Source organism: Crinia signifera, chromosome 3 (assembly GCF_055691185.1).
Source record: "Crinia signifera chromosome 3, ASM5569118v1, whole genome shotgun sequence".
NCBI lineage: Eukaryota > Metazoa > Chordata > Amphibia > Anura > Myobatrachidae > Crinia > Crinia signifera.
The window spans coordinates 185,642,780-185,772,687 of NC_139219.1; the positions used below are offsets into that span (position 1 = coordinate 185,642,780).

At 45.6% G+C, this 129,908-nt stretch overlaps 1 protein-coding gene across 3 annotated transcripts; it reads left to right on the top strand.

Moving 5' to 3' along the window:
- The first annotated feature begins 4,535 nt into the window (after positions 1-4,535).
- Positions 4,536-105,229, top strand: NT5E (5'-nucleotidase ecto). Of its 3 annotated transcripts, none has more exons than XM_083177071.1 (10): positions 4,536-4,646; positions 68,238-68,460; positions 73,235-73,423; positions 77,521-77,718; positions 88,063-88,217; positions 90,081-90,189; positions 96,311-96,460; positions 99,738-99,938; positions 101,870-103,950; positions 105,170-105,229. In XM_083177071.1, the coding sequence occupies exons 1-9, from the start codon at positions 4,638-4,640 to the stop codon at positions 102,052-102,054; spliced, it is 1,419 nt and encodes a 472-aa protein (XP_083033197.1). In that variant the 5' UTR covers positions 4,536-4,637; the 3' UTR covers positions 102,055-103,950; positions 105,170-105,229. The 3 variants fall into 3 exon arrangements, with proteins under 3 accessions (XP_083033197.1, XP_083033196.1, XP_083033195.1); XM_083177069.1 differs by lacking the exon at positions 4,536-4,646 and adding an exon at positions 27,792-28,224; XM_083177070.1 differs by lacking the exons at positions 4,536-4,646; positions 88,063-88,217; positions 90,081-90,189 and adding an exon at positions 27,788-28,224.
- Positions 105,230-129,908: the final 24,679 nt, after the last annotated feature.

A 129,908-nucleotide genomic window follows, 5' to 3' on the forward strand; every position in this document is an offset into this window, starting at 1 on the left:
AAATCTGCTGTAATTATTCCACCATTTTGTGCATGGAACTAAGGGGTTGATTCAGCCCAGTATTTACTCTGCATAGAAACAAAATAACACCAAAATCTAATGGTGTGTACACACGGTGAGATTCCCTTGCTATTCGATTTAAGATTTGAGTGCTATACAATCTTTGCTATCTCTGTACTATTTGCATACGATTCATGCAATCTACATTAGATTTGCACTATATAGTCATTGTTTCCCTGTCTATCATCTGGGTTTCGATTTGTGCTGTCACGGGAGCGCACATCGGGATCGCAAGGTAAAAAAACCTGTGCAATCTGCATACGATCTGCATGCGATTTTGACTATATAGTCAAAATCTCATGCTGATTGTACCCGTGTGTACACAGCATCACTCTCTCTGCACGTTACATCAACCCCACCTGCAGTGCATATTTATGCACCGTTTCCTCTAAAGTTTACAGGGGAAAAGGGGTATATGTGGCACCTCCATGCCGGGCACCAGGACTTTTTTTATGTCGACCATTTGACCCTGTCGACCTTTTGACTGTCGACCTATAGTTGTCGACCTTATGTCTGTAGACCTAGACATTGTAGATCTAAAATACCATAATCGTTAGGGACTCCTGTCTTCTAGTCCTAGTAGCAGACACCTGCTTTTTCATCCCAGTGGAAATTCCGGCCTTGCCATCCCAGTGGGGGACTAGATCTTAGCATCACAGAGACAGACTCCAGCCTTGATGTCCTGGTGAGGGACTCCAGCCTTACTGGTACAGTGGGGACTCTGGCCTTGCCATCTTAGTAGAGGACCAGATACTTGCATCAGAGGCGCAATCATAACATGTGCCAACGACACCACTGTCATTGGCCTCATCAAAAGCAAGGACAAGTCGGAATACAGATGGGAAGTGAACCGGCTGGCCCTGTGGCACAGCTGCAAGAAACTAGAGCTCAATACACTCCAAACTCTTGAGAGAAGAAGTCAGCTGGTATAACCATTGTCAACTGTTTGGTGTCACAATGGTATTCTTTCAAGTTCCTGGGGACCATAATTACCTGGGACCTTAAATGGAGGCTCAACACCAATGCCATTGTCGGGCAGGCACAGCAGAGGTTGTTCTTTTTAAGGCAACTTAAGAAGTTTAACATTCCACAGCAACTACACTTCTACTCCGCGATTGTTGAGTCTGTAGTGTGCTCCTCAGTGGTGTGACTAGGGAGGGTGCAGGGGATTCAACTGCTATGGGGCCTGTGCTCTTGGGGGGGCCCCTGCCAGTGGCAATGTTCACCAATCAGGAACCCGGTTCCTGATGATCCTGCCTCCTTTCTTTGCTCACCTATCTGATGCTGCCGGGGATAGACGTCACTATGTAACACCCACCTTGGTAAGTATTACACGGCCTTGCATATAACCTGCGGTGAGTATGCTGACAATGGACAGGACTAAGTTTCCACAACAACTCACAATACAATTCAATTCTATGTATATTGCTCACAGACATATTACGCTATTTCCAGGTAGGATTTTATTTAACTGGAATACTTTGATAAAGCTTCTATTTGCTGTAAATAACAAGATTAATTGCATGCATGTAACAGAGTAAATGAATTCATATAATAATTTGATAAGCTTAACGCACTAAACAATAAAGTTCAGAGACAATTGCATTGAACATATTTGTACAATTGGGGCCCCATAAGTATAATAATACAGTTCAGCTGAGCTCGTTGGTGCTAATATTCTATTTGGACTTCTTATTCCAGTTACTGCATCTATGATACATAGGGCGGTATTCAATGTGAATACCGGCGACGTGCAGCGAATCCTGTTTAGGATTCGCTGCACATTCGCCACTGGTCGCCGCGTTCCGGAGCCTTGCGGCTCCGGTATTCAACGAGTCAGGGGCTCGCTGCCCCTGACCGGCGAATATGAGCTCCTGCGGCGAACGCCGCAGGGAGCCTGAGGACGGTGGCAGGCAGGGAGATGGAAGTCTCCCTGCCTGCCCCAGAACGTTTGTGGGTGGGAGATGGGCTCCCCGGGTGCCAGGCAGCACAGGCTGCCCCCCGGGGGTTCCAGCAGGGGACCGGGTATATTCACTACACCCGATCATGAATATGTAATGATCGGGTGAAGTGAATATATGAATATCTAATGAGCGGCTCGGCTCCGGCCCCCTGCTGGCTGGTCTGTGTAAAAAAAAAATATATATATATTTTTTTAAATTAAATATATATTCATGTGCTTACAGCACATGAATAAAAATAGCATGCCCCTCCTCAGAATAAAATTCCAGATTTTTTGACACCAATTGTAAAAAACAAAACACTTTATTTTAAAAGTTCACCTTCCACTTCACCATAAAAAGATAGCGATTGCTACTCGGTGAATCATGGCGAAAAAAACCTTGAAATGTATTCGCCATCTGGTCATTGAATAGGGTGATTCACCTTTTAGTCAGAAATTCGCCTTACAGCACAAAATCGCCATAAAAACCTGGCGAATCAGCCTCATTGAATACCGCCCATAGTATTTTACAAGGATGGGAAACTGCGAATCAGAGTAGACAGTAATGTGGCTACTCCTGAATAATAGTAGTTGCACGTCACTCCTGTAGTTGCAATGAGTTTTTTGTAGCTCTTCTGCTGACTAACGACAGGATTTCCTCTCTACAATATAGTCCCTGCTGTTTAGTCACTATAATCCCCTGGTATGCTCAGAGTAGACTGTGTTCTATGCAGTCCCGGCTTTATCTAGGCGATGCGGCTACAAGCTATGTGTCGGCTGCTGGCTGTCTCTTAGCCTCACAGACTGTATTATAGGGATGCTGGTAAGGTGGAATTAATAGAACTGGTCACTGATATGTGACTATAATGCTGTCCCTGTGAGCGGAGAATAGTCTATACTTGCCAAATGATGTGATCTCACTGCTGAGGACACTTTATAGGTGTGACTTGTGATGCGTGTGTGTGGAGTAGAGTGACCAACCGTCCCGGTTTGGCCGGGACTGTCCTGATTTAGACCTCCTAAATCCTGCTTTCCGGCCAAACCCATCCCGGGACGCAGAAAGTCCCGTTTTAACTAAATTGTTGGTGTTGCCTGGTGATGTGCCGGGCAGCTCACTGCTCTATCCGGCCGCACAGCATTAGACTTGGAGTGTGGGAGGGGAAGCTGTTACTCGGTGTGCGTCACCGCCTCCCCATCATTGGTTAGTTCAGCCGCCGCATGACCGCGTCCCCTCCCACTCTCCCAGTAATGCTGTGCAGCCAGCCAGGGGCGGTTGCGGTCAGGCAGCATTACTGTGAGCGCGGCGCCGGCGCTGCGTTAATGACCTGCTGCTGCCTGTGCTGGTGAGTCCCTCGCTTGACTGAAGGAGAAAGGTAAAGGCGGTGCTGGAGGCTGGAACCTGTGAGTCGACTCTGCGACTCTCTGAGACGGTCGTCAGTCTGCTCTGCGTCTGCGACGGTGTGCTGCTGAGTGTGATATGCGGCCGGGTAAGTTACTCTGTGAGGGGGAGGGGGAGGGAGGGGGGGGTGTCGAGCCCGCGACTCCCTGTCCCGGGTTGGCCCTATGGAAAGTTGGTCACCCTAGTGTAGAGGTACAGGCAGAGCCGAATTTCCCATTAGGCACGCGAGGCACCGGCCTAGGGGCGGCACATGTTTGGGGGCGGCACTTGGATGCCTGTGATAGTACTGTCAGCCCAAAATGTACCAATAACTGCAAAATATCCACTGTACTGTACTATATTCCATCTTAAATAGAGTGTAAATGGATAGGACATGCAGATACTGCCCCTATAATCTGTCCTACTTAGTAAACATTATTGTTGTGCCTAGGGGTGCCCTCATCCCTAAATCCGCCCCTGGGTACAGGATTACTGACTTGATAATATGCACTGACGTTAGGCTTGGAAGCTGGAAGCTGAGTACTGAATATATGCCTGCTCTGTCTCCAACAGCTGCACTCCTGACAGTCTCCTCCCTTCCTCCATCTTAGTTCTCAGGGGTTGTCCATACACCACTCTGTCAAAAGCTCACCTAGGCTGTGTCTCCAGCTCCTGTTACTTGCTCTTGTCACTGGTAACAATTGACTCACTCTAGTGCCACCTCTGTATGCGTATAACTAGCAGCGGTGTGCCCTGAGGGGGCGCCAGGCCTGCGCAGCTCCCTGCTTCAAAACTACTCCCCTCAGGCGACTCCTGTAACTGCCCTAACTGTTCACCTCAGCTGTTTCTAGCAGCTTCTGTCATGTGACCTGCTGCTGTCTCACAGCAGCCTATATCAGCTACTGTATATATACATCAAATTCAACAAACATCCCTGCAAACTCTGGTGGGGTGCCACAACTATCTAGCTAGTGACCAGCCCTGTTGCAAAAATCGCAATCCCTGTGCTGCTGCTGCTGCTGTTACTGTTTGGGAGACTGAGCTGCATACAAAGACCATCTTCGGGAGACGGGCTGCCGCTGCTGCATCTCAGAGGAACAGTCAGAGAGGAGCCCATCTCCTGGAGATGGTGTTTTGCACACAGCTCAGTCTCACACATAGTGACAGCATTAATGGCCAGCAGTACAACATGAGAGGAGCAGTTGCAGACCCGGCACTGATGAAGAGACCCGGCACTGACGAGGAGGCCCTCCTCATATGCTAGAGGTACTGTACATAATTATATCTTCCCTGCTCTCTGTCTCCTTCCCTCCCTCCCCAGACCCCTTCTCCCTCCTCCCTCCACCTCCTCTCTTTTCTCCACCACCCTGTCTTTATGGTGCCCTTGAGACCTGTTGCACCATAGGCAGGTGCCTAGGATCCCTTGTGGAAAATCCACTTCTGGCATCAAGACCTAATCCTTACCTGTTCAGTGTCACATTATTTCTGAAAATCATTTATAAATGTTACTAAGCATTGTATGAAGGGTTACTCCTGCCACCTGTATGTTTACTGACAATTGATTTAATGAACATGAATCACCTCTGTAGCAGATAAGCTCTTAGGGCGGGATGTATTAATATACATCGCCGGCCTTCGTCTGACAGCCGCCGCGATGCTACTAGCATCGGGTTGCGGTGACGGAGACCCCCGTGATACCTGTGATGTGGTCTGCGGGGGTCTCCGTCACATCCCGGGGGCTGGCAGTGTCCCCCTGCGTCTCCTCCCTGCAGCCGGATGTCCTCCCGGCTGTGACACCTGCTGGGGGAGGAGGAGATCATGAGGACGGGAGGGGGGAGGGGGGGCGCGCGGACGTCGGGCGGTGATAGAAGCCCATAGGCTTTTATAGGGTATCACCACCCTCTGGGTGGCGATACCCTGCCAGACAATAACGGGGACGGACGGGTAATGGTAAATAGGAAAATGCAGTAAAACCCCCGTTTTACCACATTTTCCCTTTAGTACATCCCGCCCTTAGCATGAGATTTTTACCATCAACCAGTTTTATTTTTATTTTTATGTCTATTTTCTTTATTTTATTGTTACTGGAGAAAAGGGATTAAATAATCACATTAACAGTTGCTATATAATGAATTCACTCCCTTGGGGTTTTTTTTTTTACGTTGTGTAATTATTACACCATTAGGACAACGACAAAAAAGCTACAGTATTTATAAAAAAAAGAAATAAAAGAAAAAACGGTACTGCCAAGGGCATGACACAGACCAGATCATATTCCCATTAACAATCTGTGGATTGTTAAATATTGCTGTACATCATTGTTCCTTATAATTTCTGGTAGAACTTGTGCAATGTTGTGTGGAATAGATTAAGGGGGTTATTCTAGTTGATTCACAAGGCTGCAAATTTGCAGCCTTGCTAGTCCATCACACCCCGCCCAGCGAATGGCTGGCTGCGAATGGATGTTTAACATTAACATCCATTCGCAGGCTGTGTGGGAACATTTATTTATTTATTTTATTTATTAACAGTTTCTTATATAGCACACACATATTCCGCAGCGCTTTGCAGAGCATAGTAATGAGCAAAAACACATACCGAATTACATCACAACACAGTTTAGGACAAGTACATGGTTAATACGGATAGTTGCATCAGGGGACAGGACACTGAAGCAATCATCAGGGTGGCAGAGGTTTATATAGTCTCAGAAAGGCACATGAGGAGAGAGGGCCCTGCTCGTGAGAGCTTACATTCTAAAGGGGAGGGTTAGACAGACAGGGGTGACACAGAAGGGGTAAAAGTGGGCATAAACTGAAGGTTAGGATGAGAGATGCAGGAGGGTGGGAAGAGGTCAGCTTAGTCCTTGATATTTTAAGTCTAAAAAACAGACAGTGTTCATACAAGCATCCACATAATTCGATCTGGCTGCCCCCCACACCTGCGTCATTGGGACATTTGCATGAGAATGCCCAGTGTTTGTCGTGCTCGCACGCACCCTGCGCCTGCACATGCACAGAAATGCGTCTGAAGGGGCCAATGCGAAGGGGCCAATGTGAACGGATCAGAATAAGTAACCTGTAGTAATAGACCTGTTATTGAAGCTACAGGTGCTTCTACCAAATATACAATATCAAAGCATTAACGTTTTTTCTTTCTTTGGAATGCCAAATGGAATAAATTAAAATAGGAAAAAAGGTGATACACACCTTTGATAACCACAGCAAGTGATTTCTGTAGTTGTTTTAAAAAATAGCTACTTGTTTAGTTTCACGGCGCCCGATATATCGGATGCGATCCGATGCGATTTTTTACCTGTTCATAATCCACTACGCATGGAGTTGATTTTATATAGTGTGGCGAAAAAAGTAATCAGTGTCCCCTCGTGGGGCTCGCTACGCTCGACACGCTTCGGGCTCGCTGCGCTCGCCACACTATATAAAATCAACTCCATGCGTAGTGGATAGTTGGGTTATGAACAGGTAAAAAATCGCATCGGATCGCATCCAATATATTGGCCGATATATCAGATGCCATCCGATTTTTTGAATTGGTATTTAACATTTTTATACTTTTTATTAACGGTATAACTGTGGTCACAGTGACTAAGGGGTCTATGTACCAAAGGCCGCCATCCACTAGAGCATGCGATACCCACCAACTCAACGATCCCGGGGGGCTGGATGGCATACAATATATTGTATGCAGTCCTGTTGTATACGATGTATCATATGCGATCTCAGCAAGGACTACAGACTGTGACAAATATTCATGGCAGCCTGTCCCACCTGCTATGGCACATGGGGTTGCGCCTTGCCTCGCAATTTTTGGGACTTTCAGGGTTTCCCTATATTGGCAGTCTCTGAACATTTCAAGTTATTTATGGCCAATGTAATAGTTAATGTTGACAAAAAGAAGTGAATCCTGTCCATAACCACATTATTATTATTTATTATTATTATCAGTTTCTTATATAGCGCATACATATTACGCAGCGCTTTACAGAGAGTATTTGAACATTCACATCAGTCCCTGCCCCAGTGGAGCTCACAATCTATATTCCCTACGAAATGTACATGCACACACAGACATTCTAGGGTTAATTTTTGTTGGAAGCCAATTAACCTATCTGTATCTGTTCTAACCTATCCTAACCACATAACTGACCCTAAAATTTGAGCTCATACCGTGTGGCGTAATATGAATTTTATGTGTGGCCCACAAATAATTACTGGAATTGTTAAGTGCCCCCCGGCCAAAATAATTGCCCATCCCTGCTTTACAGTGATATATGACATTGTACTGTATATGATGTTGATTTATTTGGTTCCATCTGATTAGGAAACCATCTGATTACGATCGGGCAGTGAAATCGGGCCAAATCGCATGTCCAGACACCCGGTCCGACCCGATGCGCGGTCCCGTGAGCATCGGATCGGAGTCGGGAGGTCGGACCGGCTGCACATAAGATTTGCTAAATCTTAAGTGCAGCCGGGCAGGGGACGCCGGAGCAGGGCGCTGTGCTCCGTGAAGGTGGAGGGAGCAGGGAGGCTGGAACACTGCAGGGCGGATGGCGGGGGGGCGCTGCTAGTAGGGCAGTGGCAGCGGACGCTGCGGGGGACAGTAACAGAGGCAGCAGTCACGGAAAGCAGGGCATGGGGAGCCGGGAGCTGTCAGTGCTGGAAAAAAAAGCCCATACAATGAATGAGCAGCCTGCGATTGGCTGAGCGCTCTCTTAGCCAGTCAGAAATTGGCTGAGAGAGCGCTCAGCCAATCACAGGCTGCCCAATCATTGTATGGGCTTTTTTTCTCAGCACTGACAACTCCCGCCTCCCCCTGCCCGGATATCCATCACTGTCACTGTCCCCCGCAGCGTCCCCTGCACGCTGCCTCTGCCCTTCTAGCAGCGCACCCCACCAGCAGCCCAGCAGTGTCCCCTCAGCTCAACATTTTAAATAGGATTTTCTCCCGCCGCTCGCCGCTACACCGGACCCTGCAGCGAGCGGGAAAATAGAAAAAATCCTATGTGACGAAACATGTTGGGTTTTATGAATAAAGGACCACTTGTCTAACGAGGAGTCATCTTCTTAATCGACAAGTGGACGGAAGAACTGTGTGTGGTTTTTTAAAATAACTGATAAATGCATCAGTGGAATGGACTAAGGGCCTCATTCAGATAACATAGGTACTGCGTGCATTCGCACGCAGTAACGATGTTGCGCGTCTGCGCATGTGCAGGCGTATGTAGCGTGCACCCACGGCGACCTTTCGGTTCGCCGGGTGCACGCACCCATGGCGGTGTGGGGGGGTGGAGATGGGTGGGGGGCGCCGGGCTGCCCCATTACCATATGGGAACGCCCAGCATTCTATGGGCGTTCCCATGAGAACGCTGGGCGTTCTCATGGTAATGAGGCAGTGACGCAGGTGTGGGGGGCGGGTAGCCATGCCAGCGTGCACGCAAATGTAAGTAACTGAAAAGTCACTTATATATGCGTGCACGCTAAACATCATTCGATGGTCGGTGACCCGAGCCATGCGAATGGATGTTTATGCAAAACATCCATTCGCAGCTGTTCGGGCAAAGCGGCACTTTGAGGGGGCGGCGGGGGGGGGGGGGTGTGGCGGTCTTTCCTATTTCCTGTTGTTTCGCTTGCTCCTGCGAAGCATGCACATCATTATCCACTGACTTGATTTCTGCTGGACAGTAACATTTTGAGGCATTGAAGTAATTAACCGGAAAATTAGAGAGGTAAATAGAGTACAGGTTGAATAAGTGTGTGGCATGTTTTTCTACACAATAAAACTGTCTAAGGACAGTTGCACAAAAACAACTGACTTGTGTGATCTCTAATGCCGTGTTCTCACAGCGAGTGAGAAAGACACGGCTTTTACCCGGAGGAAGAAGTTATACCCGGGAATTTGCCTTTAAACATGGGTTTTTCGGCAGCGTGAATGGGTCAACCCGTGTCTGCATACCCGGATCTCAGACACGGGTAAAAAGAAGGGTTTTATCCGTGTATGAGATCCGGATATGCGACCCGTTCACACTGCCAAAAATCCTCTGTTAAAAGGCAAATTCCCGGGTCCACATGCTAGACGGGGGAATTTGGCTGCAGTGAGAACGGGGTATAAGCTGTTGCAAACTGCTCCACCCCTAACAGGCCTAATACCCATATACATAGGCGAATCTAGAATTATGGTAATGGGTGGTCCCAGATCTAGACATAATAGTAGGGGGACCTTTGCGCGGCGTAGCCGCACAGCACACATGATGCCACTTACACATGATGCTGCACAAAGTAATGCCCCTTACACATTAAGCCACACATTATGCATAATGCCCCCACATACCGCCGCTTGTAGCGTCCCTTAAGCAATGCCCCCAAAAGTGCCACTTACTGTAAATTTTTATATGAGCCTTCGCTGCTGCTGCAGGGAGAGATGGAGAGCGGTGCAGCTGCTTCTATGGGGAGAGGAGCAGAGCGCAGAGCAGAGCACGCTCCCACTCCCCTCCTGGTGTCCCCTCTAGCCGAGTGGACATTTGAAATATTGTGCGCGCTGTTGTTGTGCGTGACGTCGGGTGAGCATGCCGGGCGCCGGCACCACATGATTAAAGGAGGGGGGCGGGCTGAGGTGAAAGCGGGGAGAAGAATTGGAGCGGAAGCTGCAGGGGTGACAGTCATTGACAGCTGGGCAGAGAGCAGGAGACTCCCCGGCTGTATTCAGAACACTGCAGGTCACGGCTGTTTGATATAATACCACTTTCACAACAGAGAATGCAGATAGTTAACCGGGAATATGGTCCCAGGATCATGCAGGGACATTCCCAGGCTGACCCCTTATACACCAGCCTAGTCCCTGCATTTTCTGGTGTGAGGGGGAGAGACAACCACTCCCCTCTCCCAACCCCCCTTTAACAAACCAGCTATATCTTTGGAACCAACTGACCCATTTACATGAGACCAGTATCATATTGAAGAAACTGGGCTGTTTAGTTCCAGAGAAATCTGCCCTCAAAGAACATAAACAGTCATGAAATGACATTTAAGAAAAAAAAATAAAAAATGGTTTAACCTCAATATCCCTGGAACCAATTAACCCATATGCAGTAGCGCACGCAGGGGGGGTTTCTGAGTACCCAGAAACCCCCCAGGAATCTCTCCCCAGTCAGATATTTCAGTTTCTGTCTGACTTACAGTTTTTCTGAGGGTACAAAGGCTAGCCTTCGCTTGCTGCCTTCAGGTGGACGGGTCGCGCATGCGGACTGCATACTGTGCCCATGCGCAATTGTTCGATTATCGCTCGGGCTGCAAACTCACAGGCCGGGCATGCAGGGCTAAATCAGCACCACTGTTTCACAAGGTGGTGACTGTTTTCGTCTGGAAAACAGGGCTTTTTTTGAGTAAAAACACACAGGTGTCAGTGAAGTCCTGTGTTTTCAGGAGAAAATTTTTTTTGTGTGTGTGTGTGGGGGGGCCTGTTTAAATTGAATAGCTGGAAAAAAACTAAACGGCAAAACATCAGGTAAATATGATGAATTTTAGACCATAATTAAATATCGGCCATGCTATCAGTTGAGGCAGGGGTTCCCAATCTTTTTCGATTCATGGCACCCTAGAGTATCAGAATTTTTCCACGGCACCCCTAGGCCCAGAAAAATATATTTTAAATGAAGTAGATTGTGTTTATATGTGCTTCTTAGGTTCTGTTATGTGGTAAAATCTATGTACAATCAGAAGCGAATCCTGCCCTTTATGATTGGCAGGCACCAGCACTGGTTTTGTCCATGAATAATTGATCACAAATAATTTTTATTGGTCCTGGACCACCAACCCGTGGCACCCCTGCAAGTGTCCTGAGGCACCCCAGGGAGCCACGGCACACAGTTTGGGAACCACTGAGTTGAGGGATAATTTTTTTGGGGGGCAAAGTCTGATTATATACTGTACATTTAGCTATATACTCCATTTTAACGGGCAATAAATATTTACTAGTATTCTGGAATGCATAAAATAATCTACCTATTAGACAGTAAATCCCCAAATTAAAGCAGGGTGTTCCTTACTGTACAGTATGTTCAGTGCACAAATATCCAAGCAGTGTGTAGTTAGATCATGGATTGTGTTAATATCATGGTTGTGTGAATACCAGGAAGTACAGTATATTTACTAAAGTGAGGGTTTATAGAAGTAGAAATACTGCCCAAAGCAAACAAGTAATATTTGTATTCAGTCAGTATGCAGCTGCAGAAACCATGTCAGACGATGATTTCAAATTGGAATAGTGATAGGCTGTATAAATAGACATCAAGTATATAGGTCTTGTCTGAAGAATAAGGGGGAAATTTACCAAAATGGATTCGTAAAAAATAGGTGTATTCGTAGGCAGAAATACACCTATTTTTTACACATTTGTATTTTCGGGATTTACAATCCCGAAAATACAACAATTCCTATTCCTAAAGATGGGACATTCGTATTTGTATTTACAAATACGAATGTCTACACCATCGATAGGATACGACAGGAATCACCATTCAAAAGAATGTTGATGTTGATGTACTAAGCAGCCGTATTGATAATACGGCTGCTAATTAGTGTAAAACAGGCACGCAAATACGACAGGAAAATACACCTTGCTTTCCCTGTCGTATTTGCTTTAAGCCTGCACGGATCAGTCAGATCCATGCAGGCTTCAGTGTAAAAAAATAGAAAAAATAAATAAATTTTAAAAGAAAACAGCGTGGGGTCCCCCCACAGCTGTAACCAGCACCAGGCTGAAAGAGCCGGGGCCAGTAATTAAAGATCAGGGAACCCGACAAATAGGGGTTCCCCGATTTTTAACAACCAGCCCCAGGCTCCAGGTCCGGGGCTGGTTTTCAAAATATGGGGGACAAAATGACTAGGGGTCCCCCGTATTTTAAGAACCAGCCCCAGGCCAAACCAGCCAGCAGGGTAATGCCACAGCCGGGGGGAGACTTTTTATACAAGTCCCCCCCGCCCAAAGCATTAACCCCCTGACCTGTCAGTGTTGCCAGGGGCCCTGGGGGAGTGGGGACCCCCCCAATGAAGGGGTCCCCCCCCCTCCAGGACTTACCTGACCAGGCTGAAGCCTGGTGCTGTCCCCGGTGACCCTGTGCGGTGGCCACCGGGCTGATCTTGGTGTAAAAAAAAATAATAAACTATTGTTTAATACTGGTGAACTATGAGTCCCAGCAAGCCTCCCCCGCAAGCTGGGACTTGGGGAACCACAAGTCCCAGCATGCGGGGCATTAAAGGGCCCGCTGGCACTTGTAGTTCCACAGTAAAAGAAATAGTTAAATAAACACACTGACACCCATTTAAAATAAAACTTTAATACATACAAAGCCCATACATACTGATACTTACCTATCTTGAGCCCGTTGGTAGGTCCCTGGGTCCAGTCCAGGGGCTTGGTTCCGGGGCTGAAGAGTCCGGGTTCCTGGATCCGAAGAAATCCATGGGGGACCTGTGGAGGGAAATCCTACTCACCCAGGTCCTCTGGAGAACATCCCAACATCTACTCCATCTCCAAAAATCGCAAAAAAAAAACCGACCCCTATTAAATTTCGCCCTTAGAGTCACTTCACAATTCCAAAACATAGAATTTTTAGTTCCTAAAAAAGGCGGGGCTCCTAGCCGCTCTGCCGCAATTGTACTTTTACCCCGTGGAGTAGTTAAATCTAAGTAACTGAGACCTTTAAGACCGAAGTATATTACCTAAACTGAGCCATCTAAGGCAAACATGGTGGTTAAGCAAGCAACAAATACAAGTGCAACAAATTTGAATACAACCTGCATAGGCCACAATGAGTTGGTGAGTCCCGATAGGTGGGGATGTGGCCGAGCTGGTAGTACTTGAAAGGGCAAGAAATAGGGGGGGTGGGGGGTGGTAAGGTGGTCCTCTGGAGGAGATCCTTTCATGTAGAAAACCCAGAGGATTGGGTAGTCACATATGTCTTCCTCTAAGTCGCGGTTAGGTTCACAAAATTCCATCAGGGAAGGAAGAGCTCCATGTCAGATGGAGCCGTCGGTGAAGTACAGGAGAAGAGGGGGGGGGCTTGGAAGGGGGGCCAATCCAAGGGGCAAGGTTTAATATTCGAGGTTTGTCTTCGCATTCGATTCCGCTTCTTCTTTGGAACGCTCTTGCAAGTATGCTTCGGCGTCTGCAGCGGTGTTGACGTCAGTGAATGATGAGCCGTCAAATATGCGCAGGTGCACGGGATATAACAAAGCAATTTTTTCCCCTCTTTGGCAAGTCTTGAGCAGACAGGGGTGAACAGCTTCCTCATTCTGGTGAGCTCAGGGGAGTAGTCTTGGAAAATCAAGATCTTTGTACCTTCCCACATGATGTCTCTCTTGCGTCTAGACGCTGCCCAGATTGTTTCCTTATGCACATAGTTCAAGAATCGGCAAAGCACAGCCCTAGGCCTGGATGTAGCAGTATCCCGCAGTTGGCCTGTTCTGTGTGCCTATTCGATAACCATGTCACTGCACGCCTCTTGGACGCCAATGAGTTCAGGCAGGTTCTGCTTTAAAAAATGGTATAATACTTGGTTTTTCATGGTTTCAGGCAGACCTATAATTCTTAAATTATTCCGACGGGATCTGTTTTCCAGATCGTCGAGTTTAGCCCAAACTTGTGTGTCAGATTTCTGGAGCCGCACGGTGAGATCTTGCATATCAGAGATGGCTTTAAAGTTTTCTCCTGCAGTGTGTTCCACTGCTTGGAGTCTTTTGGAGAGCTGTTTACATTGGCTTTTGATGTCTGCTACTGCCTGCTGTAAGGCTGCTGCGTTAGCTGCTGCCTGTTCCTGTAGGAGAGGCTGTACAGTCTCCTTTACTGACTGGACAATGTCCATATATGTGAGCTGGGAGCCGAGTGCCGACAGAGGCTGCAGCAAGGACTGGGTCTGGGGGGGTAAGTAGTGTCAGTACCTGGGGAAGGGTGATGGTGTTGTGTACTGCATCTGGGAGAGGCGCGGCCACCATCTTGCTTGGCGCCGCCCGGTCCCCTTCTGCTTTCAGCTTGGTGTGTTTCCCCGTCATTTTCCCGGACAGGAATCTGTCCATACGGGTCCCCGCGGGTTCACTGCAGGTGGCGGGTGGTCGGGCAGGTCTCAGGATAAGTCGCAAGGACTTTTGCAATGTTAATTGCAGGGACGGCACCGGAGCTGCAAGGGGAGCCACCTTACATCAGCCGCGCCGGAACCGGAAGTCTCGTTTGAGTCATTTTTTAAACCCAGTCTGTAACTTGACAGTTAGGAGCAGCTTGGCCGGTGATAAAGTACCAGCCACTTTATCACTTAAACAGGCTTAATAAATCTGTCCCTCAATATTATTTATCATGAATACAGATCTTTTGTCCCATACAATATTGTTTGGGAGACTGAGCAGATTTGAGTTGTCTTTCAGATATGACGGTAGGCCAATAACATATTGATGTAAATGAGTATACAAAGCAATACTGGACAGTCCATTCTCTTGTTCATTTAAACATATAGATGATGGGGGAAATTTACTAAAGGAAATTTGTAAAAAAAATAGGTGTATTTGTATCCAGAAATACTTATTTCAATATGACTACGAATTTCCGTATATTTGGGATAGTAAATGTCAAAAATAAGTGTATTTCTGGATACAAATACACCTATTTTTTTTTTACAAATTTCCTTTAGTAAATTTCCCCCGATATGTCTGTAATGAAATAGCTACATTTGATACTGCTACAGTCTAAACATAGCAAGAAACAGGCAAGATTGCTGGGTATTAATCTAATGTAGATATTATCATGCGGATTGCTCAGACATTTGTATTTATTAATAAGAACATGTCTTTATAAGAGGATTTGTGATTGTATTAAGAATCTTTCCTTATAAACACTGGGTAATTATCCTGCTCCCCCCCCCCCCCACACCTTCACCATACACATTTGAAGATGATCTAATGGCCCCTGCTTCGTTGCTGTGTAATGTTCTAATCAAATAAATGTTATGGAGGTTATTCAGACCTGATCGCTTCTCTGCTAATTTGCAGAGCCCTGCTATCAGATAGCCGCCGCCCTGCCACAGTGAAATCCTGCCATGTGGAAGGCTGTGAAAATATTTCAGATCAGTGAATAGCTGCAAATCCAGTGGCATAACTATAGTGCCGCAGACCCCGCGGCGGCTTGGAGAAGCTAGTGCCAGCGGGGTCTGTGGCAGGCGCACAGTCACCAAGTTAAGTCCCCCCACTGTGGTAGCAGTCACAGCCGCCGGCGTTGCCATGCCATGCTGGGCTGCGGCGGCTGAGCCTGACAGTTAAGCTGCAGCCTGCGCAGGGATTTGCTGATGCGCAGGCTGCAGAACGAGACAGGGTTACAACACGGCTGTGGCTTCTAAAGCTGAGGAGAATGTGTGTTCGGGATGAGTGGGGGGGGGGCGCACCAGTTGCCTGCGGTGTCTGAGCAGGCTCGCCGACCACATAATTTGCTCCTCCTGCCCCCGCGCTGGAAGAACACCAAAGGAGCTGCCAGAAGATTGCTAAAGCAGCTGTGCTGCATGCATCCAGGGATGGATACAGGGGGCACTTTCACACCTCACTTTCACCCGCACTACCGGCCCGTGGGACCCCAGGCAGCAGCTAGAACCTGCACTATTGGGAGCCAGTACCCCAGGGAGCCACATCCTGAACTGCCGGCAGCCGGGCCCCTGTGTAGCAGCCACATCCCGCACCGTTGGCACCAGTGCCAGATTAAGGTCTAAATGGTCCTGGAGCTGAAAATTCTCAAGGGCCTATTATGCTCAAGTGGTTGTGGCCAGAACCTAATAATGTGGGGGGCGTGATCAGTGTTCTGGTTGGGTGGTCTGCTCATGAGTGTGGCTCGATTTGTGTAAATACTTTTAACTGATTATATATATATATATATATTCCATACATGTGGATCACTCTCTCCTCCAAATGGTACCACAGCTGCCAGGGTGCCAGCTCAGGTGTCCCAGATAAATCCAGTAAACCAATATAGTGTACAAAAATCCAAGAGGACACTCACCGGACTTTTAGTTTCGGATATTGAATCCTTTTTTTTTATTCCATTTTTATCATAGATACCTTAAAGTGCAATGTGCATGACTGGAATGCCGCCTCACCCTGCATGCACTTTAGGAGGAGATAGTGGGGGCCTTGAGGAAGGTCCAGTGGAGGACCGAAACGTTGGCCCGTGGCCCACTGTCATGCACATTGCACTTTAAGGTATCTATGATAAAAATGGAATAAAAAAAAGGATTCAATATCCGAAACTAAAAGTCCGGTGAGTGTCCTCTTGGATTTTTCTACACTATATATATATATATATATATATATATATATATATATATATATATATATATATATATATTTATATTTATATTTATATACACACAGTATATATTGCCCGGGTGCCCTCCAAAGGTACACCCTCAGGACGTCGATGTTCTAAGATACTTGCAGGGTGAGGCGACATTCCAGTCATAAAAAAATTCTGAAAACCAAAACTTGGTAGACAACATTTAAGCACCTTTTATGTTGTCCCCTTATTTTACCACACGATATACCCCTTATACAAATCATGCAACACAATAGTAACCCCCTTATACTGTACTTGCCTCTTACACATTATGCCACATATAAGGAGCCAAAATTCACACTATGACACAAGGATTGAGTCAAAATTCACGTTATACCACACAGATTAAGGCACAATTCACATTTTGACACATGAATTGAGCCAAAATACACACTATACCAAACAGATTGAGCCAAAATTCAGAATATGCTTCACAAACAGGGACATTGCATGCCAAAGACGCTCATTAAAAATTTTACACCATAATACCCATAAGATGTTAAGCCACACACCGTAATGTCCAATATGTATTATGCCAAACACCATAACCTATTAAAAATATGCTACATAAGTTCTGCGTACCTACATGCTCATTGCTAGGGGTTCCATGCTCATTGCCAGGGGTTCCATGCTCATTGCCATGGGGAAATACATGCTCGCGGTAACTGGGGACAGCCGCCGCCGGGCAGAAGTGACAGCCATTGACAGCCGGGCAGAGAGCAGGGGGCTCAGTATCTCTGCAGGTCCCGGCTATTTGAAATAATACCCCTTTCACACCAAAAAAATGCAAAGACTTACCGGGAATATGGTCCCAGGATCATGCAGGAACATTCCCAGGTGGCTCCTTTTACACCAGCGTAGTCCCTGCATTTTCTGGTGTGAAGGGAGAGAAAAACCCCAACCCCCACCCTTTAACCGGCTATATCGTTTAACCGGATATATCGTCGGAACCAAATTACCCATTTACATGAAACCAGTATCATATTGAAGAACTTTTAAGTGGGCTTCGAATGATTTTGAAACTGAGCCATTTGGTCCCAGAGAAATCTGCCCTCAAAGAACATGAACAGCCATGAAATTACATTTCAGAAATAAAAAAATTGTTTTACCCGCAGTATCTCTGGAACCAATGAACTGATATGGACCAGCCTGGTATCAGATTGAAGGCCCAGCTTGAGAACAACCTCGAGCTTCTGTGAGGGGGGGGGGCTGGCAGCTGTCAGAACTGGGTGGGGGTCAGAATTAGCGGGTCCCATGTTATCCTATGGGGAAAACATTCCAAGTTTGCCCGGCGGTATCTCCGGTTCCCGTGGGGCTAGCGACACTGCGATGGGCTCGTTGGAAAGCCCTGGTCCGCCTATTTGGCGAGTGGGCCTGGAGCTAAAGCTCCATCAGGCCCATTGTTAATCCGGCCCTGGCTGCCACCCGCATTGTGGCAGCGGGAACATCGTGTTATGCCAGCACCCTCTGCCTACACTGCCAGCAGCAGCCACATCATGCACCCCTGATACCCTAACCCACAGCACTGGGATCTGGGCTGGAAATTTTGATGGCATTTTTTTATGATATATATGTATTTTATATTTGAATATTATACATAAACATAAAATTGCAGGATTCTTTCATTGGAATTTAGGTGCGTTGTAACTGCAGGTCATGTAACTTTTATTTGTTATATATATATATATATATATATATATATATATACTAGGTGATTCATCGCGCCCTACGGGCGCTCTTCACACCGGCGTAAGGGGCTACGCCCCTTAATTTGTGAACATTTGTATTGTGAGAAATATGGTTAGAATTGTATGAAAGATGCCCTGTATTGCAGCTTCTGGCAGTGGGTGAGGGTCCAGCGTGGCAGCACAGGAGTACCGGACGGTGGCCCTGAGTCAGTGTCTCCTCCTACTGGGTGGGAGTTAGGGTGCATGAGAGCAGGAGGCTGGGATATGAGGCATGATAGGGGTATGTGGGCAACACAGCGTCAGCGATTACCCAGTGGTGGAAGTTACGGTTCAGGAGAGCAGGAAGCTGGGTAGTGATAGGGGTGTGTGGGCATACGGGGGACTAAAGAGGGTGGTGGACACTGTGCAGCTTCTGCCAGTGGGTGAGGGTCCAGCGTGGCAGCACAGAAATACAGGAGTCAGTGTCTCCTCCGACTGGGTGGGAGTTAGGGTGCATGAGAGCAGGAGGCTGGGCGGTAAAGCATGATAGGGGAATGTGGGCAACACAGGGTGAGCGGGTCTCCACTGGCGGAAGTTACGGGGCAGGAGAACAGGAGGCAGGGCAGTGTCCTCCCACATTGATGGCAAAAGTTTTCAACATCGGCCATAAACCATCGATTATTTGAAAATCATTGATGGTCGATGGGCATCCCTAGAACTGGAGGAGGGTGGGGGACAGTATGCAGCTCCCGGCAGTGGGTGAGCGTCTCCTCCCACTGGGAGGGAGTGAGCGTGCATGAGAGCAGGAGGCTGTATAATAGTGGTATGTGGGCAAGACATTGATAAAAGTTGTGGCGCTGGTGCAGAGGGCAGTGGGGAAACCTGCAGTGCGGCAGCCAGGGCCGGATTTCCCACCTAGGGGCGGTACCTGCTTGTGGTGGTACAGGATCCCCCATTGTCACGGGGGTACGTGAAATGCGGGAGCGGGGGCCGCGGTGGTCCGCTGGGGGGTGGAATTGCCGGAAGGGGGTCTGCAAATTGCGGGAGGGGGGGTGGTGTGTGGGGATCCGCGGTTAGCGGGAGGGGGCGGGGGTCCGCAAATCGTGGGCGGGGGCGGGCTTGAATCGTGGGAAGGGGGGTCCGCAAATTGCGGGAGGGGGGTTGTCGGGGTTAGTGAATTGCGGGAGGGGGGGTTGCGGAGGTCCGTGAATTGCGGGAGGGGCGCGTGGGGTGCCGTGAGTCAAGAGGGGGTGGTGCGGGGGTCCGTGAATCACGGGAGGGGTCATGAATCGCAGGAGGCGGGGGTCGTGGGGGGGGCTGCGAATCGCAGGAGGGGGGGTGTGGGGGGTTGCCGTGAATTGCATGAGGGGGGCGTGAATCAAGGGAGGGTGGGCGCAGGGGGGTGGTGCGGGGGTCCGTGAATCGCGGGAGGGGGCATGAATCGCGGGAGGGGGGGTCGTGGGGGCTTCCGAATCGCAGGAAGGGGGGTATGGGGGGTGCCGTGAATTGCGTGAGGGGGGCATGAATCGCGGGAGGGTGGGTCCCCGAATGTGTGAATTAGGGGGCGGTCGCAAATCGCGAGAAGTGCCGAGGGGGCCCGCAAATCGCGGGAGGGGGGCGCTACGGGGGGTTCCGTGAATCGCGGGAGGGGGCGGCGCGAATTGCGGGAGGGGGGGTCGCAAATCACAGTAGGGGGGGTGCCGTGAATCGCGGGAGGGGGGGTCGCGGGGGGCCCTTTTAATGCTGGGAGGGGGGGGTCGTAGGGGTCCCGCGAATCGCGGGAGGGAAGGATGCAGGGGTCCTGCGAATCGCGGGAGGGGGCTCGCGGGAGGGAGGGGTCGCTGGGGTCCCGCGATTTGCGGGAGGGTCGCGGGGGTCCCGCGTTTCGATGGAGGGGGTGGTCGCGGAGGTCCAGCAAATCGCGGGAGGGGGTGGTCGGGTCTGGGACGGATATTAGACAGCACTTACATCGACAGCCATTACATCGACACCATTAGTTCGACAGCTCAATAGGTCGACATGGTTTTAGGTCGACATACCATTAGGTCGACATGTCATTATGTCATCAGCTCATTAGGTCGACAGCTCATTAGGTCGACATGTTTTTAGGTCGACACTGCCATTAGGTCGACAGAGTCTATGTCGACAGTCAAAAGGTCGACATGGGTTTTTTCACTGTTTTTTGGCCGAAATGTCGACACAGTCGACATGGACACAGTTTGAAGTGTACCGCAGCCGCTCGCTATGCTTCAGGCACGGTGCCTCGCTGCGCTCGGCACACTATTTTATTCTCCCACCACACCCTAGTGGATAGTAGGGCATGAAATACCGCCTGTCGGCACATGTCGGCTCAATAAACAGTGAAAAAACCCATGTCGACCTTTTGACTGTCGACATAGACACTGTCGACCTAATGGCAGTGTCGACCTAAAAACATGTCGACCTAATGAGCTGTCGACCTAATGAGCTGTCGACATAATGACATGTCGACCTAATGGTATGTCGACCTAAAACCATGTCGACCTATTGAGGTGTCGAACTAATGGTGTCGATGTAATGGCTGTCGATGTAAGTGCTGTCTAACAATAGTCCGGATACCGGGGTGGTCGCGGGGGTCCCGCGAATCGCGGGAGGGGGGTCACGGGGGTCCCGCGAATCGCGGGAGGGGGGGTTCGCGGGGGTCCCGCGAATCACGGGAGGGGGGGTCGCGGGGGTCCCGCGACTTGCGGGAGGTGGGGTCGCGGGGGTCCAGCAAATCGCGGGAGGGGGTGGTCGGGTCTGGGACGGATATTAGACAGCACTTACATCGACAGCCATTACATCGACACCATTAGTTCGACAGCTCAATAGGTCGACATGGTTTTAGGTCGACATACCATTAGGTCGACATGTCATTATGTCATCAGCTCATTAGGTCGACAGCTCATTAGGTCGACAGCTCATTAGGTCGACATGTTTTTAGGTCGACACTGCCATTAGGTCGACAGAGTCTATGTCGACAGTCAAAAGGTCGACATGGGTTTTTTCACTGTTTTTTGGCCGAAATGTCGACACAGTCGACATGGACACAGTTTGAAGTGTACCGCAGCCGCTCGCTATGCTTCAGGCACGGTGCCTCGCTGCGCTCGGCACACTATTTTATTCTCCCACCACACCCTAGTGGATAGTAGGGCATGAAATACCGCCTGTCGGCACATGTCGGCTCAATAAACAGTGAAAAAACCCATGTCGACCTTTTGACTGTCGACATAGACACTGTCGACCTAATGGCAGTGTCGACCTAAAAACATGTCGACCTAATGAGCTGTCGACCTAATGAGCTGTCGACCTAATGAGCTGTCGACATAATGACATGTCGACCTAATGGTATGTCGACCTAAAACCATGTCGACCTATTGAGGTGTCGAACTAATGGTGTCGATGTAATGGCTGTCGATGTAAGTGCTGTCTAACAATAGTCCGGATACCGGGGTGGTCGCGGGGGTCCCGCGAATCGCGGGAGGGGGGTCACGGGGGTCCCGCGAATCTCGGGAGGGGGGGTTCGCGGGGGTCCCGCGAATCATGGGAGGGGGGGTCGCGGGGGTCCCGCGACTTGCGGGAGGGTGGAAAGCGGGGGTCCCGCGAATCGCGGGAGTGCGGGGTCCCGCGAATGGCGGGAGGGGGGGTCACGGGGGTTCCGCAAATCGCGGGAGGGGGGGTCGCGGGGGTCCCGTGAATCGCGGGAGGGGGGGTCGCGGGGGTCCCGCGAATCGCGGGAGGGGGGTCGCGGGGGTCCCGCGATTCTCGGGGGTGGGGGGGTCGCGGGGGTCCCGCGATTCGCGGGAGGGGGGGTCACGGGGGGGTCCCGCAAATCGCGGGAGGGGGGGGGTCGCGGGGGGTCCCGCGAATCGCGGGAGGGGGGTCGCGGGGGTCCTGGCAGAGGGTAGGGATGTGCAGGAGTAATGGTGGATGGTGGCTGTGGAGTAATGGTGGATGGTGGGCGTGTACTGTAGCCCTGGCTGGGCGGGGGGAGGTGATGTGAAGGGGGTGGAACGTCAGACACATGAAAGTGAAACTGTCCTACACAGGAACGTTCTCCACAGGGGTTGAGTGACAGATCTGGCTAAATATATGAGATATATATATATACACACACACACACACACACACACACACACACACACACACACACACACACACACATATATATTAGATATATTTGTCTTACAAAAAATATAGGGGGTGCCACAAACATTTTTGGCAGCGGGAGCAAAATTTATAGTTCTGCCACTGTGTAAATCAAATGATTGGTGGCGGAACGCGTCTTCCGACTTTTTCATCACCCCACTATCCACGTCAGTGTGGAGTTGATTTTATATAGCGTGGCGAGCGTAGCAAGCCCCGCGGATTACTTTACATGTATTCCGCGTCCGCTCGCCATGCTTTGGGTTCGGTGGCTCGCTTCGCTGCGTTCCGCCACCACTCGCCACGCTTCGGGTTGGCGTGGATAGTGGGGGGCGGGGGGTTGCGTTAAACCTATTTTTGGGGACATACAATCGTATGATTGTATACCTAATGTCATGGCAACACACACCCTATAAAAGGACATGCGATCGCATGCGATTTTGCGGAAGATGCGATGGCACGGGGCTGAGAGAGCAGTGAATAAATTACATAGGGAAATCTCATCGCGCATGGCCCTAAAATGGCCCATGCGATGCAATGCGATTTCACTACACAGAATAGCCCACTAAGCAAATTGCTTAGTGGGCACCGTGCTAGGAAACAAGTACCGTCTGCGCTTTAACTGACACTCTCAAAAAATGTCTGGTTACTACCCCAAATGCCAGACTCCTGTCAATCAACCTGCGAATGGCTTGCAATTAGAAAAGACACTGGATTTTTTGCCGAATAGCCTCACAAATGGCTCTACAAAGCTACAATCCATACGCACGCGGTCGATCGATAATCAGCTGGCCAGCGAATTTGCAGCCCAGCAAACCCCTACATTGATGTACTGTGTGCAGTAGAAATCAAATGAATCTGTGTTAGACACCATTGATTGTGTGGATTCTGCAGAAGTGTTATCAGACAGGAGATACACCCATATCCTGTATTACCTTAAGTGACACCGAGCACACGTCTTCCGTAAAGTTAATTTACAACACAGGGAAGGTCTCCTATTGGAGCTACAGCTACTGTTCCTGCATGTGTATTTTGTTACATGCCGTGATATGCGAGTATAAAAATGTATAATTGATGGGTCTATAACCCCATCAGTAATAGCTATTAATAAGTGATGCAGTTTAGAAATAAAATTTAAAAATTGATTTCCAAAAATGTGAAGACTATGGAACAATACATGCATTATATCTGATTGAACATACATGTCAAATAAAAATTTAAAAAATGCCATACATTCTAGGCTTTTCAGTGTAAAGTTTTAGCTGATTCCATATTCTGAGGATTTAGGAGACTGCAGTCCCCCACACGCCATCATATTCCACATGCACATGCTGTACAAAACACCCCCCACGTCATTATTATCATTTTATTTATAAGGAGCCTCAAGTGTTTCACAGCGCCATACAAAGGTACAGTACAGAGAGACAAAACTTAACAGAACAGTAAATGAATAACAAAATAGAGTATAGGCAATTCAATACACATTACAGCTTAAATGTAAGTAGTAAGGACATGATCAATGTGCTACTAGGGACTGGTGGCCAATGATGGAGATGAGTATGGATGAAGATGGTCGCTCATACCCTCCAACTGTACCGATTTTGTGGGTACAGTACCGTTTTTTAACAGTCTGTACCGGCAAAAAAACAAAGTGTACCGATTTCCAGCGATCCATGCCCCGGCAGGTATTGTTCCCAGTGGTGCAGCGCATACGTCGAGCTGACGTCAGGCGGCTCCAGCACATCAGTAATTTCTGTCCGCCATGCCACCCCGCGGGGCACTGTGGGAAATGGAGTCATGGTCACTGATGTCACTAAGCAAGCAGCTGTGCTTGAGTGACTGACGGGACTACATCTCCCAGGCACCAATGCAGTCACACTATTAGGCCGTGAGAGAGGTCCTTCCTGTGTCTGTGGGGAGTGGGTAGACGCTGCTGCTCCTTGTGCTGGCGCTGCGGCTCCATACATCAGCCCCCACTTTATCTGCAGCTGGCGGGACGCAGCAAGAGGGGAGCACGGATCAGCGGCACACAGTGAGTGGGTATATATATATATATTACCACAATAGTGTTAGGCGCCCTATAATAATTTGTACGATTATTTCTGTCTTTCCTTATTTGCACAATTTTTCAAAAGAACCATACATATATTTTTACATAAAATATTATTTATTAAAACATCAATTTTTTTAAAATAGGCAGGTTCTTCTTGTCATAGAAGTACAATCTTTGGTTTTTACAGACGAAATCAGAAACCCAAAGCGTTTCGTCTTTTAACAAGACTTCATCAGGGGTAAAGACATTTTTACAGTAATCTTTGTTAAGATCATAAATTTATATACTGGCTAGACGGAAAAGAAAACAACACCAGTTTGATAGACCAAAAATATTTTATTAAAGGAACTGAATTTATCCATAAACGATTCACTCTAAAACTCAGGAATACTAAGAAGGTCCTCATACAGTAGCTACCATCCTTTCTTAACAAAGATTACTGTAAAAATGTCTTTACCCCTGATGAAGTCTTGTTAAAAGACAAAACGCGTTGGGTTTCTGATTTCGTCTGTAAAAACCAAAGATTGTACTTCTATGACAAGAAGAACCTGCCTATTTTTTAAAAATTGTTGTTTTAATAAATAATATTTTATGTAAAAATATATGTATGGTTCGTTTGAAAAATCGTGCAAATAAGGAAAGACAGAAATAATCGTACAAATTATTATAGGGCGCCTAACACTATTGTGGTAGTATTGGGTTGAGGAAGCTCCACTAGTAGGGAGCTAAGTGTTATTGGCGACCATCTATTGATAGCGCAATTCCAGGAATTTTGTGTTGTTTATATATATATATATATGCGCTACGTGTTGATTGGCTACGTATATACTTAAAAAATGCCCAGTACACATTCGGAAAGAGAGTGGCCACGCCCACTTTACCATTAGCCACGCCCCTTTCTGGATGTGTACCGAATTCTGCCCTTCAGATGTTGGAGGGTATGGTCACTGAGTATTTGAGTATGGGAGAGCTTTGAGCGAAATGTGAAGAGAAGAGGGCCCTGACAACAAGAGGGAAGAGGGCTCTGCTCTGAGTAGCTGCACTCAGACCTTCACAATACCCCTCAGACCACATACATGCAGATTTAGGGGTCAGGCCGTTGCTAGACGCAACATTCCCCCCCCCCCCCATTAGGTGTGTAGCTTACTCCAGTACACTGCCACACACAGCACCGCATCACTGTGCCGTCAGCATATGCATATATAAATACTAACATAGATCACTATACACTAACATGCCGTAGATGACTTCCCCAGGCAAGGGGGGCAGATGGGCTCTTAAATCTCCTACCTGAGAATGGCAGGGTGGCAGAGTAGTCCCTTCTTCCAGGTGACCCGCATCATCCTCGCCACAGCTATGGACTTGCCTGACCTCCTTCCTGTGAAGCGCAAATACTGGAAGTGCGCGGGGAGAGTTTTAGCAGCACCATCTCTGGGTGCAGACTCAGCACGCAAAGAGCAGCTCCCTGGATGTGCTTTTAAAAATCATAGCATTTCTTATTGCAGAAGATATTACAATGCTCTAGTCTGAATCCCAATAATCAATACATATGCCCCTGAATCAGGTCTTCGCTATAGAGTAGTGCTTCCCAACCTCGGTCCTCAAGTACCCCCAAAAGTTCAAGTTTTCAAGGTCTCCCGGTAGGTGCACAGGTGCACTCATTATTCACTGACACATTTTAAAGATCCATAGATGAGCTAATTATTTCACTTGCAATTCTGTGTGGAGACCTGGAAAAAGTGAACTGTTTTGAGGACTGAGGTCGGAACCACTACTGTAGAGCATGCACAGTATGAATCTACAAAAAAATCCTCTTTGGGCACTTTTAAAACTGACTTGTGCTCATCTCCAATCGAACCTGGAGTCAAATTGGGAGCTATATATACATTGGCAGACACTCAGTTTAGTGATATCACTCTGCTATGGAGGAAAGTGAGGGCTTGCCAGGTGTCCATCTATGCCATACGTGGGCTACTTATAAAGCAATGACATGTTTATTGTTGTAATAGTAGGCCCGAAAGGAAAAGCTTCCAAAGTGAGTCTGCTGCCTTCTGAGTTTGTGTATGTGTGAAAAAGAGATGTAGTTTCACACTCTGCCAGCAGATGGCAGTGTTTCTGAGACTCACAGACATATATATATATATATATATATATATATATATATATATATATATAGATAGATAGAGAAGACAGGAGAGGGGGGGGGTACTTCCTCATCTTTGCAGCTACAGCTTAGTCAGTTATATTAGTCGCTTTCAGAATAGCATCATCGTCCCCTCACTCGCCACGTTTCGTACTCGGTGTCTTGACAAAATTTTACTAAAGGTAATAGATGGTGGCGTGGGCCCAGGGTGGTGCGGGTTACACTATGTAAGTTCCATAGCGTAACCTGTGGCCGCAAAGATGAGGAAGTACGGAGAGGGGTTGGCAATCATTTACCACTTACCCTATTAGGGATGGCAACCATTTGTGTAGTAGGTCCACATACACACATTATTTTCATCAGGCAGTATGAAAATACCTAACTTGTATTGAAACGTTGCAAAATAAAAGCGTTTTTTATCGCAAGAAGACGTGTGGAGTGCCGTGCTTATATGGTTGCTATTTATCTTACTGCACGGGCACCCCGGTAATCACTTATTTAAGTGAAAGTGCTGGACACTGCCTACCTGACCCTCTCCATGCGGAAGAAAATGCTCTGCTCCTGGACTTCCCTGGTAATGTATGATTGCTGGCACCTGTGGTGAAACACCTTTACCTAGCTCCCCACAGATGATGGCAATCATACATTACCAGGGAAGTCCAGGAACAGAGCATTTTCTCCCGCATGGAGAGGGTCAGGTAGGCAAGTATGAGATAGATATATCTGTGCAAAGTACATAGATAACTATCTGCACCCAACATGCACAGATCTAACACACGGAAAATACTGCAGACCGCACAGATCAGTACATGTGCGTATTGTAGTCTATATGAGGCGAGAAAACGTTTCCGAGAGTTGACCAGAGGCTGAGCACAAGACCCCACTTCATCCTGTTTGTGCAGACTGCACTGTCATGTGGCATACAGCGCGGTCTGTACAAGCGATATAAATGTCACCTCCGAGTAACCTGTATTATGTAGCAAATATATACTAGTTGCAGGACACCTCCCAGATCCTCCTCTGTTGCCAATCCCTCCTGCTTTGGGTAAGAGCGAGGAGGAATGGATAAGGAGTCTCCAGACACACACACAGCTTCTAGTTATGCAGCAGCTCCATCAGCTTGCGCCGGTAGTTGCGCTTCTCTGCGCCGAGCTGTGCGCAATATGCGCCTCCTTCCAGATCACCGTCCTGCACACGAATGATGTCCATGCCCGCGTAGAGCAAACCAACAAGGACTCCGGCAAGTGTGGCAATCCTCAGGACTGCTATGGAGGAGTATCGCGGAGACTCACCAAAATCAAGGAGATCCGTGCCAGCCATAGCAATGTGCTGTTACTGGACGGGGGAGACCAGTTCCAGGGAACTATGTGGTTCAATTACTTCAAAGGAGAAGAGGCGGCGTTCTTCATGAACTGGTTACATTACGATGCGATGGTGAGTGGCCGCCTAATTACTGCTCCTTATGCACTATATGGCGAAAGAGTTCCAGAATTCCGACACTCATCATAACTAATCCTCCTTATGCGGTAGCCAGCAGTCTGTGCTTATGAAGCCTCTGCAGCAAAGTGTTAGCATGATGGCATACAGGTATGCGGGCTCTGGTTATGGCACCTTGCAGGAGCTCAGCTGTGAGTGTGTAGCCAAAGCTCTGTTGCATGCACAAACTTCTTCACCAACTTAATATATGCACATCTAATACCTCCCAAGTGCCCTCCCTTTTCATTATTGTGCACATACTGGTTTCATTAGATGGTGCTTATAGATTCACTGCATCTCTTTACCTATTCCTATCATCTTATGCAGGAAATTGCACATTCATCTGCAATAACATAGCAATTAGCATTGCACACCGCAGTTCCAATTGTTAGCAAATCCCTTCTGAGTTTTCCCCTGTAGTAGTGTTATCCCAGATGGCATACACCGCTTGATGATTATAGAGGAATTTTCACAGGACCTGGATCTTAGGATCTCTCCTTGCAGCCTCTATCCAGCTCTAGAACTGACATTGTGCATATGCTCTGTGTCCGGTCCATACACATTGGACGACTATGCCCAGCGTGTATGGACAGCGATGATGGCGTTCATCGCTGCAGGGAAAGCCGTTCAGTGCATACCTCCCAACATGACCCATGCCAGGAGGGACAGATTGCTCTGTTTCTGGACTTCCCTTGTAATGTATGATTGTCATCACCTGTTTCAAACAGGATGATTTGTAAGAAAGGTGCTTCAACACAGGTGATGGCAATTATAAATGAAGGGAGAAGTGCAGAAAATGAAGCATTGTGTCCCTCCTGGAGAGGGTTATGTTGGGAGGTATGACACTGAGCGGCTTTCCCCCTGCCCGGCACCCACGGAGTGGGGGAGGATGGCGTTGCATAGCTGAGCACTATGCAAAGCCGTCCTGAAAGCCATTCATCTGCTGGTATAACCAGAAAATGAACGGCATTCCCAGCGATGTTGTGGGAGCGTGCAGCAGAGCTCATCGCCGGGGCTTACACACTGGGCGGCTTTGAGCTGAAAGCCGCTCAAACATGCTGTTTTGAGTGACTTTCAGCTCAAAGTTGCCCAGTGTGTATGGGCCTCTACTAGAAGCAGCCATTTGAAAATGTGAAAGTGGCCCATTTATCCTAGACTGCATACTGTATTTAATGTGAACTGGGTGCGATATTAACATAGGATTGTGCAGCCTCTGAAGGAGACCTCTGCAAGGGACAATAAGGCAAGTGTCTCAGGAGAGGGTGATGCCGGCTAGCTACCGCGGTACCGACTAGGTGGAGGGGGGGCTGGCAGTGCAGTGTATGGGGAGGGTGCTGACTATGGGGGAGGGGGGCTGGCAGTGAAATGTGGTGCTGACTAAGGGAGGGCTGGCATGCTGTGCAATGCAGTGCTGACTATGGAGGGCAATACTAGGGCATTTTGTGAGAGACACTACTGGTGGCATTTTGTGAGAGGCACTGCTGGGGGCATCAAATGCATAAGCAGGAGTATTGGGGGCCTTATAGTGCAATGGGCATCATGGTGTGAGGCATAATTTGCAATGGGCGTTACGGTGTGTGGCATAATGTGCAATGGGCATCACAGTGTGTGGCATAATGTGCAATGGGCATCACATTGTGTATCATAATGTGCAATAGGCATCACAGTGTGTGGCATAATGGGCATCACGGTGTGTGGTATAATGTGCAATGGGCATCACGGTGTGTGGCATAATGTACAATGGGCATCACGGTGTGTGGCATATTGTGCAAAGGGCATCATGGTGTAATGGGCCTTCATGTTTATATGTCACTGTGCGGCCTTTAGACAGCCAACTTAAGCGTGGAAGGACAACAACCATTCCTGCAGTAACCAATGTCTGGGTTGCAAAAGTGAGGTGTCAGGTATTTTTTTTTCCTGCTAGATCACACTCTTATAATTAGACCACGCCCCTTTTTGGTAGCGCGCACAATTTCTTAAATACCAAATTGTGTATGGGGGGGGGGGGGGGGGGGCTGCATTCTTATTCTGTTCCCACTGAGACCCTAATTGTTTAGAAATAGCCCTGGTGTAGACTATATATTGGGGGCAGGGTTTATGTGTAAGGCCTCCGTTACTGCACCGCGATGCTAGCCGCATATGTTGGTACATATGTGCTAGCATCATGGGGAGGGGGCGTGGCAAGGGGCAGCATATATGTTAATACATCCCACCCCTGGTCTGAGTGCTGCACATGTGCAGTCCCACTGACCGCACATGTACAGTGGCCATTTTCACGGACAATTCCAGGCAGAGCGTCTGCCCATAGGCAATAATGGGTTATTGACTTCTTCAGGTTGTGGTGGCTGTGTTGGTCAATATCTGGAATGTTTGGCATTACTGATATTGATACATCTTGCAGCATTCACATTCCCCAAATAAATCTATGCAGGCAGGTATGTTGGTATATTATTTAACAATCGGTTATTATGTTTCCGTAGTTATACAGTGAATAATACATTGGAGGAAATTTACTAAGCTGGGGGAATATGGCCCATTTGCGGTACGAATGGATATGACTGGGATGGGCAGTATTCTGGGGAAAATATGAATCGTGAATAGGGCAAATTTACCAAGCTACTGTATTCTTCTGATTGGCGTAGATCAGTGGTTTCCAAACTTTTTTGAATCACGGCACCCTAGAGCATCAAAATATTTTCAAGGCACCCCTAGGCCAAATGGGATCCCCCTGTATTTCTATAACCAGCATCAGGCTCATGGGCCGATCCTGGTTCACAAAAGACGGGGGGAAAAATGACTAGGGGTCCCTCATATTTCGTAAATCAGCACCGGGCCCAAACAGCCTAATGCCAATGCCGGGGTAAAACGTTTTATACAAGCTCCCCTTGGCCAACGCATTGGGTCTGTACCCGGTGCCCCTGGGCAGTGGGCATCTGGTTTATTACCATAAAGTGAAAATAATAAAATGAATAACTATTGGGTAAAGTTGTGGAACTACAAGTCCCAGCAAGGCTTCCCCACATGCAGGGACTTAGTGAACCACAAGTCCCAGTATGCGGGGCTTTAACCCCTTCAGTGGCAATCCTGAGCATTTTCCGGGCTGTGCCTCAGTGTCCAGTCTGGCAAGCCCGGAAAATTCTAGGGATTGCCACTGCCGGTAGCGCTGCTGAGTTCAATCACTGAACCTCAGGCAGCTTTGGCGCTGCCCAGCCCCCTCCCTCTGCCGGGCCTCCTCCTCTGTCCTCCTCCCCCCTCCCCTCCGGGTTTTTTGAAATCCCTGGTGCCGGCTTAGGACAAGCCGGCTGCCGGGGACATGTGTGCACATGTGTGCCGGGGACCTGTGTGCAGGTCCGGGCAGCCGCTGATTGACAGGGAGGCAGTGGTGTTTTTTTTTTTTTTTAAGGATCGCTCCCCATAAAAAAACTCACGCAGTGGGGAGCGCTCCCCAAAAAAAACAGCGACCATCAGGGACTGCACACGGGAGCGCGCACCTGACAATTTATCACCGACAGCACAAACAAATCACTGCCAATATGGTCGCTCAGCGACCATATTGCCAGCGATATATGCTGAAATCGCCCCCATGTATACACAGTTTATTACACACTACATTCATCCATCCATACCTACCTAGAGTCCATCGTAGGCCAGTCCTCTTCTCCAGTAGATATCCATTAGGGTACCTGTGAAAGGAAATTATACTCACCATGTCATCCAGCAGCACTCACATCCTCTTTGTTCCAAAGTAGGCAATCCACAGCTGTAAAAATAAAATGCTGTTCCGTCACCGATACAAACGGAGGAGATTCAAGTGTGTTTACACTTGCGGCCCCTCCCCTGACTGAGGGATTTCTCGGTGACAACATACACCGGTTCTGCCCCCGGCAAATCAGGAGCGGGCTAATTTAGCCCTTAAAATTTTGCATGATCAGAAGAGTGGAGATGCTCAAACTTTAAGATGTTTAAATGTGTCTACCATGCTATATTGAGTCCCAGCCTGGCTGAGGCAGAGTACACATGTGCAGCGGTCTGTAGTGCATGCACGGTGGTCAGTAGCCCTACAGCGTTAGGCTGCTGGCATCACAGCATATGACACCACAGAGGAGGACCAGTAAGCCATTTTTAAAAAACTGTTAGTACCACATTGATACAGAATTAAATATGACAGCAGTTCTCAAACTGTGGGTCCTGTCCTAAAGTGGGTCCCAACCTTCTTTCCATGTTGCTGACCATTAGGCTGATGACTTTTCCAATCTCAGGGATTCAGGGCGGGATGTATTAAAATACATAGCCGACCACCCGCCGCAATGCCAGCGCATATGTACTAACATATGCGGCTGGCATCGCGGTGCGGTAACGATGATCCCCCGCGATACCTGTACTGTATTGTGCGGGGTCTCCATCTCCTCCCTACCGCCTCCTGCTGCTTCCACACCGGGGACAGCTAAGCAGGCTGTCCCCGGCACCTCCTCCTCCCCCCCTGCAGCTGGAAGGACGTCCGGCTGCGTTGCTAGGGGGAGGAAGGGCTTACCTTCCGGGGTCCAGGAGGACCTGCAAGAAGGTAAGCCCAAGGGAGGGGGAGGGGGGGGGGCGGGTTGGTGGCGGAGGTGTCGGGCTGCGAAAAGAAGCCCATAGGATTCTAGAGGGTATTGCCACCCTACAATGCGGTATCGTGCCGGCGGCTTTTCATACGTAGGAAAATGCGGTAAAACGGGTGTTTTACCGCATTTTCCCCTTAGTACATCCCGCCCTCAATGAGTCTGAAAACATCTGTTGAATTGTCTGTTATTTTAGACTCCTCCCATCACTCTGTGCCTCCACAATGCTGCCATGTATGCGCTGTCTGCTGACTACACATGTGATGTGATGACCTTCTGCAGTCACTTGCTGGGATTTTTTTGTCTGAATAGTTTCAGGACCCCTGAAATATACTGATGACATACAGTATCATAATGTATATTTTTCTTTTATTACAGATGTACTAAGCTTGAACAGTGATAAAATGGAGAGTGATAAACAGCCAATCAACTCCTAACTGTCACGTTAGGAGCCGACTGGGGTTTATCACTCTCCATTTTATCACTTTTCAAGGTTTATATTGCCCTGAATGTGAACTAAAAAATGCAAACATGCGAAGAGCATGCAAATTCCTAACAGATTGGGGGCCAGATGCACTAAGCTTCAAAAGTGATAAAATGGAGTGATCGACAACCAACCAATCAGCTCCTGCCTGACATTTTTCAAACAGTCTGTGACATGGCAGGTAGGAGCTGATTGGCTGGCTGTTTGTCACTCTCCATGTTATCACTTATGAGGCTCAGAGCATCTGGCCCTGGTCCTTTGTTAGAAAATTAACTCAATCTCAATTGACCTTGGTACTGTGAGACAGCATTGCTAACAATTGTGCTATCCTGCTCCCTATTATGCTTGTAAACAGATTACCTCATTAAAGCATAGATATACACAAATCTACTATACTCATTTAGTTAATGCATTTATGATATTAGATATCAAAAAGGGACTTTCTGTTTGCAATCCACAGAGAAACTTACATACCAAAGTTCACTTCTTGATTGTTCAGGGAAATTGTACTATTGACTTTTACTACAATTGACTTTATAATGGCATGTATACTGTAGATAAATATTTTGCTTATTATGCCCCTCTCTGTTATGCAACCTGTTATAAAGGGGCATACACACAGAGCAATTTTTTGCTATTTTATAAGCAATCTGACTAGATTGCTTAGAAAGTTAGCACAGATCTCTCAGTGTGTATGCCCCGAGAGATTAAATATCTCTTGCTAACTAAGTCAGTGCATGCAGTCAATCTAGTTAAATTGCTTAACAAGTGACTCTGTGTGTACAGCATGAGAGATACTGATCGCAATCTCTCATTCTGAACCACTACCCGGCCTTTTTTTGCTTAAGCAAAATCGCTTAGCACAAATCTCTGCATGTGTGTGCTCCCCATGGGAGATCTGGACACAGGGAAATCGCCTAACTTAAATAGCTTAGCAAAATTGCTTCTTACACATTTCTACATGTGTATGCCCCTTTACTGCTGTTTCTTACACATGAATACTGATGTTATAAATAGAAATAAAAAAATTTCAGCAAAATAAAGCTAATTAATATTATATGTATTTCTAGAAAATGTAAAAAAAAAAAGTGGTTTCTTATTGGACACAGTGGGGTAAATGTAAATGGATGCGAGAAGCCGGAGGTGCAGGAGTTTTCCGCTTTAAAAATACATCCACATTCATAACAATCGTTTACAAAACCGGCAGTGTGTATATGGGAGTATGCCAGCACCAATGCCACAGACTATTTAGAAGTGTGCTAGGGCATGTGACATGTGAGAGGAAGGGGAAAGCAAAGGAAGAAGTGTCCCACAACAAGCACAATTTAAAACCAGGGACTGATCACAGGTGGCAACAGAAATGCTATTAATCTGGCAAAATATGCAGTGCAACCCTGGCGAAAAACACAACAAACTTACACAATATAGGTTCTGTAAATAATTTTCACTGTCAAGCTTAACCACTGATGCCGACCGGACTCCTGGGAATTAGAACGGGGAATTCACGCTCCTTCTGCCATACCTGATGGTCCTTTGAGAAGTCCTGTTTGCCCTTGTATGGGCTATATGTGATTTTATCTACATCCTTTGTGAGTTTTACCAATAAATTGTATGTCAACTTTTTTATACAATGTTGCACTAGATTCTGTTTGTTTTAAAGTCCTTTCAGGGTTCTTCTGAAACTGGCTTTGATTACAAAAAAGACCCTTATTACATGCTATCAAAAATACAGCTCCATGTGAGTGTAACTTAATACCAATAAATTGGTTTTTGTGAATGGCAATATTTGCACTATGGTCTGTTCTCTGTTCCCAAGTTTCTAGGGCGACTTGACAGTGAAAATTATTTACAGAACCTATATTGTGTAAGTTTGTTGTGTTTTTCGCCAGGGTTGCACAATTCTACTATTTTGCTATCTCTATTCCACGAATCCATCTGGTGAGGGTTAAATTTTGTGTCAACCTAGGCTGAAATCACTGGTGCGCCTGAGACATACAAACCCCTTTGTTTTGAAAATATGCAGTGCCCAGGAATCCAGGCCCAGCAGTCTCTCTTCCTGATGTCGGGCCTGAGCATATGGCATAATGTTTAGAAATAGGCTAAGGTGGTTATCCAAATAGCTGTGGTAACCCCAGAGCATCCTATTGTCGTCCCGTCCCCCCCCCCCCAAAAATAAACAAACAAACAAACAAAACAATGGCTGACGCCAGCTATGTGGGATTTTGTTTCACCTCACCAGGCAAAAGTGCCGCCTTGTGTGTGTTTGCAAGAGAATGGCATTTTTCAGGTGACCTAACAGGATTGCCCAGAAAAAAATATCCTGAGACTGGTTATTCTGGTTGATTCGCAAGGCTGCGAGTCCCCTAGACGCCGCCCGCCGAATTTCGGTCTACCCACCCCCCTCGCACGCCACGTTTGTATGACTGGCTGCAAATGGATGTTTAACCTAAACACCCATTTGCAGGCTATGTGGCAACACATTCATTTGCAGGCTATGTGGAACAGAACAGTCTGTTCGCCATGGCCGTACTCACCCTGCATATGCACATTTGCAGAAATGCGCATGTACATACGCCTAACATTGGTCCCACGTGCGAACAGATCTTTATGACCCCCACTATGTAGTAATGCAGATAGATAAATTTGAGTAGATCACATTTGCCATCAAACATATAGCTGGCCATACATCTGCAATCCATCATTTGAAGATTTTGCAATTTCTTTTATGATTGCACAATATCCCAATTTACAATATGCGTCTATACACTACAGTGATTTTTCAGACTTTTTTTTTTTTTTCACATCAGTTCTTTAAATCTGAAAATTCCCATACACCAAGCTTCAGTTATTGTCAGCATTGGAAGAATTGCATGAATGTCAAAACAGGCGCCCAAAAGACTGATCGCCACCATACATGAGCAACCGCAACTCCCAATCTATTGCAGATTGTCTAACATGTTGACACAATTAACAATTGCTGAAAGCCACACATCAGCAATAGTTTAAGGCAGTCATCACAAAATTGTCAAATTGCCTCAATCCATTGCTGGTGGATTTAGGGAGCTTTAAGGAGATGTGATTTGATTGCTATAAAACTTCCCAACAGAGATGTGGGAAAAAAGGAAGTGGAGGGGGGCACAAAGGAATTAGCTGTTTAACTAATGCTGGCTGCTGCAAAAACAAGGTTTAGTCAAACCTGGAATATACAAAAAGGAAAAAGATATGAATGCAGCGTCTGGAAATTCAATAAAAAATGACTATGTACCAATTGGATTGACATTACATATATTTTAGGTCATAAAAATAATAATACATTTAATAGTCCAATTGTTCAAAGGTTAAATTCAACAGATAAAAAAGCAATTGCACATACTAATAAACACTGATCAGTAAAAATATGTGGATGCAGCACTAGTACCACTGTCCGTTCCTATGGGGACCTGAAATAATTAGGGCTGGCACAGGGTAGCATATAATTACCATCTGCCTTCTTGGATATGGCGCTCAGAGTGTCCTGCAGACCGTATAGGTTGGATTTCCTCCTTAAGAGGTGGAGAGAGTCTTTAAGCAAGGAGTCCCTTTTGTAATCCGAGTGGCAATAAGGCGTGGAGATGAACCGCTAATTGCTGACCTGAGTAGGTAAAGTCCAAGTATTCAGTCCATCCAGGTTGGTTCGGGCAGTGTATCCAAAGTGGAGATTGGTGCTGCAACTTGTAGTTCCACCAACGCGTTTTGCTATAAGATAGCTTTTTCAAAGCTCATAAATACAGGGTCTGCACATGCGCGGTACCTATATTGGTTCTGTATTATACAGGCGCTGGGACCGTGATTTCCCTTCTATGGGCTCTTGCCGAAGCAGGCCATAGAAGCTGCCCGCATGTGCAGTACCAAGGTCAGTACTGCGCATGCACCAGTCCCCGCGACTGTCATAGTGCAGGCGGCGGGAACGCGAACGCTGCATCAGGGAACAGGAGGAGCTCCGGTGTGGGGGGGGGGGGTGGGGTTTGTTGGCATTGCGGCCAGTGGCTGCCCCCCTCCTACCATAAGGTATGAGCCGCCACTGGTTCTGATACTCGGTTGTGAAATGTTTCTTTATATATGCTGTACTGTGCTGCAGACTCTGGCACAGCCCAACCACATGTGGCTTTCGTTTTCTGCTTCTACAAAAACAATCCTTTCATAGAAACTAAAATTGCATTTGTATTTTATGATGTTGGCTCTGATGTGACCTACAAATTTGCCATATAAAGTGTAATGACATATGGAGAGATTTCAGTATATCCTTTGATCTTTCCTACATACCTAGGGCGAGAAGTATTATTGTGGCACATTACTTGCCACTAAATTTATTACCGCTTTTTTATACCCTAATTTACTTATTTATTAACTGTTTCTTATTTAGCGCAGAAATTTATGTTGCACTTTACAATTGGAAACAACAGTGATAAAGCAAAACAGGTAGCGTGTGGACAACTACTTTGCTTCCGCACATCTCAGCTGTAATGTGTTATGGAATTGTGCTGCTAATAGTTACCTGTGCTCTGCTGTAGGGGCCCATTTACCATAAACATTTCCGGCTAATGCTGCTAATATTAAGTACTTCCTGAATGCATCTAGGAGGGACTGTAGCAGGAATCTCTGATACCTGCTGCCAGGGCCGCCGCTAGTAATATTGGGGCCCGGGACTGACCGGGAGCGCAGCATCTTCTCCCTCCCGGCGTCGGGACTCTGACAGAGCACTTACTGCACAGTGCAGCCTGCAGAGCGCCGAGCCCCTCTGTATCCTAGGCTCGGCGCTCTGCAGGCTGCACTGTGTATTGTGCGTGCCTGGCGCTGGGTGACATTTTGTGCGGGAAGGGTGCTGTGCCACTGTGGGCAGCTGCCCGGGCCCCTCCAGAGGCCGGGGCCCAGGACAGCTGTGCCCCTGGCACCCCCTGTCGGCGGCCCAGCCAGCTGCAATCCCTCCTGTGCCGCCCGCAGCCGCATAGATGGGGATGCGAAGCTGCCCGATGTACCAATATTGGGCAGCATCACATCAGATACCGCCATTCTGAGATGGCAGCAGCCCATTGTAGCCTGTGGACTATTTCTGTCAGGTCAGAGTGGATCAGCCGGTGGTCAGCACTGACCGCGCATATGCAGACCTTGGGGGTAGAGTAGGTCCCGCCTAGATCGCATTGTATATGCGATCCTATGGTAAATTAATCCCTCAGTTTTTCAGTTACTGTTATGTTTAGTTCTCTGTATACAGTATGGATATGATGTTCCATATGTATGGTGATAAGAACCACTTGTGGCACCTTATCAAAATGAATAATAAGTCATAGAGGTTGGAAGGCACTGCATGCAAATTTACAATCCATAGGGAAATAGGCATTGATACACAAGAATTGGTGTTAATTATTGAGTAATTGCAAAGGTTCTTGGTGGGCTGTATGATACAGTCACCCAGCAATGTTGGCTTGGAGTCAGGAGAATGGGAAAGTGAAGAGAGAACAAAACTGTGAGGGCATATGTGAAGTGTATAGTGGTGATGTAAGATTATGCTTGGCTGAAGAGATGAGTTTTTAGGGGATGCTCCTAGAAGATTAAAACCCCATGCCTAATATAATTTTGACCCCCCTTGTAAAGGAGGCTCCCTAAAATAGTTGCAACTCCCTGTCTCCTTGAAGACCTAGCCATTTTAAGGGGGGATAGAGGTTTTTTTTGTCCCTCCTGGAATGAGCCATGTTGGGAGGTATGCACAATCTAATATACAGCCCCCTTGCCCCGGGCCCCACCAAGCCTTAATCGAGCCCTGCCTGAAGTCAAGCAGTCTTCCTTATTGCACCATACCCACATTATGCAGCTGTTATATGTTTTGAGAAAAAATAAATTGGAAATGCATAAATTCAAATGGAATCCTCTGGTATTTCCCTGTATTGGTGTTAACGCACAATAGTGCAGATGTATTAAGTGATAAAGTGGAATGTGATAATGCCCCAGCCAATTAGCTGTGTTTGAAAAATTACATCTGCCCCAATGATCCCTATGGCTACATGCATTTTAAATAATTTTTTTTTTTGGGCCACTTATACGGAACCGTTACAAAACACAATACATGAATAGGCCCTGAGATGTACCAGTGTCTTTTCTTCAACTAGCACAGTAGATCTTACTAAAGCTCCGTACACATGGAGCAATATGATCACTGAGCAATATTGGCTTAATATTGCTCAGCAATATAGTGTCCGTTGTATTGTTTTCATCAGCAACCAGAGATGCTCTTGTGACCAGTGACCACTCCAGGGCTGGTCGTGGGAGCGCGCTCCCGGGGACCCGTACACACAGGGAAATGGTCGCTCAGCGACCATATACCTGGCGATTATGGTTTAAATCTGCTTAACTGCTGTGGGGCTCGTCTACATTTAGATATATCATTTTATGGCACGCCTCTCACATGTAGCAGTATTCACACTTCTTGGTGTCACCTTCACAATCTCCTTGACATGCTACAGCATGGGTCTTCAAACTGTGGCCCTCCAGATGTTGTGAAACTACAAATCCCAGCATGCCTTGCCACCGTTTTAACACTCACTTGTAGCAAAACTGTGGCAAGGCATGCTGGGATTTGTAGTTTCACAACATCTGGAGGGCCACAGTTTGAAGACCCATGTCCCAGAACCATGTCCACAAGTATGATTCTGTCTGTCTGGTGGGTTTGCTGGGTACTCAGAACCCCCTAAGCACCACTGAAAGGATACCCTTCTACTGTGCTGACATGCCATAGTGTGTGCATTATTAAAGTGCCAGGGACTTTCCCTATTCTTTTGCCAGTGCCTCAACCCCCCCCCCTCCCCTCAACGATAGTAAGACTGCTCCACCGCCACACCACCATGACCTTCACCCCGAGGTCTTGCAGGTCGAACAGGGGGAGTTAGAAGCTTTGTTCAAAAGGGTCAGACTTAGGAAGGCTGCGGGTCCTGATGGAGTGTCAACGCAGCTTGCACCCATCTTCACTGTGATATTGATATTTAACACTTCACTGGAAACGAGTAGGGTCCCCGCCTGCTACAAACACTCAGTTATTATTCCGGTTCCCAAGAAGTAGGCTGTGAAGGATCTAAATGACTACAGGCCAGTCACACTAACATCAGTGATCATGAAGGCATTCGAAAGACTGGTACTGAACCATCTGAGCGAACTGACCAACACCCATCTCGACCCCCTGCAGTTCGCCTACCGAGCAAACAGAAGCATTGGGGATGCAGTTAACCTAGGGCTGCATTATATACTGGAACACCTGGATCATCCAGGCACCTACACGAGGGTCCTATTCATCGACTTCAGCTTGGCATTTAACACAATTGCCCCTGCTATCCTACAGCCCAAACTTGTCTCCCTAGGAGTTCCAGAATCTACCTGCTCCTGGATTGTGGACTTCCTGACAGCACGGAAACAGGTGGTGAAAGCCGGAGCCTACACATCCGCCTTACATACGATCAGCACTGCTGCTCCCCAGGGATGTGTCCTTTCCCCTGCTCTTCTCCCTCTACACTAACGACTGCACCTCGAGTGACCAGTCAGTAAAAATCATAAAATTTGCTGATAACACCATCATCATCGGCCTAATGAAGGAGGCAGATGAGTCTGCATACCAACGGGAAGTGGACATGCTTTCACAGTGGTGCAGCAGAAACAACCTGGACCTAAACCCCATTAAAACAGTTGAGATGGTATGAGACTTCAGGAGAAAACCAAATGTCAAGGTCCCACTAGTCATTTCCAACAGAGTGGTGTCATGGGTAGAGACCTTCAAATTCCTTGGGACGAAAATCTCTCACAACCTCAGATGGGAGGCCAACATAACCTCCATTGTCAAAAAGGCCCAACAGCGGCTGTTCTTCCTGAGGCAACTGAAAAAAATTAAACATTCCGCAGGAGCTGCTGCTCTTTTACACTGCTATCGTGGAGTCCGTTCTATGCTCCTCTATTACAATCTGGTATGGAGGGGCCAATGAATCTGACAAACGAAGCCTGCAAAGAGTGGTGAGGACAGCAGAGAAGATTATTGAGATTGACCTCCCTCTGTAAGGGAACAATACTTAAGCATGGTCAAGAAGCGCGCTGGGAAGATCATTGCGGAAAAACTCCACCCTGGCCATAACTTGTTTGATATTCTCCCATCAGGTAAACGCTTCAGGTCCATCCCTGCCAAGTCGTCAAGAACCTCAAAAAGCTTCTTCCCGATAGCTATTCAGATATTGAACAATGCACTCTAAGATACTGCTAATCTAAACACCTAACTGCTCTGCCTAACCTTGTAAATTATAACCTGTGAATTGTCATTTGTATGCTCAACTGATGCAATGTACCGGTATGTATGTCCTGTCATCCCTCTTGTACCATGCTTGAAGCTGCACTGTATCCACAAAAAATTCCTAGTATACGAGAGTATACATGGCCAATAAAGTGATTCTGATTTTGTTTACATGTTACTTTGCTCAGTAGTAATTTTGGTACTTGTGTATTATCACGGCGCCCACGATATTAAGCCGTAGGACTTATAATCGCATCGCATGCCATACACCCGATGCACAGCGATGCGATTTTAAATTGTGTAAGCCCCCTATACGATTTGTAATTGTATAAGCACCCCAATGGGGGCTTACAATGTTAAATGCACCCCCACGCCACCCCCACTATGAACGCCAACCCAAAGCGTGGCGAGCTCAGCGGTACGCGTCCTCCGACCTTTTCATACCCCACTATCCACTTCGGCTTGGAGTTGATTTTATATAGTGTGGCGAGCCACAGAGCCCGGAGCGTGGCGAGGGGACGCGTATTACTATACATGTATTCCGCGTCCCCTCGCTCGCCACGCTTCGGGCTCAGTGGCTCGCTGCGCTCGCCACACTATATAATATCAACTCCACGCCGACGTGGTTAGTGGGGTATGAAAAGGTCGGAGGATGCGTAACGCCGCCCCTCACGGGCTCGCTGCGCTCGCCTTGCTTCGGGTTGGCGTTGATAGTGGGGGTGACGTTGGGGGTGCTTTTAACATAGTAAGCACCCATGACATTTAATTATCTTATAGGGGGCACTTTTATCATTTTAAAAACCCATTAGGGTGTTATACAATTTTAGATCACATACCATTGTACAGTATATGCGATACAATGCCATACAATGCGATGGTATACAATTTAAAATTGTATAACATCGCCTGCCATCGCGCAACATCGCATCGCATACCATCGTATGCCTTATGGTCTGCGATGCGATGGGCGCCGTGCTAGTACACAAGTACCGTAATTTCTTATCTGTGTACTTGGCCTACCTTGCATTAAAAACATTGTGTTGAGCTAGAGAATTCGAAGTTAGAGATGTTGTTTTGTAGGTCAAGGTGCAAGGTAGTGATTATTCATTATTTTAATATGTGCGGCCACCATGTGCTCTTTTTGTGTGGCAGAACTTTGTACATTGTGCTGTAAAATTAACCGTTTGTGTTTAGCTTGCAGAAAATTGATTTGGAACAAAGGCTAAATTACTACTTTCATAGAGGTTTTATGAGAGGAGAGGGCCCACATGCATTTTCTGTTTGTGCCCTTTCCCCTTTGGGGACTCTTAACTCTGGCAGTCTACCACGCATGTGCATATTTCAGGGAAGATTGCACTATTCCTGAGGCCGCAGAAAGGAATATTTTTGAGCAGAGGGTGAGTGGTGGGCGTGCATTCCAAAAAGGGTGTAGCCTCCCTGCAAGGGACATAGACTTGCAGGAAAAGACTACCACATTGGGTTCCAATGTGTGCTATATGTAAAGCACTGTGTACCACTTGTGGCGCCTTCTAAATAAAATATAATATTCTGTTGACATCATTTTATGTCGCACACGCAATAATGCCCCTTCAAATTATGCCCCACAGTAAGGCATCTATATACTCGAGTATCAGCCAACTTTTTCAGCACATTTTTTTTTTTATGCTGAAAAAGCCCTCGTCGGCTTATACTGGAGTCAGCGGAAATTAAACGTCATCTTGGCTGGTCCCGCTGACCTGCCTGTTCATGCTGCAGTGCGCTGACCAGCCGGAGATCTTGCCGGAAGTGAAGCACCATCTTGGCTGGTCCCGCTGACCTGCCTGTTGGTACTGCAGTGCCCCAAGCCGCGGGAGATTGTGCTGTCTGGTCCCGCTGCCCAGTCTCATTATGGTGTATAAGGTTAGGATTGGTAACATCTGGTCACTTTTAAAGCCAAATTCTACCAATAAAACCTTTGCTACCTACTTTCCGTGGAAACTAGTTATATGCATGCTACATCATTATCAGTATGACAAGCTCTAGTATCATGTTAATTAAAATGCTGCATGGTGCATAACCAGATTTTCTATGGGGAACAAGTTTACAAGTTCTTGACATCGAAGCATTGCTAATCCCCTTTCAGCTTCAGGAGGATTCTCCCCCAGATGCTGCAGTGCAGTCAACACCGCAAATACTGCTCGCCATAACGGCCACCCTATTTCCCACCCTAGGCTTATACTCGAGTCAATACGTTTTCCCAGTTTTTGTGGTGAAATTTAGTGCCTCGGCTTATATTCGGGTCGGCTATTACTTGAGTATATACAGTACTTTTAAATTACCTGCTTGTTGCCAGGGGTTTTATGCAAAAGATGCAGCTTTCTGCTTCTTCTCCCAGTGGCGCCAGCATTCCATTACACTAGTTACATAGTATTTAAGGTTGAATAAAGACTTGCGTCCATCCAGTTCAACCTTGGTATATTAGCTTCATCCCTTGTTATACATAGTGTATACTGATATACTTAAGGACATATTGTGATTATTGCTTGTACACCTGTATGTTTTTAACCAATAGATGATTGTCCAACCTTATTTTAAAAGTATTTATTGTGTCTGCCAACACCACTTCTCCAGGAAGAAAGTTCCATAGTTTGGCTGCCCTTACTGTAAAAAAATGTTTTCTTCTAGGGAACAAAATATTTTTTCCTCTAATCTAAAATCATGTCCTTGAGTCCTTCCTTACAGTAAAGAGGGCGTCTGACAGTTCCTTATATTGGCCCCTGATATATTTGTACATGTTAAGCATGTCCCCCCCTTAAATGTCTCTTTTGTAGTGTAAACAATCCTAAATGGTTCAATCTGTCTTTATAGCTTAAATTCTCACTTCCCTTTATTAGCTTTGTTGCTCTTCTTTGGACTATTTACAGTTCTATGATGACCTTTTTATAGTGTGGGGCCCAGAATTGTACTCCATATTCTAGATGTGGTCTACCCAATGCTCTGTACAGTGGCATAATTACATTTAAGTTCCTAGTCTCCATGCCCCTTTTCATGCATGTTCGTATCCTGTTTGCCTTATTTATTGCTATATGACATTGAGCACTACACCCCAGTTTATCTATTTGGACTCCTACAGGTCCTTTTCAAGATCTAAATTACCCAGTGCCTCCCAGCTTAGGTTATAGCTAGCACATTGGTTATGTTTGTTTCCCAAGATGCATAACCTCGCACTTATCCACATTGAACTTCAGAGGCTTAACAATACATTTTCATGTTCCTTCCATGGCATTTTAGTGGCACTTACAGATGGAGCTGGCCTCTTTCTTGCAGGGGCTGGCGATCGCCAACCCCCTCCAACGGCCGGCTCTCACCAGGGACGCGCGTGCACAAGACATTTGCGCGCGCCCTGTGCCCCTCGAAGCCCTGCCATCCCCCTATCCCTGCCCGTCTCCCTGAAGTGGAGACGGGCAGGGACCTGCAGCGGTGCCGTCTGGATACTGGGACGCGCGTGCGTGTGAGACGCACGCGCGTCCCAGTCAGATGAAGCGCCTCTGCGCCGGCGATTGCAAGCATGCTGGCAATCCCTGCCAAGAACCAGGGGCGCTCCATCTGCATGTACATAATGCACCCACTAGTGCCACTTATGCACATAATGCCACCAGTGGAAGTTACTGTCCTTGGGTGGGCTGCCCTCCTCTAAAAATGCCTCACAGGTCACTACTGCCATTTCAACTGATGTGGAGAGCGCGTCACACACTTCAACCTTGTTTCAAGTACGGCGTCAGTTCATCAGCCATTGGAGCTCACAGCCTGGCAGCCATTAACATGTGGCTACCGATACACAAGTTCTGATTGGCTGACCGCAAATATGCCGACACTGTAGAGAAGTGACCCAAAGCTACCACTGGGGCAATGGGGTCAGTAGCTGCACCACTGCTTGCATCATTCCAAACAATAGAAAGTGAGCCAGAATTTGTGCGACTTCCCCAATGCACTGAAGCTTTGGCCTCATGAATGCTATTTTGTTGAACTATATGAGGCTGGTAATGTAACTGAATCTTGCCACTTTAAAGCTAGGTACACATCAGACAATATGGTTGAATCGTGTGCATGCACATTCGCACGCACCCATTCGAACGGCAAGTGCATGCACTATGCAAAGCTATGCCCATAAGACATGCGAACGCGAGTTTTTGCAACGGTACCCAAATGGGAGTGGCCTCAAATGACCCGCACACTTGGGTGTGCGTATGCACATTGGCGTGTCCGCAAGCTCAGCCGTTAATATAAAAATGAATAAAAGGTGAATCGTTTTAGAACATAATGTCCATGACACACAATCATAAAATGTTATCACAGGGAAAATAGATGTTAAATTTGGCTTTGAGCTGTTTTGGAAACAGAATAAGTAATGGAGCTGTGTATATTACCCTCCCATATGTACCTGGTAGTTTTTTATCCAGGATCCGTGACGATGATGTCCTATGTTGTCCTATATTTGCAAGGACTCAAGATTCCCAGTGAGACTGTCCTCTTGGATTGCTGGAGTGTAATTAGGGATCAAGCAATATCCCAAAAATAATTTGTATATCCAGGTGAACGCGTTTCCCCCGGAATCAAAACCTCCGGCTTCATCAGGAGCGAATGTGATGAAGCCGGAGGTTTTGATTCAGGGGAAACACGTTGAGCACCTGTAAAACTGCTGTCGACATCCCTCCATCCATTTAAAGTGACGTGTCCACCGTACCACAGACGACCCTCGAATTCACCTGGATATACAAATTATTTTTGGGATATTGCTTGATCCCTAATTACACTCCAGCAATCCAAGAGGACAGTCTCACTGGGAATCTTGATTCCTTGTAAATATAGGACAACATAGGACATCATCGTCACGGATCCTGGATCCTCTCTGGGTGAATTCATTTGCAATTCTAACAATATGCACACAGCCAACCCATTCTCCAATCGCTACTTAATTACATGATTAGTCTCATAAAATGCTGTTCATTGGAACTCATTTACTTATTTAGTGGGCAATTATAATTCTCAACAAAGTTTTAGTACATGGCTGATGTGTTTTACATGTATTAATTCCAAAACTCAAATTAGATATGTGTCCTACAGATGTTGTAGATATGGATGTTAAAATAAAAAAAACCATAAGTGCGTGTTTTTTCATAAATGTAAAAATATATTTTTATGATTGTAATCTATACTGGCATGGTTATAGTGCAATAGTGGGTACTTGTTTCCTAGCACGGCGCCCATCGCATGGCATTGCATACCGTTTTTAGTGCTGTGCTATGCGATCTCCATGTTAAATGCACAGGAGTGCTTGAGCCCTGCGAGGGGACACAGAATACATGTAAAGTAATCAGTGTCCCCTCGCGGGGCTTGCTGCGCTCGCCATGCTTCGGGTTCGTATTACGCGTCCCCATGCGCATGCCGCAATATTGCGGGCGATGCGATGTCGTACGATGGAATCGTGGGCGCCATGCTAGGAAACAAGTACCCAATAGTGTGCTCACTGTGTGCCTGCATTGAGTACATTTGGTTACTTAATTGGTTAATAAGAGAAACCTGTATGGTGCATGGGTGAGTATTGTATGCAGGTGCATGTATTTTAGCTATTGTGCGTGCTGATTGGTCTTGCAAATGCTGGTCCACTAAGCTCTTACCCTGCAAGGCTTGAGTCACGTTTTCTTGCGAATGATTTAGAGGTTGTGCACTGCAAGTGTTCGCACAGTGCTTCGAATCCACTACCCAGCACTTGTGGGCAACACCCTTGTATACGCCCCAGTTTCTGCCCACTTTCAAGGCTGCACCCACAGAAACACCCACATCACTACTACATTGGTAAGGCTCATTCGCAAGCGTATTTCAGTTCGCAAGGGTGCAAGCATGTACGGGAGATCAAACCTGCACATGCGCACTGAGGATGATACGCATACATACTGAGCTAAAAAAAAATGCACTGCTTGTGAATTCACATGCGAGCAAATCAACCAGAATAACCTCCAATGGCTCTTATTCTGGTTCACTCACAAAGGAAAATTACTTCTAAAATGGACAAAACCATGTGCACTGCAGGTGGGGAAGATGTAATTGTGCAGAGAGAATTAGATTTGGGTGAGTTATTTTGTTTCTGCAGGAAAAATACTAACTGTTTTATTTTTACATTGCACTATAGATCTCACTTTGGGTGGGATGCTGTAAAATCCGCGCCCCCTGTCCGCCGCTCTTGCGTTAAGAGCTGTCCTTTGCGATCTTGCCGGCGATGTGCTGCGGCTCCCGCCGCCTCTCTCCATTACCCGGGGCTGCTGCATGTGTGTGTGTGTGTGTGTGTGTGTGTGTGTGTGTGTGCGTGTGCGCGTGTGGGCTCTCCTCCTCCTCCCTGCACCCGGAAGAGGATACAGTGCAGGGAGGAGGAGGTCACAGGTCCAGACAGCGCTGTGCTGCCTGGACAAAGGTGAGGGGGGGTGACGGCGCAAGGCGGCGGGGGTCCGTTCGGGGCGGCGTGGGTGCGTTAAGAAGCCCATAGGCTTCTATGAGGTATCATATATTTATGTTGCATATATTTATGTTCAGTTCTATAAATGTATCAGCTTACAGCAGCATCTTTGTCTTGTTATAGCGCTGCATGAGGAACCAAACTGCTACTTATATCTAAAAGTATATTATCAAAAGTACCTGCTATTTAAACAGACATAGTATTGTATACACTTAATGCTTAGTTCTGTGAGTGCATCAGTCCACAACAGCAGTTCTTGTATTCAAATCGTCACAGTGCTGTATGCACTTAATTAGGAACCACACTGCTGATATCATTATTAATACCTAAAAGTGGATTTACACATGGCTATACTGTAATATACTTGCCTAAACTGCTTACCCATTTCTTTCCCATTGGATCTGCCGTACTGATCGCTTACCATCCACAAAACGGCCCACTTGGGGTCCAGTGTCGTGAGTGTATTAGCCCACAGTGGCATTATTTGAATACCTGCTATTTAAATTGCCATAGTTTTGTATACATTTAATACCCAGCTCCGTGAATGTATTAGCTCACAGCAGCATTAAGTCGATGCTTGTCATTCAAACCGTCTCAGTGTTGTCGATCAATGATTACGCTAAAGATCTGAACTCAAAAATTGTTAAATATTATGTAAAATCAGTGTCTGTCTTTCACCACCCTTCTACTGCTCCTTGCACGATACCACCAGCAGCGTACAGTGGGATCCCTAGGGTCAGATTTAATAGGATGAGATATTCAGAAAGTGAGAGATTTGGTAAGAAATCTCCAGTTTTTTTAAAGCAGCAATCATTTACTCTGCCAAACCAGTTTGATTTTGCAGTGTAAATGATTGCCGCTTTAAAAAAACTGGAGATTTCTCACCAAATCTCTGATTTTTTGAATCTCTCATCCTATTAAATCTCACCCATTGTGTCTACTGCTTCTGCAACAGGAGAAGATCTAGGCAATCCTGTCATTTCCAACCAGTGTGCAGACTATACTTTTTTCTACACCTCACCACCCGGGTAGTATCGCTCAACCTCTGTTCACTACAGTTATCTCTGTACACAGAGGACAGCAGCATACACCAGGGATAGAGTGAGGGAGTACTCTTTACTTACTGCCTTTATCTACTCAGGGTTCTCTCATTTCCAGGGGACCCGAGACCCGACTCTGCACTGTCTATTAGATAACAGAGCCGGGCAGGTTACCCCTGGAAACAGCAGAAACCGTCTCACCTATACTCTGATACCTGTGACGCTCTCGGGGTCCGCTCAACTGTGCATTCACTGACACTTGTCACATGCACAGGCAGCAGCCACTCCCTTAGCAACCAAAAAACTCGGGTTTTTTTACAATCTTTCCTATTCTACTACCTACTGATACTTTGGTGAAATTCATTAGTCAATTACTGTTCTTTACAGGGAGCATCATTGTATAACTTTATTTAATATTTACTCTCATACCGAGAATATATATGGATAGTGGAGGCGTTCTCTTGTCTGACAGGATCACTTAGTAGTATATTATATACCGTTACTTGAATTTAGAGGCACTTTCCTCTCGCAATCCACAGACATAGAGAAAATATAAAAATCTATTATATTTCACTACTTTCTCTTATATACACATTGTTATAAGTGTTATTTGTTTGTCTTCGTCTTTCTGTCCTTGTCTGACCCAATTATAGGGTCATGTTTTAACCAATAAAATTTAGTCTTAACAGTTACTATTTCTTAGAAGGCTGTGCCCCACCCGGGAGACTTCTTAGATATCCTCTCTTGGATATCTCACTCTTTTGTCGATTCTATGAGGTATCGCCAGGCGATACCCCCCGCAGCCAGCAGCAGCAAGCTACGCTACCACAGAGGAGAGCCAGAGGAACTTTGAACTAGAACAGCAACAACAAGCAGCTATTAGGTGAGTTATTGGGATCCCCCCCTCCCCCGCCGGAGCCCGCCCGTGTACCCTGGCTGCCCCATCCCCCACCGGCCAGTCAGCCTCAATCCACTGCCCCCCCCGGTGTGCTGGACACCAGGACAGTCACACAGGTGTCGAGACACAATCTGTGACAAGTGCTCGCACCCGCCTCCCCCCCTTCCCCCTTGAGCGCAGTAAGCTGCGGGTGATCCCCCCCCCTGTCGGAGCGGGTAAGCAAATGGGTGAGGAGGGGGGGGGGTGAGCTGGGGGTCACTGACAGGGCTGGCACCGGCCCTGCCAGAAATAATTTTATTATGCTGAAACTGAGACTGGAACTTTGGGGCAGATGTATTAAGCCTTAACAAGAGATAAATTCAAGGTGTGATAAGGAGAGATAAACTTCCAGCCAATCAGCTCCTTACTGACTTTTTTCAAACACAGCCTGTAACATGGCAGTAAGGAGCTGATTGGCTGGACGCTTATCTCTCTTTATCACCCTTGCAGTTATCTCTTGCTAAGGCTTAATACATCTGCCCCTTTGTATCTGTCCTCTGTCTCAAGCAATTTAACTTAAAATAGGATTTTGGGTACCTACCGGTAAATCCTTTTCTCGTAGTCCATATGGGATACTGGGTTCACTACTATGGGGATTGAGACCTCCGCAGGAGAGACAGGCACATAAAAGAACTTTCAGTGTGGGTGCACTGGCTCCTCCCCTCAATCTCCCTCCACTAGTCAGTTAATGAAAAAACTGTGCCGAAGAGCATGTGAGGAGTATGTGATAATTTACTGTGGTGAGATTCATCCAGCACACCCAAACGAACAAAACATATATAAGGTGAATCCTAACATCTGCAGAGGACACCTTTACTAGAAAAAGTATATCTGTGTATATATATAGACATATAGATAACCGTCCTATAGACAACAAGGCAACAAGCCTTAACGTAATAAGAAGTAGAATCCTTACAGCAGAATAGCCGCACTGAGGCGGGCTCCCGGTATCCCATATGGACTACGAGAAAAGGATTTACCGGTAGGTACCCAAAATCCTATTTTCTCTACCGTCCAATGGGATACTGGGTTCACTACTATGGGGAGGTCCCAAAGCTACCAGAACGGGTGGGAACGTGCGGAGTCTGCTGTAGAACCGCATTCCCAAACTGGGAATCCTCCCTGGCCAGGGTGTCAAATTTGTAAAACTTTACAAAAGTGTGTTGACCTGACCAAGTAGCGGCCCTACAAAGTTGCATGGCCGACACCCCTCGAGCAGCCGCCCAAGAAGTACCTACAGATCTGGTTGAATGAGCCTTTACTGAAAAAGGAAGGGATAAACCAGCTGTTGCATAGGCCTGTTGGATAGTACACCGTATCCATCTGGCTATGGTCCGCGTTGAAGCAGGTGACCCCTTCTTCTGCGCATCATAAAGCACAAAGAGGCTGTCCGTCTTTCGGATCCTAGCTGTGCGCTTGACATACCCTTTTAGGGTGAGGACCACATCCAAGGAATCAGGTATATCCGGATGTGCCGCGCTTGAAGGAACCACAATAGGTTGGTTTAGGTGGAACCCTGACACCACCTTTGGAAGAAAATGTGGTCTAGTCCTGAGCTCAGCCCTATCGTCGTGGAACACTAGGTAAGGACTACTACATGACAAGGCCCCAAGCTCGGACACCCTCCTGGCCGAAGCCAGGGCCAGCAGTACAACCGTCTTCCAAGTGAGGTGTCGCAACTCAGACCCCTCTAGTGGAACAAACCGAGCAGATCGTAGAAAAGTAAGAACCACCTCCAAATCACACGGTGCAGTGGGTGGCACAAAGGAGGGCTGAATCCTCAGGACCCCTTGTAGGAAGGTTTGTACTTCTGGCAAGGCCGCAATCTTTTTTTGGAAAAACACCGACAACGCAGAGATCTGGACCTTTAAGGATACCAATTGGAGTCCCTTCTCCAACCCAGCCTGAAGGAACCGCAGCAGGCTGTTTAGTCGAAAAATAGCCGGAGGTAAGGCATTTCTTTCGCACCAGGCAATATATCTACGCCATATAACATGATAATGAGAAGCCGTCACCTGCTTCCTGGCCCTTATCATGGTAGTGACGACAGAGGGATGTAGACCCTTGTGGACTAAGATCTGCCGCTCAACCTCCAGGCCGTTAAACGTAGCCGCTGTAAGTCCTGAAAGAAGCACGGGCCCTGGAGGAGCAGGTCTTTTCTTAGGGGCAGACGCCATGGGTCTTCCACTAGCATGGCCTGAATGTCCCCGTACCAGGACCTTCTTGGCCAATCTGGTGCCACCAGTATGGCTTCCGTCTCCTGATGCCGAAGACGCTTTAGCACCCGTGCCAACAATGGGAGCGGTGGGAACAGGTACACTAATTGGAAATCCCAGGTCCACGTGAGAGCGTCCACTGCTATCGCCCCTGGGTCTCTGGTCAGTGCACAATACCTCTCTACCTTGTGGTTCAATCGTGAAGCCATTAGGTCGATCTGAGGGAGACCCCACAGATCCACTATGGTGTTGAACACTTGAGGGTGAAGACCCCACTCTCCCGGGTGAAGGTCGTGACGACTCAGGAAGTCCGCCTCCCAGTTGTCGACTCTCGGGATGAAGATTGCTGACAGGGCCTGGACATTCTGTTCTGCCCAAGAGAGTATCTTTGTCGCTTCCCTCATGCAAGGCATGCTTTTCGTACCACCCTGTCGATTTATGTAAGCCACAGTGGTGGCATTGTCCGACTGGACCTGGACCGCCTTGCCCTGTAACAATGGAGCTGCCTGTAACAGGGCATAGTAGACCGCCCTCAACTCCAGGTTGTTGATATGTAGGCCTGACTCCAGTGGGGACCACCGACCTTGGAGGTGGACTCCCTGTGTCACAGCCCCCCAGCCCCTCAGGCTGGCGTCTGTGGTTACCAGAATCCAGTCTTGGATCTGGAACCGTCGGCCTGCCAACAGATTGGATGAATCTAGCCACCACTGTAGCGAGGTCCTGGTTCTTGTTGCAAGGCCAATCCTTCTGCGCATGTGCAGGGGGGAGCCGGACCATTTTGTCAGAATATGCAGCTGCAGGACTCTGGAATGGAAACGCCAAATTGTATTGCTTCGAATGAAGCCACCATCTTGCCTAGGAGTCTGAGGCAAAGATGGATCTGTACCAAAGGAGTCAGTAGGACCTCTCTCACAAGCTGTTGTATCGCACTGACCTTTTCCATCGGCAGGAAAACTCTTTGTTCCGACGTGTCCAGGATCATGCCCAGGAATAACATCCTTTGGGACGGAACCAGCGATGATTTGGACATTTTCAGAATCCATTCGTGGTCTCTTAGAATCTGCATGGTCAGATTGAGAGCACTTCTCAAGGCTTCTGCCAACCCTGCCTTTATTAGCAGATCGTCCAAGTAGGGTGTGACATTTACCCTTTGAAGCCTGAGGAGTGACATCATTTCCGCCATTACCTTTGTGAAAACCCGCGGGGCTGTTGACAGCCCGAAGGGTAAGGCCCGGAATTGGTAATGGTCGTTTCCTAAGGCAAATCTGAGGTAGATTTGGTGCGGGGGCTAAATTGGGATGTGTAAATAGGCGTCCTTTACGTCTATTGAGGCCAAGAACTCCCCACTTTCTAGACTGGCAATGACCAACCGCAAGGACTCCATCCTGAACTTGAACACCCGCAGGAAGGGGTTCAGCGACTTTAGGTTCAGGATGGGCCTTGCTGAGCCGTCTGGCTTCGGTACCAGGAATAGGTTGGAATAATATCCCTGGCCCTGCTCCGTGCTTGGAACTGGCACAATTACCTGTGTCTGAAGGAGCCTGTGAATGGCCCCCTGAAGGAGAACCTGATCCTCCTGGGATGCTGGAAGGGCCGACTTGAAATATCTTTTGGGAGGGGGTTTGTCGAATTCCAGCCTGTAGCCTAGAGAAATAAGACTCCTGGCCCAGGAATCCAGGCCGGAGGCGTCCCACACATGGCTGAAGTGCAACAATCTCGCTCCCACCTCGAGAGATTCTCGTGGCGGGAGAACCCTGTCATGCTGCAGGTTTAGAGGTAGCCGTGGCATTGGTACGTTCTTGTGTACCTGAGGTGTTTGGTTTCCTAAACTTTCCTCTCGTGCCTCTGTTCGCCTTGGGGCGAAACCTGTTCCCACGAAAGGACTGCTGGGAATTACCTGTGAAGGTGCGCTTTGTTACTGTGGGTGCTGATGGAAGGAAGGTGGATTTTCCTGCCGTGGCCTTGGAAATCCAGCCGTCTAGTTCACTTTCAAAGAGCCATTCGCCTGTAAAGGGAATACCCTCCACGCTCTTTTTAGAGTCCACATCCGCAGTCCACTGACGTAGCCACAAGGCCCGTCTGGCTGACACCGCCATGGCCGAATTGCGCGCGTTTATTGCGCCCAATTCCTTTTGCGCCTCACACAGGATCCTTGCGGTGTCCTGAATGTGACGCAGACTGTCGCCAATCTGGGCCACAGTCATGTCATCTAACAACCCCTCCTGAATCTGGGTTGACCAGGTATGAATGGCCTTAGCCATCCAACAGCTGGCTAGAACAGGGCGTTGAGAGGCCCCACTAGCCGTGTACATAGACTTGAGGGTAGCTTCAAGCCTTCTGTCCGCCCCGTCCTTAAGGGTGGATACACCCGGGACTGGCAGCAACACCTTCTTTGAAAGGCGGGAGACGGATGAGTCCACTACCGGTGGCTCCTCCCACTTTTTCCTGCCCAAAGGTTCAAAAGGATAAGCATTTGTAAACCTCTTGGACAGAGTGAACCTTTTATCAGGGTTCTGCCATGCTGCCCTGAAAACTGTTTCTAATTCTGCCTGCTCAGGGAAGTACACTGGCTTTTTCCTCTGAGTCATGAAGAAAGGTTCCCCTTCTGTGGATGCCTCCACCGGGAGATCTAAAACGTTCCTAATGGCCCTGATTAGTGGTTCAGGACCATGTACTGCTAACTCAGGGACTGGTTCCTGCTGAACCTGCTCCTCTCCTTCCTCCAATATGTCCTCATCGTCATCATCTGAGTCAGGGGCCATTACAGCAGCCGGCCTCTTCTGGGGCTGTGCGGGAGGAGGAGGAATGTTAAGGGTATGAAGAATATCAACTCTGGCAGATAACATGGACAATTCCCTCTGAACCCTCTGCGTTTGCTGAGTGTTAGTGGAAAGCTGTGAAGCTACAGAATCCAACAATGTCTTTATGTTTGAGGCCCAAGCAGGCTCCTGCTCGTCCGCCTGAGATGTCCCCGCAAGCTGTGGGGGCACCCCACTGATCTGGGTGTCAGCACCACTGGGCTGTGGTGACATACAAGCCTCACAAGTAACTTGGGACTGTGACTTGGGTACAAACTTGTGCTACACACCATGCAAGTAAACTTTTTTACCATGATGAGACACAGCAATACAACTCACCCCCACACAGCCACTCACGCGCACACACCACGCCACTGGTATGGTTAAACAGACTATGTGACTCTGTAGTATGTGTGCCTGTAACTAATCAGTGGGGATAAACAGAGCAATTGGGGAACCAAGTGCACCCTTAACCTGAACTCACAGATCAGGGTGAGCTGGTAACGCTATACACAGTGATTTGAACAGCACAGTGTCTATAAACAAGCCAGATAGTGCTGCAGCGCTAAATCGCTAATTAACTTGCTGTCTCTGCCGTGCTGCAAGGACCCGGATCCACCACGCCAGTGAGGAGCCCTTCTGTAATGGAGTCTTGCAGCGTGAAGAAGCAGGAAGTTACAGCGCGCGCCCAGCAGAGCCTGGTCCCGCTCTGAGCGAAGCCCCGTCCCCTTGTACATGGAGCTGGCGCTTCATCTATTTTATACTGGCACATAATGGCGGTTTGTTGAAACAACCTAAGGAGTGTCCCTGGTGGTCCAGCGGCAGCACCCCTGTGCCAGTGTCACTTGATGTGGGGTTCACGCAGTCCCTGCTTGAGAGCCGCCATTACTGCCCGTCATCATGCCGCACAACAAACGGCTGCAGAGTCCCCTTGTGGGACCCCCAGCCTGTACTCACCACTGTAGTCTTCTGACCTGTCAGGGGTGTGCGGCGGCTGGGGGGCTTGCTCGCCACAGCGCAATGCTGTGCGGTGACAAGCCCCACACAGGACCGAAATGTCCTGCAGCAGGGTCAGCTCTGCACCTGAAGAGGCCGGGGACTGACCCTTCCCCTGACACACACGAAGCAGGACAGCTGTGTAGTCACCACAGCGCCCCAAAATAATAAACTAAAATAAAAAAGTCGAAAAACTCTGGAGCATCCAGAAGCACTGCCTCTCCCTGAGGCACATTTTTCAAAACTGACTAGTGGAGGGAGATTGAGGGGAGGAGCCAGTGCACCCACACTGAAAGTTCTTTTATGTGCCTGTCTCTCCTGCGGAGGTCTCAATCCCCATAGTAGTGAACCCAGTATCCCATTGGACGGTAGAGAAATAAAGTAGTCTAACTCAGAGTACTCCTTTTAGCATACGGAAACCAGGTTAAGAGCAAATTTCATACAATTACATGGGGAAAACAATTTATTTTGTCTGGTACTTGTGTAGTTTCACTGCGCCACTTACGTAGTCAGCGTAGTGTTCCTGTCAGCATCAGCGCCGTGTTCCCGCAGCCAGCGTAATCAGCTTGTGTCTGCGACTGTGTACGTTAGCGCCTAACCAGAACTTACGCAGTTAGCGTAGTCAGTCAGCGTTACGCAGTTAGCGTCAGTCAGGGCTTGTTACATTGTGTGGTAACAATTGCCCATTTTAACCTGCCTGACATGACAGGTGTGAATGTGTCCCTGAAACACCCCCACTATCCACGTCAGTGCAAACCGTGGCGAGCACACGCGGTACGCATTCTCCCGACCTATCCACGTTGGCGTGGAGTTGATGTTAAGTGTGGCGAGCGCAGCGTAAAATGAGCCCCGCGAGGTGACGTGGATTACTTGACGTGTATTTTGCGTCCCCTTGTCCGGCTCGCCGCGCTTCGGGTTCATTTGCAGCGTCCCCTCACGGGGCTCGCTACGCTCGCCATGCTTCAGGCTTGGTGGCTCACTGCACAAGCCACACCTTATAAAATCAACTCCACGCCGACGTAGATAGTGGGGGCATGAACAAGTAGGGAGAATGCGTACTGTGTCTGCTCGCCACACTTTGGGCTGATGTAGATAGTGGGGGTTTCAAATGGAGGCATTTGCCAGTATATAACATGGAGCACTGGCAAATGCATCCTTTATTGTGCATGGGATGCACTTGCACCCCCCCCCCTTTGTGCACTAGACACACACGCTACCAAACCCCTAACCCCGTCCAGAGTTGCCGTACCCTGCCGCACGAATTACTGAGATGCACTTGCGTATGAGACGCTCATGCGTCTCAGGCAAATGGAGCGCCTCTCTGCCGGCGCCCGCATGGTCACCTCTCCGCCAGCGCAGGGGATCTGGCGGTTACCAGCGCTGTGTGAGAGGTGCTCACTAGGCTTGCCAGGGATGCCGGGGACAGAGCTGCAGCTTGCGGCAACAGTACGGTGACTACGCTACCTGATGGGGACACTACGCTGACTACGCAGGGCTGCCATTGCCCTATGCTGACAACGTAGCTTGGCGCCATTATGTGGGGTGGCGGATGTTAGAACATCTTGCCCTGTGAGAGCCTATAACCCCTTCAATGTTTCCCTCTGTGAGGGAGTTACCATAAACAATGAATTATTACAATTTCAAAAATATTTATCGATAAATACAATGAAGATTAAATGAATACACATTAAAGTCAGTTATAGGGTAGTAAGTAATTACCCTTTTATGAATCATCAACTCTCTGGGGTGTCACCCAATGTCCTCAAGGGCTTCCCTTGAACTCCCAGACAAAGAATATAATGCGTACAGTGGGCCCTATTCAGACCTGATTGCTGACAGCGGCTGATTATCGATACACTGCCCATGCGCATGGGCCACAGTGAATGTGTGTGACACCTGCTAGCAAAGAAATCCTACTACAGATGGAGCCGGCACCTGCCAGATCGTCTCCTCTGGCGAACGCGCCGGCGATAGGGACTGGGACGCGCGTGCCTCTCACGGTGGCTGGGCAGCGGCTCCCTGCCCGTCTCTGTTTCAGGGAGTCGGGTAGGGTTTGGGGGGGGGAATGTCAGGGCGGCGTGGTGGACCAGCGGCGGGGGAGGAGGCGGGAATCCGGGGCAAGCTACGTTGCCATGGGGCGTGCAAACTTCTTGTGCACGCGCGGCCCTTGCGAGACCCGGCCTCTAGCGGGGGCTCGCGATACTTTGCCAGACGCTGCAAAGACTAGGCCGGCTCCATCTGTACTTTTTACCTTCGCTAGCCGTTTGCAAGGTGATTGACAGGAAGCCAGCATCTTGGGGTGGTAACCGTCCGTATAATGGGAGTACCAAGAAACACGCAGGCGTGCCAGAAGGAATACTAGGAGTGCTTAGAATAATGTCATTGTGCTCAAGTGTTTAAGAGGAGGGTGTGTGACATCCGCTCCAGGCTGGATATGCCTGTATTCATTGCAGCTGCCAAGTAAGTCTCTGGCTACTCCTACCTTTTGATGACTGGTGCCCAGTGGAAAAATCAGTGGGGAGGGTCTAACAAATGGTTTTGGACATTCTCAAACATCAAGCACATTACTTCGCAAGGGGGGATTTCACTATAGCAGGGCAGCATCTACCTGATTGCTGGCCTCTGCTACTTCACTCAGCAGTAATCAGGTCTGAATCAGGCCCCATGTGTATAACAGGTGTGGGTTGTAAATGATAACACTTTTTTATTATATGAGCACTAAAGCAAATGCTGTTTACATGCAATAATAATACAATTAAATGTCTGGTGGCAAATTTTAATGTCTGTTGATCAATGTGATCCAGGAACTAGGGAAACTAAATATTAATCTTGTGATGTAGCTCAGCAAGTGATAAAGTACCTGTTATATTGGTTTGTGTGGTGAAAAGGGCCTACATACTGTTTTTTTTCAGATTGAGGCAGGGAGGATGGTGCCAAGTGAGCAGCAGCAGCTCACTTTAGCTGTTCGTCGTTCTCCCGCCCACTGCCCTCCTACCGGGTCCCACCTGACCCGCCGCCAGGCCGGGTGAGAGCAGCTCACCCAGCGCTATCCCACTTCCCGCCGCTGACCTGGTCCATTATTATAATGACAAACCACTTGTGTTTCTTGAAATTGTTATTTTGCATATAGAACAAATAGTAGCTGTACAGAAATTGTACAGTCTTAAATAAAAATTTAAATCTTATTTTCAATTTAATTTGTCATTTAGTGCACTTTTGTATGTTTTAATAAGTTTACTCTATTAATATAATAAGCAGTAAAACATGCAAAAAAATGGTTTTATACTAAATACTCTTTTTCTTTTTTTTTCTTGACATTTTTATTAAATGTTGCTTTCTTTTCCAGCCATGCCTCGGAGATAACGTGGTACCAACCAGTCAGTTCCTGTCATTTTTGAAACCCAGGGGTAGGATGCACAAACATCTGCTGCCCCACATCGTCGTCAGTCGCTGGCATTCTTATTTGTTGGCTGTATTACAGATTTATTGGGAACAAATGAATGCATTTGTACCCATTCGATCTTACAAAATTGACCACCTCAGTACATAGACCCGTGGTGTTTGTTACATGAGTAGAGCCTACTCTAGCATCTGTACTAACAAGTAACTTTATGTAGTTATTGGGAAGACCGACAGTTGCATCTCCTATAATGGACTGCAATGTAGAAGTGAGATTTTACATTTCTGTAAATTCTGTGATTTTCTTCCTATTGATGGAGAATTCTAAGTGACTAACATGTGACAGACAGTCGGCCTGATTCAGACCTGATATTGCTGCTAATCTGCGGTGACCAGCGATCATGTAAATGCCGCCCTGCTAAATCCCACCTTATGAATGAATGTGCTTGCTGTGCGAACAGACGTGTACGGCTGCAAATCTATTTGCAGCCGTGAGAATATGGCCAAAACTATTTGTAATCAGCTCACCATGGGTTGGCTTCCCCACTGGTCGCCACCGATCGTAGGCTCTAGTAGTAGCCAGGGACTTACTCGGAGGCTGCGTTGAAATCAGCCTTGCAAACTGATAGTAAAGAAAAAAAAAGTAGCAGGATTTAATCACCGGATGGCGTTGCACACACGCATTGTGGCCGCAAGTTCAGTCTATCGATAATTGTCCACTGTGCGAATTTGCACAGCAGCGATCAGGTCTGAATCAGGCCATATAATTGGTTGAATGCCATTTACTGACACAGGCTAAAAAATGTTTGTGTGTGAACAATGTGCTTTATTTTGTAGATGTGATGGCATAACCAGGGTTGTACACAGAGCTTTCATTGGCAAACCACTTTTTAAAATGTCATATTTTTTTGTTTGTCCACTGGGTGCTGGGGACCGCACAGGACCATGCATCGCATCAGACCAGCTGTCATTCATCTGCAATTTGGGCTCTTTTCTTGCGATTGATTGCCTGCTAAAGCTAATGCCTGCTGCTTTTGCCTTTTTTACTCTTTCAGAGTTTATGAGCCGTTTATATTAGTCGATTATATCATTTATGTGCATTGTTGCATTGGCATCTATGTAAGGTGTGTTTTGTTCACATCTGCTGCAGTATTTACTGTTTGCTCATTTGGTATTATTCATCTCTTTAATTAAATGCTTAATCCATCTGTGTTGCATTTGTGCTAGTGAGCTGCTATATCAGTTCACATAAGTTTTGTGGTCACGTTTATATCTCTTAGACACCTAGAGCAGGGTAGCTATATTTGGTGTCTATCCAGGTCTCAGTAACTGCTGTTATCTACCCTCTGCAGAATTGCTATTCTGTATGTAACCTGTATGGTTATTACTGACTTTCTTGCTAGCTAGTCAGCCCATTAGATTGGCTCTAAAGGTTCATGTGAAATAGTACAGGAGTTCCCTGACATCAGGAGTGAACTGACACATGAATCAGGTCTCCCTATTCATCACCCATTCCCGCCATCCATGAATCAAAGCCCCGTGCTGTTTCTGACTTACCACAATTACTGGCACTCGGACGCTGACATGGTCACAACATTTGTTGTAATATTCTTATTTGCCTGAGCCAATTCAGCAACCTGCTCCTCATTATCTACAAAAGGAGAGAAAGTTTTAAGGAAAGGAGATAGCTGTTCGGAGGCAATACATACTTATGACTGGCGGTCAGGATGCTAGTGGTCAATATACCGACACTGGCATCTGGTATACACACCCTGCTCCTGCCCTCTCCCTCCCCGCAGCCTGGCCCTTACCCTCCCTGCTAGTGCCTAGCACTAACCCCTGCACCCAGCCAGCTAATCTTAACATTCCTGCCTCGCTGTCTGTCCCTAACCCCCTTAAACGCAGCCTAACCATAACCTTCCCCTCCCTGCAGGTTAATCCTACATACTCCCCCACAAGTGCCAAAACCTAAACCTCCCCTTGTCTGACCTTTTGCATACTTGCCGATCAGGATACCACCTGTTGAAGTCTCGGCGCTTGTCTTCTGATGGCAGTGGCATTTCCTGTGATGGTATACTGACTATGTAAACAAGACATTTTTTCCCCCAGCTCACTGAATAGTTTTAGCAACCAATCTTGAACACTACATGATAATAGAATTCAGAGATATTGGTTACATATACCTGCGCAGGTGTATGATATGCCCCCAAGCCGCGTCAAGGCTTCTCTGTATATTGGGGGTCCCTAGCGCTATATCTAGGTGCAGGGTGTGGCACCCCAAAAACTATCATAAGCTAGAAAGTCCAGTGCGGCACGCCAGTGAGATACTATAGTGTTAATAATTAGTGATAGGAAGCCGAAGCTATATATAAAGAGAGAGATGATTGATGAGTATTAACCCCTCCCTTGCATGCACCTGAGTGCTATTACTGAACTATTTGAGCATCTACCTCTATCCAATGGTATACTGACTGTCAGAATCCTGACCACTGGGATGCTTACTGCATCTTGTCTGGAGTGTGGGTGCCCATATTTGCAAAGAAAAAAAGGATATTGTAGAAATAAAAATAAAAGACCTTGTCACAGATTGAACAAAAAAACCCTTGATTGATCTGTGGGCCAAACAAAATATGGGGGATGGGGCTTTGTGAGTGTCGGGGCGGAGCTATGCTCAGTGTCCCGGCACCTTGGGGGAAAAGGAAAAATGAAACTATTCGTTTAAGCTTGACATCGATGGCAAAACTATTTGACATCGGCCATAAACCATCAATGATTTCTAATCATCGATTGTCAATGGCCATCCCTACTCTGTCCCCATCTCCTTCTCTATCTGGTATAATGGGGGCTCTGCCTGGCGTAACTGTGTAATCGGGACTCTCTCTGGTGTTATGTGTTTGATGGGGGCTCTGCCTGGCGTAACGTGTACACTAATTGTATAATCATGCTAGACAAGCCCAGTAATCAGGTTTACACATGCCCCATCAGCAGTGCACACCCTATTGAAATGTGCCGCCCATGCCATGATGGCTTCCTGTACTTGCACTGAGCTGCAGTGCCTGGCACGGCAGCTGGTCACAGAACAGCAGCCTGCAAGTGTAAGTGATGGCAGCTATTAGGGTGATAATAGGATTAGCATTTTCTACCTTGACCGTTAAAGCAAGAACCTTGGCTCTAATGCATTACAGTATTTATTTTTAACACCAACATTCTGTGCCCACAAAGTCAAGTCACTGCTTTTTTTGTTTGTGGCGTGCCATAGCTATTTCAAATATATCAAAACATCTAGCTATGGCACTGCCAGGAGCACCCTATCACCGGCCCCTTACAAAAGAAAATGCTGTAAATGAGCAAATATACAAAATGCTTAGGAGTGTACATCCTGTCACCTAAACACATTGAAAAATCATTCAAACAAGGAGAAAAGTCCCCCGGCCCCCCACCGCCACCTTCCTAAGCTGCAAACATCACATTTGTCATCTCTAAACTCCTACATGAAGCCGATTTTAAAACTGGTGCATTTTTACAAAATTGGTCCGTTACTTTTAAAACAACATTTGCGCCGTGCTGCGTCTTCATGAATGAGCCTTAAGGGTAAAATGACTAAACAATGGCTTATCACAGCCACCGATCATTGGCAGCTTTGACCGAGGTTTTAAAAGGACAGTAGGAATTAATGCTAAACCAGATTTGTTTAGTTTTAATTCCCATTGCCATTTTAAAATCATCTGTCAAAGCTGACAAACATCGCACTAGAAACAAAACATTTATGGGTTCTCCTGTGAAGGGAAATCTTCAGGACTGATGGATATTGGAGACAAGAGGGTAGTGTTTGAATACGCTGAGCAGATGTTTCTACCACCTGCATTATAACCAAGGAATTCCAGCGAAGCAGGGGATTGTTCTTCCACAAACTGTGTTGAAGAAAAAATATATTCATAATTTTTTTTTTTTAAAGAGGATATTAAACAAGCTCTAAAGTGGACAGATAACACAGTATAGGGCCCCTAAACAATCTGTATTACTTAGAAATGAATTCGCTGGAAAAACCCAGTTGTCCTGTAACCCGCTGTTATGCTGCATTGTCTCCGTTCCTATACTAAAGGACATCTTTGATGAGCCCGGGATGTGGTCATTACAATGAAAAGGTCAACAGTTAGTAGGTCGACCACTTTTGGTCTACACATGGAAAAGGTCAACATGAGTTTTTCTAATTTTTCCCCCTAAAAGGTGGTTTTTCATACTCTATTATAATGTTACTCTATATCCATTTGGATAGTAGAGTGTCAAGCAAGCGAGTCATACACAGGGGATGCGGAACTCTGTATACTGTGTCCATGTCGATGTATGTTATCGGCAGAGCTGCACTTTGCGATCCCCGTGGCTGCCTGGACTTCCAGGTCTATGACCTGGGAGTCCATCTGTGCATGCATAAAGATGCTGGCGCCTGTGAGGCATGCTGGGAGGGATCTGCGTTGGATACCTTACACAGAAGCGCTGTGGAGAACAGCCCGCTGGGAGGGGCTTTACTACATTTATTAATGTGGTAAAAAAATATATATATAGTTTTTTTCGGTACTCTTTACCTAGAAGGGCGCCCACGATTTTGATCTTGGGCATCGCAAGGTAAAAAATCGCGTCGGTCGCATCGCATGCGACCAAAAAATCGCATGCGATGCAATCGATGCGATTACTGCAATTTCCCATAGGGAACAATGTTAAATGTCCCAATTGACCCGATTTTCCATAGGGAACAATGTTAAATGGCCCACAGAGGCCAAATAGGCACCCTGAAGTGTGAAATGGCCCCCCCCAATTGTTAACGCCACCCCACGATCAACCTGAAGCGTGGCGAGCGCGGCGGTACGCGTCCTACGACCTTTTCATACCCCCACTATCCACGTTGGCGTGGAGTTGAGAATAGAAAGTGTGGCGAGCGCAGCGAGCCACCGAGCCCGAAGTGTGGCGAGCGGACGCGGACACCTGTGAAGCCCGCGAGGGGACGCGGATACCTGTGAAGGTATCCGCGTCCCCTCGCGGGGCTTGCTGCGCTCGCCACACTTTCTATTCTCAACTCCACGCCGACGTGGATAGTGGGGGTATGAAAAGGTCGTAGGATGCGTACAGCCTCCCCTCGCGGGCTCGCTGCGCTCGCCACGCTTCGGGTTGACGTTGATCGTGGGGTGGCGTTAACAATTTTGGGGGCCATTTCACACTTCATGGTGCCTATTTGGCCTCTGTGGGCCATTTAACATTGTTCCCTATGGGAAATCGCGGTATTCGCGTCGGTCGCATCGCATGCGATTTTTTTTTTGGTCGCATGCGATGCGACCGACGCGATTTACATTTTAACATGTGTTTCTATGTAAAATCGCGGGCATCGCATCGGTCGCATCGCATGCTATTATAATGGCATGCGATGTACATGCGATGCCCGCGTTGGGCGCCCTTCTAGGTAAAGAGTACCTTTTTTTCTTTAGTACTTCCCGCCTAAAGGTGGTGTTCAGTCAATTAATTGACCCATCATACTGAATGTGTGGTTAAGAAAGCAGTTAATCTAAACAATATAAAAACAAACAAACCAGTTTCTCCAGCGCACTACAATAAAAGACAATAGTATATTTGTGAACATATGCTAAGCCACCAGCCATGCCAAGACACCTTCACTCTGTTGGTACTACACTACATGATTGCATATGACTTGGGGTGATATATTTTTGTATATTTAATTAGCCTACTCACCTGGAGGCACTTCAACGTGATGTGATGTGATGCACCATAACATTCAGCATAACCTCCAACTACTGGTCCCATCCATGCCTCTCAGAACATTGAAGTGGTAGTTGCTCAAATCCATTTATTAGTTCACCACAGGTGCATGTAAAGGAGGGGCTAATGTAGCGAAGATAAAAAAAACAAGCAAATGCCCCAAACATACTGGAATGGACTGTCATAGCTTAATTTAAATTGAAAAAAACATTGATATTCACAATGTCCGTGGTAGCATTAGCCTGCTGCGATTACAGTTAGGGCTCAAATAAGCTTACACACTATGGGCGGGATAAAAAGAAAGGTTGTGGAGCGCTTGGAGGTGGTTATAGGTGGGTTGAAATTATGAATTATAATATAAAAATAACTAAAAGGTCAATAGGGTATCACAATTCATGTACATTTATTAAGACACTAAAAAGTTGAATAAGTGAAATGATACACTTAATCACATATATTTAAAACAACACAGAAATAAGTAATAATGATAAAAGAAATAGGACTGAGCCATATACTTATAGTGTTCTCCCTTTTGCCCAGTAGCTGGATCGATCTGTCCTCCTTAATGTTGGAAGTTAGTAGTATGGGTGTCCATAAACCATGCTGGGATAATTGTAGCCACTTTGTTTTAGGAATTGCTGTCTCTGTAGATGGAACAACAGGTATCCATAGGCTGGTGGTGAATTTTCCCAATATTGAGATGGTGGTGGTGTCCCCGAGAGTTCTTTCTTCCAGTATCAAGATCAGATAAATTCATAAATAGGAGGTTGGTACCAGGCAATTGGTGGTATAGGGAGTGTCCCGCAATATGGCTCTAAGTCCAAGATATTGATAGGTATCCTGACGCATTTCGTTACCTACACTGAGGGTGGCGATACCCTGCCATGCGGAAACGGGGCAGACGGGTAATGGTACATAGGAAAATGCGGTAAAACCCCCGTTTTACCGCATTTTCCCTTTAGTACATCCCGCCCTATGTCATAGCTCTCCACTTCATGTGCATGTCGATATTCTGAATGCTGAGAATCAAAATGTAATTTTTATCTATATTAGTGTGGTTATACTTGACTTCTCCCTTGGAATGTCTAGAGACTTATATGAGAGCAGAGATCCTTGAGCATTCTGCCCACTGCGTAGTTGAATGGTCAGAATGGAAGTAGGATTCTCAGCAAGTGCATAATCATGGCCTCACGCTCTCTGTAATGGCATCGGGGCCCATTTATCACATAATATTTTCGAGGTTAGCCACAAATATTAAGTATCACCTGAATGTAAGACTGAGGGATTGCAGCAGATATCTGAGATCTTGCTGCAGTCCCTCAGTCTTACATTCAGGTGATACTTAATATTTGTGGCTAACCTCGAAAACCTAACCTTTCGGTCCCGCTGCCACCCGCATCCTCAATAGCTTTCTATGGGGGTGCGATGCTGCCCCAATTTATTAACATGAAGCAGCATTGGGTTCTGTGGCTACTGCCATTCTGAGATGTAGGTAGTTCATTGTAGTCTATTTGATACAGACTGCACTGCTGGTGGGGTGGTGCGGTCTGCGGACTGCTGGGGTGCTGTGCACACTTTGGAAGAGTGTATATACAAGTATGGACAATGTAGAGCAGGGGTTAAAGTGGGGAGTAACTGAGTGCAACTGAGTTCCATCACCTGTAATGGTAGGTGGAAGTAGTATCACCTCCACCATGGTCCTATACAATAATTTAAGGCATGGAGCTGCTGGTGGGACATGGGCAGTGAGCTGTTGGAGTCAGCTATTTATAAAGGGGACTACTGTGGGCTTTAGGCGTATAATGGGCACTACTACTGGGGTTTTATATATAGGAGGCACTACTATTGTGCATATTTTGTGTATAAGGCGCATTATTGTGGTCATTCTGTGTATAAGCAGCACTGCTGTGGGCATTTATGTGTAAGGGGCATTACTTTTGTGGACATTTTGTGTAAGGTTTACCACTGCTGTCGGCATTATGTATATAATAAGCGTACCATTATGTATATAATAAGCGGCATTATGTATATAAGTAGCGTTCCACTACTTTGGAAATTGTGGATAAGGGCCACAGTTATGTGGAAATTGTGGATAAGGGCCACAGTTATGTGGAATAACATGAATAAGGGGCACTACTGAGTTTTGTAACTTGAATACAGGGTAGTACTGAATGATGTAACATGAGTAAGGGGCACTACTGTGTAGGGCACTAGTGTGTGTTATAATATGAATCAGGGGCACTACTTTTGGTGTCATGTAAATAAGATTGTGCCTCTGTGTGGCAAAATCGGGAATTGGGGGGGGGGGAGATAGTTGGCAGGGGAAATGAGTCACACCTCTCCTAATGCAGAGTAGAACACATTTCATTTGCATCTACACTTATGAGGATTTACTAGTCTGTAATGTGACATTCAGATGAAGAGAAAGCTCAGTATGTTGATGGAACTGCAAGGTACAATATACACTTCCAAATGTTTCTTGCAACTTTAGTAGGCTGTTATAATTCCAAATGAATGACCAATATTCAGCCTAAAGAACCCATAAGAGGCAGGAGACACTGCGCGAGTTGTGTAAACTTTGTATATAGACTAGTATAAACTTTTTTTGTGCATGGTTCAGGAGCGCTTGCATCTAATACAGGCCATTCATCTCAGCAGCAATTCCCAGCTCTACCAATCAGCGGACTCCGATGATCAGCGATTTGTTAGCGGATTGGCATATTCCTACATGTTGACAATCCCTAACATTCTTTTCTGGATCAGTATCATCAAACAGAGAATTTTGCAGATGACCCAACCCAGACAATACTGCAAGACAAGACTGTGAATCTCATTTGTATGGGCCCCTTAAGACTGTATTAGGCCATTAAGTCTTGGTTTCTTGTGTATGTTTTTTTTTCTGTAATATAAGCAAATCTCTCTTTTAATGATGATCTTATGTATTTTAGGCACTGGGAAATCATGAATTTGACAATGGAGTTTCTGGACTTATAAGCCCATTCCTCATGAATGTAAAATTTCCTATTCTAAGTGCAAACATTAAACCAGATCAACATATTGCCTCTAATATTTCTGGCTATTTTCAACCGTATAAAATCTTGAATGTTAATGGTGAACAGATTGCGGTAGTTGGATACACCTCTAAAGAGACACCAGTATTATCTGATTCAGGTAAAAAAACGTTGTGCTGAATATTTATTGTACACTTTTGGACTCCTGTATTGCTAGATGTATATGACCAGTAAGTGGTCATATACATCTAGCAATACAGGAGTGGGGGGGATTAGTGGTAAGACGGGCTCCCCGTTCTCAGATGTGTGCTTCCCCAGCCATTGACCACACTCCATGTCACTGATTTAGGGGGAGATTCTCTAAGAATCTCCGCCCCCCTTCGCCTCTCTTCGCATTTATAATTATCGCATATGTTCTAACATATGCGATAATTATAGCAAAAGACAGCTCTTGCGTTAAGAGCTGTCCTTTGCGGTGAGAGTTGCCGGGTCCCAGCAGGTCCCGACGGCTCCCCCTTCCCTCACACACCCGGCGCTGCTGCTGCGCCGGGCTCCCCTCCTCCCTGCACCCAGAAGAGGATCAGTGCAGGGAGGAGGTCACAGGTCCGGGCAACACAGCTCTGTGCTGCCCGGACACAGGTGAGGGGGCGATGCGGGGCGGCGGTGGGATGCGGTAGAAGCCCATTGGCTTCTATGGGGCATCGCCAGATTTTTCTTTTTTTTTGCTTTAACCCGGCGGGGGATGCTCACAGCATCCCAAAATGCGGTAAAAACCCCGATAACGGGGTTTTTACCGCATTTTTAGCTTAGAGAATCTCCCCCATAATGTGTTGCAGGAGTATGAGGTCAGGTGCAGAGACACCCTAGCACTACAGTAGCTAGCCTCTGCTGATTGGATGTTTGCTGAGTTGTCTCCTCAGGCTCAGCTAATTGTACATTGCTGTTGATACTGTGTTATCTGAAGTCACTGTTAAGATACAGCGGTTACATATGCCAGTATTGCATGCGTTGTGAGATGTGTCTGACAGAATAATTCATGGAACAGCTTTTCACGTGTGCTCTTTTCTTGATGGCGTTTAGCAGGAAATGGGGTGTAAATGCATCAACTTCTACAGGAGACGGTTTGAGATAAATTTACTAAGATGGGAATTCTATTGCAGATGGGATATTTCCCATAGCAACCAATCAGATTGTATCTATTGTCTTCTAGATGGTGCTAAATAAATAAGAAGTAGAATCCAATTGGTTGCTATAGGGAAAATCACATCTTCAATAGAACTCCCATTATAGTAAATGTAACCCCTTGTTTCTGTTTATATGAATATGCAAAATCTGATTATGTGATTAAGGGAAAGGTATACTGTATCAAACCTTCTAAAGCAGGGGTGGGCAATTATTTCAGCTGGGGGGGCACTTAATACTTCCAGTAAATATTCGAGGGCCGCACTCCGGAAAAGGGGGTGCTGCCACTCAAGTAGGGGTGTGACCATTTAAAAGTGATCAAAGTAAGTGATCAAAGGGCCAGATGCACGAAGCTTCAAACGTGATGGAGAGTGATAACTAACCAGCCAATCCGATGCTGCCTGACATATTTTTTTAAAACACAGCCTGTGACATGGCAGGTAGGAGCTGATTGGCTGGCTGTTAACCACTCTCCATTTTTAAGCTTAGTGCATCTGGCCCAAAGGGTGATGGGGGGAAAGAAAGGGGGTGAGTGTTTTATGGACAAATTGGGAGAGAGAGAATGAGAGAGAGAAGAGCAAGAGAAAGGGAGGGGGCGAGTAGGAGTGAGTGAGTGTCAGCGAGAGACGGGGGGGGGGGGGTCTTGTGGTGAGACAGGGCTAAAGATAGAGGGAGTCAGGGAGAGAGAGACTGTCAGAGCGGGTGTCAGGGGAGAAAGGGCTAGAGAGAGAGGATGTCGGGGGGAGGGGGGAAGACAGAACGCATGTAGACACTCTCTCCTGTCATCAGTCTAACGTCACACAGGTAATCCCGGCCAGGCGCCCCCCTGATGCGAATTCCGTATCCTCAGCGGTGGTGCATGCTGTAGCGCAATGACTATCAGCTCAGCCAGCCGGACCGCTTGTCATTGTGCACTGGTGTGGAGAAGCAGGTCAGACAGAATTGGTTCACGGGCCACTTCCAGCCCGTGGGCTGAATGTTGCCCGACCCTATTCTAAAGAGCATATCGGTTGTCTATAGCAACAAATCAACTTATATTATACCTAGCATTTATACAGTATATCTGATGAATGCTAGCTAGCAGTGGATTTCTATGGCAACTACTCCACTCCTGTATAAGGTTTGATATATATCCCACTCAATATAATAATGCTGATATTTGAAATAAGATAAATACATAAAACTATGCCAACAAACATATATTCCCTCATATCATAGTATTTCCCAGTTCGACCCTTCCTATTCTCGGTCTACATCCCTCTCAAAGATCTTGCCCAAAGTAATGTTAACATTTCACTGTTGAAAATAGGTAAGAGGCCACTCCTGTGTGATTAATAAGGGGACTTGCGTGGAAATTACAACTTGAATCTAGTGTTCAAAAATGGGAAAAAAAAGGAAAAGATTGAGCAGCGCTGGGCTTCACTGAAAGAATCACTAATAACCAAATGAATTAAACAATTTAATGTATACACAAATGTCAAACATATTAAAAAATAAAATAAAAATATACATGAATATTAAAATTGATGATAAAACTGGTCAATGTTGCAACAAATCAATCCTGCATGTTTGTGTGGGGAAGGAGAATTACTCCACTATGGATCTGGTCTCTAATGAGGCCTTTGGGATCTCCAATCTCTATTGGTGTAATTGGGCCATCTTTAGAAGTTAGGTTTAAAAATGGAAATACTGTAGTTCCGGAATATTACCCAGCTTGGGATGTTGGTTGCCCTGATCTGGCCAATGTACAGTCCGTTTTAAGTGATCCACAATGGGAGAATGGCACTTCACTTGCAAAGGTGGAGACGGCAGGGTCCTGTGCTGTCTTTTGGAGTGCTGGTCCGGAACAGATGGTGAAAGGATGCCTCAACGCATTTCGGTGTCCAGATGGCACCTTCCTCAGGAGAAGTGTGTGTCTTTGGGTCCCACTGGACCAGATTTTATACCTTGTTTAATTGGCTGGGTGGTTCCAGGTAAGCAGGAAGTGACCTCATATGATATCAAATCTTTAATTAACATAAAAATAAACTTTAATAGTAAATAAATTAAATATAAAGTCACATAGGAGGGAATCCCATTTATATATTCCTAATATGTAATATACATATGATAGCACAGTAAAAACATTGAAACTTGTGGGTCATGTGACTATATTGTGGTCACATGATCCGGAAGTTCATTGGGCAGAGAGTTCACAAGCAATCTATTATAGCGAGGAGGCTGGCGCCAATCACACAAAGAAATCTGGCTTTCAGATATGATTTAAATGACTCTGCAATAGTTTATTAGACATATAAAGCTCTATTGCGCTAGTGGTCGGAAGTGCGTCATCTGCTCTTCCGTGATTGGCATTTTGTGCTATCTGGATGGTGGGCGTGTGTTGGAATAGCGCTGTCCCCTGTGTGAATGGCTTCGGCGACATGCATAGTCACCGAGCCGTTTGCAGGGAGACGGCGGCAGAGTCGGTGTCACCCATGGGAACGCCCATGAAACACATGTGTTCCCATGGGCGACACCAACTTTGAAAAATGCTGGGCTTTCCCTTATCAATGCGGGTGGGACGAAGTGTGCTAGGGCGGACAGCTGATGTCATGAAGTCAACCACCGACACTGTCTTCTTCCCGGAGGCTGCAAATAAGTCAGTCTCCACTGACTTTTATTTGCGAAGGCAGGAGAAATCATTAGATGGTCGGGGACCATATGCGGCGGCAGGGCAGGCTCTCTGGCACTCGGTAAGCTGCGATCCTTGCAATTTACCTAGTCAACCAGAATCAGCCCTATAATTTTATAAGAATGCAGTTGATAAATGTTACTTCAATGGTTATCTGTTGCCACGGGCTCACTTCCCCACCATTGTCTCTGCATCATACATCTCCCGTGTGTTCTGTACACGCCCTTATTCAGATCTGTGCGGTACGGCCCGCGTGCGGCCGTACCGCCGATGTTTTCGCTCTGCACATGCGCAGAGGTCACTCTGCGCATGTGCAGGGGAAATCGCCGCACAAAAATTTTTTACGCCGCAAAGGGGGCGTATAGGGGCGTGAGGGGCTTAATAGCCTCATTTACCTATGAATACGCCCAGCGTTTCATGGGCGTTCCCATGCAAACGCGGGGCGTATGCATGGTAATGAGGCTATGACGCCAGTGATGGGGGCGGAAAGCTGACATCGCCGGATGTCAGCTCTCAGCCCCCATACAAGCTTTCACACGGACGATTGTCCGTGTGGTCTAAGCTTGCGGGAGCTGCTGGAGCGTGCGGCCCTGCCTTCGATGGTCGCCGACCATCGAATGCAGGGGGCAGCTCCCACCATGGTGGAGGCGTACGCCCCACCATTTTCATGCAGATCGCCAGCCGTCCGCGTACGGACGGCCGTGGCGATCCGTATTGTAGGCGGGGATTGGTTTGTGCGGCCGGAGCAACGTATGCGGCTCCGGCCGCACAGACCAGAATAAGGGCCTAACTGAGGCTGTGCATGCCAGCTTCTCTAAGGCCCCCATACACTATACTATTTGGGCCAACCAGCGATTGGATCCACTATTTCAGGCATTCCATGATAGTTCATAAATTATGGTGGGAACAGGCTCATAAGAAACTATTCCACATATTTGAAACTAGTTTTCAGTCATTGGTGGTTGAATAGGGTAGAACAAGTCCTCCATTGATTGTCATTACTTATTTGTAGCTACTGTACATTTATTGGCTTTAGTTGAATTTATTTAATTTCTTGATTTCATCACTTTTTTTTTTCCAGGGCCAAATTTAAGATTTGAAGACGAGATCTCTGTTTTGCAAGATGAAGTTTCAAAAGTGCTAACACTTGGTGTAAACAAAGTGATTGCACTGGGACACTCAGGCTTTGAAACCGATAAACTGATTGCGCAGAAAGTGAGAGGAGTGGATGTAGTGGTGGGGGGACATACAAATACATTCCTTTACACAGGTCAGTTCTGTCAGCTAGCAACCTGCTTCTTATTTCTTACACTTGCTGCACTATAATGTCATGAATATTTGGTAGAGTTAACACCATTCAAACTATGTAAAATGTTTGCTATTTAAGGTAATCTGGAATAGGGAGCCTTGGGGGCGGGGGCTGACTGGTGGCAAAATGATCACATAGAACCGCCTTAAAATATGTCTGTGAATCAGAAGCTGGGAACCCTGGGTCCGATGTATCTCTTGCAGATAGCACAGCCAGGTGCATGTGCAAATACGAACGATGGTGGTTGCGGCTACCAGGTAAAATCAGTTGGAGGCACGGGTTGCTGCTTGCACTTGTACAAATAATTGAATCTACTAGCATTAAGGAGTACACAGATTTTGACAGCTGCCCACTCCTATAGCCACTGTGCATGCAACTCAGAATCAACCCCGGTATGCATAGCAAATGTTTATTAAGAGACCTTAATGGATGAGGATTCCTACAGTATATAACTTACTTGTTTTATGTTAAGAAAGAGAAACAAGAGAGCATAACACCCTGCAAAAGCTCAGTTCACTTCCCGAAGCATAAATCTTCCCTCATGAATCCTAACTCATGCCATGACACCATGGGGAAGATTTACTAAAGATTGGGTGCTTTGCCCATAGCAAGTAATAAGATTTTGGGCGGGATGCTCTAAACCAGAAATGCGGTAAAAACCCTGTTATCTGGGTTTTTACTGCATTTCTGTATTCTCTAACCCCCCCTCTGCAGTGGCAGCGCTGCGGAGGGAATTGCCAGCAAAAGCTGGCGATCCCCTGCAGAGGCCTATGGGCTTCTTACCGCAGTGCTGTGTGAGGGATCCGTCACGGTTCCCTCCCAGCATGCCCCCCACCGTCCCCGTCACTCTGCGCATGTGCAGACGGACTCCCGTCCGGAGCCGCATCGCAAGAGCTGTCCCTTGTGTTAATGATCGCATATGTTAGAGCATAGGCTATCATTAACAATGCGAAGCCCAGTGGAGGGGGCGATAAATGTTAGAGCACCCCGCCCTTTGTCCGTCTATCATTTTCTAGAATGCAATACAGAAATGAGCTACAAACTTTGGTAAATCTACCCCATATCCCAACCAAATCCACAAAAGCATCTAGTGCAGATTTAGATAACCAGTGGCACAGACAGGGGAAAGGTACTAATTACATGGGCCTGGGCTTGTTGGATGGGCTCAGCATGGGATGTGGGTCTGTACACCCCTCCCCTTACTTGTCAGCCAGCCACAATCTCTCTCCTTGGTCCTGCACATACTGCTCTGTGCTGAGCTGTGCTGCAGTGGGTTCAAGGAGGCAGCTGCTTCAGTCTCCTGTTTCATCTGCCTGCAGGGGGGTTAGTGATCGCACTATGCCTCCTACCTGGATCTGCCCCTGGCTAAGTGGTACTCTGTGCCCCCTCTGTGGAGGTCCCAGTAGCATTTTTATACTTTTTCAAGAGTCATGGTCAGACCTAGTGTTCAGTCTAGCACCCTGCATCTTCCAAAACTTGTGCAGTTCCTCTTCCCTGCCTGGGGTGTCAACCTTGCTGTGGTTCTTCCAGCATAGTGTGGTCTGTATTTCAGCACGGATATGCTGACCAGACCTGTGCTAGAATCACCATAGCACAGAGCGACACCCCAGACAGGGACAAAGAACTTCATGAAGTTTAAAAGGTGCGGGGTTCCAGAAAGAACATGTCATGTGCATAGGGACTCCCGAGCCGCAGACCTAGTAGTCCAGCTCCAGAGCCGCTTTGCAAAAGACAGCTTTAATCGGAAGAGCTTTCCTTTGCTTTATTAGTCGCATATGTTAATGCATATGCAATTTAAGAACTATGGTGTAGATGTATGAAGTAGTGGTAAGGGAGGAGAAGTGATCATGTCTGGTACTTTATCAACAGCCAATCAGCTTCTAACTGTCCCTTTTTAAAACCAGCCTGTAACGTAACAGTTAGGAGCTGATTGCCCGGTGACAAAGTACCAGGCACTATATCATTTCTTCTCCCTTATCACTGCTTCATACATCTACCCCAAAGTACCCAGGGAGGCACTAAAGTCTGTTGGTGCATGCCGCCCAAAGTGGATTATTTTAAAATACACTTAGATTCTTTTATGTGTCTTATATATTAGGGCAGGATATACTAACAGCAAAATGTGATTACAAAAAAAACATTTTGGGGACTTACATCCCACTCTGTCACCCTGAATAATTTTAGGTTTTCTACAGGGTTCATGATATTTGTTTTATTATCTCACAAGACAACAATTTGGGTTTATTTGGTGACAAAGAAAATGTTTCACCGTATCTCCTTAGGAACATATTGCGTCAGATGTACTAAACCTTGAAAGGGGATAACGTGGAGAAGAAATAACCCAGGTTGGACCCAGGTCGGACCCAGGTCAGCATTGGTGTAAAAGGGGCCAACCCAGGTCCAGTAACACTGGTCTCCTACCCAGGTCCTGACCAGGGTTGAACACTGGTTGGACCTGGGTCATGGGCGGTGTAAATGGTCCCAACCCAGGTTGGGACATCCGGGTAGTGCTGAAAGCATACCAGTAGTGCTGGACGCCTTTCCACAGTGCGCTGCAGTGGCAAAATACAGCAGGCAGGAAGGATACGGGCAGTGCACACAGAAATCATAATTGGATGCAGTATCATGATATTATTATTATTTTTTTTGGGGGGGGGGGGGGGGACTGGGGAGCACATGGGAGATTCGGTCTGCTGCTACAGGGGAAGCGGCTGGGGAGAGCACATGGGAGATGCTGCACTTTTATACCGCTATGTGTGCTTGAGCACTGAATAAAACTTTTTGAAAAATATTTTACAAAATAAACAAACCAACATTCTTCAAAGCTAACTAGTCATGTCTTTTAATTTTTATTTTAAATCATTGAGGGAAGGTTGGCTGGCAGTTTATCAGTTCTTAAATGGACATTTTTAATGTCATCCATAGGGAAAAGCAGTGCTGACCCAGGTTCAGTGTAAACGGCGCAGACCTGGGTCACAGTGCTGTGTAAATTGGGTATGAAGCTGGGTCCAACCCTGGAAACTCCTGTGTTCAAAGACCAGGGTCCAACCAGGGATTTTGGTGTAAAAGGGGTATAATAAACCAGCCAGATCCTAAAACCCAGCTTGTAAAATGCATGTCAATCTATTAGCTACCTTCCCAGCCAAATACAATTCTGCCTGGTTTATAAAGTAAGAAAAGGTTGGGTGTCCCTTATCCGGATATACCATATCTGAAATGTTCCCAAAACCGTATATTTTCATTGCACCATTGTTTACGTGTGTACCCAGCTTTACCCAGGAAGCTGGACAAATACAATATTTGTTTTCGGTACTTGTGTACTAGCACGGCACCCACGATATTTGGTCGCACAACTTTTAATCGCATGGCATACACCCGATGCACTGCGATGCGATTTAAAATTGTATAAGCCCCCTATACGATGTTAAAATATATAAACACCCTAATGGGGGCTTACAATGTTAAATGCACCCCCACGCCACCCCCACTATGAACGTGAACCCGAAGCGCAGCGAGCCTGCGAGGGGCGGCGGTACGGGTCCTCCGACCTTTTCATACCCCCACTATCCACGTCAGCGTGGAGTTGATTTTATACAGTGTGGCAAGCGCAGCGAGCCACCAAGCCTGAAGCGTGGCGAGTGGACACGTAATACCTGTGAGTAATACGCGGCCCCTCGCTGCTCTCGCCACGCTTCGGGCTCGGTGGCTCGCTGCGCTCGCCACACTATATAATAACAACTCCGACGTGGATAGTGGGGGTATGAAAACGGCGGAGGACGCAGGCGTGCTGCGCTCGCCACACTTTGGGTTCACGTTCATAGTGGAGGTGCATTTAACATTGTAAGCCCCCATTAGGGTGCTTATACAATTTAACATCGCATCGCTTTGTATGCCATATACAATGGTATACAATTTTAAATTGTATACCATCGTGTGCCCATCGCATACCATCGCATTCCTTATGGTCTGCGATGCGATGGGCGCCGTGATAGTACACAAGTACCTTATTTTCACTTAATATCATTGGACAATTTACTGTTACATGTGTTCTATTACAGGTACACCACCTTCCAATGATGTCCCAGTTGGGGAATATCCTTATATTGTAAAATCAGACGATGGACGCTCTGTACCAGTTGTTCAAGCTTATGCTTTTGGAAAATATCTTGGCTATTTAAATATTACTTTTGATACAGAAGGAAATGTCTTACATTCTTCTGGAAATCCAATTTTGCTGGAAAGCAGCATCCCAGAAGGTCAGTACATGTTCTTTGTAAAAACAGAAATAAAGTATTACTTATGTAACCATAAAGTATTCTACGTGACTGCATCTGAGAAACCGCTTAACCTAGATGAAATTCCCAAATCACCAACAGGTCCTATTTTAAGCAGATCCTTAATTTTGCTGAGGTGATTTAGGCTGGGTACACACTAGAATGATATATAATGCATTCATTTGGTGAATATATATTGGAGGCATTATTGTCAATTACAGCACAGCCAATACAGACACAGACAGATTAAGACCTTACAGGACCCCAGGTATCTCTCTCTCTCTCTCTCTCTCTCTCTCTCTCTCTCTCTCTCTCTCTCTATCTATCTATCTATATATATATATATATATATATATATATATATATATATATATATATATATATATGTCTGTATGTAGAAAAGAGAAAAATGAAGCGCACCAATCAGCAATAAATTTATGAAATGTTTACTTGTATAAATGCTGACATACATAGGGTTAAAAGTAGAAAGCGTGCCGTGTGGACAAAGCAGTACAGCCGGACCAGGCGCCGATGGAGAACCGCAGGCAGTAATCAGTTGCAGATGGAGCGCATCAGGTACTCAGCAGTCAGCCGGGAGCTTCCACAGGTTACAGCACAGACCAGGACGTCACCACGTCGGGAACAGGTAACCACGCCCAACGCGTTTCGTCACAGCTACGGACTTCGTCAGGGGGTGACGAAGACCGTAGCTGTGACGAAACGCGTTGGGCGTGGTTACCTGTTCCCGACGCGGTGACGTCCTGGTCTGGTCCGTGTTGTAACCTGTGGAAGCTCCCGGCTGACTACGGTGTACCTGATGCGCTCCATCTGCAACTGATCACTGCCTGCGGTTCTCCATCGGCGCCTGATCCGGCTGTACTGCTTTGTCCACACGGCACGCTTTCTACTTTTAACCCTATGTATGTCAGCATTTATACAAGTAAACATTTCATAAATTTATTGCTGATTGGTGCGCTTTATTTTTCTCTTTTCTACAAGCATACCCCCTTTGGATTCGTGGTTGGATCCTTGTAGTGGAGCTGCACACATTTATGGGACAATTGGACCTATCCTGATATAAAGACTGTTGGACTTTTTGCGCTGGGTATCTATATATATATATATATATATATATATATATATATATATATATATATATATATATATATATATATATATATATATATATATATATATATATATATTGATTATACATATATATGTGTGTGTGTGTGTGTGTCTGTGTATATGTGTGTATATATATGTATGTATGTGTGTGTGTGTGTGTGTGTATATGTATCCATGAAATAGGTATATGTGCTGCGGTGCCATCCAATTGTAAGTCCACGAGGGGTGGGGCCAACAGACAGAGAGAAGGAAGGAGGCGGCACTCGTCAGGCTGAATAATAGGTGTCCTTTAATCCTACAGTATCGGGGTTACCCCCCGTCGTCAGGGATGGACAACATGCACACAATGATACATAACAGAAGTGACCTTATAAAAACACCCAGACAAACCACACCGCCCCCCAACCCCATTAAAATCAAATTGAGCTCACCTGCCGGACATGGGAGCGTCCTACTCAGCCAGGTGAGAATGGAAATGTCCACCTGACAGTAGGCGTCCCTCCGGTCCAGCTGACTACTCCATACATCGGTCCCCTCTCATGTGCCTGCCAGCCCAGGGAGCGCACTACAGCAGCAAACGGGGACGAACGCCCGGAAGTGCCACATTAGATATATTCATGTTTGATACATATATATGCTGTTGTTTTTTGTTGTCTAGGTAACAGATTGGGCTCTGACTATCTATGTTACGTTTCCCTGTCCCGGGCGCCATCTAGGGGTTGGCACTGGTGCATGAGACGGGAGATGGTTGGTGGAAGTGAGGTAAGCATACTGACACTTCCGGGCGTCCGTCCACGTTTGCTGCTGTAGTGCGCTCTCTGGGCTGGCAGGCACGTGAGAGGGGACCGATGTATGGAGTAGTCAGCTGGACCGGAGGGACGCCTATTGTCGGGTGGACATTTCCGGTCTCACCTGGCTGAGTAGGACGCTCCCATGTCCGGCAGGCGAGCTCAATTTGTTTTTAATGGGGTTGGGGGGCGGGGTGGTTTGTCTGTGTGTGTTTATAAGGTCACTTCTGTTATGTATCATTGTGTGTATGTTGTCCATCCCTGAGGACGGGGGGTAACCCCGATACTGTAGGATTAAAGGACACCTATTATTCAGCCTGACGAGTGCCGCCTCCTTCCTCTATATATCTATATATATATATATATATATATATAATCTTATATATTTAGCCAGATCTGTCACTCATCCCCTGTGTGTATAACGTTCCCACACAGCGTTCGACACAAACCCGCCCCCCCTAGGGAAAAAGACTAGTGTGATACACATCGCCTCCCCCGCCCAGCCAGGGCTACAGTACACGTGAATATTTTACGAGTACAGAGCAATTAGTCAAATGGGCATATATATAGTTCTCTGTAACTGTAAAAGAGAGCGCCACACAAAATATATATAAAAATATGGTACTTCTTTACTTTCACGGCGCCACTCTAGATAGGACAGATAGGATACTAGATAGGATACGATTTGTATGCGATTTGACATAAGATATCGCATAAGATATAGGATAGGACAGATAGGATACTAGATAGGATACGATTTGTATGCGATTTGACATAAGATATCGCATAAGATATAGGATAAGATTTACTATCCATTTCATTACCCCACTATCCACTAGGGCGTGGAGTGAGAATAGAATAGTGTGGCGAGCGCAGCGAGCCACCGAGCCCGAAGCGTGGCGAGCGCAGCGAGCCCCGCGAGGGGACACGGATGTTGTTTGAAAGCAAGTCCCCAATATCGCATGCCATTTGCATGCAATTCCATAAAATACATTCCGTGTCCCCTCGCGGGGCTCGCTGCGCTCGCCACGCTTCGGGCTCGGTGGCTCGCTGCGCTCGCCACACTATTCTATTCTCACTCCACGCCCTAGTGGATAGTGGGGTAATGAAATTGATAGTAAATCTTATCCTATATCTTATGCGATATCTTATGTCAAATCGCATACAAATCGTATCCTATCTAGTATCCTATCTGTCCTATCTGTCCTATCTGTCCTATCTAGTGGCGCCGTGAAAGTAAAGAAGTACCAAAAATATATATTTATTAGCTTAATTCAATCAATAGAGAGTATGATTTATAAAAACGAGACTGCATATAGACTTAATCATGCATACATAACATAACAATGACAATAAAAAACAGCTCCTCAATCCTAATTTGAAAAACAGATGATATTATCTGTTATAACCAGCTCCGGAGTTGTACCATTACTTATGGAAATATTTGATTTATATATCGTGAAAGCTCATTGAAAGATAAAGTCTCTCTGAGAAAAGGGAGGAATTGGGCGGTTAACCCATCGGAGCGAGTTATATATGTAGTCCATGGTACTGGCACTCTCATCAGTGTTGAATAGTTTGCTGGGGTGACATTCCAATGTAGGGCACTTGCTAAAAGGTCACTACTTTGTATAATATCAATAAGAGGAGTCACTCACCAGTCTTCAAGTAAATCAGAGGGTTTTAATCAGGCAGCATGGCAGAAACAAGGGGCATCAACGTTTCGGTCCACGTCTGGGACCTTTTTCAAGTTGGTATACAAGAGCAAATGCCTCACTATTTATGCTACTATTGACCCGGAAGTGCTTAGTTAGCTACAATCAATCAATTAATACTGACAATAGATACTATCTGTAATGTAAACTCCTCAATAGTATACCACATATAAGCGCAACATCATAAAACCAAATATAAAGTGCAAGTGCTGTTTGAAGAATGTTGAAGTTTCTATTTCTTTAACACTTAGAAATAGGTCTAAAAACTCAATACATTTCTTGTTAAAATTGTAAGTAAATGTTAAATTGTAAGTATTGTGATTTAAGATGATCCACAAATGATTTAATGGAGCACTCATCCCCTGCCCAAATAATCATAATGTCGTCTATATAGCTTTTGAACAAAATCACATTACTAAAAACATCATTGTTAACAACATTGGTCTCCCAGTCACCCATATAAAGATTAGCCAGACTTGGGGCACAGATCATCCCCATCGCCGTGCCCCAAGTATGGAGGTACCAATCTCCCAAGAATTCAAAATAGTTGCGCTCCAAAACAAACTTTAAACAGTCACAGATAAATTGGATCTTGGTATCACAAAAAACACTTTTTTTTGCATAAAAACCTTCTTAATGACATCAATACCTTTTTGTTATGTGGAATTTTCGTATATAACAATGACACATCAATAGTGCCAATACAGTACTTATCCTTCCATTGAACATTTTTCAAAATCTGCAGCATATGTGTTGAGTCTTTTACATATGTCTCGAGCAAAGGGATGTAGCTCTTGATATATGCGTCCACAAACTCAGAAAGCCGGGACGTCAAAGATACGATGCCGGCAACAATCGGGCGCCCCGGGGGGCATTCCCGATTTTTTGTGCAGTTTAGGAAGGTGATAGAATGTTGCTGTATTGGGGGTTTCATTATGCAAGTATCTATATTCATCAAGGGTGATGCTTTTTTAGAGGATGGGTGGACGGTGGCACTCACGTGGACTTCTTCAGTATCAAATAAAGTTGAGGCGATTAACACCTTGAGCAGTTCAACATTTCATCTTTATTTATCAAAAACTTCCGTCTGCCCTGAGGGTAAAGATTACAAATAGGTGGCAACAAAATGGGTTTTAAGTGTAGGGTAAACTGGCAGCATACTTGCCTACCTGACCCTCTCCATGCGGGAGAAAATGCTCTGTTCCTGGACTTCCCTGGTAATGTATGATTGCCAGCACCTGTGGTGAAACACCTTTACCTAGCTCCCCACAGGTGATGGCAATCATACATTACCAGGGAAGTCCAGAAACAGAGCATTTTCTCCCGCATGGAGAGGGTCAGGTAGGCAAGTATGACTGGCAGCAGTCGGGCCCCTAAGAAATTAATGCAAGAGCTGTTTGTTGTGCAGGAGCCCCAGATTTGGGAAACACTGAGTTTGTAGTAGCTATTCTAGTCTTATGAAGAGTTTTAGAACGTGAAGAATGAAGTGAAGGATTTTATGCAAGTCTGGCCAGATTTTTAATGTGGCAGTAATTTACACAGCTTAACAAGATTGGTCTTGCAAATCAGATCTGATTGCAGTACAAATTTGTTTGGAAAATGGGCAAAACCATGTGCACTGCAGGTGGGGCAGATGTAACATGTGCAGAGAGAGTTACATTTTGGGTGGGATGTGTTGAAACTGAAATCTAAATTGCAGTGGAAAAATAATGCAGCCAGTATTTACCCTGCACAGAAAAAAAATTACTCACCCAAATCTAATAGTGTGTACACACGGTTAGATTTGGCTTCTGATGTTCCCGATATAGGGAACATCAGAAGCCACATTGCATGCTTTTTTAGGGCTTCCGAGCCCGATGCACGCTCCTGTGTGAGCGCATATCGGCAGCCAGATAGAGAGGGCAGGCAACACTATATAGTGCAGATCTGCACTATATACTGTAAATTGTGCCCCTCTGGCATGCCGTGAGATGTGAGTCCCGATGCGATATGATCGCGTCGGGACTCGCATCTCAAGGCAGTATCTGCCGTGTGTACACACCTGAACTCTCTCTGCACATGTTACATCTGCCCCACCTGCAGTGCACATGGTTTTGCCCATTTTCCCAAAAAAAATTGTACTGCGATCAGATCTGAATAAAGGCCTATGCCCTTAACATGCTTTGTTTTTCTCTGTGCAAATATGATTCATAATTGATATTTTGTATTGTTCTGTTAAGTTTGGACATCTGTGTAAATTATATTTAGTGTACATTTATGAAATACAATATTGAAAGAGGTGTCATGATAATGCATTAATAACAAAGGATAATTAGACCTAATATATACATTGTCTTTATATAATACTCCTGCCAGTTGATCATACTTTGCATCAAATAGTAATGGTGTGTACACACTTGTACAATCCCCCGCGATTCTGACTATATAGTCAGAATTGCATCGGTATCACACGCAGATCGCATGCAGATCACAAGGGGTTTAACCCTTGCGATCCCGATGCGCGCTCCCGTATCGCACGGCAGAAAGTCTTGGCTGCCTTGAATATATAGTGCACATCTGCACTATATAGTCAAAATTGTATGCCATCGCATGCATACCATGCGATGTGATCTGATCGCATCGGGGATCGCATCGCACGGCACATCTCAGGTGTGTACACACCATAAGACCATGGCTCCCATACTTTTCTTCCAGACTTCTATGCTTTTAGCTGCTTAATTTTAAGAAACAAGGAATCTGTGAGCTTAATGTTATATTCGCACTTCTCTTTGCCATGAGCAGGGAGGGATTTAGGAATTAGGACGCCCCTAGGCACAACCGTAATTATGACCACCTTCTGTCCAGTTTTATTATTTCATTTGTCTGGTAATCTGTAATCATTATGTATTGCAATAATAAAAGTTATGAACTATAGTAATTTAATTTCATTTTAATTCTGTATATACATTTACTAAGTAGGACGGCTTAAAGGGGTAGTCTGTGCATAGCCTACCCATTTACACTCCACTCAAGGGGGTGTATGGTACAGTAGAGGGAAATATTTTGAAGTTACTGCTAAATTTTGGACTGACCGTACTTGAGACAAGCTGCCAGGTGATGCCCCAAACAAGTGTCTCACCTAGGCATGTACCTCGTGTCAAATTCACCACTGGTCATGAGGTAAACTGGAGAGGTACAAGAGGGGGCCACCATGTTTGTTACTACAGTGGTGTATTCTGCTTTACTATATATTCTGAGCACTATGGGGGAAATTTACTAAGATTGGAGATCTATTTCATATGGGATGTTGCTAGTGGCAACGGTACTTGTTTCCTATCACGGCGCCCATCACAGGTGATCGCATACCTTAAATTAAGGTATGCGATGGACGCGACCGACACGATTTCAGGGCTATTTTTAGCCTTTTCCCCGACAATTAAAAAATCGCGTCCATCGCATGCCTTAAGTTAAGGCATGCGATGCGACCGATGCGATGAACGCGATTTTACATAGGGAACAATGTTAAATGGGCCAATGGACCCGATTTTTCATTGTATACCCACCCTTATGGGTATTTTACATGTGAAATGCCCCCCCCCCCCCTCGACGTTAACGCCGACCCATAATGGACGCCAACCCGAAGCGTGGCAAGCACACGTGGGGCGGTGGTACGCTTCCTCCGACTTTTTCATACCCCCATTATCCACGTTGGCGTGGAGTTGACTTTATATAGTGTGGCGAGCGCAGCGAGCCACCGAGCCTGAAGCGTGGCGAGCGGATGCGTAATACCTGTGAAGTAATGCGCGTCCCCTCGCAGGGCTCGCTGCGCTCACCATGCTTCGGGCTCGGGGGCTCATTGTGCTCGCTACACTATATAAAATCAACTCCACGCCGACGTGGATAGTGGGGGTATGAAAAGGTCGGAGGACGCGTACCGCCGCCCCGCTCGGGCTCGCTATGCTCGCCACGCTTCGGGTTGGCGTTCGTCGTGGGGTGGCGGTAGCAATGGGGGGCATTTGACCCATCAGGGTGGGTATACAATGAAAATTGGGGTCTGGGGGGCATTTAACATTGGGCCCAATGTAAAATCGGGTCTCAGGGACCATTTTATATTGGTTCCGATGTAAAAATCGCATCGATCGCATGCGATTTGGTTGCATGCGATGTGATCAACACAATTTTTTTGGACCCGATGGATAAAATCAAAATCGCAGGCGCCGTGCTAGGAAACAAGTACCGTGGCAACTAATCAGAATCTACTTCTTATTTGTTTGGCACCTTCTTTGGCATGGGATGAGCAACATCCCATGTGAAAGAACTCCCATCTTCGTAAATTTCCCCCTATGGGTCTTATTCAGATGTGGTTGGAGCTGCTATCACAGCAGTTTTCTTATATATATATATATATATATATATATATATATATATATATATATATATATATATATATATATATATATATATATATATATATATATATATATATATATATATATATATATATATATATATATATATATATATATATATATATATATATATATATATAATATATATATATATAATATATATATATATCTCAGCGGTGGCACTCGCTGGACTTTCTAGGAAGAATGCAGGCTACACAAGCAGATACTGGTAAGCTTTTGGATTTTACTCCTTCATCAGTGTCTGATGAAGGAGTAAAATCCGAAAGCTTACCAGTACCTGCTTGTGTAGCCTGCATTCTTCCTAGAAAGTCCAGCGAGTGCCACCGCTGTTATCTATATTGCATTACCGGAGGGTCCGTGGGAGGCACCGGGGCAGCTGCTATCTCCATTACACTGGAGTGCCTGTTTTCTCTTTTATATATATATATATATATATATATATATATATATATATATATATTTATCTATCTGTAAAGTAGTGCAGCATGAGGATTCTATTACAAGCATACTCCTCCTGCTACAGCAGTTATCTGAGCTGTATCTTAGTAGGCAGCATAGGATCACTGACTCCCCATTGGATGGCTTTAGTCCCTCATTGGGACATGCAAGCCGCTTGTTGTAGAGGCCAGAAAGTTTTGATCAAGAGACAGAGATCCCCGGCCTCTTTCCTTCCCCTGAACATCGGCAACACGCCTCAGTATTTTACAAACTGCCCACTTTTGAACAACCCCTCCTCTGCAAAGCAGCAATCAGTTCTAGCCCTGGGCCAGACTACGTGCTACATGTTTCCTTTCCGTGACCTCTCATACCAACAAATATTTCTATACATTCAATACTCTCATGCCATAATTCCAGGGTGCCCCAATTAAGAGAGAAATAAAACTAGTATAGTCTTGTTTTGATGATGCCTTTTTCTCAGAAACCTCGTCATTTAGAGTAATTGCCCACTTTTGAACAATTGTGACGTTAATCATAATATTTTTAGTACTTGTTTCCTAGCACGGCGCCCATGGCATTGCGTACCGTTATTAGTGATGTGCGATGCGATCTCTATGTTAAATGCACAGGAGTGCTTGTACAATGAAATATCGCATATGATTGCATGCCAGCAAATGGCATGCAATGCGATATTTCATTGTACAAGCACCCATGACATGTGATGGGTGTTACAATGAGATGTAACCCTCAGTATCCACGCCATCCCGAAGCATGGCGAGCGCAGCGGTACACATCCTCCGACCTTTTCATACCCCCACTATCCACGTATAGTGTGGCGAGCGCAGCGAGCCACCGAACCTGAAGCGTGTCGAGTGCACGTGGAATATGAGCCCGAACCGTGGTGAGCGGACGCGAAATACATGTAAAGTAATCAGTGTCCCCTTGCGGTGCTCGCTGCGCTCGCCATGCTTCGGGCTTGTATTCCGCGTCCCCTCGCCACGCTTCGGGCTCGGTGGCTTGCTGCGCTCTTCACACTATGTAAAGTCAACTCCACGCTGACGTGGATAGTGGGGGTGTGAAAAGGTTGGAGGACGCGTACCGCCGTCGCTCGCCACGCTTTCGGTTGGTGTTGATAGTGCGAGTGGCGTTGACCCTAAATGATGGAATCACATTGTAAGCACCCATCTGTGTGCTTGTACAATTAAATTGGAATCACATCGCATGCCGCAATATTGCGTGCGATGCAATGCGATGAGTTGTCGTACGATGGAATCGTGGGCGCCGTGCTAGGAAACCAGTACCATATTTTTTTTTATTTTGTCAGTTTATAAACTTGATCTTTTTGAAGTATATGGGTGTTATATGTTATGTCCATAGCAGAGGATGTTATTCTATGTAATCTTCATGAGAAATGTTATCCTAATACTAAATGTGTTCATTGTGCCTTGATTAAAGGGCCTATGATAAGCAAGCATAACATTAGAGGAATGGAATTGTAGCCTAATCACATCTTGGCAGAGCGAAGTGATGGGGAAAGGCCAAGGCTGCAGGATAACTTGTTTCCAAGGCTTAACCCCCAATATAAAATGCTGATGACAAAGGTTGATGGTATTAAACTATATACTGTATATAGCACCTAACATGTTAACGTGTATATTTCTACATATCACCTGAATGTATTTTGCATGTGTCAACATTCAGTGCATATTACATACAGTAGTGTGCCACAACACCTTGCTGCTTGTGTGATGGTATATAGCACATCAAATACTGTAGATGGGACAAATACTCATCTGGACAAAATATTGCATATTGTATAAATAAATGTTGAATGTGTTTGTTTTCTAGATCCAGGGCTTTTAGCAGAAGTTAACAAATGGAAGCAGCAATTACTTAGCTTCTCTGCTCAAGAAATTGGAAAAACCTTAGTATTTTTAAATGGCTCTTCCCTGGAATGTCGATTTCGGGAGTGCAACTTGGGAAACCTTATATGTGATGCTATGGTAAGGGGCCGTTAATTAGCCAGGAAAATAAGTTTTGCCAAAAATGGCCGTGGATTGTCAAGATCACAGCCGGATACTGACAATCCACAGCTGTTTTCCCAGACACGCCCCCTTTTCGCTGATTGGCAGGCGGAACATTGATTCCTGCCTGCCGATAAACTGGCGAGCAGAATGAAAATGGACCAACTTGCCCCCCTTTAGTAGTGAAAAGTATGCCTATAAATATTCATAACCCTTTTGGTTTATAAAATTATGTTACTGGACTAAACTCATACTGTAGCTAGAAATTACTAGGCCCATAGAAATCCTTTTAAGATGCCAAAACTCTAACTTGTTGCTCTAGTGCTCAGCGGCGTAAGTATAAGTTTTGCTCCAAAATTTGGGCAGTGCCCTCCCATAGTTAACCCCCCCCCCACATACACACAGTTAAACCCTCCCCCCACGGCACAGTAAAGTTAACCCCCCCCCCTCCCCGCCTCACCTCTCCAAAAGCCACTGTAGCAGGCACCTTGTCTGTGGTCCAGGCTCCCCTGTCTGCTCCTGGTTCCAGCATCTATTGAAAAGGGACCATCACAAAATGTCCGCCCCCATACAGCAGACAGTTTTCTGCTGTATAGGGGCGGACATTTTGTGATGGTCCGTTTAGATTAGAAGCAGAAGCCAGGAAGGTACGGGGAGCCGGCACCGCAGACAAATCTTCTGCAGGTCCTGGGCTCCAGCCACAGGTGAGCTTCTGGCAGGCGACAGTGGCATTACAATAGCCCCACAGATCCCCGGTGCCCACACTTATACAGCTCCTCCCCTCCACCGCGATGCCTGCAGGGCTGTTGTTACGCCACTGATAGTGCTTCTCCAATATTCTTGGGACACATTAGCAGTGCATATTTTCCATTTTTCCATGCTGGAGCACAGGTATATTACTGATACACATTTGAAAAATCCGCAGTGGTTCTAATTTTTTTACTTGATAGGCACCTGGAAAAAAATGCACACTTAAGACGTGTACACACAGGAAGATTCTTCCGGGCAATTTTGACTACATCATCAAAATATCTTAGAAGAGTAGGCGGAATCGCCCGTTGTGTACACAACATCTTCTGGACAAATAGACAGAGCAGGCAGCGTCTAGTGAAAATATTCTTGCCTGCTCTATTTGTCCAGAAGATGTGTACACAACGGGCTGGGGAAAGCAGGATGTGGAAACCATCTAATCTCTGACAGCTAACTACCACTTGATTACACACAGGGCTAAATCTAGTGTTGAGTTTCACTTATAAGTGTTGTTATTTTAAGAATTTCCAGTGCTATTCAAGAAAAAGGTTAATACAAGTTGAGTATCCTTTATCCAAAATGCTCGGGACCAGAATTTAGGATAACTGATTATTCCGTATTTTGGAATATTTTTATATTTGAACGAGGTATCTTGCATTTATGTTCTATAAGCACATCAAACACATGAAATACACACAAATATATTTGTTTGTACATGAAACAAGGTTTAAAACATGAAACAAAGTTTGTGCACAATATCAGACACTGAATTAAAATGCCAAGCAATCATGTCCTTGCACATATTTAGAGCCAGTTACATGTTATTTCCCCAGTAGTGCCAGTTACAGTTGTCTCCAGTAGGTTTTGGAGACGGTTTTCAGAATAATTTGGATAACGGATATTTAGATAAGGGATACTCAACCTGTAATATGAAACAGCCATAGTCCCTTTGATTATAAATTCCTAGGTAGAGCATCTTTATATAAAATATTTAGCCAGTCTTTCAATAATTGAAAATTTGCTGTGATGGGTCTCTTGATATATGTATATATTTTTTTCTTACTTTTTTTATTTTTTCTTTGCTCATCTCAGATTTCTAACAATATTCGAAATCCAGATGAAGTTGTTTGGAACCATGTTTCTCTCTGTATCATAAATGGTGGTGGAATAAGAGCATCAATTGATGAGCGATCCAGTAATGGTGTGTATTTACATTTACTGCAATGTGTGTGATTGGGTTTGCCGGATGACCTACCGACAGTCGGATTTCCAACGATTAGTAGACCGACATCGGAATCCGGACTGTTTGTGTATATCTCACTAAATGGGAGATGTATCATTCATTGCAAATATATAGCAATCATATCTCCTTGACTCCACAGTCATGCCGGCAATTATGATCGCCAGTGGCCATTATTACCTTCTTACTGTGACAGCATTTACATCCACTTTCTATCTCCAAACTTTAGTAAATAGACCCTTAAATCCCTTCCAGGTTTCAGACCCGGGCTTGAAATGCACATTTGCAGCCACTGGCCTGTGTATGCGTATGTGTCCTCTAAAGAAAAGGGATTTTTACCAAAAGAAGCCTGTGGTATTTTCTGTGGCTAGCTGCGTGAGGGCGCATTGTAGTCCTATAGGTCAACATAAGTGTACTTCCCAAAAGAAGAACTTCCAAATTGATTAGCATTCATACTGCTTAACCATGCAGAATGCAGAAAGTGAGCAATAAGGGTAAGGCTGTATTTACTTAGCAGTGAGTCAGGGACTGGCTGGTAAATTTAACCTGGGGGCAAACACAAAGTCCTGGGCCACCCTTAAAATGTAGTTTTGACTATAGAACAAAGGCTAATTTAGAAACCGGTGAAAGCCATTTGTTGATTAAAATGTTGTTGTTTAAAAAAATCTGTGGCCAATAGGAAAGAAGGGTATAAGGCCACGATGTTTACAGCTTCAAAGAAACATACACGGTACAATGTGGCCACTATAGCGCAAATCGATGCATGCTCCATATTGAAACTGTACAGATGGCCTCAGCTTGTATACCATTATTAGCTGAAAGTAAGTTACATTTTTTCTGGGTTCCAGAATGAAATTATGTAGTATTATTAATAAATAGCTTCTAGAATTTCTTATGCACAGTTGTGCAGATGTCACAAATAGGAGTTTGACTAATACAGGAAAAACATGGTGGAGAATGTTGATCTTGTCATATTTAGGAGATCAGCCTGTATCTTATAACCATTGGAATTTTCTATTGCCTAGCAATATAGTTTCAAAAAAGCCTGTGAAATAACACCGTTTTAATTCAGCACTTTTTTCCCATCACTGGCATACCATGTATAAGTGGATTTAACATCAAGTGGTATTACCCACTTAGCACTCGTTGAAATTCCATCTCGTTAGCTTTGCCTGTCTTTTTATTTAACACTGCCGACACTGCACTCCCAGCCACACTTCTCCTGCTCCCAGGTTCTGTCCCATAATGCTGTGCGGCTGTCTGATTACTGTAGTAACCAGTTGCAACCCGTACATAACTAATCAGGATCTATTCCATGAATTAATATTGCCACCTTGAAATGAGGATACATAGGATTTTCTGAAAAAAACAGCCATAGGCCTAGTAGTGTTTTTTTATGTTGACACATTTGTATGCAGAGCTGTGTGTTTATCTTTTATTTGGCACATTGTAAGGGTGGATTAGATAGCACATTGCTCAAGTTGGATTTTCCAGCATCCAGTTGATCTTTATGCAAATATTTTAGTTAGAAATCCTTTTAGGTCTCACAAGCTGTTTCTGCTTGTTTTTAAGTACTGTGATCAAGATTTAAGCGTACGCGTTAGCTATGCTTTATTTCCCATATGCTATGTGTCTGTTCATAGTTCTGCATCTAAAATGCTGAATCTTTTTTTATTTTCTGCCCATGCCTTGGAAATGTTGAATGCTTAATTACTCACCTCAGCAGTCACCTCCTTTAACAAACAAACAAACCAAAACTCATTTTGTGAATAACACACAAGCTCCGTTTAGTACACAATAAGCTTTTTATTCCACGTCTAGCAATGTATGCATAATTCAGATGACTTCACTTTTCTGAAATGCATTCCCAAATAACAGTCTGTTATACTGGTCATGAAAACTAAAAGTTAGCATGGACTCTGCTGAACACAGTCAAATATGGAAATATATCAAATGTACTAAATTTATTATTTCTGTAACTAAAAATATAAAGAGACCACACTTTTTAATAATCTACTATAAGAAAAATACTTAACTATAGCAAAGGATATAATTTGGCAAGACAATGTGTTATAAAAGTTGGTGTATTTTGAAATCCTGTGATTACCATTTTGTTTTTGCAGAGCAGACAGAAAAATATCAAATGGGGAAAAAAACACATAGGATAACGCATATCCACATATGATAATGCATATCCTTCGTGTGTGGCCTACAGGATTCTAAATGCTGCAACCTTTGAAAAACAACTCAGAGCTGTATAATTTTGGCAAGCAATAGCGATTTTAAAAATAGGACGAACGCTTTTGAAAACCAAAGACAAAACGTTGCAAAATAGCATGTCTGTATTAATTCAATATGCGGCCATACTGTACATATTAAATTACTTCAGAATCTTTAATTGTCTTGAAATGTACCAGAAAAAAAGTTGTAAAAAAGAATTAGAAGGTAACGTTAAGCTTTTTTTGTTACATGGAAGTGATACCATAACGCTACGGTTAAACAATGGGATCATGTTTTACTTCTGGAACCAAAACTTATAATATGACTTAACATGAAAACAAAAGGCTATAAATATGCAAATTAATTCCTACACAGATAAAATAATCCACACAATATAGTAAGTATAACTACACGACTCCATTTTTTTTTTTTTTTTTTTTTTTTTACTGTATATGCATGTAAATAATCAGTTAGACCAAACAAATATTAATAATGTAATTTTATGGTAATTTTTTTGTGGCAGATCTGGTTTGCGACCTTCTCCTCTGAGGGACAGGGGTGACGAAGGGAGATTTTTGGGAAGGGTGATAGTTACCAAGATGCCATAAGTAGGGGTGTGAGGGGTTCCTAGTCTGTTACTAGCACCCTGCAGACCGGGCCTCTGCTGGAGAATTGTCTGGAGTGTCTTTTTAATGCTCCATACAGGCCTCCTTCAGTCTGTGCACCCCCAGAGCGTTCTCTCACACTTGTGTTGAGGTCATTGTTTCGCATTTGCACTCATCACATTCCATCAATATCTATGGGATTTTTTTTATGTAGAATTTACACAAATGATACCTAGTATTTTCAGAAGATACCATTAATGTTTTGACTCCTTCTAACACATTCCAATTACTAATTATAACACATCAACAAACAAAATAGATTTAAAAAGGCAAAGATGCAACAAAGATATACAGTACTTTGTGATTCTTGTTTCTTCAATAATGCATAGCTTCAAAATAATAATAAATAAAAAAACAGAACTGAAGACTACTGAATTAAATAGTCATTAAATAGTCAAAACATTATATGTCACACAAGATGGGAAGAGATGTGGGCTTTAGACACCCCCCCCCCCCCCTCATTTGTGTTATCACTAAACCATCTACTAAGGAGGCACATTGTATGAAAGAGGAGACTCTTGTGGGGAAGGGGGGATTATTTTATTAAATTGGCAAACTCAAATGAGAGCTTATAACCAATCAATTAAAATAATAAATTAGCCAATTTAATGGGGGAGATAGGGCACAAAGATATCACCAGACAATAGCTGCCAGTGTCATAACTTGATGGGGGTGTGGCCACAAAATTGTTCCGATTCACATTACAACCCACAGTAGGACCCCTTATACACATAGTGCCAGGTAGAGCGCCTATACCTTATTCTTCCTATTTACTCTCCCCTTCCACCCACAGGGTGTACTATCATTAAAAAGTAAGTGAGATAGACTGGTAAATGTCCTAAAGTTTCTAAAAAGGAAAGAAACTGTTGCACATAGCAAACAATCAGATTCTGTCTATCCTTTCTCTATTGAATCCTAGAAAAGGATCGACAGAATCTTATTGGTTGCTAAAGCAACAGCACCTTTCATTTTTAGAAACTTTAGTTAATGTACCCCTTTCTCTATTTTGCTATTCTCAACACAATGGGGATCAGTGCTGTTTGCTGTAATGTATAAAACAGCCAGATCAGCAGCTATCAAAACATACAAAGACAGCCAGTTGGGGTGAATGCAGAGGGTGTACCCAAACAGGCCAGATTCCTTGGTGGGAATCAAGTAAGTAAGATTTCACTACATTTAAAATGATGTTCAGACATATTGTATTATTTTGGTGCATCTGGCTGTGTGTACAGACACTCTCTACACTTGCTTCTGGGGCTGAGGTCACAGCTGATTCTGAATCTTGACCTTCACGTCGAGCAGCCAATTGGTAAAAGTGTACACCTGGTTATCAAGCCCCATTGTGTGAAATGCGCATCCAGCTCATGCCCAACCTGTGCACAGACTGGCACTTCAGATTATTCTATTATATATGTATTTATCTGAAACCTTCCCCCTTAATGACCTGAAATTAATTTTCAGTCTTTATTCCACTTTTAAGATTTAAGCTCATACTTCTCTCCTATTGATATTTGGACTTGGGCCTATCGCCCACACAGAGCAAACCATTAAGAGCTGCTTGGACCTTAAACCCTTGGCAACACCTTATGGGATGGGCCCAATCTCGTCTGACATGGCAGCAATACCATATAGGGTCTGACCAATACATGAGTGGGGCACCATCAGAGAAGACCAGGTACTGTCCTTCTCAGATAGACCACCCCTCCAAATACACTGTGCAATATTCTTATATCAATTTTGTATTGCTCTCTGATACCAGACATCCATTTACTATTACTTTCCCACAGGCTCTAATTGTTGATGACACCAGGTACTTTCCCTGACCTAGCTTTGCCACCAGGGCGGCTTGGTGTCATCCAGAAGCAGCAGACAAGCATTTCCCATCCTTCTATTCATATTTACTTTGTTGACCTTGGCACGCTTAACCATAGGCCCATGGCTGGTTCGCAGACACCAACAGAAACCTATACAGGTCCTGACACTTACCTACTTTCTGTTCGCTTCCTCTTCATTCTTTACCACTCAGGCTCTCATTGTCCATAACCCCATGTACCCTCCCTGCTCTGGTCCACTGAGCATTATTTCCTTCCAGATAGTTATACTTTCCGCTCTTGGCACACAACCAACTGTTCACAGCCAGAGGCACACGGCTGGATAGCAGATACCAATGGAAAAGACGTATGGCCTCTGACACTATTATCTTTCTAGTCTTTCTCCTTGCTTAGCTCCCAGTCGACACTTATCAAGTTTCAGCCCTTACCAGGGAATCGTTCTTACATGTAGGTCGACCCTCTACAGTGGACATTAGGCCACCAAATAGTTTTTATCTAACAGGGCCTCCCGCCCACCACTTTTTTTTAAATAAATATTCGCATTGTGCCTTATTTACTTACCAGACTCTGGTGAATTATTCATGTGAATTGTGACACTGGAGAGGGTTACCTTTCCAACAGCCTATAACAGGCATGATTGATTTATGTTGGTCTTTTAGATTATTCTCTTTGATAGTTTATTCACATTATTAGTAAATAAATACAGCACAGAACCTAAATCCTTTTGTTGAAAGCATGTATACATACCTGGATCAGCCGGCGCTAGGGCGGGTCCACTGACATGTCAGTCAGGTGTGTATTTGGCTTTGCTGCACACTGCAGGCTGGAGCTGACATCACACACCCTCCCATAAAATGCTTGGGCACGTCTGCAGGGGGGTTATTTTTTGGCATTCCCATGAAATGGCCGGGTACCACCCCCAAATGTTTCCTGTCAATCATTTTGTGAAGGCTAGCGATCAAAATAAGTATCGGTAATTAATCGCTAGACTGCATCATGCATGCACATTGCGGCCCAGATGCATGCACAGTCTATCGATAATCGGTTGCTGTGTGAATTTGCAGTCGTGTGATCAGGTCTAAATCATATCCATTGTATCCTTGACACTATTTTACAGTTATGATAATTTTTTCTTCACTATATAACATAGGGTATACCTAATAAGTAGTAATGACCCAACCTAAATATTGGGGCCAGTGAGCCACAATCATGCTTTCCAATGCCGATGCTCTTAATTCTTTTCAGGCTTTGCTCAAAAAACAAAGGTTGTGCTCTATTTTCTGTGTCTGTCTGGTTTTTATAATAAAAGTATTCTATTAATAGACTTAGAAAAGTGTGATAAATAATACTTGTATAAATTCACAGGAAGCATAACGACTGAAGACCTGATATCTGTGCTCCCCTTTGGAGGAACATTTGATCTGATTGAAGTCAAGGGATCCACCCTATTAAATGCATTTGAACACAGTGTACATCGTTATGGTGGTAGTACCGGAGAGTTTCTGCAAGTTGGTGGTACGATACATTTTCATATTTGTTATGTCCATGAAGAATACCTAGTTCATGGATTGTGCTACAATTAATGATTTTGTAAAATGTGAACTCATTATACCAGGTAAGTCATCTTAGTGTCTGCTGGATGATCTCTCCTGACACCTTTCTATCCGCTGCTCTCTCCTGATCCCTTTCTATCCGCTGCTCTGTCCTGATCCCTTTCTATCCGCTGCTCTGTCCTGATCCTTTTCTATCCGCTGCTCTGTCCTGACCCCTTTCTATCTGTTGCTCTGTCCTGACCCCTTTCTATCTGCTGCTCTGTCCTGACCCCTTTCTATCTGCTGCTCTGTCCTGACCCCTTTGTATCTGCTGCTCTGACCTGACCCCTCTCTGTCTGCTGCTTTGTCCTGCCCTGCCTGTCTCTATCACTGACTGCTGTTCCACACTAACCCTAACACTCAGGGGCGGATTTATGGGTCAGGCCGCCCCTATGCACAAATTTCTGGTCGCGCCCCCCCTCCCTACACTAGGTAAGTGTGCTACACGGCATCCTGCTGTGCACTAGCTTACCCTTTTCCGTGTGATTGTTCGTGGTGTAGCGGTACTCCAGTGCACAGGGATGCGCACTGTACTTCCGGGTTCAGCAGTGCTCCCCTGTGCTGTCATCAGAAAGAGCCGGCCTGCTGTGGATTCCGGATGGTTCCAGGTGGCTGCGCGCGCACACAGCGCGCTGCGTGTCCATTTCACCGTGCTCGGTTAGCAGCATTGCCTCTGACTCGCTCAGTCAGCACCGCCGCCGGGGCGGTGACATGGACAAACCGCTGCGGCCTTGCCAGACTACCAGTGTGGGCCTGGTAACCATAATTTAGCCGCCCTTAACAGGTGCCACCCCTAGGCCCGTGTCTCACGGGCCTAGTGGCAAATCCGGCCCTGCTAAAACTATTATTCTGGAAAATTCCCCCAGGTAAAAGCCAACTGGCAGTGCAAATAGACTCATATCACTTCTGTAACACACACTCTTAGTACAACCATTTAGTTGAACAACAGGTAAAATAACTTTTGCAACTAGCCAGTGCAGCAGTTCTCAACCTGTAGTCCTGACTCCAAAGTGGGTTCTATTAATTTCAGCATGTGGTCATGATGTTGCTGACAGTTAGGCTGAGGACTACTTTTGATGTCTCGTCAGCGATCCGAGGAGTCTGAAAAATCGGTAGAATTGTCTGTTATTTTTGAGATCATAAGGCAGGCTTCCTGCCATCCTCTGCCCTGTCTACCACAGGGTCCCATTGCAAAATAGTTTGAGAACCCCTGAACTATTGTATGGTTATGCTAATGATATATATAGAGGGTGAGCACACTGAAAAATGGTGTAACTCTGCACCTGCAGAAGTATATAAATTATAGTATTTTGTGGTGGCCACTGTTCCATATAGACCAGAACAGGACCATAAGCTTCAAATCATGCAGTGGCTAGCACACTCTCAGTTCTACAAATTAAATAATGTGCTCCCAATATCGTTAAAATGTCATATTTTGTTTACTTCTGTCCAAAGAAGTCTAGATCACTAATAGTGGAAATAAAAATTGCTAGTAACTGGATGCGTGTAAATGGAGTGTAGCGGCAACCATGTGCAAACCAGGTATAGTGGCGAATGAGAATAGTAAAGGATAAAGAAAAAACATAAACAAAAAAAAATAAAGTACAATAATAATGATAAAATAGATTAAAAAATAAGATGGACAAAATGAAATAAAAGATATATATATATATATATATATATATATATATATATATATATATATATATATATATACACACGTAGTGGGCGGCACTCATGAGCCTCCACAGTTATACATCAAAGTGCAGGTGCAGTTTAATGTTAATGTTTCGGGGAACGTGTCCCCATCCTCAGAACCATTTCATTTTGTCAGCGGCAAAACTGTTTCAAACTTGCTGGATATGGAGGAGGGAGCTATGAAGACAGATTGGATGTAGGGGCAGATAGGGACTGGGGGTGAGGTGCATAGGTCAAAGTGAAAGTACAGTACATTGCAGAAACTGTCAATTTGACAGGCTTTTAACTAGTATAGATCATATTTATCAAGTACTAAGCTGTACTCTGTGATGTATGTTTGCAGAGGACTTTTGGGGACAGGTTCATTTATGTACTGTGCAGGGAAGGCAGACACTCACCCCATCCTATTGCCAACATAACTGCTTAATATGAAAATAATAATATTGGATGGCAAAGGTAGCCAATACTGTTCTGCCTGGGGGCACATTAAAACCTAAATCTGCCCTTGCCTAAATTCCCTTATGTAGAAGCTACGGAAGTCAATTCCGGGGCATTTTTTTAATCCCGGGACTCTGGATTGAAAATTGCTCATTCCCGGGATCCCGGGATTGGCTTCCCTAAAAAAAAAAAAAAAGCCCCGCATGTTTACTTACATGGAGCCCGGTGGGTGTCGCCGGAAGGGTGGGCCGGGAGCCGGGTGGGTAGGCGGGGTCTCCGGGAGCCAGCCAGCATGTCCAAGACAGGAGCAGGCAGGAAGACAGGTGGGGAAGAGAGTTCTCCGTGAGCTGGGTGGGTGGGCGGGGTCTCCAGGAGCCAGCCAGCACGCTCAGGACACTTCTTATGGCTATTTCACACGCTCCGGCTCCTGCCGGGCGGCGAAACCCCGCACTGCCAAATGCCATGCCGCACACAGTAGTTGTTAATGTCCACTCACATGGGATGGCCAAGGCCCGGCCGCCCAGTTGCAGCCGGATCCCACCACTGAAAGGGACGGGCTGTGGCCATCCCCACCATTGTAAACTGCTGTGTGCGGCATGGCTTTCTGGCCATGTGTGGTTCCGTGAAATAGCCCTTATCGTGACCTATGACCGCTGCCGGGTACAGGGGAAGTTGGGCAGCGTCTGAGCGACGCTCAGAAGCTGCCCGGCATTAGACTGCACATGCGCAGTCTAATCCCGAAATCCCGGGATTGGATACCCCAATCCCGGGATTGAAATCCCAGTGTTTTGGGACCCAAATCCCGGGATCCCGCCGATCCTGATCCCGGGATTGGCCACCCTTAAAAACATAACAGGGTGGTAGCAGGATAATTGCATGTTTAAATTAACAAACTGACCTCCATGTATCTTTTTTGCAAGTAACACAAAGTGATTCATGTTATAAAATCTTTAAGAAAGGATTGCACCTGTAATAAGGTGAAGAAAAGAATTCCAGGAAAGCAACATTACAGTTCCCCACAAAGATGGCTTATATTGATTTGATGTTTTTTGTTTTATATATAGGTATTAAAGTTGTGTACAATATAGATAAAGATCCTGGAAAAAGAGTTGTCAGGTTAGACGTTATTTGCACCAAATGCCGTGTGCCGAGATATGTCCCAGTTCAGATGGACGAAGTATACAAAGTTGTTCTCCCTGAGTACATTGCTAATGGTGGCGATGGTTTCAGTATGTTAAAAAATGAAAGTTTGCGACATGATAGTGGTAAGTGTTCAAGACATGTCACACAAAGCTATGAGTATATACCCACATTTGTTTCAGTGATAGTTTACATTTGCAAGCACCTATCCCCATTACAAAATTACATTTCACTCACAGAAGGCAAATCATAAAAGGGAGTATAACATTTCCTAAACATGTACAACAAGTAGTGGATAAGTGGAATATCATCCCGTCAAAGTTGGTAGAGGCTAAGACAGTAGAGCCGTTTTGCTTGGGATGACATATCTCAAGAGTGGCTACCTGAAGAAATTGTTTTTGTTATAAAAACAATGTTTGCACTCCTTTTGGAGTCCCCTGCCAGGGTTTTGTCCTCAGCAGCTAAACAGATGTTCCCACAATTTTTAGCCACATCTGGATGACAATTACCTGTATGGACAATAAAGTTTTTTTTTAAATAGAGTCACTTTTTAGGCAAACTGGATCCTTGAAAGAGTGACAACACGAAACGCCTTAGAGCAAAGGAGAGTACCCCCGATGCCAGCAGTAGCCAAAAAACTAAACCTCACGCCGGCAAACTAGAGCTCCACTGCCCCTCGCCACGCACAGAGCTAAAGACTGGAAGCTGCGGCTGAAGATAACATCACAGCCGCTGAGCTGACAGACAGGCATTCCAACTGGGAACTCCATCACTCCAAAGGCAGTGTAAACATTGTTTTTATAACCATTACTCACAGTGCTTCTTACACCAAATGCAAATTACCATTATATTGGAGCTGCTTAATAGCATAGAGCGCGGTACACTTATTTTTTATAAGTTTATACTTACAAAAAGCTAAGGACTTTGCGGTTACCTACAGGTTAAAAAAGGGTTGACTCAATGGGTCAAGTGGTTCTTATCTGCCTTCAAATTATGTTTCAAATATAGCATATAGGTTCCCATTCACTGGCATCTATAACGGGTGCACACATTTTTTCAATACTTAATCTCTGGAGCCCCACACCGGCAGCAACATCATTGCATTAACCACTGGTAAAATGACCATTTTCCTGTTTCATGTATGCACAGTAGGAGAATCACTGGGAATATGGTGCAGTGGCCATATTATTGGAGACCTTCCTATGCACTAGACTCTGCTAGAGTGCTAGGGTCTCCTAGTGCCCAAACTCCATTGCTCTGCCTGCTACAGAGGAGAGATGGAGACTGCACACTGGTGTTCCCATTGTTGGATCAGTGAGGAGTGACTATCATTGAGTAAAGTTCATGTGTACCAGATCACTAAATGTCAGGATTGCACTTTAAAAAAAGAATAGCGGAAAAGAAAAAAAACCCTCTATTCTATCTTCTATTCTTTCTAAATGTTTAAAGTGTAAGTCCATTCACAAGGCGTGTGTGCCTGGTTTTAGGCAAACTAATAGATCTTCCTCAGACAGCGGGTTTTTGGTGGGTCAATGAGCCGCACAGGAAGCTTAGGTAATTAAAAAGTCCAATGCTGTGTACACACTACCCAATCCCTAGCGAGATTGTTAGCGACAGGACCTGACCTTATTGCCCTACACACTTACCGATGCTGACTGCGACAACGTGGGGGGGGGGCATGCTGCATGGCATTGCTAGTGTCATCCCCGATTGACCTGCATGTATAGACAATGGGGGATATATTCTATTGTGTACACTGGACGATTTTAAGAAGTTGCCATGACTTATCATTATTGCCACATTTATTTCAAATATCATCTAGTTTGTACCTGGCAGATCTCTGAGCTGTTACCTCAGACTGTCTGCTGTGTACAATATGTATAGAGGCATAGGCAGCCCTACACATACATCCAAATATACAAAAATAATTATTGCTTCTGAAGTTCTGTATTTGTATCAATTCTTACACACATTGTAAAAGTCCCATTTTTGTCATCCTACTGTTGGCCTTGAACAATAATGGAAGTAAATGTATTATGTTTGTTTTGTTCCCTAGGTGATCTTGATGTGTCTGTTGTAGGAAATTACATAAAGAAAATGTTAAGGGTTCACCCTGCTCTGGAAGGGAGGGTACAGTTTTCCAATGAGGACTCTAGAAGTTCATCATCCAGTTTCATCTTTATGCACACTCCCTTGGTGTGGATTACAACTCTTATTGTGTTGGTACATTCACTATTCTGATCATTGTTCTCAGTGACCTAAAACATGCTAGTTGTAACTTTTATAAGGATTCAATAGTCACTTTTACTTCTCATAAGTGACTTACAGACTCCCAAAAGTCTTCATTACTGCCATATACATTCTGAACTATATTTTGGAATCTTTTATCTATGCACCTTTATAAATGTGACCTATTCTAGAAACAGTACTGTACATAAAATAAAAATAAACCTTTTCAACATTTTGGAAAGTATACATTCCAATAATATTCAAAGAATTCCAACATAAACCGCTTTGTGAGACATTGAACAGTTTGCTGTACTGTATTTTGATATCTTTCACGACTTTTCTACATGTATTCATCAATCAAGAAGATGAAGTTTACAGGACTGGCACTTAGGGAACCCTTATAGTATAGACTTACAGTGTAACTATCATTATTACACGGAAACATGTCTGCTACTGCACTATTGTATAGAAGTCTGTTTACTTCACTGTTCAATTTTTTTTAATATATATTTGTTTAGATATTTTAGTTGTTAAAACTGTTTTTGGTACTTATGTATTATCTGGGCTCCCATGTTAAATGCACCCCATTTTTTCATACCCCTACTATCCAACTACGCATGGAGTTGATTTTATATAGTGTGGCGAGCGCAGCGAGCCACCGTGCCCGAAGCGTGGTGAGCGCAGCGAGCCCCGCGAGGGGACGCGGTCTCATAAGAAAAACGGGAGTCCAGATATTACATAAGTACCCTGTTTTTTTTATCACTGACAATAGAGACAATGTAGCTTTATTTTTGTTTACACACATATTGTTTTCAATTATACTACTGTAGTACCCTCATCATATGGTGATTTTAGGATTGTTATAATGTGGGTTAATTGCTAGTCAGATGCATTTGCTTGTACCTAATTTAAGCTTGGTACACACTAGAAATGTAAACAATGCAATGTCCTCTATGATTTCCCTTGAACTCCCGGACAAGCTATATTGGACCAGATTCAGAGCCAATCGCACAGCTGCGAATCTGCACATGGCCGATTAACAATACACTGCGCATGGCCCATATTACACATGCGCGAGGCCGTCCTGCAATGGAATCCTGCAACTATTTCTACACGCATGCCTGTTCACAGAGTGATTGACAGGAAGCTGGCGTCTGGGAGTAGAAACCAGCTGTTTAGTGGCAGTGCTAAGAAAAATGCTGGCGTGCTGAAGAAACTGCTGGAGTGTCTGGGAAACCGCTAGGCGTGCCAGAGCATTTTAGGGGATGGTTTGTCTAATGCCTTTTTGCATTGCACTGTTAAGTAAGTCCAGGGCCACATGGGCCAGTGTAAAAATCATTTGATGGTGAGCCAGTCAGGGTTTGGACATATTCGCACAACAGCCAATGTATGTGTAGCCATAACCATTCATACGCACAGCGAGCACTTCACAAGGGGGGCATTGTTAATTCGCAGTCATGTGATTAGGTCTGAATTGGGTCCATTGTGTGTACACAATGAGCTATTTTGCAAAGAATAAAGTCAGTGGTCACATCCAGGAGTGTAGCTGTCATTGACTATATCAGATTGAGCTGTATGTACAGAGGACATAGCTAATGACCTGCAGGAGCATGCAATTCAAAATAAATATATAGTTCACGCTGTACAATCACATTTGAATATTCCCGGATTGTTGAATAAACAGAAATATAATTTTTATTAGTACATTTATATAGCATTGGATATGATGATAATCATAATTGGAAATAGAAGTCCAGCATTTTAGAAGCTGGTAATTGTTGATTTGTACGTCTGTCTACTACAGTGTTTTGGATGTTTTCTCTATATTCGTCCACACTTTGTATATACCTCATGTGTTTGTACCAAAGAACCATGAACTGGAATAAAGCTGTGCTGGTATCTGTACAGGCAGTGGCGTAACTAGAAATTTTGCTCCCCCCAGCCAAAAAAGTTTCTGGCGCCCCCCCCCCCCATGCCCCTTAAACATTACGTCACACATCATAATGCCCCTTGCACTATATGCCACATGCCGTCATTAAACTTATACTCCACAAATCTAAATGCACCTTACACTATGGCCTGAATTTCATGCCGCCCGAGTTCAGTGCAGTGCGAGATATCCGCTGAATTCTGATGTTTTTTAAAGGGGAATTAACTTACTAGGCATGGTTTGGCATGGTTTTGCCTTGTAAGCTAATTCCCCTTTAAAAAAAATGTCAGAATTCAGCGGACATCTTGCACTGCACTGAACTCGGGCGAGATGTCCGCTGTCGACGAAGTCGCACTGCCGCCAGAAAAAGGGTGTGACCTCACTGAGAGGGGGAAAGGCTTATTGGGAATAATGCTCCCACAAGCCATGCCTCCCGTTTTCATCACTATGGAGGCATGCTAAGCGCTCTGTGAGCTTCTGGCATGCCCCCAGCCCCTCATACAGACGCTAACGCATGGACACGCAGACGGCGACAAACAGACAGATACTGACAAATGGACAGATCCTAAAACACGGGCGCTGACAAGTTGATACATGGACGCCGACACAGACACATATGTTGACACATGGACACTGAAAGACGCCTATACACAGGGATACGCTGACACACGGACTGCACATAGAGACACTGATGCTGACAGACGCTGATATCTAGAGACATAATACAGACACCCAGACACTGACACAAATATGCTGACATGTGATGACACAGACACTGAATGCTTTGCATACCACTGTAGAAAACCAGGTTTTGAAAGAGTTAACCTTATTGTTGTGTTCAGCTCCTGTGCTGAAGCCTGTAGAAGGGGAGGGCTCTGTAACCAGAGTGCAGAGTGCAGGGGAATAGAAGGCAGCCGCTGGAGCAGGACAGTCAAGAACAGAAAGCAGGGAGAGGGACGATTCCTTAGCTGCCTAGCCTGCGCGGACGGAGGTTGTGTGTACTGTGTACACAGACGAACTTCCTGCCTGCAATGCTGCTGCTGCTGGGAGGAAGGGAGGGAGAGAGACGGAGTGAGACAGGACGGACCTTACCTCAGCTCTGCAGGTTAGAGTGAGAGGCTTCTGGCGCCCACGCAGCCCCCGCTCCTCCAAGCAGTGGCGGGGGCTGCCTTACACAAGTTACGCCACTGTGTACAGGTTATTTGGAGATGTCATGATTTTAAAATGTATGCACAAGAATAAGACATTCTAACGCAGTGTCAAATTTTATTGCTTCAATAAAAATTATATAAAAAAATAAATAAAAAAAGACATTCTAGAATAATTTTGTATCATGTTTGTCTCCTGTATCTTAAGCTATCCACACACGGTGCGATGTGGGCTATCGATTTTGACTATATGGTCAAAATCGATAGCCCACATCGCACCGTGTTAGTGCAAATCACACCATATTTTGCAGCACCTGATCTCAATGTGCGGCTCCACAGCATCAAAAGTAGAACTATACTGTGCAGCACGGTTCCTGGTCCAAATCGTCTCGGGTTTACACATCATAAGCTTGCTCATTGTCACATAATATAAACCTAAAGTCAGGTAACATCCAATATGGATGTCTCTGCTTAGCGTTACTGAATGCATATGTCATGTGCTTTACTTCATTGGCAATATATAGAGTTGTATGGATGCAAAATATTGTTTTGCATAAAGTTGGTTAACTTATCTTAAGCCCAAAGTGTATACTGTATTTCCTCTCTGCCTATCCCACCCATTCCCATCTACAGAACACTGCTTTATTTCCTACTGTTCCAATGTGCCAAGGATTACATCACATTATTGAGTTACTGGCCTTGTAGAATGAGATCCTGCCAAGATTAACAATTTTGTTTGCTAATAGTTAGTCATTGTAAAACTGTGCTTTAGGCTAAAAACTCATACATGCAGGCTTATATTTGCCATTCATTCTGCAAAATACTGCATCATTGAGTGCACATCTGTGTCTTCAAGTATCCTACTGCTTATTCCACAAACTTTTATTCTATTTTAAGCTAGCCAGATGCTGGCATAGCCGCTAATTATATATATATATATATATATATATATATATATATATATATATATATATATATATATATATATATATATATATATATATAGGACTCCAATAATGAGAGGCACACAATCCAATCTTGTCACATCAAGTGTATTCAGGCAGCTTCACATCAAGCGCTTTCGGGGGATGCAACCCCCGTCATCAGGATGACAGCCCTAACAAACAAAAAAGTGTAATCAATCCTCCCCCTCCCCAAACACAAATAAATAGAGACACTAATTACTCACCTGTCCAAGCGCGCGGACCTCAGAGCTGCACGATCTCCAGACGGACGCACAGTCACTCACTTCCTGTGAGCGTGTCATGAACTGTGTCTGGAACGCATCTCCTGCGCTCCAGACTCGTACTTCCGCGTTCCAACAGGTTGGAGGCGCGGCATCCTCCGCAAGAACAGGCTGCTTCTTCTGTTACCGCAGCCAGGACAGGGAGCACTAACACGACAGAACACCAGCATAATTAAGACAGTGAACCCACAACCACAACCCCAGCCAATAATACATTAATGCATATACATACAATATATGCATAAAAAATACACAAAAAATACAAAAAAAGAAAAAGAAAAGTACAATGCATACTGCCGGCTGCAAACCATAGAGCCCTAACATAACACAGTGAAATCCTCCACTGTGAATGGCCGTAAACTGACTATGTCAATGTACATACAAAAGTAGCAATATTCAATAGAGAATTAAACCATCATTATAGGGTCAGATTAAGTAAGACTATTCCAATTAATCTTATCGTTGAGGCCACCTGGTTTGGTGGTCCCCAACCTCAGAATCCATTGGGTCTCCCTAATAAGCAATTTTTTTGCCCTATCCCCACCCCTAATATTTTGTGGGACCTGGTCCATGATAAAATATTTAAGGGATGAAAGTGGATGCCCCATTTGTTTAAAATGACGTGGGACCGGTTGGTCCACATCTTTTCCTTTCAGACTCAGGTCAATAGATGACCTGTGAGCCGCCATTCTTTCTTTAAACTTGCGTGTAGTTTGCCCTACATACCAAAGGCCGCATGGGCAAATGATTGCATACACTACGTGTGTAGAAGAGCAAGTGAGGACAGATCTAATGTCATATTTCTTGTTGCAATGGGGATGTGTAAAATCTTTACATTTGATAATGTACTTGCAAGTTATGCAAGTACCACAGCTGTAACACCCCGGGGGTTTAAAGTAAACATTAGGCGGTATTGTTTCAGAGAAACCCGAGATATCGGCATGGACCAAACGGTCCCTCAGGTTCCTACCCCTGGTGTACGCTAGGAGTGGTCTGTGTTCCTTGAGGCCAGGTAGTTCCGTGTCCATCCGAATGATGGGCCATAGTGCTCAAGATGCCCTGCGAACAATAGGACTGGACACAGAAAATTCATGGACCCACTCAATTTTTCCTTCTGTTTCTGTTTAGGACTCCACAGAAGGTCTGGATCCATGTCTAACACCTGTTGTTTTTGTGTCAGAAGCAGATTTCTATCGTACCCTCTTACCAAAAACCTATCGACCATCTGGTCTAATTCAGTAGAAAGTTTCTCCCTGTCGCTAGTCAATCGCGCCACTCTCAACATTTGTGACAGGGGCAACCCCTTCTTCAGGGAAGGGGGATGGTGGCTTGTGGCCCGTAAGAGGGTGTTTCTATCGGTACTTTTTGAAAATCTGCTGGTACAAATAGTTCCTTCCTTGATCTCTACAGTCACATCAAGGAAATTGGCCTTACACTCACTGTATTCAAAAGTAAATTTGATATAAACACTCCTCGAATTAATGTCCCGCATCAGGTCCAGGAACCCCTCCTCACCCCCCGGATTCTGAGGTTGGGGACCACCAAACCAGGTGGCCTCAACGATAAGATTAATTGGAATAGTCTTACTTAATCTGACCCTATAATGATGGTTTAATTCTCTATTGAATATTGCTACTTTTGTATGTACATTGACATAGTCAGTTTACGGCCATTCACAGTGGAGGATTTCACTGTGTTATGTTAGGGCTCTATGGATTGCAGCCGGCAGTATGCATTGTACTTTTCTTTTTCTTTTTTTGTATTTTTTGTGTATTTTTTATGCATATATTGTATGTATATGCATTAATGTATTATTGGCTGGGGTTGTGGTTGTGGGTTCACTGTCTTAATTATGCTGGTGTTCTGTCGTTTTAGTGCTCCCTGTCCTGGCTGCGGTAACAGAAGAAGCAGCCTGTTCTTGCGGAGGATGCCGCGCCTCCAACCTGTTGGAACGCGGAAGTATGAGTCTGGAGCGCAGGAGATGCGTTCCAGACACAGTTCATGACGCGCTCACAGGAAGTGAGTGACTGTGCGTCCGTCTGGAGATCGTGCAGCTCTGAGGTTCGCGCGCTTGGACAGGTGAGTAATTAGTGTCTCTATTTATTTGTGTTTGGGGAGGGGGAGGATTGATTACACTTTTTTGTTTGTTGGGGCTGTCATCCTGATGACGGGGGTTGCATCCCCCGAAAGCGCTTGATGTGAAGCTGCCTGAATACACTTGATGTGACAAGATTGGATTGTGTGCCTCTCATTATTGGAGTCCTGCATATGTGTTGTGGAGTGCACCGATCAAGTTGTGGAAATAATTGGAGTGCCGGCATAAAAGGAATGCTATATATATATATATATATATATATATATATATATATATATATATATATATATATATATATATATATATATTCTTTTATGCCGGCACTCCCAATAAACTGGAAATCCAGTCTGGTGCACTCAAAAAATAATCCAATATCAGTCCAATGAAAAGAGGCACACAGACGTTTTTGCAATAGAGGAAAACTCTAATTAGGCATAATCGAGCGCTTTCGGGGAAATGTACCCCGTCCTCAGGATACCTGCCACAAAGTATGCAAAACAGCCAACATACTTTGTGGCAGGTATCCTGAGGACGGGGTACATTTCCCCGAAAGCGCTCGATTATGCCTAATTAGAGTTTTCTTCTATTGCAAAAACGTCTGTGTGCCTCTTTTCATTGGACTGATCTATATATCTATATATATATATATATATATATATATATATATATATATATATATATATATAAATTTCAGGTGCATGCGAGCCTTAAATCTGCCTGAAAACAAACCATAATAATGAATGGGATCATTACTGAGTACATTATGAAATATGACCTTAACTGTTATCAGTGTTCATGGTCCTCTTTCAGGTACAATACCAGGGATTAGATAATGAGGATACTTGGTCCTTATGGAATGGCTGAATCTTATCCACTGTGACCATTGATCCAGACAATTTGTAATATTTTGTAATGAGAGCAGGAAATGTAATACTTTCTCCTGTGACACTACATATATATAGTTGACCTTCACTAAACCTTGCTTTCATGTCAATACAACCATTGAGAATCTTACTTGTAAATGTAAGAAGAGCAGAAGGATTTTGCTGCTTTCATAGAGGAGATGCACTACAGTGGTTAATAACCCCCTGAGGCGTAACTCTGGAAGGCAATGGAGTCATCTGCCGCCGGGCTCCTGTACCCAAGGGGGCACCTCTCCTCCCCTGTGAGTTTGAAACAGTTAATTGAAAGCCGTCCATATTGCTTCTGTGACTGACTCCACTTCCTAGCAGGACCATAGATACATCACATTTGCATACACATGTACACATACAGTATATTTATGTAAAGTTGGTGCGTGTGGTTTTTTTTTGGGGGGGGGGGGGGGCAATATTTATCTTGCCTCCGGGCAACTGGGACGAATTTATACCACTGATAACCGCTTGGCCCATCTAGCCTGCTATAACCAAACACAAGAATCACCTATATTCTACATTCCCATTGCTGACTATAATTAATGCTCACTACATAAACCGATGAACAGTTAAGTACTCTCAATATCCAAGTGCCTTGCACATTGTTTTTGTCAATGAACAGTTCATTTGACATCTACAAAACTATATATATAATATATTATACAATATATAGAAAAAAAAGAAGAGGGGAAGGATAAATAACATTTACACGTCTGCCGTACACCTAATGTATTACACACTTCCTTTAGCATATGAAAGATGCTACTGATCTTAGAGCATTAAAGGACTTTTACTTCCTAGAATGTTGTAAGCTTTGCCAGTGAGGACAGGAAATTACGAATCCACCTAATGATACTGTGCTACCCAGAGGGAGCCTCTGGTGAATTTGGAAATATGGCAGATGTAAAGAACAGAGAAAGCTACTTCCCTTTGCATCTGAGTAGCTTCTGTGTAAAACTGGCCTAATGCTACAGAAGGCTCATACATTTGCTATTAAGACTGAATGGCAGATGCAAAGATAATAGGCCATGAGCCTGTGTGTGCAAGACAAGCTATACTTTCTGTACAGGCCCAAGGTATATAAAAGTAGAAGCAGCCCTGCCAACATGCAGCAATAGGTATCTTGACAACATGAGCAACCTCAAAACAAGCCAGACATTTTATGTAGATCTCCATAACCCACAGGCAATTCTGCTGCATGCCCGGCTAAGGATGCCTGGTTTCTCAGATGCGTCTGACAGTACTCCGTATAAAGTAAATGGAAGTACATGAAGTTGCTATGACTGATGTCATTTTAAGTGTAAAATCATCAGCGGCTCTAACAAAATGATGAGCACTTTATAGTACTTGTTACTTAGGGTGGGATGTATTAATATACATCGCCGCCCTTCACCTGCCAGCCGCCGCGATGCTGCCGCATATGTACTAACATGCGGCTAGCATCGGGTTGCGGTGACGGAGACCCCCACGATACCTGTGATGTGGTCTGCGGGGGTCTTCGTCACATCCCGGCGGCTGGCAGTGGAGGAGATCAAAGGAGGACGGGAGGGGGGGCGCGCGGGCAGCGATAGAAGCCCATAGGCTTCTATAGGGTATCGCCACCCTCTGGGTGGTGATACCCTGCCAGGCGAAAATGGGGCGGACGGGTAATGGTAAATAGGAAAATGCGGTAAAACCCCCATTTTACCACATTTTCCCTTTAGTACATCCCACCCTCAAGTACAGTGGGGCAGATCTGCCCCTAACGTTTTTAAAATAACAGGTCTCGCTTCTCCTGAATAATGTGGAGAAGTGGGCACCAGTTGCGGCTGAATGTATTACCCCACCCCCAGCTTGATAACTCATGTTTCATCCCTGTAACACATGAAGAATACACTGAGACTACTCTCACCTCATCAATAAACCCCACATTGAGAATACAGCAGGGGGAAGTATATATATATATATATATATACGCCTAAGTAGGGTGGCCAATCCCAGGATCGGGGTCTTGGGATTTGGCTCCCAAAATGCCGAGATTTAAATCCCGGGATTGGGATTTTGGGATTAGACTGCGCATGCGCAGTCTAATGCCGGGCAGCATCTGAGCACTAGCTCAGACACTGCCCTGCTTCTCCTATACCCGCCAGTGCTGTACTGTGCAGCGTGACGAGGTCAGATGTCACGCTGCCCAGGAGGGCTCCTCACAGTATCAGCACACCCGCCCGCCTAGCAACCCGGCTCTCGGACATACCAGCACGCCCGCCCACCCAGCAACACGGCCCCCGGACATCCCTGCACGCTCGCCCACCCAGCTCCTGGCCCCTGCACATATCTGCACGCTCGCCTGCCCACCCACGCAATTGTAAGTACTGTAAATAGGCAGGGGCATTTTTTCATTAGGGAAGCCAATCCCGGGATTGAGCATTTTTCAAACCCGAATCCCGGGATTGGAAAAATGCCCCGCCTGAGGGTGTTCTGTATGAAGTCCGGCGGTTATACCGCTCATTTACTGAGACACTACGTTTATAAAGATCACTGCAAATTTAAGAGTGGGCACACCCTGATATTAAATTGATACACACAGTGACATCCCTGTATGCAATCTAGCGTGCTACTGTATTAATGAACTACTGACATCCAAAAAGTCCAGGCAGACTTATTGCTTAGCTATGGATACCCATAAAACTTTTATCATATAGCCTGCCGGACGTAAAGACGAGCAAGACCTCTCATGCGATATCTTATAAAAGTGCATAAAACTGTGAACACACTTGTAAGCATTTCAACAGGTTGCAGAAGTGGCTGATAAAATATTGCAACAGTTTGGTGATTTAGATACTGTTATATTTGTATTGGAAGCCACAGAGAACTGCAACCTTTATAACTCTTATATAATTGAGCTCGAGAATCCCTTTGAACAACAGCTGCTCTATAACATAAGATATTGTACTAAACAATATTAGAGAATAAAGTAAGCTAGTAACACACATCTGTCCTTCTCTCCTTTTTTATTATTATTACACAATAATGTTTCTATTCTTTATTCACTTATCTATCATTTTAATATTTCACTAGACAAGGTATTTTTTGGCTCTTAGTTATAATAACGAGAGACAAATTTTAAGAAATAATAAGAAAAGTTAATTTTTAAATGATCATCTGATCCTCAGTGCACCCTAAAGGATACTTGCTTTTTTCTTTGCGGGTGTTATAGGTCTGTGAACAAGTAGTGGGTAGCACCTCCCAGATAAATAATATGGAAGAACATTTTCTCAAAATTCTGAGATTAATAGGGGAGAGGGATCATATCTAAGTGATATATGGTACTGGTGCGGGAATTTTCTCTTGTGGCGTATGTCTATTGTATGTAGTGTGTGTGATACAGGGGACTGGGGATCCATTTCTGGTTCACACGTAGTGAATTGAATTTGACCCCTGCCACAATGGTTGGGGTTTGCACATTTCTGTGCATGTGCAATCCCCGACTGCGAATGGCCTTGGCAATTTAAACTGTCGCCGGGTCGTTTGCAGCTGGGAGAGAGGGATGGGGTCGGTGAAAGGGCTGGGACCTGGTAATGCCCAGTGTTTTATTGGCATCACCATGAAAACACTGGGCATTCCCATGGGTATGTGAGCAAGCAGAGGCCTGTAGAGGGTGGGCAGCTGATATCATATGACATCAGCCGCCCGTCTTTGTCCTGGTGGTCTCGAATATTAGTCAGTTGAGACTAACATATTTGCAAAGGCAGGGAAATCATTCGGTGGTCATCGACCATTAAATTTCTCCTGCTGCAGGCACATGCCAGGGGAAACGGCAGCAGGAGGCGGTTATCCACCGGGATGGCGTCACAAGGACTCAGTAAGCTGCGAGCTTCGCAGTTTACCGAGTCAATTACAATGACCTCCTGGAGGTGTGGCTGCACAGAGTCAGAACTCTGGGAGGCAATGGAGTTCTGCCACCGGGCTCCTGCTCCCAAGGGGGCACCTCTCCTCCCCTGTGAGTTTGAATAAGTTAATTGAAAGCCATTGATATCGCTTCGGTGGCCAACTCCTCCTCCTAGCAGGACCTAAAATGTCACATTCTCTTTATTGTAAACATAATATCCATAACATAAATACATATAAGATGGTGTGTGTGTTTGGAGGGGCACTAATTATTATCTTGCCTCCAGGCAACTGCGACAAACTTACGCCACTGTGGCTGCACACTACGTAGATTAGATCTGTTTAGCTGCTATAGATTTCACAACTGCTGTAGCTTCATGTAGCTCGATTACTAGCACTTATGCAAGAGCAAATAGCTGTATGTGTTGGGTAACTGCAATGTAGTAGCTTGCGAGTGCATTTACTGGTATGACCAAGCTGCACCATGTGCCTTTTAGATACAGGGGAAGTACAAGAATGACAATGCGCACATAAATCACATTAGGAATTTTCTATCAGTGGTATGATGTTCGAATATGTGTGTTGTAAATCCTTTGTGTGTCCCTTTCTTTTCCCAAAATGCTACTTTTTAATGTCATTCATCAATTTCTTCGTATGAACCTTAGCTTCTTTTCTGATTCTCAGTACTGCTTCTCTTCTACCTTTCAATGCCATCCTCCACTGTCTCTAAGATCTCTAAAGGTGCGTACACACTAGGTGATAAATTCCATGATATTTACAATAACAATATCTTCATATCTTCTAGTGTGCACACTGGTAGGATGGCGGCATTGGCAAGTGCATACATATTTGCCAATGCCGGAGTGGGCCATGCTGCGTGTGGGGGAGGTGGGCAGGAACCATGTTGCAGCATGGTTATGGTTAAGGGGGGAAAATTAACTATGCATGGGAGCACGCATTGTTAGCGATATTGAATGTACACACTAGATGATAGTAAAAGATGTCGCTCAGGAGGACCCTTCTTTTACTATCTCGTGTAGTGTGTATGGGGCTTTTCACTCGCTACCCGATTCCCCTGAATACTACAGCGTTACAGATTGACCATACAATTTCCTTCACAACTCTCAACTCTAAAATTTAAGCTTTGAATTCTCAGTGTCCAGAGGGATTAGCTGCCCTGAGTAATCTCTTGTATGCACTTGTTTTTTTTATCCTAATTGGTTTGTAGATTTTCCGATGTACAATTTAGAATGTTTTCTGGGCAGGAAACTATATCCTTTGCTTCCTGCTGAATACATTGCCTGGCTATACTGTATTTGTTTTTATATGCGGTTTGACTTTTTGTATCATTGTTGATAATTATGCATATTCTCGCTCTCATTATTTTATTGTGATCTATTCTTGGTCCCTAATAATAAATATTGAATATGTTATCATGTATGGACAGATTATGGAAGCTACTATAAATATTTTCATACAAAAAAGATTATATAACAAAAATAATTCAGGCAGGCACCACTGAAATGATCATTACATAGCGGGATGAATGTAAAACACACAGCTTACCTTATATAGTCAGAGCTGCTTGTCACCATCTGCTTTTGCTCTCTCCACATATTACTGATGACAGTAGAACAAAAAGAAATGCTATTTTACTTTAATCCTTTTTGTATAACTGTCGGCATGTGAAACTATACATACAGAGAATATGACAACCGATACATTATCCATTAGCTGCAAAAAGGTAAAAAGATTAAATATTAGACATGAATTTTAAACAAGTCATTATTGGTAACCTTTACTGAATGTTGTCAAAGTTTATAATTGGCTCAATGTCAGCAAATTTATTAAGCCACAACCTACATTCTGCACTATTAGGAAATATAGTGGTGCCGTATTTGTTACAGAAACCTTCAGTGGAGGCAACTATTCACCCAAAGACCCAAAATGTGTACAATTCAATCCCAAATCTATGTCTCAGGAGTAAAACAGCAACCAACAGAGTGACACAGGAGGCCCTTAGTGTTTAATCTGTCCACTGGCATACTTATGGAATACATAGGTATGACCGGCGGATGGTATGCATCCTATTAGAGGGAATCCCAACCGGTATCTGGTAAGTATACTTACCTGCCTTTCTGGCTGCACGTCAGAAGGCTGGTTTTGGTATTACTGCTGGCATCACGTCCACTGGGATGTTAACCGCATCCCATACTTACTCCTGCTGAAAACTATATTTTAAACCAGTATTTATCAAACTTTAGTCCTCAATACAACAGAACAATCCTTTTAACCTTAAGCTTCTGGTGTCAAGTACCAGGCTGTCAAAGCCAGACGAGGCAAATCATGGTGACAACATGGTCTTTGAAGAAAGATATCTGTCCTGAATATGAGCATACAAGTGTCCTTGTGGCCAATATGGAGCAATTAGAATGACTGGAAGAGCTTCCCTCTGTACCCCTGAAGCATTTGTGGGATCGTGGGCAGTGGTGGAAACTGCCAAGGGGCCATCATGATGTCCACAAAACCTGCCTGAGGATCTTTGGCATGAGCTCATTACCAGGGAAGCTTTTTGTTGAATCGAGAAGCCATTGGGCCTACAGTATGTCGGGCCAAGTCCATCTGAACACCAGAGACAGAAAGATTTCCTAATTGAGCTCCCATTCCCCGGGATAGACCGGGTGACGACTGAGAAAGTCTGCTTTCCAATCGTCCAGCCTGGGAATGAAGACTGTCTTTTTCACTGGTGCCCAAATCTCCACCCAACAGAGAATGTGGGCTACATCTCTCATGGCTCTCCAACTGAAAGTCCCGCCTTGCTTGTTTACTTAAGCAATGGCTGTCGCATTGTCCAACTGTATGCGAACAGGGTGTCACTGAAGAAGGTCCTGAATATGGTTCAATGCATTGTGAATTGCCGAAGTTTGAGGATGTTGATTGGTAGCATTACTTCTAGCTTAGACCGCCTACCTTTTAAGCACAACAACCTGTGAGGCTGGCATCCGTGTTTACCGCATTCCAAATCCAGATAGAAAACAGAGAGCCCTTGGTCAGGTTTGGTATGTAAAGCCATGACTGGCGCGACTCAGTCGAACAGGTGGAGAAGATTTGTGTCCAACCTTAAGTCTGTTGGGGAACAATGACACAGAATCTAATGTCTGGGCATGGAAAACTTTACTGCTTCGATGGTAGCTACAATTTTTCCAAACAACTGCATCGGAGCACTGACACCTAATGTAACTGAAAAATCGGGTGTCAAAGAGGAGCCCTAGGAACACCATCATATGTGATGGTAGAAGTCTTGACTTGGGAAAAATTGATCAACCAACCCAGGGATTGGAGTGTATACAACATCAGTTGTATTGCAACTGAAACAGAGCCTAAGACAGGGCCTTAAGTATTAAGTTGTCCAGGTAAGGAGTGATGTTGACAAAAGCCTAAAAGTGGTACTGATAAGGGCCCACTGCAAAGCATAGGTAGAAGGTAGTGGTGCCCTTTCCAAATGGGGATATGCAGGTATGCGTCCTTTATATCGATGGAAGCTAAAAATTGGTCTGCTTCGAGGGCAAGGATGACTGAGCTGATAGACTCCATCTTGAATATGTCTAAGCCTGGGTATGGGTTCAACAAATTCTAAGGATTGGGGTAAACAAGATATTTGTTTGTCCACCAAGAATAGTTTATAGAGTATAATCTGAGACCCTGCTATTGTGCTGTGGCAGGCACTATGACCCTGGAAAGAAGAAACTGCTTGACATAAGGCCCACAGTCACTGCCAGGGCCGAGATGCGAGCCTGCAGGGAAACAAAATCCAATAAGGCATCAGTAACATAGGACAACACCTTCATGACATGAATGATCAGAGGGAGGATCGGAGTAGGATCCTTATATTATATGGCGACACAATCTGTGTCATTCACTCCTGGACTGCCCTAATGACCGAAACACTAGCCATGATGGGATAAGGGGTACTCCGGTCAGGATGAAGAAGGACATTAAGATAAGATACGGGTAGTACAGGCAGTATGGATGGTGTAATGGTTAACATTACTGCCTCACAGCACTGAGGTCATGGGTTTGATTCCCACCATGGCCCTAACTGTGCGGAGTTTGTATATTCTCCCTGTACTTGCGTGGGTTTCCTCTGTGTACTCCGGTATCCTCCCACATTCCAAAAATATAGTGGTAGGTTAATTGTCTTCCAACAAAAATTAACCCTAGAATGTCTGTGTGTGTATGTACATGTGGTAGGGAATTTAGATTGTAAGTTCCACCGGGGCAGGGACTGATGTGAATGTTCAAATATTCTCTGTACAGCGCTGCGGAATATGTGTGCGCTATATAAGAAACTGTTAATAATAATATGATAATAGAAAAAACAATTAAATCTTGATTGCTTAGCTTTCACTTATATTGCAATATTAAATATATTGGGTAAAGGCGCCAATCTGTAGCTATGAGAACACCCCATTGTGTCTCATACTGTACCTTAGGGCCCATACACGTTATGCAATACTGTACAGCACAATATTGTATGATGTGCACACACAGGGCAGCCAAGAGGAATGCCGGGGACCCGGTAAAATTTTGGGGGTGTGGCCTAAGTGTGGGGTGTGGCCACCTCCCACGCTTTTGCCACGTCCCCAAAATGTTTAGAGGAGGGTGAAAGAAAACTCTAAAAACTCTAAACTCAGCAGCAGCAGCAGCACACACCTACAGCATGTGCTGTGCTGACAGTAGGCTCAGCATGAGCTCACACGCTGTCAGTGAGATGCACATGCTGAGCCTACTCTCAGCACAGCACATGCTGTAGAAGTGTGTGCTGCTGTTGCTACCTTGGAGGGACGGAGGGGGAAGGGAGGGGTCAGACCAGGGCCCCTCCAACAATCCTGGGCCCGGGAAATTAGTACCCGCCCCCCCTCCCCCTCTCGGCTGCCCAGTGCGCACACGATCTGTCATAAGATGCGCACTCCTCTGCATCTTATGAAATATTGGGGCCTGATTCAGACCTGCTCGCTAAGCTGCTTATATTCGCTGCCTAGCGAGCAGGAAAATGCCTCCCTACTGACCGATTACCCTGCAACACGATGCAAGCAGATGTGTCTGCACAGAGGAGGAATCATTCGATGGTTACCCATCATTCAATGATTTCTTCTCGCTTCGTAGACAAAAGCAAGCCTGGACTTACTTTTATCTTGTCCGTTCTTGTGGGTTCTGATGTCATGTGTGTCATGTTATTTGAATGAGTGTTCCCACCATTTCTGTTGGCATGCCGTGAAATGACCGGCCCATGTCTGTCAATCATTTTGAGAACGCCCCAGCGAGTGTAAAACTCACCAAAGGCATTCACTCGGGGGGTTTGCGCATGAGAGACTAAAGGGCAGACCCCCACCATCTGGGACGGGACCGAATATGGACCTGTATGAACAGGTCTGATTCGGCTCCATTGTCTGATGGTGACATATTGGATGATGCTCTGCACATTTTGCATAGTATGAGGTATACGATGGAAGATATCTTATGTCACATCGTATAGTGTGTACTTAAGATATCACATGTCCAGGAGAGCAAGGGAAATTGTATACAATATTTTATCATATCCCTTTGTTCTAATGTGTACATAGCCTTACTGATCACACCAAATGGAAACCTTGTCTATGTGTGACAGGCGCACACAAACGTGTTCACAGTTACTGTGTATTCCTATAAGTTCTCAAACTCAGTCCTCATGACCCCACACGGTGCATGTTTTGCAGGTCTCCTCAGAGAATCACAAGTGAAATAATTAGCTCCACCCAGGGCCGGTGCAAGGCACCGGAGCGCCCCAGGCGAGTCGGGGTGGGGGCCCCCCGGTGTCGGTGTACCTGTTGCGCCGTCTAGGGAGCGGGCAGGGGGGTCCAGGCTGGCGTCTGACAGGAGCCAGCCCTGCAGTGGTGTCCTTGCCGCGCGGGTACCTCCTGCGGCGCTGAGTATAAAGCTGGCGGCGGTGGGGGGTCCCTTCAGTGAATAAGAAATCAATAGCGCTATGCGGCGGCGCGGGAAGCGCTTCTGTTTTGAAAACACTGGCCGCACGGCGCACGCTGATTGGCTGAATCTCACCACCACCAGCTTAAGCTTTATACTCAGCGCCGCAGGAGGTACCCGCGTGGCAAGGACACCACTGCAGGCTTCTGTCAGAAGCCGGCATGGACCCCCTTTGCACGGGGGGCGAGGGGCGAACTGCTGTCCTCCAGTGGCCGGCGCCCTAGGCAAATGCCTAGACCTGCCTAGTGGTGGCGCCGGCCCTGGCTCCACCTGTGGATCTTTTAAAATGTGCCAGGTGACCTGGAAACCGTGAACTGTGTGGACCTGAGGACCGAGTTTGAGAACCCCTGCTATAAGGCAATGACAAGTGGGCATTAGTAAACTATCGGACTAATGACTTCCCTCACCCTAAAGTAGCCTACCATACCTATTTCTGTATCTGTTTCCTCTCTTTCTCCAAATGGCAATAATTTACTCTGCTTTATGGGCTGAAATTGCACACATCTACACAATTACACAGATCAAAACAGGTTTTTCTAACTTCCACCTAGTATCCTAATCATATCATTTTTAACCTTAAGAGTCATTTCTAGTTCCCTAATGGGTCTACCATTTGCTATGGAAATAAACTGCCATCGGCTGTAATGCCACTTCTGCTTGAGTAGGCAATTAGTGCAATATAGTCAGACAAACACAGTCACATGCACCTAGAAAGTTCTTTGAATAAAGGAAGATATTTAACACAGTCCATCTTGGAGGAAAAGGGTTTAATTTACTCAACATACAGATGCCATACAGTCCTTATCGTCATTCACCCTATGGGCCAGATTCTCTTAGCTTCAAAAGTGATAAAATGGAGAGTGATAAACAGCCAGCCAATCAGCTCCTACCTGCCATGTCACAGACTGTGTTTGAAAAATGTCAGACAGGAGTTGATTGGCTGGCTGTTTATCACTCTCCATTTTATCACTTTTGAAGCTTAGAGAATCTGGCCCTATGTCTGTTTAACTCCTCCATTGCCATCTTCTCATTCTATCAACATATCTGCCTAAATATTAACTTTTTTTCCTGACAATTGCTATCAGCTTTAGGAATAATAAATTCTCAGTGCCTCAGTCTCGACTAGGGTTGCCACCTCAGGCATCTTGGATTCCTGGAGATTTCCCCCCACACCCCTTCATGTGAGCGTGCGCTCCTGGAAAAGTGGGCATGGCTTTGTAAACCAGGCATGACCTCTTCAGAAAAGTGGGCGTGGCATCTAATACAGACATGTATTGAAGTCTCTATTGTTACATTTAATAACACATTTCCCCTACTGACAACTCCTACACAGAGATACCTCATACATCCTCCCCTCACCCTGACACCAGTGACAACAACTTCACAGCAAACTCCCCCACCTCCTCACTTCTCTAACATGCATTTCTGCCCCAAACACTGACTGTCCATGAACACAAATCCCCCCCCCCCCCCCTCAACACTGCCCTCACCATTTCCTCAGCTGACAGCACAGACGGCAGAGGTCCCCTGGGATTGATACACAGTAGCAGCAGGCTTATCTCTTCTCTGTGGCTCAGTTTGGGAGGAAGTGCTGCTGCAGCATCCTAAGCTGTTGGCTGCACAGTGCTCCTCCGTCTTATCTTCTCCCGTGGCCCAGTTTAAATATTTCTGGAGGTAGAGGGAGCTGTGGGGCGGGCAGCAACTCGCAAGTGTGCATATTCAGTTGGGAGGCTGTGGAGGCTTTCAAAGTCACCCAGATTCCGGGAGAATCCCAGAATCCGGGAGACTACAAAAATGTCCTGGAGAGATGCTACCAATTCAGGGAGAATCCAGGAAATCCTGGAGAGGTGGCAACCCTAGTCTTGACCTCGCTGGACATTTATGAGCAATGGAAATGTCACTATCCGAATCCAAAATTGAGTATGTCTAAAGTTTTAGAGTAGGGCTGAGCAATACAATTTTTCTTCAGCTGCTGACAGGTTTATTTGTAAAGAAAGTTTATAGCTATAATGAATGTGGACCAGGACTGCATAGAAATGCCATTGTTATAAGTTATGTACAGTACTTCCTCCTCTTATCTGGTGTTCTATACACCAACTGTCTCTCAAGATTCTAGAACAAGGTTTCCAGGTGACCCCAAGTTCTATGAATATACTTATTACACCATGTTTTACGGGACCCTCTTTAGACAATAAGAAATTTTACATACTAATTCCTTTCTCCCAATATTTTTAAGGAGATGGTCAGTTGCTATTCTTAATAATCTTTCACATCAGTATCACCATTGGAGCATACACATTCACTCAAGGGCCCATGTTTTTTCTCAGAATCCAATTAACCTGCAGTCAGGGACATAGAGAGCTCAGCCATGCCCCAATATAATAAACAGGAGGCATGTCAATGCCACCTAAAAATAATTGTGCTCCACAGGGGGTACCATTCAAATAAAGGGGGCAGAGTGGGTGCAGGGGAAGGAATCTGCTTTCTACCCTGCTTGTCTCTCCTCCTCATGCAATCTTACATGTGAGAATTGAAAGATGGCGTATGTGCACTAGAGAGCAAAAGACTCTTGCATAGTGCAGGAGGGGCAATACAATAACATCTTATACTAGGTTTTACTTCGGTTTTAAGTTTGCATATTCATTTTTTTTTTACTTTGTTACAAAAAAAGTCCCTTAATATACAGTATGGGATATGACCACAACCAGTAGATCATTTATCTGAACAGGTCGTATCCGATGTATGTGCTGCTCTGCTGTAGCTGTATCTGGAGAAAATCCTTCCAGCACAATTCAACAGACTTCCTTCTCCTGCTAGAGCAGCACCCTGGGAGTTTACTTAAAGAATTACATATATATAGTCACACATGCAGTGGGGGGCACTAACACTAACCTAACTAACTAAGGGCCCAGTGATACTGGAAGTTATGGTGGGGGTTCTCTTACCACTAGGGAGGAGGGAGTCATTTTACAATGTGGGCCTATGGACATGAACGGATTTGTGTAAAAGAAACTGTCAGTTACTGTAGATGGTTAAACTATTACTTAGGAGGTGATATACTAAAGGCATACTGCAAGTTGCAGAGAGCTTTGCTGATCTGTACACTGAGCTAACTGTTGTGGCGTAACTATGAAAATTGCCGTCGCCTCCTCTAGCATAAAAAAACGGTCTGCTATAAGGGGGCGGACATTTTGTGTGGGAGATTTTTTATAATAGCAGCAGGAGCCGAGCGAGGAGGAGCGCCGGGACCGCAGAGAAGTAGATCTGTGTGTCCCGGTTACAGAGGCGGCGGCAGGGTGCAACGGGGGTAAGGCAGGCAGCAGCAGAATGATAGCCCTGCAGACCCCTGGCACCCACACTTTAGATGAGATGTTTTCGAATATACTGTATTTACTTACCAGCGGGTTGTCAAAGACGCCAATCATCAACAGCTTAGAGCAATAGATAGCTTGTTGCCTAGAGGTCATCCTCGACTCTGAACTGTCCTTTGTTCCCCACATTCAATCTGTCTCCAAATCAGCTGCACATACTTTTTGTGCTATATCTCATCTCATCGCAAAAACCGAGATGCGATGAGAAGCGATGGTACTTATGTATTATCTGGGCTCCCATGTTAAATGCACCCCATTTTTTCATACCCCTACTATCCAACTACGCATGGAGTTGATTTTATATAGTGTGGCGAGCGCAGCGAGCCACCGTGCCCGAAGCGTGGGGAGCGCAGCGAGCCCCGCGAGGGGACGCGGTCTCATAAGAAAAACGGGAGCCCAGATATTACATAAGTACCGAAGCGATATTGTATACAATATTGTATACAATAATTGTAATGTGTATGGGCACCTTCTGAACTGTCCTTTGTTCACCACATTCAATCTGTCTCCAAATCATGTTACATGCATCTAAAAAGCATATCCAAAATACCACCCTATCTCACATACGACACTACCAAATCTCTTATCCATGCACTCATTATATCCCGCATTGATTATTGCAATAGTCTCCTAACTGGTCTTCCCAAGAACAGACTCTCGCCACTGCAATCCATTTTAAATGCTGCTGCTAGGGTGATCTTCCTAGCATGACGCTCATCATCTGCTGATCCGCTCTGCCAGTCCCTTCATTGGTTGCCTGTATTTTAACGTATTCAATATAAAACACTTCTACTCGCATATAAAGTTATTAACCATACTGCACCAGCATATATCTCCTTACTTATCACAAACTATCTTCCATCTCGACCACTCCGCTCTGCACATGATCTGCGTCTCTCTTCTGCGCGAATCACTAGCTCCCATTCACTATTACAGGACTTTCATCGGGCTGCTCCCATCCGATGGAATGCCCTTCCACGCACAATAAGACTCTCCACTGGCCTCCAAACTTTCAAGCGTTCCCTGAAAACTCACCTCTTCAAGCAAGCCTGTCATATTTAAGTACCACACTCATAACCCTCTGAGGCACTTTTGTATTATATAGCTTTTCCTCTGCATTTGCAACTTGGGGTGCTACTATGCTATTACTGGTGCCTGTCCTTGTGTTTCCCTCCTATGTCCCTATAGATTGTAAGCTTGCAGCAGGGTCCTCTTACCTACAAGTTTGTCTGTTGTTACCCAGTTATTTTATCTCTTACAATTGTAAAGCCCAACGAAATCCACTGCGCTATATAAGAAACTGTAAATAAATAAATAAAGATAGCTTCACTTTTTCTATCCAATGGATCTTTTAAGGTGGTGGATGGTACAGGATGGTCGGACTGTTGGCTATGCTGCCAACAGTAAATATGGCCACGGGCAGCCGTGGCTTTGACCAATCTAAAGATGGCCGCGGCCGCCCGGTGGTCGCTTTTGGTGACGTCACTCGCGACTGGAAACACCTGATGGCACCCGTGAGCGGACTCGGCTGCAGCATGGCACAGAAGCAGGGTAAGCGGTGTTAGCACCACCCCTGCCAGTAGCGTCTCCATCCCACCTGTCATTAGCGATACTATCTCCCCGCAACCCCCGCCACTACTACCCCCCCAGGTCACTAGCACTAATACCACCACCCCCTTGTCACTAGCGTTACTAGACACCCCCCCGGGTCACTAGCGCTAACACCACCCCCCCATCCCACCCCTGGTCAGTAGCGCTACTATCACACCCCCCACCCCCCGCCCCTGGGTGCATCCACCTTTGGTGGAATCTCCAAACACTCTGTGTCCTTGTCCCTGAAATGATATAACAACCTAAGCTTCCTAGGGTCCTGTACATTTGTATCAGGCTTCAACATAATTTACTTTAATTCCTCAATAAAATGAGAAAATGCAGGAAAACTGTAATCTGGGCCCTTTTCCTTTTAAATAAGTAAGTGGAAGTTGATACTAGTACAGAGGCTTCCTCAAGCTTTAATGTCTGGCAAATCACTTTAATAAGCAGTTTGAACCCAGTGTCTGGAGAAAAATCCTCTTTCAAACCTAAAGTGTCTTCCCAATCTGGTTCAGTCTCTCCATCCTCCTGCGAAGAAGCATCTGAATCACATACATCACACAGAAAGAAAGCAGGGGAGGATGATGGTCTGTGCCTTGTAGCGATGGGGCCTGAGTAAGTCACCATCTTATTTAGGGAAGTGGTCATTTTGGACAAACACCTGCTCTCATAACAGGCCCAGGGAGGCTCCTCAGCTGCAGCAGAGTAGGGTATAATGTCAGAAACGGCTACTGCATTATCAGCACCCTGAGCCTGCCATAGGTTTGCTATAGCGGCCGCCATATCTCTGGTCCACCAGGCATATCAGATTGGACTGCCACGGTGCCTGGAAGCAACACCGCAGAGGTCGCAGTGCAGACTGAGCAGAGTTCCAGGTCTAGGCAATCTTTATATAATTTCCTGGCACATTGTGTACAAGCGAAATAAACAGCAGAACCTGTTTTGATTTTAGACCCGTTGTATGGCTTTCCTGACATTGTAACGTGAACAATATGTTTTATCACCAAAATTGTTATCCTAAACAGTGCCCTCAACTTAAGTACAATAGTGAAAATTAGCCAGAAGCTATGGGGGTTATTCTGGTTGGTACAGTGAAACGTGCGTACGGTCCGTCACACCGTGCGTTTTCCGTACGCTCACGGTGAGGACAAGTCCGCCCACAGAACAGACGCACACGGACGGTCACAGACACCGACAATGTGGAGTGGCGTACACTTGAGTGTACGCCACTGTGCATGGACGGATCTCCCTCTTAGCCACCGATACCTGGTGTATATGTGAGCATACGCCACAGTGCACGGATGGGTCTCTTGCCTTTTTCAATGGAAAACTCAGCGTGTGTCACCGATCGTGAGAGGAAGCGTACGTTCGTGCACGGTGGTGTACCCTTCACATATATGGGCCTGCAAATATTCCCTTTCAAGCTTAATTGTGTCAATTACTTAATTTGTCCCAATTAAGCTCATGATTGATTTCTATTAACTAGATTGATTATCTTAATAAACACCGTAATAAAACATCATTTTAACCCTCATTACATGAATATTTATTATGTTCTAATGTGGCGCTTAACTCACTATCTATGTGTCCCCAAATATTTTTTTTTTCCATCAATAGTTTTTATTGAAAATATTTTGTTCCGTTAACCACGGAAAGGGAGAGGGTACAGAAAATAAAATGTGTGGGGGGGGGGGGGGGGGGAGTCCGAATATACTACATCAATTAAACAGTATACATTTTAGTTGACATTATAGACAGCAAAACCAGTGGTACAATCAGTGTGACAATAAAACAGATAGGGAAATAAGCTGCTCAGAATTGTTAGCGGGGTTATGCTGGGTACACACCAGGATGACTAGGGCCCGATCCCATCAATCTAGATCCAATTCCGACCAATTGGATGTAGATTGTGTGCTGATCGGGCCCTTTTCTGACCTGGTGTCCATAATTAGAACAAGGAGTTCCTCATGGAGTGGGTGAGGTAGGCAAACAAGGGGGAAAAGTGACATTTGTGTAGGAATGCATGTGTCCTCCAAAAACAAACAGTGATGACTCCCCATAGTTCTTGGTACAGGTGTGTTAAAGATGTGTCAGTCGGCCAAGCATGACAAAATGGTTTGTGTGCAAAATGTTCTAATATTGTTCAAAATAAGACTTTATAGGCAGATATTGGGATCCTTTGTTAGAGATATGTGATTGCAATAATGTGCTTGGTGGCATCTTACATCCTGAGTGTGCTACATAAAGTTCATAGCAGATATGAAAGTGTGATGTGCACGGTCAGGTTCAGATCTTTATCCGGTGTGTTGAAGAGGCAACAGTCAGGTGGATTTAACGAACAGATACAGATTTATTGCTTACAATTTATCAAACGCAGAATTCTCACTCTTGACCTACCACATGCTGCTCCCACGAGGCCAGTCGTACAAATCACTGCCATCAATAGTAATACTTCAGCATATTAGTACTCACAAGACAACTGTGCCCTACCTAGCACACCTTGGCATGAAACAGACTTTAAACATACATTGTACAAAACTTACAAAGGCAGACAACTTCATGGTTACTTTGGACGTCTCCAGGTGAATAATTAACTTACTCTCATAAATCACTTTATGCTGTAGTTTACTTTTTCTACTAAACAGGTTTGTTATACCTATACTACGTGGACCAACGGTACCGGTACCCAACTAATGCTCTAGCCACAAGCCTAAGGTTTGGCCCGTCCTTTGAAATCAATGTACAAGTGTTCGCGCCAGGCCTCTCCTCCAATCCCCGCCGGCTCTTCCTGCCCGTCCATCACTCCGGGTAGGTCCCGCCCCCTTCAGCTCCGGCGCTTGTGGGGAGGTATTTAACCCCCTTGCTGCCGTGATTAAGTCACGGGGCTCTGGCTGCAGTGGGACCCGCTGCGGGGTGCCACAAAAGTGCATAATGTATGTTCTTGGGAAAAAATATACAGATTGTGTGCAAAATAGTGGCCATGGCCTTAGGACATTGCTCCACCATTGCAAGTAGAAATTGAGTCCAAAAACATCATTGTGGTTTATGTGTCTTTTTCATAATAAAAAACTTGTATGTTTGTGTTACAGTGAAAAAGTTGACATGTCGACTGATTTGTGATTTGAGTGTCCTGCTTTTTAAAGTAGAAAAATACACTTTCTAAATGGGTGTAGATCAGGGGTGTCAAACTCAAATTCATCGGGGGCCGCATCAGCAGTTTGGTCACACTCAAAGGGCCGGTCCCCCAAAAAGTACAAATGACAGAAAACTTGTACAAGGTGTACTTTAAAGCAGTATGAAACAGGACATGCATATAACAATAATGCGATAACAAAAATGGTGGGCCATCAAACACAGAGCTATGCTGCAGAAATTTAATTCCACATCCAGTACTAATTATATTGAGGTGCAGGGTTCAGTGGTAGACAGGGACAGAAGGTACAGAGCTGCCTTAGGGATGCTAGAGGAGGTGACACCATTTTGGGAAAGACATTTTAATGTGGGCTAGCAAGATAGACACGCAGCGACTAGAGGAGAGCATGGCCTGGTGTGTAAATGTCACCCTCAGTGACAGAGATCCCCAATACAGCGACCAGCCCGAGCTATACACTACTAACCTATTTCAGTCAGCCGCCTTGCACACATGGTTACCGCTACTACCAGCAGTCAGCTGCGTGACGTACCAGTCCCAGCAACCAACCCCGCAGCTCCGGCGAGCGAGTGCGTGCGGGGTGGGGGGTGGGTGAGAGGAGGTGGCCTAGGCACGAGCTGGGACACACTGCCCCTGCATGCTATCTCCTCGCGCGGGCCACATGACGAGGTCTGGCGGGCCGGATTTGGCCCGCGGGCCTTGTGTTTGACACCCGTGGTGTAGATGGTTATAAAATAACTACCTGGACATATATAACCAGGTATTAGAATGAATATTACCTACAATTAAACCAACCTTTACATGTAGAGAAGTGTAGAAAGATAAGCTTCCAATGTGTTTGAGGGCTATGTGTGGCTTGCAGGTAGTGAAATAATGGTTTTCACTTAATAGCCTGCAGCATTGCTTATTACATTCAGGTGCATGTGTTTGACTAGTAATCTGCATTAATTAGCAGACCCAGGCATCCGCTCCCATGCGGTATCTCTAGGGGTGGTCAGGAGCACTCTTTGGTGTCTGCCTGTTTTTGGGCCAAAATGCACGGTGCGTTCGCCGATCGAGGCGGTTGTGACACCGTGCATTTTGTGGGCACACCCCCGTGTACGCCCATGTTTACGCCCAGATTTCCTCATTATTCTGGCCGCTCCCATAAAACCGCCCATATGCCGCCCACAATGACCGTGCTCTTGCGGACGGGCTTTTTCGCACCGAGAGACCCGTCCGTGAGCGGTGTGCGGTCGCCGCACATGCGCATTGCGAAAGATACACATGCGCAAATGAAATAAAACCCGATCGACCGTATACGGTCCCACCGTACCAAACAGAATAACCCCCTATGTGAGTGGCAAAAAGATAACACAGTAAAGTTCCAGTATCACTTGGCAATATATTGTCTGTGAGCTAAATACAGTCAGGGCCGGTGCAAGGCACTGGAGCGCCCCAGACAAGTCGGGGTGGGGATGCCCCGGTGCCGGAAGTGGGGGCGGGGGGTACCTGTTGCGCTGTCTGGGGAGCGGGCAGGGGGGTCCATGCTGGCGTCTGACAGGAGCCTGCAGTGGTGTCCTTGCCGCGTGGGTACCTGCGGCACTGTGTATAAAGCTGGCGGCGGCGAGGGGTCCCGGCAGTGAATAAGAAATAACTAGCGCTATGCGGCTGCGCTTCTGTTTTGAAAACACTGGCCGCACGCTGATTGTCTGAATCTCCGCATAGCCTGGCAGATAGAGATAGTTATTTCTTATTCACTGCAGGGACCCCCCACCGCCGCAAGCTTTAAACACCGCGCCGCAGGTACCCACGTGGCAAGGACACCACTGCAGGCTCCTGTCAGAAGCCGGCATGGACCCCCCTGCCCGCTCCCCAGACGGCGCAGCAGGTACCCCCTTTGCACGGGGGGCAAGGGGCAAACTGCCAACCCCAAGTGGCTGACTCCCTAGGCAAATGCCTGGACATCCCTAGTGGTGGCGCCAACCCTGAATACAGTGCACTGTAATAGTCCCACATGTAGAAAATAAAATCAGTGGGCTAGATACTGAATCCCACATATCGGAGATAAAATCAGTGGGCTAAATACTGTGTCACTAAAAGTCCCACATTACTTGCTGTACGGTCTGTCCCTGTGGCCCTTATTCTCATTGAGTCAGATGGCTCCGAGTGCGGATGGACAGCCAATGGTTGGTGTTTGCGCATGTGCAGAGGCGTATCTGCGCATGTGCGAATGCCTCACACGTACGAACACGGCGTGTGGTCCGTGCAGAAAATGAGCAGGGGGTGGAGAGGGGCGTAAAGGGCTAGTTGGGCTCATTACCATATGCGCACGCCCCGCGTTTCATGGGCGTTCCCATGAAAACGCTGGGCGTACCTATGGTAATGCGGCCGTGACGCACGTGTGGGGGGTGGACAGCTGACATTGCCGGATGTCAGCTGGCCGCCCATATCCCTGCTTTCCTGTGGTGAAATGTCCAAGTGGTCTGGAGCACTCGATGCTGTCTGACCACTTGGTCCATCATTCGATGGTTGGCGACCATCGGAG

Coding starts and splice junctions, on each gene's coding strand:
- NT5E (XM_083177069.1), top strand. CDS start 27,892: ATGCAGCAGCTCCATCAGCTTGCGCCGGTAGTTGCGCTTCTCTGCGCC. Junction 68,461..73,234: donor ACCAGTATTATCTGATTCAG/GTAAAAAAACGT, acceptor TTTTTTTTCCAG/GGCCAAATTTAAGATTTGAA. Junction 96,461..99,737: donor AGAGTTTCTGCAAGTTGGTG/GTACGATACATT, acceptor TTTTATATATAG/GTATTAAAGTTGTGTACAAT.